Here is a 144,179-nt window from a genome sequence, read left to right as displayed (position 1 = left end):
TTCTACAGCAGTAAGTCTAGAGATGAGATGAATTCGGCAGTGAGCTTAGTGGGATTAAACTAAAGCAGAGATTCTAGACATAACTTTGGAAGTAGCAAGGATCTACGGATATCTCTTGTGCAGGTAGTACATGAATGATAATTAAACTAAACTTGGAGATGAAATAAAGAATTTATAAGCGGAGGTGACAAATGTGTGATGACAGCATTGAGGTCTGTTTATCTCTAGTGCTGGGAGCATAGAGATAAAAGTAAGATTTAACTGGGTGCTAAGACAGAACTGAATTTTAAATAAGTAAAACTAGGTAAATATGTGAGATATGGATAGCCTCGGTGTAAGAATATTTGTTCAGTTGAATCGGCCAGAAGTGGATCGAAAAATTGAGCGGCATTGAGATGCGCCCAATTGAAATGTCTAATAATTACAAACAAAATTAAAAGCTGTAGCATGCAGTGCAATATGTATGTTCAATGTAACGCCAGGATTGGATCCCGAGTATTTTAAAGGGGCACTTAATTGGATTGAAGAGAATGAGCCAATATCATCATTGGACTCGAAGGAGAAAGGAAGGAAAGTGGTGAAGACTGCGGTGAGGGAAATAAGTTTGTATATAATGCGAACGATGCATAAGCAAGAAGCCAAAAATCATCAAAATATATAATTGGTCATATTGTACAATTACTGATCATTCGAATGTTCTGATCTATTGTTAATATAAGGAGTTGACATGACTCGTTCGCGGACTTAAATTATGCGATGTGAAGTTCCGAAAGTAAATAAAAAACTAATGAAAACATAGGCTTCGGCCAGGAATAAGCAAGATAAACTTATTTCTAGGGTTACTTTGTTCTAAGGAAATAGTCAAAGTTTCGTGAAAGAGTAAAATTCAAACCTACAAATATTTAGGAAAATTTACATTGGTATGTAACTTTACAATTTAGAAAAAGATAACACTTTAAGTAATTGAAACGTTTTAAACGTTAGAAATACTCTACGTAGAAGGGCTCATTAAACTTATCGGCTACCTACAGGGTTAATAAAAATTAAAGTGAAAATCGTCAAATTTGTAAGTACGCGCAAAACATTATTCTAGACCTAGAAGAAAGTAACACCGGTATTAAAAATTATAGGTATCGAAATCCGGAGAAAGTTGTCGTTAAGTTAGGAAGTCATCTGCAAATCATATATTGAAACAGCTTGTGACAAATTGTGAGTATTGTAAAGAATTATATTGCCATGTGCAAGTTAATTATTGTAACCATTATATTTAGATCATAGAAAGAGTTTATTAAAACTAGCACTAGGAGTGGCAAATACTAATTAATTCTTGAGCTGTACAACTGCTACAAGACGTAGTATTCGCCACGCATAGATCCGAAATCATACACCCAAATAGAGGCTAATCCAGCTTATAAAGACAACGTTTTACGACTACGACTTCTTAATCGTTGGGCAAACCACTGGAGGTTCTAGATAAAGGACAGCTGTCTTAAAAAAAAAATCGTAACATGCGATGATAAATGGATAGACAAATTGCACGTCTAAGCTATTTTTTCAAGATCTCTTATGTAACCATGTAGTTTTGAGAAAAAAAAAAAAAAGAAAAAAAAATTACCTTAGAGATTGTAGTGGTTGTTGAGATTTACATAAAAGTAAAAAAAAATGGGGGGAGAGAGAACAAGGGGTAGTGGGTTGATTGTTTAAATATAGATAGATTTAATAGTAACATTTGGCCATGTAAAACGCGTAATGTTTTTGAAAAACATTGGAAAAAATTTAAAAAAAAAACTCTGAGTTAATTATGGTTTTAAGATTGAGGAATTGGAGAATATGGTAAGAAAAAGCGAATTCAGTAATTACTCATGTAAAACGCGTAATATTTTGTGCTGATATTTCTCTTGGGAAGCTCGCCGTAAATCTCTTGGAGTGGCCACATGCCTCCTCGGAGAAGTTCAGAAAAATACAACCCATCAAGAATGTAACCATTCAGGGCTTTAGAATTTGATCTGGAACCAGGATTATTCAAATTGAGAACGTGTAGGCTTATAAAGTAGCAAACGAGTAAACTGATTTTGGTATATTTTAGACCGTTCGACGTGTTAATATAATTATTTCGTTTTTTAAATTTTTATTTAATGAAAAGTAGGGATGTAGGGTTCTACCTTTTGTCCAGTATTCATTGTACATAATGATACTACACCTGAGTATTCGACATACCTTGAGACTAATAGAAGAGGGCCGAGGGAATGGACAGTACAGGGAGGTTGGAGGAGAACAGACAGCTAAGTGGAAGTGATAAAGATTTGATCGGAAAGAAATAGAAATAAAGTGTGGAAATCGGACATTATAGACGCCGAGAAGTGGCATCGTTACCAAATTCTTCTAATTCCCTACCACGTTTTGCAGAAATAGGTTGCATCATACGTTTGCTGGATAAATCGTCTCTACGAAAAGATCTCGGTGTAGCTTGAGCCATTGAATCAAAATTTTTTCGTATTTCTCTTAGTAAATCAGAGCGGACTTGATTACAAATTTCGTTTTTGATTTCTTCAAGTACTTGCGCATTTGCGTTTTCGGCAGAGACAAATGCGTTGCGAAATCGAGCTTTATCCATAAGCCCTTTGCATGCGCGACAGGCTGAACATAGAATTCATGTTCCAATAACTGAATTGTAAATGTGGATGTCTCAATTCAGATGTAATTGTACAAATGATAAAAGTAAAAAAAGCAAAAGGAAAAAAAAATAATAACAAGGTTTTGAAATGCTTGATTGTTCTTATTTATTAAATAATCACTAACTAATTTTAGATTTTCTTATTATTTTCTCATTAACAGCACAGAGAACAGACGTACAAGCTCGAACAAATAGTCTTCAGAAAAGTGTGTTAAAATTCACAAGCAATCAGCAGAAAAATACGTTAAAAATTGACTGGAAACAGTGCCATCTGTTGCGCCGTTCAAAAGTTACAAATCAACTTTTAAGTGCTCAGTTTTCGAAACGGCGTAATCGTATATCAACTCATGAATAAATTTACCAATATCTCAGTTAAACGAACGGCTTCAATTTATTGCTTGATAAATGTGATTATTAAGAGCTACTTTTAACTTGGCAAAATTTTACATTCTTATTTTAGTACTACTGCGGCACAAATAACTGACAACTTTTGGATCAAGCTTTCGCATTTCTTGAACGATTATCGTAGTCAGAGGAGGCATCGGCTATGCCCAGTCAAATAAGAGCAATTTTGACGATCATTCTCACCCAGCAGTACTGATTCTAGGCATCTCAAGCGGGTTTCATTCACATATCACATTTGCATCCCATTGTTCAACATTAAATACTTCTTGCAAGTTTGAAGAAAATAGCGAACTTTAGGATACATTTTTTATGCAACATGACGAATGTGTTACGAAGCTCCAACAGAAATTTTCTTGAAACATGCCTAGTAGCTCATTCGACCTGTTTGAAACTGACTCAAATTTTGTTGTTTTTTCTCAGTTTTGTTTTGACAGTTCTCTTTGGTGTGTTTGGAGACATCTGGTGTCCCAGCCAAAAAACAAAAATTGGTTTAAAAAGGAGGTTGGAATTTTTACACAAGTTCCGTGGGCTAGCTTGTACGTCTGTTCTCTGTGTTAACAGTTTGGCCACGACGCAATGCATCAAACAATAATACAGTTTTAGAAACCTCGTTCGAAGCTTCCATTGCTGCATATATCAACCTTGCAACTGAAGCACAGAGAGCCGGTTTCAACTTTAAAACTCCCAACATCGAAGGGTACAAGTTGGCATATGATTGTTTGAAAATAATATGTATTTTTTAAAAAAGAAATAACGAAAATCAAATTACCTTTATGCTAGATAGAATAAATAAAATTAAGTGGCCAAAATAATCATGTATAATTATTTCTTTGAAGAAAATCCTTGTATTTGAAATTTATGACTTGTTGTTTATTGTTATTTATTTCTTAATCCATCGGACCAGAGGTCTAAATGGATGTGATGGGAAAAGCACAAGGCACAAAAACCCATCAGTGGAGATAGCATAGACGATACAATAATTAACAGAATGTAAAAACTAACACTACTGTATGTATGTATGTATGTATGTATGGTTCCCCCATCGGTAGCAAGGTCCTGCCTATGTCTGTGTGGCTTGGCCTTCGAATTTCTCTCGGGCTTCCACGGTCCGATGGTTCGTCAAAGGAAGGCATCCAACCCTCAGAAACCTACAATGGCCGGCTACCCGTGCCGCTTGTAATGATTTCTTAAGGTTATCCCCAGATGCATTCCTTCTAATGATTTATGTATCTTGAAAATAAGGAAATTGAATATTATGATAGGATTGTACGGCGATATAATAATAAATAGCATATAATTATGAAATAGCAGTAATATATAGCAAATAATGATAAATGTATGATAAAATGAAATAAAATATATAATTAATTGCAAAATGAGTTATAAAAGGATACATTTATGAAAGGATACCCTGACATATCCATTCAATTGTACATCTGTTAATAACGGCTGTGGTAAGTGGCAATTTAAGCTCAAAATCGAAAAAATTACTTTGGTTATATTGATCAGATTTGATTTAATCAGATTTTTATCCACTCGCTTATACTCCCCATTCAATAACTGATCTAGTATCGCCCTTAAAAGACAGTTTCCTTATCCTTCCATAGACTGTATTTCAAAACTATAACCTGAAATTCTTTTGCTAAAAACCTTTCTCACCCCCACATCAGCTCTCGCATTTTTTTTTTTCCAATTCAATATCCTTTCAACTATATTCTCAAAGCCCTGCATGTCCTTTCCTTCCTCATCTACATCCACCCCCGAAAATCCATCCCTTTCGTTCAACTGTGAAAGCTAAACCCGTTATAAACATTGACACTTCTACTGGATACCGAACATAATCATCAAACTCCCACACGTACTCATTGGAGGAATAACAGGTCAACTTCGTTTCTATTTGTGCCGACAGCCACTCCAATTTATTCGTAATCGTCCGATCGGTCCAATCTATCTGTCTTGCTATTTCACTTTTTCCTTCTTCGTCATATTTAAACCTCTTGCTCTCTCCAGTGCAATGATATGTTCCTATCTAAACCATATTTTCAACTAGTTAGATTGATGATCCACACAACCCATTTAAGTTCTGATCATCTACCAGTTGACAGAAACCAGTTGAAACCGATGGTTGAACGAAGCTAATATCAATAACACTCGCAAACATTCCATTCCTTTCAAACCACAGCTAGACTGTATTTCCCCTATGCATGTTGTTCTCACTCTCAAAAATTTCGTCTCGAAAGCCTCGACCACTACATTCAAGCACAAAAGATTTGCTAATTCCAGCCATTCATGTCCCGTCTGCTCATCTTGGTCAAACATATACTGCATTAATAAACTCTAGCAACAAAAGTCTCTCTTTCTCTTTAAAGTGGTGCTAGTCCTGAATCTGATCTTCCAATGCCTCTCGCAACTGATTTCCCCATCCTACGAACTCTCCCACCAGTCCCACCAGCAACCTCCCAGCAGTGATGCCACACTTTTATCGGTATTTTGGAACCCAAAAAAATCTTTTATCGGTATGGAAATCCTAAAAATCGGTATGGAAATCGGTATTTGAAGTGGATATTCAAAAATCCTTACATTTTCAACTTCCTAACGTATTTTTAATATAAATGGAAGCTTGCAATAAAAAGCAAGTCTGAGAACTCTTAAGAATGTTAATTTGAGTATTAAACTAGCTGACTAAGTGTGTTCAAGCATATATTATTCGTTTTTTTTTATCTTGGTTCTATACACTGTAAATTTTTGCCTCGATTTCCAGCAAAAAAAATTGCTGGAAACGTTCAGCAATCCAAAATTTTGCTGGAAACCAGCAATCGATTTTCGAATTGCTGGATTTTTCAGCATTCGGTTGTGTTCTTGTCATTTTTGCTGGAAAATCAGCAATTGGTTTCCAAATTGCTGGACTTTCCAGCAATTGATCTAGTTTGCTGGGAAATCAGCAATCGAGTTGTCAAATTGAAGTCTGTTTGTTTTCGTATGCTGATGCAAGGTCTATTTTACGAATTTTGGTTAGATTAATATAATTATTTTTATTTTCCTCTATATTCTAGCAACCAGACATCAAATCAAGAGTGAGTTTTTATTTAACATGTAGATATTTCATAAAAGATACTAATCAGAATTCTTTTTTCAGGTGGCAAATGATCAACACTTTGGCACAAAGCTGCCACTCTAGAGCCGGTGTTGTAAAATTTTTAGAAAAAGTTTTTGGAAATAAATACAAACATTATTGAAAAATGGAAGAAAGTAATTGTTTCTTATTGCCCATTATAAGCACAGTCAGTATTCAATATTTAATTTTTAATGAAATATAAATTTGATACTAAATACAGCCGGTTGTTTTGAAAGAAATAGCTGGTTTCCAGCAATCTGGATTGCTGATTTTCCAGCAATTTAAATTGCTGGAAACCAGCATCAACGTTTGCTGTTCTTTCCAGCAAATTAAATTGCTGAAAATTTTGCTGGAAAGTCAGCGGGACAAAAACCAGCAAAAAAAAATTTGCTGTGTAGGTAACGCAAGTTTACATAAAAATGCGGTTTTGAAATTTTAACAGAACTTTATGTTTGTTACGACTTAAACATTTTTTTTTTTTTAAACTATCTGCTTTTGCTGACGAAAAGTAAAAATGACAAATAAAAATTCAGCAGAGAATCCAAAATTAGTATTCCTTTCCAGTACTATAATTGAATGGAAATCTAATTTAAAAGTTACTGTTTGATAAGAAAAATAAGGGCATGGCGATCACATTCAGGTTACACGTGGTTTAGGCATATTCATGAAAAAAAAAAACTTGATTCTTTAATTGATGTTTAGCTAAAGTGGGATGTTAATTTGATAAATTCGAGAAGGAAATAGAACCAGGTCAACCTAAAGGAAATTTTAATTTAGTAACCACTTACAAATACAATGGCTTTTTGATGTTCGAGGTAAATATGGGCCCAAGTTGATGTTCTTCGGTTGGTTGATGGTTTTTTTGTCAAACTGGCCATTTCAGCTTTCAAAGCCTTTAGTATTAGATATGAATTCTAGCGATGAAAAAAAGAAATGATTGCAGAAAGTTGAGAGAGTTGTTGTTTCAATTTTTTTCAGGCAATGGAAAATTAATTTAATTTTTTGAAAAATCACATATTATTCATATGAAAACCCAAGAATTTTATGCGAAAATAAATGAGAAACGTGTTCTAAAAGAAGGTGTTCCTAAAAAAATGTTTGAAAAACACATAGTTTTTCCAAAACTGAAAATACCCATTTTGCCTGGCGTGGCCTGGCGATCTCTGCAGTTAGGTACATGTGATATCAATTATTTGGCTAACAAGATGGAGAAGGATTGAAGACTACACAGCAAAAAAAGTGTTGCGATATTACATCAAAATCGTGCACATAACTTGAGTTGCAATAGGTATCTAATATTACATTCTTTTGATGTAAAAAATCGCAGTAAACAAATTCAAGCACGACGGTAATATTGAGCTCGTAAAAATGTTTCAAATGGTTTTGGATGTTTCGAAATTTACATTCTCTTATACGTTCGGTTATTGTTAAGTTATTTTTTGTATTTGGAAGTGAATTTTAAGGCCTTAATTTAAGGTATGAATTTGTACCAAAGTAATAGTATCAACATCAGGATATTAAAAATAAAAATAGGTTTTTGATACTGTTGATTTCTCATTTATTTAAAATTGGAACGGAATCTTCATCAGCTTTCTTGTGCTAATAGTACCCAAACATAAGAAGGTTTTTCTTCGTGGACTGCCCAAACCGGTTACGAAATAGATACTGTCTTGAGAAGTCTCACTAACACTTTAAGAAAGAAGACCCTTGTGCCTCAAGAATTCAGCAACACCTGTTGCATTCAAACTATTTGAATTGTATGTAGTCGGTTGATACATGGTATCTTCAAATGCCGGAAGCCGGAATTTCATCTGCAGAATTTTTGATGTAACGATAGTTGTATAAACTTCCTTTCATCAATCCGGAGCGGTATCGTCACAGTTCCGGTTCCTTGACAATTGAGCCAGTTCGAGGTTCCGTATCCTTGAGTCCGTGAATGTTTTCTATACGTTACACAAGGGGCACAAGGTACATGAAAAGTAAAAAGAAATCACTCCTCTTCACATCCGGATGTTTATGCACTTTAATGCTCAACGGTGTCCTCCGGAAAATCGACCTAGAATGAAAAATAAAAAATTAAACATTTTCTAATGGTTTTGCTCAATTTTTCCGTAAAGATTGATCACACTTATCAGCAAAACAAATACTTCTGAGCCTCGCATTTCAACTCAAACTGTTCCACACGTAAAACAAATTAAATGTCAATTTAGAAGAACATTGACTACTTGATGTGATATTATAATGCTGATTGTGATATTACACTGAAAGACGTGTTCACGTTGGGTACATTAAAAAGATGTATTATCAAATCGAAAATCCCAAATATTACATTAGTTGTCCTACATCTTCAAAAATTACATCGGCCATCGTTACATTTTTTTTGCTGTGTATACCGATGATATGACAAATCGTGTATCTGATTGTACTTCAAATCTTGACTTACCACATCTGGCGACAAATTGAACAAGAATTATATTCCAACGGTGTATATTTTCCCTTGACCAGTTAGCATCTCAGGAGACAAGAGCATTGTCAATGATCTTTAGAAACTTCTACCTTCTGCTGGCAGACGCAGAAGGTCAAATATCGTCCTTGAGCTGAGTCCATTAGCTTTGAGATTGAGCACTAAAATAGTGCATCATTTGACAGAACATAGGAACAAAACAGCGCGAACAACTATACGAATTATGAGAGTAAGCCAAGGAGATCTTTCCAGGATACTTTAAAAGTTGTACAGATCAACTTACGCCACGCCAGCTACCGCACTTTGTCTTCTTTCTACGGGACCTTTACGAGGATAGCTTGAATTGAGTGGAAATGTGGAAGTGGAAGTTAAAATCTTTAAAATCGGTATGAAATCGGTATGTTTTGCCAAAAATCGGTAATCGGTATATACCGATTCTTGGTCAAAATTTTGCTCAAAAATCGGTATGAATACCGGAAAATCGGTATGTGTGGCATCGCTGCCTCCCAGTAAGCGCGTCCTCTCAGAAATCGACAGAGCATGCAAAAAATTGAGAGTTGAGTCACCGAACTTAGAATAAAACGGTTAACTTCGGCGACACTCCAAGAACGCTAATATTTTCATTCGGTTTGTCCTGCCGAGATACCTAGAGGCAACAAATACGAATGCGTACATGCGCAATCAGTTTGAATCGTACACTCGCACGGTGTGGTCGCATTTTGTCCCCGTGTCCCGTGTGTGCTTTCAATCGTAGCTGTCGACTTCTCAGGCAGGCGAACACGCGTCTCGGAGCGAAACATACAAACACGATTCGGATTGTGTTCGTATGTTTCTCTGGAGGGCGTGTCTTAGCTTAATTCGTGGCACTCACCCAAGGCACGCGTATGGTGTGTTCCTCTCTAACGATGTGATGATGCAAAATCGCCAGAGAGATCGTTACGATCCCTCTGGCGATTTGAGTTACCTCTCTGCCGATTCAAATTTACCGGGCTTCGGCTCTTATACTCAACTTAACCGTCAACTCTACACTCAATATACCCTCCGCCATCCTCTCGTTTCCTCACTGAAAAATCTGCTATCTGCTACCGACTGCAATTCATTTCTTCCCCCTTACACCTTCCACTTAATCACTGCCTTTTTATATCCTTCCCAAGATGGACGATCCACGGCCTGAAAATTAGCACTTCAAACAATTTTTAAAGCCCCCATATCCTAATATCTGCCGCACTACACTACCCACAACTTCCACAAATGAATCACTTCACTTATATCAATTAATCAACCGCGTATCAATGAAATTGCAGCAAAAACGCAACGCAATAAGAACCGCTTGTTCGTATGCATCCGCACTCTCACGCCAACCGAAAGAGAATGGTGAGAATGTAAAAACTAACACTACTGATTTACAAAATAAAAGCAATACTAATGCCATATTCGTTTTCATCTGGTGGAAAGATGGTTGTGCACCAACTGCTTTCATCTTCATATAAAAAAAACGCTTTGACAGCACTTGGTGCACTACCGGTGCACCACCAGGATGAAAACGAATATGGCATAAGATCTAACTTCAAAACAGAATACAAAACAAAAATTAACTTAGCATTGTAGCTCGTAAGCGGTTCACAGTAAGAGAATCGCAAAGGTTAAATTAAAATCGAATTCACTACATACATTGTTGAATACTGCACACATGGAACGAATAGGCTCATTCTGACCGTAGAGTGTTCGATGAAATCCTAGCCGGAGAAATTCTCGCGTTCTTAGTTGTCTAGGCACCACGTTGAAGTCGACTCTCGCAAGAATGTTTGGCGCATCGATGTCACCGAGCAGCAATTTTCCAACAAACGCCGCCTTCAAGTATTCACGTCGGTTAGCGAGGGTATCCAGATTCAACCAGGAGCATCGCTGTGAATACGTAGGAGATTCTTCCGGGACTGGCCAGGGGCAAATTCGGAGTGCTGAGCGAGTAAATTCGGATTGTAAGGATTCGATTCTACTGACCCAGGTGTCATGGCTAGGGCACCAGACGACTGCTGCAGATTCCAGGTGCGAGCGAACTAATGCACAATATAGAGTTCGTAGACACTGTGTATTTGTGAATTCCCTAGTGGTTCGCAAAATAAATCCTAAAGTCCTATTCGCTTTGGCTACGACGTAATTTAGTTGATTTTCAAATGTAATTTTGGAATCCAACAGTACACCTAGATCCTTCACAACGGAAACTCGTTCAAGAGTGGAATCTTGGAGAGTGTAATTCTAAGTCAGTGGATTCTTTTTCCGAGTAAAACTGATTACATTGCATTTCGCCACACTGACCGTTAAGCAATTCAATTTACACCACTCCAGAAATTTACTCAACATTTACTGCAATTCCAAACAGTCGCTGTAGCTTTCAATTTTCCGATAAATTTTCAAGTCATCAGCATACAACATTCTACACCCGGATGGAAGAGCGTATGTTACATCGTTGTAATAAATGCAGAAAAGAAGAGGTCCGATGTTGCTGCCTTGTGGAACTCCTAAGTTATTCTGGAACACATAAGACTCAGCATTTCCTAGCCGAACAGTGAGAGAACGATTTGAAGATTCATGATATTATGACGAAAAAACATGTAATTTTATGTGAATTTCGATGTATTCATTTTGTGCATTCAATTTGACCTAAAATTACGTCAAAATAGACCTTATTCTATGATTTTTTGTGTCTTTGAGAATTCATGGCTTCAAGCGTTTTTGTCTTTTCTTGTGTAGTTTTATGTCATAAGTGATGCTTCAGTTTTGTGCATCCAATTTGACATAAATTTACACCAAAAAATTAATAGTGTGTAGGCTCTAGGAACCACAAAATAAATAGAATTACAGAAAGCGTCGACTAAAAAATGGCGACGGCGAGGCAGGCTGAAACCCCCTTTTTAGGGAGGATGATTCTTAGAGAAAAGTTCGCGTGGAAATTATTGACCATATTCTAAAAACAATTAAAACGGGAAAGTGAATAAAGTATCGTACTACTGGATGTTAACCCTGGTGAATAACAACCTCCATGTAAATGTATGTGTGTAAGCGCATCGAACAAGGAGTAACGAACGGCACCGAGCTATCGGGGAATCAGTCGTATTCTACACGAACCACCAGCTAGACGCGGCCCTGCCTAGCTACTACAGTAGTTTTCCAACATTTTCATAAGAATACTCTTACTGAATAGTTATTATTTATTCAGTGTAAGAAATATTATACTTAGTTTGAAAAACATATTCTTATTTTACCACATTTTTATAATTGCTGGCGAAACGAAGTTCGTACGGGATCAGCTAGTTTAAATATAAATTTCGTATTGTACAGTTCTTAATTATCTTTTTCATATTCGGAAAATTATTATTTAAATATTGAAAATGTATATTCGTTTCGTAAAACATGACACAAATTTTGAATAAAATGTAGAACTAAATTTGCAATAAATAATTTTTAATGATAATACCAGCTGAAAAAAAAATCCTGAACTGGATACCGAATCAGTTCACGATTACCAGCCGACGGGCACAGACGTATTTTTCTGGTGGAGCTAGATCTCGTGTGTTTGTAGAGCGTTTCGTTTGGTGAAGATACGACCTTAAAATTTCGGATGTGAAGAACAAAACATAGCTACAATCAAAGCAGCCGATCGGAACTTCCGTACGAGTTCGTTGCGGTTCTTTTTGGGACGGGATAAGCCCAAATATGTGCGAGTTTTTAGAATACCTCCTGATATACTTGACTCGAAAATCGAGCAGGTTTTGTCTAAGTATGGAAAAATCTACCGAATGATCAGAGAGCGATACAGTTTAGAGACTGGGTTTCCAATTTGGAACGGAGTAAGGGGCCTTCACACGGAAGTGACAGGGAATTTGCCAGCAGCGGTACAAGTGCCTCATTTTCAAGCACGTTTGTGTAACAGTGTTTTTCGTGTGAGGCCACAGATCACTTAAAAGCTAAATGCCCCAAAGGTCGGACAGTGAACGACAGAATGAGGCAAAGCGGTGAAGAAACCCGGGAAGGCGATCGAGAACGGTGTGCAGTACCAGTGACCTTGGAACCAAAAATTAGTTTAATGAAAACGAACAGCAATGAAATAGCGAAGAAAGATACAAATGCTCCTCAACCTACTCCTCGAAAGCAAGTTGAGTCGAGCACGAGGGAACGTAGCGTTTCAAGAGAATCGTGTGAAACACAAATGGACCAAGTTTTGGAAACAGAACCAACTGATGAGACGACAGATGGAGGCACGACATGGAAGAGGGTTCGAGGAAAGACCGTTAAGCGAGTAGCACTGACTAATGCTATTTCGCCTGACTCTTCGGAAAGTGGCGAACAAACGTTCATAGTTCCCGAGTCACCCGATTTTCTGAAAGCTCAAGCTCAAAGAACGAGATCACGATCGAAGCAGCGAAAATTTAGTGAGAATTGAGAAGTACGAGATGAGTTTATCCAGTGTTTAAGAAACGATTATTCAAAGACACAAAATTAGCATCATAGATTGTAACAGCCGGCTAGCTCAGACGGACTATTTTATACAGGGTCGGCTAAAGCACTTCTCTAGGGCAGACTCACGACCATGGTTATTGCACATCACAGGTGGACTTGGGCAGAACAATAGAAAAAAGGTGTTTCGGATTTGCGTGCATAAAAGGGTTAGGTTTACATTTTACATTGTATAAGGACGGTTTTTAAGAGATGTGGGCAGGACTAACATTATGAGCTCCGAATTGTTAGGCTAGTGGATGTGACGAGAACAACGAGCGTCTCATACCTGGTACCAGCGGTAAACTCCGGAAGTGGTTGTGCACGTGGTTCCTGCGGCGACCTTGGACACGGTAATTGGCGATCCGTGTGGCGGAAGATCCCGATTGCTGTCGAGAGTGATGACGTAGACAACAACCCCTCGACTTGCCTGGCAGGATGGACAGCTTCGGAAGGGCCGGAAATCGCGAGTGTGGACTCCTTCCAGACGGTGCGTGACTTGCCTCGAAGAAACCCGGTCACGATGTGCAAGACCCGGATTAATCGGGAACCTCGAGCTCCGACGAATCCTGTGCAGCCCCGGTGACGATACCTCAAGACCGAATTTATTCGGGACAGCGGCGGATTGCTGGAGACAACACCGGAAGTGATCCTACGTCGCGAGATGTGGTATCACGACTACTCAAAGCTGTGTCTAGTGTTCTCCGAGTTGCGACCGTTCACTCGGACGGTCCGATCCGAGATATTAACCAAACAGTAGCGCCACAAAGTGCTCCATACTAGAGTTTAGAAAAATTGGGAAGCTTTTAGGAACAGGCCTTAAATTAAAAGGAAATTAGCTCCTAATGTTATTTTTTTATAATTATTGGGCAAAATTTTGTCATTAGAAGGTACTTGCAAGACACGCCGACAGAAATACATTTGATTTCTTACAAAAATTTTCGAAAAATGTGCAAACAGCTCCCACATAAGAGCAGACATTTCAGATGTGCATTTTTCATAAATAAAATACAACTCTTAAAAAAAATCTATAAAAAATCTAAATAATTTTAAATCTTCTTCCAGTACAAAAAAACAACTCAAACACTCCGTCGATTCCAGAAAAAAAAACATCAAATTTGTTACTTTAGTTAACAGAAATCAGGATAAAATTCAAGTTTTTTCAACCAGGATTTTTCATTGTTAGAATGCTTTTCAAAACAGAACTTTCGCAAATTTAGCTTACAAATATCTCCATCAATTTTTTTTGAATGAATGTTTTTGTGAAAATATCACTTTTTCATTTAAAAACTTTTAAAATACTTAGGTGTGTTTTCAATAGCTAGAAAAACATCAGTTTTTGAAACTTAATATATCGCTCAGTAGCTATCAATATTTTTTCAAAATAATTTAAAACACTAGAAGAAGAGCTAAAAGTTGATTCTACTTAATTTTTAAAAGATCTCTGAAGTAAAAAACCATAGTAAGATGAGTTTTAAATTAATCGAAAGTTTACACCATTTTGTTTACCTTTTTAAATAACTACAAAACGTCAAACATTTACCTGGCATCGCGGATACTTTCTGTCCGTCCTCTTTCCGGTTTGCTTTTTCGAACATCATCTTCTCGAAAGACCCATGCAGCATAATGGAAGGAATGAGGGATAGGACAATGAAAAGGGAGATTGGATATACACTGAGGAAAAACTTAACAAAACACCCAAACCTATCTGCCGTTTGTTACTTTGTTCGGTAACAAGATAAATAAAATCAGATAGTAAAAATTGTTAGATACGAAAAAAGGAAAAGAAAATTGTTTAGAATAGTTTAGAATAATTTGAAATTGATGTGAACATGTATTTCTTTAGGTTAATGATCAATATATATATTAATAAAAAATAAATAAAATAAAATTTAAAAAAAAAAATCCGAAATATGCAAACAGATACAGATACAGACAATTTTGATTTTGATAATATGGCATCAGAACCTCCGAAATGAGTTTAATCTTATATAAACTTTAATATTCAAAACTGGGATTAGTTTTCAAAGTTTTGTAATTCAGTCAGCAGTCAACATTGTTAGTCCTGAATAACCTTACTCAATCATCAAAATTTAATTTAACATTTTGAGTGTACCTGGTTTGCTTTTCCTAAACCCTCATCAAGAATCATTACCTACGTTTTAATTTTCTACCACATGAAGTATGAATCCGTTACAAAAAAAATGTTCTGGATGGAAATAACTTAATTGACATCTAAAAAAAACTATTTTTTTCTAATAGTCTTAATCAGGGATGGAAAAAAATCTCTTCTAGCGACTTTTGAGCAGGGAGCGACCAACCGTAGGACACATTCAAATCGCCCTAGCAAGCGATACTCTCTGCTCTGTTACTGTTATGTAGGGAGATCTCCGAGAGTGACGAGTTACCACAATCTTAAAAAAGCAAGATAAAAAGAAAGTCCTTGATGAGCGCACTCGCTATGCCTTCCAATATCGTACATACGGATTGTTGTGAGTGGTTGCAACAAAATGCGAATCTCTAAACGTACAGATCCTGACTTAGCCCAGATCGCGATATGTACAACATGCGATCGGATCCCATCATAGCGTTAAGATTGTGATTTTTCGGAAGATTCAAAGAGTAGCTCTTGCTCGCAACAACATTTGTGTATTGCTTGGTCGTTTGTTTGGAAAAGTACGCAACGGCAATTTATTAGATAAGCCTTGGAATGTAATATAGTAAAAGATGGAAAACAATTCAAACGATGAGGGGGGGTTGGCGGAAGGTTGTGGGTGGAAAACTGGGGGAAAACTGTTGCAAGAAGTAAAAAAATCCACAAAAATGAAAGAAATTTTCGAAAAAAATTGAAATAGTTTAAAAAAAAAATTACATTCAGAATCTATTGACTTTATTGACTTTTTTGATATTATGTGTTGAAACGGTGTGCTAAATTTCAGCACTGTTTTTAGACTTCCTTTCTGTTTGATGCCCGATGGTTACCGACGAAATTGCAAGAATAAAATTGCATACAACTCGTTGCAAAAATCGAATTTTTCACCACACGGTAACCCTCGTTAGATAAATCCTCGACTTGTGCTGGAAAATCTACTTTTCGCAACTTGTAGCATAAATAAAAAAAGATATATCTATTTGAAAAAATCATTGAGTTTTCAATTTCTGAACTACACATTTACGTTGGCTTAGGTGCAGAATGTTAGTTACATCATTCTGTTTAAAGATTTCAGAGGCATTTTTTAATTAGTAAAATTTAGCTAAAAACAGTGTTGAAAAGTGCTTCTTTTCAACACTGCTTTTTCCATATCTAATCATTAGTATTGACTGGTTATATGTTATACGCTCCAGGATATTTTTAGTAATTGTAAAAAACTGTTGTTTGTAAATCTTTAAAACTGCAGTTTTTAATTTAACACTTCGATGCTTGATTTTTTTGTAAATGTTTTAAATTCTGTTCCATTTAAATAATACATGGGAACAACATTATCAGTGTCTATGTGAAAACCCTGATAACCTGATTCTATTTAGATAGAATTTTGCATCCTGAATCCAAATCATGTGTGGGATATTGATGAAATCAATCAATCATAACTTATGAAACAACAATCTTTAAAAAAACATGAAGTAAATTCAAACTAAGTAGTTGTACTTAATTTAAAAAAGAATTTAAATTCTGCATAACTTTTTAATTTTCAGAACAAGTAAAGAACTACGAATATTTTGATTTATGCCTTAAAATAAGCCTGGTTGAACATTTTTTCAACATTAACATATAAACCAAACTAAGGAAAATCATGCAAGAGAGACCCTTTCCAACTTTTTCTAAGAAGTCAAAACTACCCGCGTTCTTAGAGAAATTTTATAATTCAATTAAAACCTTTTATTTGAGCTTCTTCGAATTATTCTATAGTTTTACCAAAAAGTCCAAATGAAATTTAAATAATTTTACTTGTTTTTTTTTTCAAGTGTTGAACTTTGAATTCCAGTTTCCAGATCTAGTAGAAAATAACTAATTGTCCATTCAGCGCTTTTTAATTATTCTTGACACTTCGAAGGAAGGAGAATTTGGTAGCGTTGGGTATCTCATTTAATCTATATAATAACATATCAGGTTTGAGCTGATTTTTGGGTTTTATCAGTTAAAGGTAATTTCGATTGAATATCGTAAAATAAACGGAGATATTTCCACAAAAAAGAGTTAGGAACCAATCAAGCAATTAAAATTGTGCCCTTATTTGTGTGAGGATTAAAAATCAATATGAAATATCTCAATTTAATTTTATAATTCATAATCTGACAAGATTTTGAATCTTTTATGCTAGAATAATGAATTAAAAATGCATATTAAAAAGAAATGAATAATAACTTAAAGGATTCTTCGAAATTGATGTGTTTGTATTCAAACAAAAAAAGTCTAATAAAATTTTTTATTTGATAATTTTGGTTTTTGCAGATCTAGATTATTCATTTTTTCGAACAATTTTGTAAGACGAGTTCTCATACTCGAATATCCACTTTCATTATGAACTTCTGGATGTCATTGGAATGAAATTGTTTAAATTGAATCAAAATTTAACCTTTTATTGAACAGAATAAACGACTTTTTTTGGCAGTTTCAGATTATTTATAAAAAAAATCTTATTTTTTATGTGGACATAGGTCCGTATTGGACCTTTCTTTAAAATCATATATCGGAGAATCTTGAAAATCACGAAGTCTTGGCGAATGCACTAAGAAAGAAAATCAGATACAGGCATGTAGACATGATTGTAGCCCAAAAATCACTTTAATGTTAACTTTCAATATTGAAAATTTAAACATTTATTTGAATTTTAACTAATTTAAAATTTTGATGGACCAAAAACTTAAATTCTACATTAAAAGTAATTTGTTTCAGAAGAAAAATTGTCGTGGTCGTAGGAAATTCGAAATGAAAATTAAAAAGAACATGCCATACTGAAAATATCAAAGTCAAACAGTTTTTTGCAAAATATTCACACATTCATATATTTGTAAAAAAATCCATGTTCAGAATACAATGAACAATATACAATTTAAGATTTTAATTCATATTCGCATTAACATTACAAAAGTAAGCAGCAGCTTTCATTTTCAAAAGTGTGCTTCTGATTGATCATGTTATAAGAAGATGCAAATTTATTAAATCAAAAATATTTAAAAAAAAATTTAATTATTCCAAGAAAGTGTAGCAAAGCGCATCGGGTGTGCTAGTATACAATAAACAAAAAACACAAAACATTCAACAAAAAAAAACATTTTCATAAGTATGTATTTTAATTGATAAGGGTTTCACGCCTCGAAAAAAAAATCTGTGAAGTTTGGCGGTAGATTTTAATAAATATGGGAGTTTCATGAAAATGGTTTATGAAATCTAAACAGACTTGACATTTAAAATAATAGTATAGTAAAAAGGTATATTTGAGGTATCAAATCAAGGTTTTGATAAAGAAAAACTAAAAATATCAAACACAAACTGCGTTTAGAAAAAAACGAATATGTTCTTCAAGTTTAGACGTTTAATATCACTTCCTATCACGGAATCTTTAAATCATCCTTATTTAACTCAGAAAAATTTAATTGAGTTTTCAAACTGTTAACAGTTTACAACAAAATGAGCAAAACTTTATCTTTATGTTCATATGTAGCGAACTGGTGGTGATACCTGTTCAAAGATTTAATGAAATATCATTAAATATCAATTAAATGAACATTAAAAAAAAAAGAACACTTTCCCGGTGATTTGTGGAATCTTCCAGCTTCCTGGCAAAGCTTTGAAATTCCAGAAATTTTCCGGATTTTTCCTTATTCCCAACACGCAGAAAAATTTATTGTAATATCAATCAAATTTGGGCCGAAAATAATAAAAATTTTGGTTGGGAAAAAGCAGAAATATATTTTTGTCTAAATCGATAAAAAACGCTACTTGGAATTGAACTTATCGTTTATGTTAAGGTAATATAGGCCCTTTTTGAAAATAAACCATATTCATTTTCATAATAATAAAAAAAATTTGGGTAAAATTGAAAAAATGAGATTGGAAAGAAAATTTATTTTCGTTGTTCAAAATTACATTTTTTTGTGGTTTTAAAAATTAAAGTGATTAGTAACAATTCAATGTATTTCATATAAATTAACTAGAACATATTTTCAGGTTCTGCTGTATTGATATAGAAATGTTTTTTTTTCAATTTTTCTTTATTTATTCACTCCATTTAACGGGGTATAGCCACCAAACCAACCATTGTCTCCTCAAGCTCCAATAATGAAAGCGGCGATGCTGCTTGTGGTAAAGGCCAACTCTGGAAGGACCTATTGATGGCCGTCCATGCGGGATTGACGGAATGTCGGCCCTATGGAGTTGGAGTTTCAGGTCTGATGAATCTATTCCGCCCATCGATCTGTGGAAAATGATTTTTCGTTAATATTTAACTAAACTTGATTACGATTTTGAATTATTAAATTAGCTTACCTTTCATGGAACAAATATGCGGATGAGAATATCCGTTCAGGATCGGATCTAGATTCCTGCGGCTCTGAAAGGCAGGCTGTATTCCGGCATGCGCCCTCCAGGAGCACGTACCCGTTCGTGCCTGCATGCCTGCCCAATGTTCCAGGTTCCGAGGTTTCCTGCAAATAAAAATAGCTAAAAAGATTGAATAAATAAAACTTAAGTTTCGAAATCTACCGGTGTCTGGTCCAGCAGAAACGGTGAATGAGCTCCAGCTAAAACGGTTTGGTTCGATCGGATGCTGGAAAATTTTGTATATTTTTTTTTCTTTTTTTCACTTATCGTTTTTAAGTTGCACGTCGAACGAAATAAACCAAATTTTGGTTGCAAATTAAATCAAATTTAATTTGTAAGTAATTAAAAATGTGCATGTATAAATAACAAAATTTGGTTATTATTTTCGATCTATTTTTTCGTGAAAGGTATCAAAAAAACTGCATCGAATGTATAAAATAAAATAACAATTCGTTTTGTTGAAACCATCCCCCATTCTTTTTCTGCGTGAATCACCTCATTTTAGCCAACTTGATTTAATTCCAGTTTTATCAGCTTCTGCTTGGAGCTTCCAATACAAAAGTTAAAAAAAATCATATTAATACCAATTCAAACTAATTATAAGCGCTATGGTGATCTAAAACAAAGTAATAAATTTTGAATCAATCAGTTAAAAACTCCCATGCCCGTGCGCTAAGCCAAAAAAAATTCTTCAACATGTGCCGGCCGACAGTTGAACTTCCATCCACGTCGTCTGTCATATGTTGTTGCTTCGTTTGCGCCATCCGATTCGGATCCGCATGGATCTGTGTATGTAAGACACTCACTCTCAGCGAGCCAAGCGTACGTTGCGATTGGTTAAAGTTCGCTAGCAAAAAGGGTAGCTCTTCTCCCCGAGCTACACACAGTCTCAAAATGTGTTTGTCGGTATTCAACCATCATCGTTTCAATAAAGATCTTCTATCGAGGGGATATGATTTTGCTCTCGGTTTGTACAGATCGCGACTTGTACACTTGACGACTAAACGTTTGTCGGATCAAAATCCTTTCGTTTCCATCCCTGGTCTTAATTGTTTAAACACTGAAAAACGAAATCGAAAAATTTATATGTATTTTTTTTAATTTCCAAATTACAAATTTAATTCAGGAAATCGCAAATGTGCGAAACCTGGTGCAAATTTGCAGTGGCGACGCGAAAATTGCAGGTATTAGTGAATCGCTGCCTACGGAATATCATCCGCGCAAATATAATTGAAACAATATTCACCACACTTATTTTCTTCATATAATGAGAAGGCGACACCATCAGCATCCTCTAGCGGACAAAATGGAAGCATTAATTCGAGAAATTCGTCTAACTTGTGAAAAGCGTGTATTCCGACTCGACTTGATCAGGGATGCCAGTTATAATAAATGAAATTGTTTGTTTCTATTCTTGCACCATAAAAATTTTAGTGAACCAACAAATTTGATTGTTTCAAAAAATACATACATTTGGATGTATTTTTTCAATCGGTCAACTGCTTAACTGTTTATAAAAATTTTTTAGTTAAGGAAAAAAATATTACGAAATTTACGTAGAAATATCGTTATTTTATCTTTACTAGATGACGGGTTCCGCTTTTCAATTTGGCAAAAAATGGGTTTTTAAACGATTCGTATTAAAATATTATATTATATTGTTATTGTCTCATGCTAGATGTTTCTTGTTAATATTTAAACATTTTCAAACAAATCGGTTTATCATTATCAAACTATAAAGTTTGTTAGATCATTTATCAAATACAGTTCTTAGGTCAAAGGATATTATATCGAGCTTTTATCCAGCAATAACATGACAATAATCTCTCTTAAATGTTTATAATTAATGAATTGATTAAAAAAATCAATGCTAACAAATCGTTTCCGAAATGCCAGTGCTCCAAAAAAACAAAAGGCTAACAAATAATATCCATGTTTTCTGATAATGGACTTGGAATCATGCCTGAGAGACTTGTGACATATCTTCTGAAAAACATTTAAGAAGTAGAAGCTGGTGGTGCGAATTTTGAATTCATTTCTTAAATGAGCGGAATTTATTATTTTTATGTCTTCCTAAACTAAACAAAAAAAGTGATGAAAATATGTTCGGACGGCATCCCTGATCAGCATTTTGACAACTCCAGATTAACATTTTGAAAGGGTACAGATTGATTTTTTTTATTAATTGAGACAAATGTATGCAACAGAATTGTTTTTTATTTCAAATTTAAACCAATTGTACTGAAATAAATAAAAAAAACTCTTTCGATTCGCAATAGATAATCGGAATGCGATATATTTCTTAATGTTTTCCCATCATTTATTTGTGCACGTGAACGCAAAACAAAAATATAAACAAATAAAAAATCACAGCTGAAATAGTTTCACAGCAACGATTAACAAGGAGAAAACAAAATTTAAGCACATTTTTTTTTAATTAATACGATAACTGTGTGCACATTGAGCATCATGTCATTTGTTATTACCAAGAAGGAAAAATTCTGCTCCCGCCATGGAATGTGACGAAATTATATTGGTATTGGCATGTATATTATTTTTGAAATGAAACATTTTTATTATTCTTTACTATTGCAGAACAAATGATAATCCAAAACACAAAAAACTATTTAAATATAACTAGGAAAAATTAATAATAATCATTTTTGAGTATCCATTTTTTTATTACTTTATCTATATTTAATTTCGTCTCTTAGCTAAGCTTTTAAAATTTGTATTAAGCTTCCGCTTATTTTGATTTGCCGTTTTGTATGACATATTCCAGGTAACGGATCGTTGTTAAAAACTCGAAATAAAGACAAAGATGAAATAAATTTTATGGAATTTGATTTAAAGAAACTAAAAGGCGCAAATGTTTGATTAAGAATATGTAGTTTGTTTGCTTTCTCGTTAAGTGTTGGCGGAAATTTGCAATGCAAAAGTCTAAAATCAGTGCTGGCAGATTTTATCGCGAATGTCGTAAATCAAGGTATTTTTAGTTATTTATGAAGTCATAATAAATTAGTCATTTATTACGAATTCTTGACCTTAATGTTTCTGATTCTAATAACATTCCCTTTAGAATTCTTTCTTTTTTTTAAAATTTTGCACTAAATCGATAGGAATATTACAATCACGATGTTTAAGAGTATCAGCAGCGGCCAGCTGTCAAAGCTATAATAACACTCAATTTTGACACTTGTTCCTCGGTATTGAAAAAGCAAGCCAGGAGCCATATTTGAACACCGACCAGCTCCTGATTGGACAGATGCTAACAAAAGGAAATAGCATAAAAAAACAACAACACCTATCGGAGCATCACCAGTGGCTAAAATGGAAACCAGTTTAGCACTTACCGGTGCGCAAATGTACTGCTAAAGCTAAAAAAGGACCTAGAATGTGTCCGGGGTTAACACCTAGGATAGCACTTACCGCTGCCGATGCTTTAAGGGTTTGGATAATGTTTTAAGTATTGTAAGGAGTCATGAACGTTTGCGAGAAAAAGAATATGCGCTGTTAACAATTCATATTTATTCAAATAGTACTCATTTTACTTCCGCCTTTTCTATATGCTACGTCACACTTTTTGCGATTGTCAATTGAAAAATCAGGACACCTGGCATCTCTGATCAAAGCTCCGAAAAAATTCACAGTGTAATAGTTCCATTTCTGTCGCCAGATAGCGCTATTCGTGTCTCCCGATTTCTCGTTAAGTGGTGTATATCGGTTCTAGTATATCTGATCCGCGCTTCGTGGCCTGACAACTGGATCTCAAATGTGGAACTACATCGCCGGTGTCATCAAAAGGCGTTAGAAATCAGGATTCGGAAAGGTAAGTAAATATGGATTGGACACACGCTGCGATAAGAACAAGATTCGCAGAGAGGCGCTTGACTCGAATTCAGATGCTCATCGAAGAAGAGGCATACCCAGAAGCTCGTGGCGACGTAGTCTATCCGCTTAAATATCACGGTTGACGAAAACCTTGGCTGGCAGCAAATTCAGATGCTGGCTACGGATCGCCAGCAATGGAGATCTTTTGTTCGGCCCTATGAGTCGGATAATCTTCGCCGGACCCTAGGTAGGTAGGCAGGTAGGTATGATGTCATCACTTGATTTGATAAGAAAATGACTACATTATTCGGACAGTAAACTATACTCCACAAATTATAGCATAAAAACAGTTAATGGTTACCTTCCGCCGAGCACTATTTGACTTAAAAAATCATGCAGCGCAGTACGTCTCTTTTCGAAACGTAAGATTGAAAACAGTCTTCCGAAACATCCTTTTTTCACCAACTTGCAACATGACGGCCCTAATTGTCATCTCGTCGTTCAACGTTTTGTGCGCCATTGTTCGCTTGTTCTCTGCCCCAATTGAATCCTCCAGGGCGATCCTCCGGCAGGGCAGTGTAGTCGGCATCTTCGATCGGTTCGTCGAAAATATTTTTGCTGATGGTAGAAAATAATGTACTGAATATTCTATTCTACACAATAAAGCGTTACTTAACAAACATCACTTAGGATTAGGCAAAAATAAACAATTAGTCTATGCATTCATTTTAAGTTAAAAAAAAAAGAACGTCAAAACATATTTAATTTGATTCTTGTTTTTTGCCAGTTTTTTTTTTAAATAGTATCACGGGGATAACATTAGGTTCCGGAGAGTCTTTTCGCGACAATTATTGCTTCTCCCATTCAGAACATTTTTTTTCTGCGTCAGAACTGTTGGACAAAACAATTGAATGAAAATATAATTTTAAATTCTGAATATCTGATTAATGAAAGTTAATTTCAATAAATACAACTCTTAAAAAAAATATTGTTGTCTGATCGAATACAAAAAATATCACATAAAAATCGCTTTTACAGAAAATTTTAAGACTTGAGCAGCACCCTTCGTTATACTTTTTCAAACAATCAGGTTCCGGATATGCTTTCCGATGATGGGTTGATGGGCTCCACCACGCGTGAGCGCCATCTTATTCCAGCCTTCTGCACAATTTGATCATTGTTCTCCTCCAATAATCAGATTGAGAAAAAAAAGACATACACCGTCTTAGCCGATTTAGGCTTTACAGACTGAATAAATGACGTGGACAACTTAAGATTAACATTTAAATACCCAGTACCGAGATGGGAATTTAACCCATGCCATCAGTGGGCTAGCGATTACCGTCTTACCACGCTAACCACTCGACCACCGAGACGTACTGAGAAACACGTAATAAAATATTGTTAAACGAATCCTATATTCGTTTCCGTCCGTAACACTTTCTACATACATAAGTATCATGAAAACCGGTAAATGTATGTATGTATGAAAAACCCACCAGTGGCTGATAGGTCTTTCGACCCGAGGCGGTACGGGAAGTCTCAATCGCACATTCAAATATTGTTCATGCTTAACTCATCAACAATAATTGCAGCACTACCAAGGGGTCCGTTACCACTGGTTTGGGACAGGTTTGACTCATCTCACTCCCTTCCAACTGTTCGAAACAAATAAAGAATTCTGAAAAGGTTCTTAAGAAACCTACTCATGATTCTAAATTTGCCGAGATACTCCGGCTGGCTTGAACCCACAATCCATTGTACATCAGTCTTCTGATCGTTTGATGCCCTGTCCAACCCCCCGCTGAACCCCATAATAGAGTTAAGCTATTTTAAAATATGAATTTAAAAAAAAAAGTCACACTTTCAACATCTTACCTCTTTACCATTTGAAAAGGATACTTAGCTAATAAATCAAGTATCATGAAAACCGGTAAATGCTCGTAAAATTAAATACTTTATTTCAGATAAAAGCACCTGACAGTCTTGAAACAGTGAGGAAATGATGGATTTTTTCAAGCCGAAATATTTATTTGAACACAACAAATGAAAAGGATATCGGTATCGATTTTTAAAAAGGGCGTATGCGCCAATTGTAAACAACTCCAGTAACTAGCATAAACGTATTGAATTTTTTAGGCTTTCTTACAGAAAGGCATAGCGAACGGTCCGTTGGGGCTATCAATTATTAAGGGTCCAAGACCCCACTTTATATATACCAATCGACTCAGCTCGACGAGTTACGAAGATGTCCTTGGATTTGTATGTTCCATTGCAACGTTCTTACCACTCTTTCTCCTATTCTGCCCAAGCAATCAAAAGTTCAGATAACATTCCTCTATCAGGTTTGATCAGCTTAATCGAGTATGCTAATACAACTTCTTTTCAGCTTAGTTTTTAAGTAGTTAAACGAACTTGAAAGTTGACAAAAAGTTCGCATAAATCGCCAAACAATTTCTAACCAGCTCCAAAATCCACTTTATAAGCAGCATAAAAAATCGAAAAAAATACTCTTTCGCTCCTTCAATTGCCTTCTCAAGTCCGCTAATTTGATTCATATTAATCAACCATATTTTTTACTTACTCACATTATATTTAAAAACATGTTCGTACCAAGCCTCGAACCCGAGCTCACTGCTTGAAAGTCGAGATCCATACTTGTTTCCCTATATGAACATCATGAATAGGCAACGATTTTACTCGATGTGATGATTTTCTTTAAAATGACTTTCAGGTTCTTAATTTCTACTTAATTCCCACTTTCAAGTTGTTAAAAAGTTCTTCCGGAACTAAATGTGTACTTCACATTGTGTTTATTTATGCAAACACGTGTTTACCCAAGCAACCAAAAGTTCGGATAACATTCCTCTATCAGGTTTGATCAGCTTAATCGAGTATGCTAATATAACTTCTTTTCAGCTCAATTTTTAAGTAGTTAAACGAACTTTAAAGTTGAAAAAAAGTTCGCATAAATCGCCAAACAACTTCTAACCAGCTTCAAAATCCTCTTTATAAGCAGCATAAAAAATCGAAAAAATTACTCTTCCGCTCCTTCAATTGCTTTCTCAAGTCTGCTATTTTGATTCATATTAATCAACTATATTTGTTACTAACTCACATTACATTTAAAAACATGTTCTTACCAAGCCTCGAACCCGAGCTCACCGCTTGAAAGTTGAGATCCATACTTGTTGCCCTATATGAACATCATGAGTAGGCAACGATTTTACTCGATGTGATGATTTTCTTTAAAACGACTTTCAGGTTCTTTATTTCTACTTAATTCCCACTTTCAAGCTGTTAAAAAGTTCTTCCGGAACTTAATGTGTACTTCACATAGTTGTTTCCTAAGTAACGATGTGTTTATTTATGCAAACACGTGTTGAAGTTCGAAAAAAGTAGATTTTAGCCTTTAAATCTACTTCAAAGTTTCTATAATACGAAGTTGCTTTTGAACGCACGTTGGGACTAATTAAAAACTTTCAAGTTTACAAAATAGTACAACAGAGACTTTTGAGCTGTACAAAAAGACTTGCAACCCTTTGATAGCTACTTGATTTTGGAAAAAATGAGAAGTACGTAACAACCCAAGCAACCAAAAGTTCGGATAACATTCCTCTATCAGGTTTGATCAGCTTAATCGAGTATGCTAATATAACTTCTTTTCAGCTCAATTTTTAAGTAGTTAAACGAACTTTGAAGTTGACAAAAAGTTCGCATAAATCGTCAAACAACTTCTAACCAGCTTCAAAATCCACTTTATTAGCAGCATAAAAAATCGAAGAAATTACTCTTCCGCTCCTTCAATTGCCTTCTCAAGTCTGCTATTTCGATTCATATTAATCAACTATATTTGTTACTAATTCACATTACATTTAAAAAACATGTTCTTACCAAGCCTCGAACCCGAGCTCACCGCTTGAAAGTTGAGATCCATACTTATTGCCCTATATGAACATCATGAGTAGGCAACGATTTTACTCGATGTGATGATTTTCTTTAAAACGACTTTCAGGTTCTTTATTTCTACTTAATTCCCACTTTCAAGCTGTTAAAAAGTTTTTCCGGAACTTAATCAGGGTGTCGACTCATATCTGGTAATAAAATTCCCCGATTTTCCCTGATTTTCCAGTCGTTTTTCCAGAAAATTCCAGGTTTGAAAAACAACCTGAGGAAGCAACTTAAAGTTATAAAAAATATATTTCCCCCGAAAATAAACGCACAGGAAGCTTTGAGTAGAGAACACTAATTTATAACGACAATTTTAATGGAAGTATCGAATCGAATTTTTTTTTCTCAAGGGATTTTAAGCTTCACTGGCTTATTCATCCCGACCGAATTAATGGAAGTATTATTGGTGATATTAAACATTTTAAAATAAGTCAGCCAGTTCGGATCCACTTGTAGAAATTTCTATGATTTCAACATAACAATTTTCTCTTGCAAGCTATCAGCCTTCTTCTGTGCGTCTTCCAAAATTTTCCTCCGTTTCACTTCAAGCGATTTTGCTTCCGCTTCTCGATGACGCTTCATCAGCTTTGTTTGATCTGATTCAAGAGCTTCTTTTTTGCGGCGATCTTTGTTTTCCAAGTACAGAGCATGTGAATTTCGAACTCTCAGAATAAGTTTGTTGGAAATTTGGACTGATTTTACCCTCCAGCATGAAAAACAGCATCATAGATTTGTCGTTTAGCCACCACTGATTCTTCACGCATATTTTCGAACCATTTGACTCAACGAATTGCACAGAAAAGGTACCATCGGGCTGTCCGACTGAAATTCTCGTAAGGAAGGTTCCACTTAGCCTCCAACGGATACGAAGAAAGCCAATTTGACCAGAAGAAGCGGATCCTTGAGGCATGCAACAACGTCTCGATATGAATCGGATGTTGGCTCTATCTTGTCGTTTTGAACACCTTTAACAACTTTTTCATGTGTGTGATTACTATTGCTCGCTGAAAAACGCTCACGTTCTCTAACCAACGGTGAGCGCAAAACCTTAACGGAAACACGGTTCTTTTAGAATACTGTGTATATAGTGCGCGGCGTGTAGGTACATCCTGTGAGTAACGGACAATTTAAAGTGTATGAATTGACACTGACGTTTACATTCAAGCGCCCTTCGTCATATTCCCCGCTCCTATATGTACTAGCTCTCGCACTTATACATCTTGCCCGCTCGTCAGTTCGAGGAAGGACACGATTTCGAGAGGTTGCGTTCACGACCAGCAGCAAGCGGTTCCAGTCGGTTCCGGTCGAGGACAACTCGGCAACCGGAGATTTCCTGCATACGGCAGAGGACGGACTTTACATTGGCGATCCTGCCAGGAGCTAGCATTTGGCTAGCCTCGTTTAATTTGTTGTTATCCATGGATAGAGGGAAATCTCCGGTTGCTTAGGAAGAAAGTGATAAAAATGGCGTTTTTTTTAAAGGTCGTCCGAAGTGATTAATTGGTGCAAGCGACAGTAAGAATCCGATTGAAAATCAGGTTAGTAAATAGTTCAATCAGCAATTGGCAGAATCTCGTGACATATTGAATCCGGAAGGATCTTCGTCAAAACCGTTCGCTAGTCACAGACAAAAAAAATGGCAGCTGTGGTTTACTGAAGGGTGCGTTTCTTTTTGTTCATGCGGAAAAACGGCAGCTACTGTTTAGAAGAACACGCCAGCATTAAGAGTAAGTAAATATTAGGCGATAAATCCAGCTTTAAGTTTTTAAAGTTCAAAGGGCTTGTTTATCGAGGTTTTTCACTATGCTTCTGTTTATTCGGCAAGAATGCCAACCAAAGTGTGGGTGGAAACGCCAGCTTCAATTTAGGTGCGAGCGCCAGCTTCATCCCAGGCGGAAACGCCAGCTTAAACCGTGCAGAAATGCCATCTGTGTCTAAGGCGGAAACGCCAGCTTTAACCCAGGCGGGAGGGCCAGTTGGAACTCAGGCGGAAACGCCAGCTTTGAATCAGGCGGAAATGCCTCCTGTATCTAAGGCGGAAACGCCAGCTTGAACTCAGGCGGGAGCGCCAGCTTTTACTCAGGCGGGAGCGCCAGCTTCAACTCAGGCGAAAGCGCCAGCTTGAACTTAGGCGGGAGCGCCAGCTTGAACTCAGGCGGAAACGCCAGCTTTGAATCAGGCGGAAATGCTTTCTGTGTCTAAGGCGGAAACGCCAGCTTGAACACAGGCGGGAGCGCCAGCTTTAACTCAGGCGAGAGCGCCAGCTTTTACTCAGGCGGGAGCTCCAGCTTTTACTCAGGCGGAAACGCCAGCTTCAACTCAGGCGAAAGCGTCAGCTTTGAATCAGGCGGGAACGCCAGCTCGAATCAGGCGGAATCGCGAGCTCTGTCTAAGACGGAAACGCCAGCTTGAACTCAGGCGGGAGGGCCAGTTTGAACTCAGGTGGAAACGCCAGATTCAATGTAGGCTTTGAATCAGGTTGGTAAGCCAGCTTGAATCAGGCAGAATCGCCAAGCTCTATCTAAGACGGAAACGCCAGCTCTGTCTGAGGCGGAAACGCCAGCTTCAACTCCGGCGGGAGCGCCAGTATTCACTCAGGCGAGAGCGCCAGCCTAAACTTAGGCGGAAACGCCAGCTGCGTCCGAGGCAGACACGTCAGCTTTAACTCAGGCGAGTGCCAGCTTTTGAACAAACAAAATCGCCAGGCGGAAACGATAGGTTTAAGTAAAACAAAGGCGTCAGCATTGAAACGAACAGTACAGCAGCTTCAGAAGGAAATGGGAGAGAACGCTAGAGTAGTTTAAGGCGGATATGCCAGATCTAAACAAGCAAAAAACGTCAAATTTAACTCCAGTGGATACTCCAGCTAGAAAGGAGAAGCAACCTGGTGAAGGCGTCGGTAAGACCAAATCCGACAGAATGAGGGATGCTAGTGAGTCTATTTTTTAAAGTTGCCAGCTGGGTTGAATCGATATTAAAAAAGTTTCGCTGGACTAGTTGGATTTGGTTTCTAGAGAAATGGCAGTTAGGAATGTGCAACCTTCAAAAGCGATGGACACGTCAGTGCTCACAACGAAGAAGAAATGAAATGAATATGTAATTGATTCAGGAAAATACGAATATGTTCTATTGATTCTGTAGACGCTAGGAAATTGTTATGTAAAGCAGTAGTTAACTCAGTTATAGTTGTGTCACAAATATATCATTGCACAAATGGTAGGCCTCGAGCAGGTTGTCACGAAGACCAGGCACGAATGCACCGAGATATCGAGTTCACGATGCTTATTGAATGTTGTATGATGCTGAGTGTACCACTTTCAAAAGAACAAATCAATGATGGGCTTGCGGTTTCAGTTAGATGACTAAAGATGCTGATTCGAATGCCAGCACCAGGGAATTGTCATATTTCTAGTCGAATTCTATTGGCTGGTCCAGAACTGTTCATACCAATACAAAGTTTTAGTTCGATAGACGGATTTGTTCATGGAAAATCCGTCAACATTGTGGACTCAACACATTTTTGTGAAGCAGTAACACATTTTTTGATAAAAACGGCACTATTGAGCAGGAAGAAGGTTGTCAAGAATCATTGAATCTATGTATTCACGTAAAAAACGTGTAGGTCTGTAGGAGGTTCCATCCAAAGGAAACATCAAGAACTCGATCACATTGTAGTGACATCTTAATCGTAATCAGCAACTCTGCTGCTGTCCAGCGGTGCTAATTGAAAATACGTAACGTGAAAAGATAAAATGGGCACAACATTCAAAGTGTCAAAAGTGTGAACGGCTTTCAAGGTGTGTTCCAGGCATGTTGGGCTTTTAACAGGCAATCCATTGGATATGTCTTTGCAGATGATTGTGAGTAGCCAACGCGAGCGTACAAGGGGGTGGTTCAAGATGTGTGAAAATTTAAACGTTCAGCGTTCAGGAGAACGAGTTCACTCGAACTAAAGTTGAACTCTCCTAGAAAGCGATAATCGCTCATATGAACGCAAAATCCGTTAAGAAAGTACATATCTATGTTTCTACGGTTCGTTGATTACCAGCAGCATTTCAGGCTACCGATACTGCCGATCAATTCGGTGGCAAGCTTGCGTCGATATGATAATGCCACTGTTATTCGAAACATGATTGAGGTCCTTCTGATTCGAACGAATCCAGTGAGTATGGGCTGAAACACAGAGCAGTTGTTAATACCGCAATCCTGCTGAAACATCAAACTGCGGAGGCGAGTTGTGCAATGTGAAGCCACTAAAACTGAGACTCTTGTTCAACTTGACTATTAAAAAAAACAGCGACGTTAATGACATGTTTTGAAAGGGTTTCTTTACTGACCCGGAGCTGAAGAAAAGTACCGTTCCAGGAGCAAAACCCTTTTTGGTAGGAACGGAGGCTTCGATGAAATGGACCATCACCATGATAGAGTTGCTGGCGGCTACGTGAAATAGTGTTGGCGATTGCTCCGCTTTCTGAAACGAGGTATAGGTCTTTGTCGTAGGAAGTTCACCAGTAGCGGCTCTGCAGGAAGGGCGTTTAAGCCGGAACACCAGCCTGGTATATATTCTCAACGGGATACTAACGATACTAACTGATCTGCGTGTACGTTTTTCGAGAAAATTTTGCTGATGCATTTATGATCAAAGATTAATTTTGTTTACATTCTCTCACGCAAAACAAATGAACTTCAAATTTTTGTTTTGGATTATCCACGTAAACATGGTGATAAGTTTTAACTGAGGTTTGGCAACAAAATAAAAAATCTTGCAATATGAACTCAAAATTGTGTTTCGTTACAAGAAGAAAATGCAAAGCCTGAAAAAAAAGACTAGCTTAGGTCTGGCAAAGGAAACAAAAAAGCTATAAATATGATTTCAAAATTGTGTTGACTTAGCAGATGCAAAATTGAAGTCTGGAAAAATTACTTTTTGATGTAAATGATGCATAATATAAATAATTTTAATAAATTGCAACTTAAAAAAACTGGTTTTTGGTCAAACCGAGATTTTGAATCTTACTTCCTCGTTCTCATACGCAATAACACCATCGCGTGGTCAAAATTGAATGTCAAATGACTCGGTTTTAAGTCTGGTTGGTGATTGGTTTCGTCTGGGCAAATATCAAAAAAATGAACAAACAATTATGACCTAGCAGTGTTATTCAATATAAGTTGACGATGTTTAGCAAAGAGCAGTTCAATTTCAACATTAGAATAAAAGATAGGCTGTCTTATAAAACATTTGCAGAAGAAAATGTATTTCAAGGCCGTAAAGGATGAAACAGTTGCAAAAATAACGTAAACTAGTTTTTTTTTTTTTTTTTTATGGAGAAGAAGGGGAATGTGAGTAACGGACAATTTAAAGTGTATGAATTGACACTGACGTTTACATTCAAGCGCCCTTCGTCATATTCCCCGCTCCTATATGTACTAGCTCTCGCACTTATACATCTTGCCCGCTCGTCAGTTCGAGGAAGGACACGATTTCGAGAGGTTGCGTTCACGACCAGCAGCAAGCGGTTCCAGTCGGTTCCGGTCGAGGACAACTCGGCAACCGGAGATTTCCTGCATACGGCAGAGGACGGACTTTACACATCCTTCATCAGGTTGTAGCTTCCTCTCAGATATTTGAGAATATCCCAGCCAGTAGCGCGAATACCATCTTTGAATGCGCCATGTAAAATATGTAATCCGCAACTTCCCAAGTCTAGAAGCTTCTCGTCATTATTTTGGGTATCCTGCTTTAACTCACGTAAAAAGGCTCAATTTACATTGGGCCCATCCATCGATACTTGCATCGATACTATGACGTTTCAATTTCTTCAAATAAAATCAGGATCATTATTTTTCCCTGATTGGTGGAAAAATTCCCTGAAATTCCCTGATTTTCCCTGATGCAAATTGAATTCCCTGATTTTCCCTGATTTTCCAGGTTTTTTCAGGTAGTCGACACCCTGTTAATGTGTACTTCATATAGTTGTTTCCCAAGTAACGATGTGTTTATTTATGCAAACACGTGTTGAAGTTCGAAAAAAGTAGATTTTAGCCTTTAGATCTACTTCAAAGTTTCTATAATACGAAGTTGCTTTTGAACGCTTGTTGGAACTAATTAAAAACTTTCAAGTTTGCAAAATAGTACAACAGAGACTTTTTACGAACTATTGAGCTGTACAAAAAGACTTGCAACCCTTTGATAGCTACTTGATTTTGGAAAAAATTAGAAGTACGTAACAAGTAGATTGTTTTTCTTCATACAAACTTTAAAGTTCCCAAAAAGTAGAAACAGAAACCAAAACAGTACTTTAAAGCTTTTTTTGAGTACTGGCTGAACTTGATAAAGAATGAAGTTCCATGGACCTCGAAAAAGCATTTTGAACAGCAAAAAATTTCCACAGAACTTTTGTACAGCTATATATGAACTTATTAGTTCGTTCCTTAAATGATATTCGAACTTTTGGTTGCTTGGGAAGTAGATTGTTTTTCTTCATACAAACTTTAAAGTTCCCAAAAAGTAGAAACAGAAACCAAAACAGTACTTTAAAGCTTTTTTTGAGTATTGGCTGAACTTGATAAAGAATGAAGTTCCATGGACCTCGAAAAAGCATTTTGAACAGCAAAAAATTTCCACAGAACTTTTGTACAGCTATAAATGAACTTATTAGTTCGTTCCTTAAGTGATATTCGAACTTTTGGTTGCTTGGGTAAGTTCGAAAAAAGTAGATTTAAGCCTTTAAATCTACTTCAAAGTTTCTATAATGCGAAGTTGCTTTTGAACACCCGTTGGAACTAATTAAAAACTTTCAAGTTTACAAAATAGTACAACAGAGTTTCTTTACGAACTATTGAGCTGTACAAAAAGACTTGCAACCCTTTGATAGCTACTTTATTTGGAAAAAAAATGAGAAGTACGTAACAAGTAGATTGTTTTTCTTCATACAAACTTTAAAGTTCCCAAAAAGTAGAAACAAAAACCAAAACAGTACTTTAAAGCTTTTTTTGAGTATTGGCTGAACTTGATAAAGAATGAAGTTCCATGAACCTCGAAAAAAAACATTTTGAACAGCAAAAAAGTTCCACAGAACTTTTGTACAGCTATATATGAACTTATTAGTTCGTTCCTTAAGTGATGTTCAAACTTTTGGTTGCTTGGGTGGGTTTTACGATTTTGATTAATTAAGTTTCAAAAAATCGGATTTTTTTTTCCTGTAGGTCATATTTTAAAAACAAAAAACAAATTAAAATTGTTCTATTGCATAGTAAATATCATGCTTATGTTGGCTCCAAAAAAGGTAGCCATTTGCTCAGCACCAGTAGCCAGCAATCGCTAAATTAATTACGGAGGCGATCGAAAATTTGACAAAACGTTCATCAAACAGCCGAGAATCGATTCATGCCATCTATCATGAGAGTTTAGGAGGCTAACCTCTTGACCACTAGTGAGCGTCGAGAAAAGTGGCTCTCAAACTTGAACAGTTTGGAATATTTTGATAGAAAATGAACTCGTTGAATATCAGTTCGCTTTTCCTCCAAAAAACGCACTGGCCATCTTTTTTTTATATCGAGTTTAGAAATTTTTGCTATCGATTTTCTTTAATCATAATCTTTTTTACAGATCTATATATATATAAATGAATTTCTGTCTGTCTGTCTGTCTGTCTGTCTGTCTGTCTGTCTGTTCCCTATAGACTCGAAAACCACTGAACCGATTTTCATGAAACTTGGCAGATGGGGGTATTGGAGGCCGCGGAAGGTTCCTATATTAGTTTGGGACCCCTCCCTCTTTCTGGAAGGGGGGAGGGGGCCATATAAAAAAAAGTGATAAGTCTTCATAACTCGAGAACTGATCATGCAAATTGAACGAAATTTGGCATATGAGTGTATTTCGGTACGAAGAAAGTTTCTATGATGGTTTGGTACCCCTCCCTCCATTCAGTAGGGAGAAAGGAAGGGGAGAGTGGGCATACCTTACATTTTTTTACATATCTGGAGAACTAATCAAGCAAACGGAACCGAATTTGGCATGGGTAGCGGAATACGAGAAATGGTTCTATGATTATTTCAGACCCCTCCCTCCTTTCAGTGAAGATTCAGGAAGGAGGGGAGGGGCCTTTAACCCCTTTTTTATTACATAACTTGAAAACTATTTGAGCAAATGAAACCAAATTTGGATTGGAAGGGTATTTGGGTACGATAAATAGTTCTTTGAATATTTGGTACCCCTCCCTCCGTTCAGTGAGGAGATAGAAAGTGGGGAGGGGCTCTTTTACAATTTTCAGCATTACTGGAGAATAAATCAAACAAATGGAACCAAATTTGGCGAAGGATGGTAATTGATTACGAGAAATATTTTTATGATATCTGGAGAACCCTCCGTTCAACCAATCGAAAAAAACTTAAGGAAGGTTGGTGCTGTCTTACAATTTTTACATCACTCGGATTCTTACCCAGCAAATAGAACGAAATTTGGCTTGGGAGGGTATTTGAGCACAAGGAATATTTCTGTGAATATTTGTCTGTCTGCCTCCTTGCAGTGGGGCGATAGGAAGGAGAGAGGGGTGTTTCTTAACAATTTACAATGGAACCAAATATGACATGGGAATAATCGTACAGTCAAGCAAATGGAACAGAATTAGGCATGGGAGTGTATTTGAATACACGGAATGTTTGATTTTGATCCCCTCCTTCCAGGTAGGGAATAGGTAGGAAAGGGGCCCCGATACCAATTTTATAGCAAAACTCGCAAACCAATAAAGAAGACGACACCAAATTTGCATTAGAGGGAATCCGAGCACAAGAAATGTTTTTCCCTCCCTCTATTCAGTGGAACGATAAAAAGTGGGAAGAGATTCACTCATACAATTTTTTTTAATATCTCGATAATTTATCGAGAAAATGGAACCAAATTTTCATGGGAGCATATTTTTGTACGGGCATTATTTTAACGCGCCGTTGTACTGAAGCGGAGATTGCAGGTTCAAGTCCTGCCGGTGAGCCGTTGTATCTTTTACGAAAAATTCATGATATTTACGGCTTATGTTCTTTCGTTCTTTGATAGCTTATGTTTCTTTAATTCTTCCCGCATAAATGAGGATTGTAACCGAACGATTGCTGAAAAAGTCAAACGACGATTTTATTAAGCGTAAAATAACGTTTGGCAAACGATTATACGAACTGTCAAATACATAGCTTGAATCGTGAATTCTGAATTGATTGTATTTTAAATATGTTGTTAGGTTATGTAACTGTTAAAAACTGTTAAAGCCGTTGTATGGGAGAACTGTTCTATAAACAGTTTGCTAAAGGTTCAAAAATTGTTTAAGAAAACGTTTTCTGAGGATGAAACTGTTATTGTTACAGTTTTGTTATAGGAACCTCGTAGCTTAACTTTTTAGGTAAAGGTTTTGTAACGATTCTACATTACGTTCTTCCAACGTTAAGCAAATGATTTATGGAAACGTTTGTGAATGCAACACGCACACATACATAATATTTTGACAGTTCAATGGAAATTTCGGATTGTTATTTTATTGAAATTCAAATTAACACCAAAATTAATTTTTTTTTTGCAAATCGACTTACATTATGTGCATTTTATTGCCTTTCTTACTGAAAATCGATCCTGTTCAGCACTAACTGACCACAGCGTTCCTGCCTGAAGAAATTTGTGCCGGGAATGTATGATGTGCTCAATAACGAAATGCCGTTCAGAGTTTCCGGAACAACCTCCGGCACCCGCATAATGCTCGAAGGGATCGGCAGGGGACGGTAGTTCAGCTGGAAGCACTCCATTACTCTACAAAGGTCCTAGGGTTGCGTTAAATGTTTCACCGTCCGACATTTTTCGTAGCTGTGAAAAAAAGAACTGGTTAATGCTCAGTATTAAATAATAATTTTAATTGTCTTCTCTTACCTTGAATTTATGATCCGTTATGCTCCACTTTCTCATAGATTCGGAGAAAATCCAAAGCTTTTGTAGAAAACGCGTCTGGTTCAGAGGAAAAATTTTCACTATTCTTTTTCTTGATGTTTTCTTTCTCCTTGACACGCGTTTCGGTCAAAGGTGCCAGGTATCATGATTTTTCAGGATTTGTCCTGATGTTCGAGAGGCCGTTTTGATTTATCAAAAACGCATAAATCTAGAGTTTGTTTTGATTAGGTCGTATGAACCATTATAAACAAGAATGAGTTATTGACTGCAAGCGATTGTTAAACATTCATTCTATGTTAGAAAAAAGTTTGGTTTTAATTAATTTATTAATAACTCCTACAAGATGATTTGAATTTAAGACGTAAAATAACTTTTTCATTTTTGAGTGCAATTTGGTTTTAACGACCTTTTGTGTTGCTCTGAATTATCGTGCATGCAAAAGGACACAAAACAACAGTTCGGCAATTTGGTTTTTTGGTCGTTTTGCATTTTTGTAGAAAATGCTTTAAAATTGTTGAAATTTTGTGAAATACACTATAAAATCTAACGAAAACCGGTTGTGAGAGTGTTCTTGTTATCTTAAGAAGAACGGCTCACTTAAATTTGGTACAGGGTAAGTAAAAATAGTGTAAATTTTTGATATGCGAGACATTTAGTTTTTTTCAAACTCCAACAGATACATCCCGAACATTCGTCAGCGTTGAACTAAGTATACACTTTACTTGGTAGGCAACGGAGTCAAAGGTGGTAGAGCAGTGTCCATAGTCCAATAGAAACATTTCTGCGATGGACAGTACCTCGCAAGCCGATGCAAGGAGCCTTCAAGCGGGCACCTTCGTGTAATATTGACGGTTCCGACTGTTTGAACCTTCACTTCATACAACTTCCAACGGAATATCAAAGTATTTCACAAACGCAACAAATTATCAAGATTGGATTTATCATTTTGCAAAAAGACGTTAGCGCCAAACAATCCAGGCTAAAGGTTGTGAGTGTAGGGAATAAACTATTGACTATTAAGAGTAAAATTGAAGCCCGTATCGAATACGGAGGCATATTCTTAATCTATTGTAATATTGGATGACAATTTTTCCGACAATTCCGACCTTTGGTTTCAATACTAGAAATTAAAATGTGTTTCGAAACTTTCAAAGCAATTTTCTCGAAACTCGTACAGTGGCTCATACGACCTAATCAAAACAAACTCTAGAAATTGTCCTAATTTTTGAAAAATGGTCTGTAATATGTCCTGATTTTCATAAAAATATCTAAATTATAGCTGAATTTATAGTTAAATGATGAGGACATCAAACAAATTAATTATAAAATAATGTAACCGCGGTGATAATCTTTGACTTATATGATTATAAGTGGTGTTTTTAGATGTAAACTGCAGGCCACCTAAGGCTCTCATCGCGTCAATTGCATAGTTTTAGGCGTCTTCAGTACCTGTATTTCGCCTTTATATATGAAATTTAAGCAGAGCTGCATGTTATTTCCATCAAATCAGTGGTGTCCTTAAAAAATCTCGAATGCGATGTCCTGATTTTTGTCAAAACCACCTGGCACCCCAGGTGGCGGTCACCTTTGGTTTATACGTCAAAATTTGACTAACGCTGTAGGTAATCGTCCGGATTCAATTTCACCATTTATGTATGTTTTACGTTAATCGTTAACACCAAACAATCACTTTACCTGATGTAGTCACTTTCTACGAAAAGGTAAATGTTTGATTTTAATAATTGTTTTTGTAAGGTTTGACGTAATATGTACATTAACAGAGATAATTATCAATCTGAGAAACCGTTGATGTATCGTAGAAACCGTTAGATGTAGAGTTTTTTGGTATGCGGGTTTCCATCACCTACGAAAATGTGATTATTTTCAGGTACAAAGATGTACCAAATCGATTTCATAACATCAGTATTGATTTCAACAGAGCAACACCTCCCTGTGTAACTGGTCTGCTCGGAACCTTGAGCAGCACTGATTGTTTCATCATATGATCGTTAGTTGCGGCAAACCCGAAGCAATCGACCATGTGCTCGCTCGGCTAAATCCCGAGTCGATGGGTGGGGTTAGAAAAACAAGAGAGATCAATAGCGGGAAAGAGGGTCACCTTTTTTTTGAATAACTCGAGAACTTATCAAGAATGGAGCCAAGTAACATGGGATCGTATTTGTATACAAGAAATGTTTTCTGATGTTATGTGACCCCCCTTCCTTCCATTAGGGATATAAAAATAGGGAAAGGGGACACTCCAACAATTTGAATAATAATTCAAGATCGAATAGGTAAAATAAGTGTCCCATGACGTAATTTTGTTTCGTAAAATATGTTTCTTTGAGAGTTTGAGAGTTCACATTGAAAGGGATAGCGATGTATAAAAAAAAATGGCATAAGTTATAAACTTTTAAGCAAAGAATTTTAAAATTGAATTCAAAATTTTGTGCAAACAACTGAAAAGTTAAATAACAAGGACCACAAATTTCAATAATTTTTGGAAGGTGTAGCAAAGCACACCGGGTCAGCTAGTTAATCATATATAATTCGGAAATAAGAAATCTATTATTGTGTCATATATTTCCAAAGATAATTTACACTCTGTAAGAAAGTCTTTAATCCACTAAATCGGGTTTGCTAATTTGTTTTCACCTGGCTAGGTTTTTTCCCCTCCAAATTTCATTGCGGACAAAAAGGCCAATAGTAATTTCGGAACTGGCTGTAATTTTTATTGTGAGACAAAATTTGTCGACAGTTGTTGTTGTTGGAAACCTGAGACAGTCTTAAGCCTAGTCCATACTAGGCAACATGAACTGCGATTTTTGTATGAGACGAACTTTGTTGTCCGTTGTTGTTGTTGGAAACCTGAGACGGTCTCAGTGTCTCCCGAAGAAAATGGGAGACGCTGAGACCGTCTCGAGACGAACCATCTCCTAGCGTGGACTACACACAAAAAAAGCATAGTAAAACTACTAAATCCGTGGTTTAAATGAACAACAGGCAACCATATTTTTAAATATGTTTTGTTGTTTATAATACCTTACGCATAGCTATTTTACCATGTGCTCAATTTGGCTGCGCATAGTAAATTCGACTGCGTTTTAGTAAAATTGTCAATGAAATGATGCATGGTTTTACTTCGTGCCCAGTAAAATTGATATGTTTCATGATAAAACTAGTATGTGTTATGATAAAGATTAGTATGCATGAGGAGCTTGATTTGAATAGTAAAATTACTATGCATGTTTGTTTGTTTATTTGCATGCATGCATTACGACTTCATGTAAAACATTGAAATTCACACTTTCGACACACGTCGGTCAATGGTAGTGTGTTCTCCCGATGCTCTGGAAAGATTTTTTTAAAGTTATGAAACTTGAAAGCAGCTCAAAACTTATTTGTTTACTCGCGGATTTGATGATTAATGATCCTGAATAGGGTAAGTGAGCCCTATTTTGGCATGCCAACATGTCTTTTCATGTTTTTCAAGTCCAAATTGAGCTAAAAAAAATTGAATATATTTTCATTGCGAAGAGAATAATTTGTTTCAAATCAGTGCATACCGAATGTTTTGATTGTTTGTACTTTTTTAAAGTAGTTAATTTTTTTCGATCAGCATCCGAGGTAATTATGTTGGCAATCACCGAATGAAAATCAGATGAACTCACCTTTCTAGTGCAACTGTTAAATTCACATGCGATTTCAAACGCGAACATTTATTAGAAAAATTTGCAATAAATACTCATACCTACAGTTAAACTCGGCAAAAAATCAAAAAAATACTAGAAAGTGATGAAAGACAAAAGAATGAATATTTATTTAGGTTTTGAATAAAATTTAAAACTAATTTTGTTCCTTTTCATGGCATGCAACTTCAATCGAAATACACCACCAGTGTTGGAAGCTGGAAAAATACATGTTCATTAAAGAGGTATTTTTGGACTGATGTTTTCTCTAAAAATTAATTTAAAACTACGCACAAATGTTTTCATACTAATTGGGTTGTATGATAAGACCGTTTCTATCAACTTGAGGTTCGAAATAAGTTGGAGAACATAAGTGATTCGACTAACTAAAAGTCATATCCAAGCATTGGAAATGCAAAAATCGCTATTTGGGAACCATGAATCGAAGGTACATTGGTATGCGTGCGAACAGCATTTGCATTGCTGTCTGCCACGTGGTCTCCTACAAAACACAGTGGCTCGAAATAAAAACAAACTAAGTGAAATTAAGCAACTCACAAGACTAAAGATGTTTTTCTTATCTAAAAACTGTTAAATCGATGGCAATTTATGACTTTAGTATATAAAATACATAATTAATTGAATTTTGGAATCGTTTTCTATTGTTTGGGAACCACATACTCAGGTTTAATTTTTTAGATTGTTGTTCTAATTTTTTTCTTGGAAACAGAAGTTGGAAGTTCAGGAAAATATCGTTTTCTTTCCAATTATTCCTTAAAATATAAGATGTGAGTCGAATTGAAAAAAATGTTTGAACAAGGTTTACATTCTAACATCTATTTGGCGTGTCAAACCACTGCGTAACGTCCCGGCCAATCGAGATGGCTCTTGCCAGAAGCTCATAATCACAGCTAACACATTCAAAAGGGCGAAATTTTAAAGTACCATTCCAGGAATTTTTCATTTTCTTACTTTATGCAGCCAATCTGCACAATATGAAGATAGTTGTTTAGTAGTGAAAACAACCCTATGTGTCGCAATCGCAAGTCTCCTAGAGTATTTTACTATCACTTATGGTCTTTAAAAACTCAAAAGGATTAATTTAAACAATGATTCATGAATGACAACACATCATGATGCACAGAACCATAGAAATGTCGTAAATGAGTCTGTCGTTAGGCTTAGCATTCCTGAATTTGTCGAGTTAGCATTCAAGTCAGGAAATTTAGGAAAAAACTGGGAAAATCTAAGCAATTTTTCCAATATTTAGAAAAATCTCATCGATGAGAAAGATTCAAAATAAGATATTTCAATTCAACGTTACAATTCCACTTTCACAATAACAACGTTCAAGTCGTTTTTTTTAATAATTCGTTTATTTGACACGGCTCAAACATTTAAAGTTGGCCTTGCTCGTGTGCGGTCGCATATTTTTCCGTGGTCGCGTCTTGCTTCGTGATTCCTTGAAAATTATTATTCGTTACCTCCATCGAGTTATTCAATGTTATTCAATTCGACATTTTCTTACGATTCGTCGGTCAATACTGGATTCTTACTTGCATTTTAGTAGATCTGAGAAGACAGGGACGTTCTGCAAGTGTGAAAAATAAAGGAATCTTAGTCGATTTGAATTGTAGATTCAGATTGTAGATTTACTAATGTTTCAAAAGTTCCCTGATTGTGCGCTTTGTGACAGGAAGTATCATGTTTAGGTAAAGAAAAAAAAATGCAAGTTCCAGCGTCAGAGTCGTTTTTTTTAAATAATTCGAGAAATTGTGGCTTTTGGAAGAAGTTTAAAGGAGCGGAGTTAGCTAAGTGTTGTTAGTTAAATTCTTATTAAGACCTACAGGATAGTTGGATTTTTTTGTTCAAGTGATTTATATAATTGGGGCTGCGAATTGATAACAAAGTTGTCGACTAGACGACACCATTTGAAAAATTGACTATGTTTACTGTATTTGTACCGCTCGTTGGGCGGTAGTCAACATTTGGTAGATTACGATGGTTACTGTGATTAAAAAAAATATGGAAAATTCGGCGTTCATCAAGATCCAGAGAATTCAGCTAAGTACCTTTTCCAAATTTTATTTTTTCAAACAATTTTATTGAGTTGGAATTGTTACAAGGTAAGATTTGAATCATGAGTATAAACTATTTATTGATCAAATATTTTAAAATAGCTTAACTCTATTATTGGGGATTTGTGGGAGGGTTGGATAGGGCATCAAACGAGCTGAAAACTAATATACAATGGATTGTGGGTTCAAGCCAGCCGGAGTATCTCGGCAAATTTCGAATCATGAGTAAGTTACTAAGATACCTTCTCAGGATTCTTAATTTGTTTCGAACAGTTGGAAGGGAGTGAGATGAGTCAAACCTGTCCCAAACCAGTGTTAACGGACCCCTGGGTTGTGCTGCAATTATTGTTGGTGAGTTAAGAATGAACAATATTTGAATGTGCGATCGAGACTTTCCGTACCGACTCGGGTCGAAAGACCTACCAGCCGCTGGTGGGTCAAACATACATACATACATACATACAATTCGTTAATTTGACACGGCTCAAACCTTTCAGTATTACTCCCGTTCAAGTCGTATTTGATTTTTATTTTGATGAAATTGTCTCAAAACACTTCGCAAAAATGATGAGCTGTGGAAAAAATTCGAGGAATGTGAATCAATCGGGGTAAGATGTTTTATCTCAACCTACCTAACAAAAAAATTATTTTTTTTGAGGCATTTTACTTATAAAGTTTTTATGTGCCGGGAGTATTTTTCCTAACTTTGGGTTAGTAAGAGGGGAAACCTTACAAAATATGTTAGTTTAGATTTCATCAAAGGGATTTAATGTTCATAGAAAAGAGAAAGTTCAAACCACTCGCGAACATAATTCGTTTCTGAATCGGTCCCCCTGATGAAGGTTTGGTTGGCATTCATAAAACAAAGATTCTTGTTCATACACAAATATTCCGTAACAACCTGAGGAGTTTATAATCATCACTTTGTTTAACTGAGTAAAAAGTTTAAAATTTTAAAAATTGAAAAAAAAATTGCGAAAATTCTGGACTTCCGACTTTTTGAAATGTAAGCTTATTTTGTGCTTCCCTTCCAACCAAATTTTATCAATGTTTTCAAAAGCCTTTTTGTTGTATGAGTGAAGCCCGGTGTTCCATCGTCGCATAGAACTTTACGCTCTGCTAAAGTCATTCTATCAGTGGCCATATATTCAGAATAGCCACCGATTCTGTTAACTGTCAATTGAGCGTTGTTGGTAAAGATCTATTGCACATTGCTGGTGCCCAAGAAACGGATCATCGAAACGGCAAACAATTGGTACGGCGGCCAAGTAATTGGAGCACCGCAGTGAGTGCTTTCTTTGCATGCATTTAGCTCACATTAATGAAAGTTCCATAGAGAAAACATATTTTTGTTGAACTCTAAGGTCGAATTCACAGTGAGCGCGAAGCGAAGTGCGAAGCGAATTTCCAATTCGCGCGAAAAACCGCTTCTCATTGAAACACGTTGAAAAAGTATCGACAGGCCACAGTGCAAGCGAATTTTCGTGCGAAGACCTGGCTCGATCGCGTGAATTCATTCTGTTCATCCGGACATACACTGAAAATATTCTTTCGAATATTTTTCATCGCAAACGATTATTTATCAAAAAATCTTTTTCAATAGTTTATTTATTTAATTTTCATTGCCGTTTCTGTGTTGGTTATGAAAAATGCACGGTTTTTTAAAGCGGATTTTTGAACAAACGCGGTTTCAGTCTTTTTTAATTGAAACTAATTCTAACTGGCAATAAACGTTCGGCATAGGTGTATAGGGTGGAGAGATTGAACGGATAGAAGTTGGAATTCGTTGTCCGACGCCATCTTGAAATCCAATATGGCCACCTTCCTCTCAACTTTAAAATGCTGGCAGTGACTGAAAAGCACATGAAACTTCCACAATAAGGGTATTGGATGAAAGTGCTCAATAAGTAGAAGTCGAATTTGGCTGTCCGACGCCATCTTGAAATAAAAGATGGCGGTTTCCGCTAAATTCAAAATGCAGTAAATACCTGAAAATCGCATGAACCATCCACAATGTAAGAAATAAGTTAAAGGGATCTAAAAGAAGATGAAAAATAATTGACAAAAATTTAACGAAAATTTTAAGGAAACTGCAAAAAAGCACTAAAAGGAATAAACAAAAATATGACAAGTGTTATAAAAATAAAGTAATATTGACAAAAATATAACAAAACTGTGGCAAAAATATGAATAACTATTACTAAAATTTGACAAATGTCAAAAATTTGAAAGAACCATGACAAAAGTATGACAAACAAAATAATAACAAATGACAAAAATTTGAATAAAACACGAAAAATGTGCTGAAAAAATTATGCCGAAAAATATGACAAATATTACAAAATTAGACAAAAATATGAGAAAAAAATCACATAAATGGCAAAACTATGACAAATGTGAAAAAAATATGACAAAATTATAATCAAAATTTGACAATAAAATAACCTGGCAGAACTTATATAAGGATAACTATTTGACTACTCATTTACAAAAATGACAAAGTAATAAAAACAATTTACAATAAAATCACAAAACTGACGCATATATAAAACTATAAAATTTATTATTTCAAAGGTGGTAAAAATATGGCAAAAATTTGACATTAAAATGAAAAAATAAGACAAACGGGCTAGAATATGACAAAGTCCTGGAAAAAACATGACCAAAATTTGACAAAATAATGACAAAAAACTGACAAAATTATGAAGAATGAGATAAAAATATAACAAAATACTTTTAAATATATGTAAAAAAAATACAAAATGATGACAAATACGACAGTAGAATTACAAAAGTTTAACAAAAAATGACAAAAATCCTAAAATATAATGAAGAATGTGTTACAAATATATGGCAAATATGACGAAAAAATGACAAAATATGACAAAGACAAATCTATGGGCTTGTGATATGTGTAGCTCAATTGGCGAGTTCAAATACAAGAGTATACTTATAATCATTATATAATCATCGAACACAGTTGTACCGGGTAAGACTTTCAGTATGAAGAGAAGATGGTAAAACGACTATAATCGAACGAAAAAAGACAACTATAAAAAAACTTACAATCAAATGAACAAAAATCTGACAGAACCATGAAAAAAACGACAAAATGCAGATTTATGTTATTTTATAGCAAAATTTCGTCATTTTTGTAATTTTTGATTAGTTATTATTTTTGTCATATTTAAATTTCATTTGTCATATTTTCCATAATGTTGTCAAATATTTGTCAAAGTTTTTATTTCGTGTTTTGTTATTATTGTTATTTTTTGTTATTTAGTTTAGTCAATTTTAATTAATTTTTGTCAGATTTTTTTAATATTTTGGTCATGGCTTCACCATTTTAATGTCATATTTATCAAAGTTTTGGTATATTTTTCTAATATTTTTATCACCTTTGCCTTATTTTTTAACCCATTCGAGACTGAGGCCTTTTCACGACATTCGAACTCATTGTACTTTACTGTTAGATAACTTTTATGTCGTTTGATTTTCATCAAAACCATTTCCCAATACATTTTGCCTAACATCTGAGGATTCCATTGGTATAAGAATATTATTTTTTCGAGCAATAGTAAACTCACAATGAAAGATTGTTCTGACAAAGGCACAAAAATTCCATTGCACACACGGTGTGCAATCGGTCTCGAATGGGTTAAAGCTTTGTCAGCGTTTCGTAATTTATGTTGTCATAATATTGAAAAATTTCTTTTCATAATTTTGTTATATTTTTGTCATAGTTTTGGTAGATTTTTATTTCATGCACTTTTCTGTCATTTGAAATATTTTAAAGTTGAGCGGAAGCCGCCGAATTGGATTTTAAGATGGCGTTTCATAGCGTCAGACTGCAAAATTCGACTTCTACTGATTGATTTCTTTTACCTAATACCCTCATTATAGGTGTTTTATACGATTTTCAGTCATTTGAAGCATTTTGATGTTAGGCTGAAGCCGCCATCTTGGTTTTTCGGAATAACGCGGAATGTTTTTTTTGCGCGCGCGTAATCCCCGCTCACAGTTTTGATTCTGCAAATAAATTTGCAAAGATTTTGTCACGTGTGAATAGTTTTTGCAAGACACAGGTTTTTTTCAGTGTTGAACCGCTTCGCAATTCGCGTGCACTGTGGCCGGCCTTCAAAAACGAACTTGCGAAATTCATCCGGTGAATGAATATTTCGCTTCGCAGTTCGCTTCGCGCTCACTGTGTTCGTACCCTAAGCAAGTTAGCAAGTAAATTCTTCAAAAGATGTTCTATGGTGCACTCAACAGGAAGGTTAGAATGTCGAAAAAAAAGGGTAAACCATGCCTTAGGTGCCAAGGTCGGGTACATTTCCCGTAAGTATAAACAACAAGAATGTTTTCCATAGTAAAATTATCATACGCACTGATGTTTTTGAGTCAAATATGTTTTGTTCTCAGAAGTACCATGTGCGTAGTATTTTGTTGATATGTATTGGTGCCACAATGCCTAAATTACTATGCGCTAGTTGTTATAGAAATTATGATGAAATCATCATGACCATAGTATTTTCGACAACAAACATTGACAGTTATCGAAAATTACCAGGTACACAGTAATTTCAATAATGTTTCATATGTACTTTTACAAAATTGATGTTATAATTTGCGTGGTTGAAAATACTATAACGCAGAAATGGTAAAATTATCATGACAACGTCTTTGGAATAGCAACGCAATTTTTTCCCGTGTAGGCTTTAGCGTCGGCCTGAGACCGTCTCGAAGCAAACTGATTTTTTGATAGATCTGTGTTAAAATGTGCAAATGTGTGCAGTTAAATTACTTGTAGTTGCTTTTCAAGCGAAATTGGGCCTAATATTGCTTCTGTTGTGAGTGATCCAAAAAGCGAACAGTCATTCTGGTTTTCGAAAGGTTGCTCGCATTTTGGCAAATTAACAAAATGAGAAAACAAAAGCCAAAAAATTTCAATTTATTCATTTTTCACGTAACAATCACGGAAAAATGGATTTACCATCAAGTAGCCATTCACCTCTCAAACACAATTTACCGCCAAAAACCACCTTTCAATGTGAATTTTGAATAAAACTGAAGCGATTTCTCCAAAATATGATGTCTATGCTTTGATGGAATCATTGCTCCACCATTCCATTGAAAAACATCACTTGATTATGCTGCTAACGATACTTACTTACTTACTTAATTATCCCGCGTCGATCCTCCGGTGCATAGGGCCGTGGTAAAAGACCTCCACTGTTGACGATCCGGAGCCAGCGTCTTCACCTGGTCCCAGTAAAGATTCTCGTCGAAAGTTCAGATTTCAGCGGCTAGGCTTCGCTGCCACGAGTTTCTGATTCTGCCTCTTCTTCGATGTGCTTCTGGATTGCAATCTAGCGCCTCTATGCAAACCTCGTTTTCATCTTTCCGCAGCGTTTGCCCAATCCATCTCCACTTACGTTCCCGAATCTCGATTTTTAGCGCCCTTTGATGACACCGGCGATGTAGTTCCTCATTCGAGATCCAGTTGCCAGGCCACCAAGCGCGGATGATATTCCGCAGCAGCGGTTTACAAGTACTTGCAGTTTTCGCGTCGTTACCTCATATGTGCACCAAGTTTCGCATCCGTACAGCAATACGGATTTGACGTTTGGGTTGAAGATTCGGATTTTCGTTCGTAGAGAGATCTGGCGTGACCGCTAGATGTTTCGGAGACTCGCAAACGCAAATCGGGCCTTTCTGATCCGGGTTTCGATGTCTTTTCTGGCACCACCATCAGGCGCTATCTGGCTACCAAGATACTGGAAGCAACTTGTTGCTCAGCTACCATGAAACTGGAGGGATTTCCTGTGTTGATCTCCATCGACTTGGTCTTTCCGACATTGACTTTGAGACCTGCTGCCTTGGAACTTTCGATGAGGTCGTCGAGTTTGCTCTGCATATCCGGATGTGTTTGGGCGAGCAAAACAATATCGTCCGCCAGGTCAAGGTCGTTCAGTTGCTCCATTGTTGAAGGATTCCTACACAGCAAAAATTATTTCCTGTAAAGTTACGCAAATGTCCTGTAACAAAAAGGAGCAGGACATTTACCGTAATTTTACAGGTAGAAAAACAAATTACGTGACATTTAATTTTCAGTGTACAACTTTTTTACTTTTTTGCTGTAATAATAAATTAATCTTCGTTAACTTTCAAGGAAAACAATTTAAAATTACAGGTTTTGTTAATTACAGGTTGTTTTATTTTAAAGGTTGAAGTTTCAGTGACACGTAATAGTCAAAAATTTTGTCTGTGTAGGCAATCCTCGGTTCGGTGCACAGTCGATCGATCCAGTCAGAATCTCATCCATTACGATGAGAAAAAGTATCGGTGAAACGGTGCTAACGATAGCTATAAATAAGATATTCTGTGTTTCTTTACCGGTCTAGCTGTATTGTCTGTTAGTTTAGGATTAGCGATAGGGGTCTATGTTCGGTTATCATAACGGAAGATTTCCGGTCTGGAGTGTCCCAAGAGCGCGATGCCTTAGGACACAACTACACGGAAAAAATTGCATGGGTTTTTAAAAACAGGATCATGATAATTTTACCATGTTCACGATCTAGTATTTTCCACCACGATTCAGTATTTTCAACCAGAAATCTGGGCCGAAGAACTATGACATAGTATTTTTACTATGTGAACTTTGACAGCTTTATGTTTTCGGGTAAGTTAGATTGTGTTCTTTTTCCATTCCTAAAGCATGACGCATTAAAAAGGATCTATCTAGGAGCTATGTAAACGAAATAAAAATGTTTTTTACTCAAAATGTAGGGTTTTTAATGCACTTTGAAGGAAAAATACGGAATTGTTTTGTTTATCGCCGCGATAAATTGTGAGTTTTTTAATCGACTTTTTTCGGCGAGTTTTTGAATGATTTAAAACCTTTTATACCAGTTGTTCATACGTTTCGAGCTACTATGGCATTCGCTCTTCTTCAGTGGACACTAAAAATATATATTAAACGATCAATTTTAACTTAACTAACAATTTTAAAAATCTTACAATTTACTGGCCTCCGTCTATTCTTATTTGTTTTCGGTCAGTTTGTTTTGTGTTGCGTTTACATTTGTTTGTCAGTGTCTGAAACTAGTTAATTCCTAGAAAAGCGAATAAAACAACATAAAACAAATGTATCAACAAAACAAATGAGTACACGACTAGCACAACACAGTTTAGAAACTGGTCACCTATTTAATTTTGAAAAAACAAATATACTAGAAAGAGTAGCAGGCTATAATGCTACAGGGTGGCCACAACATTTTAATTTTGAAATTCCCGGGTTTTTCCCGGTTTTCCCGGTCAAAAATTCAAGGTTTTCCAGACTTTCATTATCTATTTTCGTCGGAATATAGCAAAATTTTCAACATATTTTATTAATTCGGTTGTTTCATAACACTCAAATCATTGAACACTTCGACGAACTCGATTCTTTTTCAAGGTTTTCATCACATTTTTTTAAATGATGAAAAACATCCTACACAAAACCGTTATGGGTTAAGTCACAGTAAATTCAGTTAAAATGTTGTTTCCAGAGGTTTTACATTCAGTAATAAATGCATCTTCAAGTACCAATAAAATACCAAATTTAAGTACCAATAAAGTACCAATAACATTTTTACTAAAAATTTATCTCATTGATTTACAGAGGATTGTTTATAATTTCTCCATGTTTTTTAAAATACGGGGTTATTATGAACACTTGGTTTTAGGCATTGTTTGATTATCTAAACTTATCTTTAGTGTTTAAATGTGTACCAATAATCATCAAGATCTTGAGAATAAACCGTTATACATAACTTCATCAGTTTCTGAAAATCTGTAAATATGAGATTGTAGGACATGGTATCTTGTTCCTTTGTGAATCTAAAAATTGCCCATGACTAATTAAGGGTAAATTTTGAAAAACCATTAATCCTATCTATGCGCAGTGTTTAGATTTATCTAGAAATATTGCCAACATTAAAAATTGTTACGTAACAAGAATTTTAACAGCGTTCATCATTACCCCAAATTCATCTGGATAATTATGAACAGATAAGACCAAAAACAAAAATCTTTGTTCATAATCACCTCAGTTAACCCTCCCGTTTACCGAAAAACTTGTCTTCTGTTTTCAGCCAAGTTTGAAAAAGATTTTATTTTATATTCAGTAAAGATTTTTTTATTTTGAAAAGGCCTATAATTAAAACATGCAGAACATGGAAATCATGATCTCTATTTTGAATTCTGACATTGAAAGTTTAAAAAATATGGACAACGAGTTGCATCGTCTTGATTTAATATTTTTAGGGATTATTTAACAGCATATCAAAGTTTGAGATGAAGGAAAATTAAAACATTTATTCATTTGAGATTCACCCATTGTATTTTTTTTTGTTTCAAATTAAGGAATTTCAATTTTGAAACTTGGTCTGCGTATATCATTTGGAAAAATATATATGAATCTACTGTTAATAAATTCAAAACACGGATTTGAAAATCTCTTTGAAATGATATAAGCCAAAGGGGTAAACGTGTATAAAAACTAAATTCGAGAAATAACGCTTTAAATTTGTTAGGTTTGGCCATTTTCTATACGTTTTCAAACATTTTAAAACATTTTTCTTTCGCACGTAAAAGTATGCGAATTATTTTAAAAAATTCAAAAAATCAACTTGGAGGATCGTTTGGTATTATTTATCGATCATTTTTGCACTTATACCCCTTCGGCTCTGCGGGTCTCATATAATTTTACAAAAAAGGCTACCGTCACTGTTTAAATAAAATTACGATTACAATTTTTAAATTATCAAAATTGTACGGTATTTGACACATTTTCTGTTAATTTCATCATAAATTTTTCAATGTTTCCCGATTGGTTTTTGGTGACCACATATCATTTGTATGAAGAGCACTCAAGCGGACTCTAGTTTCATTAATGAGAAGTTTGGATAGCCTCTGAAAGGTAGTAAGATCGTATCAAAATCGTTTAAAAATCGTAAAAAAAAAAACACAAACGCATTAATATCATAATTCAAATTATACTTATACAACAACTTCAATCATTCGTAACATGAATTCCATTTCAACAACTTCGTACATCCATCCAAACTTAACAACTTTTACAAAATTATGTAACATATCGAAAATTTGCTTTGTAATTTTTTTCCAATTTGTTATTGTTTGCTAAGCTTTAACAGAAAATTTATTAATAGGCATCTTGCTCTGTATTTATGAACATCAATAATGAAAAACTAGACAGAATCAATAGTTGGGAAGTTATCCGGTCTTGTTCTGACAAATCATTCAGAAGAAAGATTTTTTTTAGCAAAATTTTGACTTGAAAAAGGTGCAATAATTAAAAAAGATTTGAATTCGTTTTTATCCTGTTTATAGAAGGCCTTCCAAATACTCTTGTCATATCGAGATATTGAAAAATTTGGAAAGAGTTGGATTGAGTTGAGGTTAAGGTCCATACTTTGAAAAATCAATATTGTGATATAACTAGAGTTCGTTGAAAAAATTATTCTTTAAATGTCAAAAGCTTGTGAACGCTATATTTTGCATTCTGCTTTTTTTTAATTTGTCTTTCAAATTTTTCTAAGGAAAACGGTGAACTTGAAAATTTTGGAAAATGGGTGGTCTTTTTTTATATTTGGAACCATAAAATTGACTTCAAGTCCGTTGTAAACCGATGAGATTTTAAATGCCTTGAAAAGATTGACGTACATCAGTTGGGAGGCAAAACTAATTTCATATTGCGTAAAATTTATACTGTTTTTCAAATGGAGTAAAATTTGAAAAAATATGCAAGTAACAAAAATGATTTATAAAGATGAATCTATACTTAGGTTCCCGTATTTTTTTCAGCACGTATCCGGGCCGAACAAATCCGAATAATTTTTAACTAAAAACCTGGCAAAATTTGGGATTTGATTTCATGATTGTCGACCTTTAAACTTCAGGCAATATCAATGCAAATTAATAGCAAAAAAAACTTAATGTTATCAGCAGATTTTAAATCGTATGTTAGGCTTCCACAAAACCTTTCGTGATTATATTTTTAGAAATTACTAAAAGAATATTCTATTTTTGGATGCATACATAATTTTTTTTAACAAATCAAATTGTTTTTCGTTCGGTTTGGCAAAAAGGGGAATAAATCTGAGAATTTTTCAATGAAATCCGGGCAACCAAGCCGGATCGGACTTTTCTCAAAATTTGTATTAAATATCCGGGCAAACCCGGATAAAACCGGGCAACCTGCAAACTTAATCCTAATTCGATGTGACCTAGGCAAATGTTTTTTTTTGGCCCGCCAGCCAATCTCATTCCTGAAATTTGGCCCGCCTGTTCAAAATGTTAGCCACCCATGTCTTAAACCTTCTTCAAACGGAAAAACGGAAATTTTGTTGCATTGTACCATCGAAAAGAAAAAAGTAAAAATAATCAATGTTATCAATGTTGAATCATTTTAAAATTTTTAAAGAATTTGCTATTGTCTTCTACCAACATAAACACACCCTCATAAAAAAGCTCGTGAAAATTCTGAACAGTGTTACTTTAATTTCATATGAGTATTTTATATAAATTTTTGTCACGATTTTTGCAAATTTTCAAAGGAATCCTAACATGTCCAAGCTTTAAAAAGTGTAATTCGAAATTTTCTTGATAAATTATGACCAGTTATCGAAAAATGTTTATTTTGAACGAACAACTTAAAAAATGGTTTGGACCCCGTGATGGTATTTTTTTTAACTCTCGAATTAAATCACTGAAAAATTAGAATATTATCGTCTTTTCAAAATTTCCCAATTATAAAAAAAAAGATCTTTGATTCGTTTGTTTCTACATGATTGATAGTTTTTTTTAATGAATCATGATTTGCGATATCTGAAAAAAATTTAAGAGAATTTTTAGATTTTTCATCTCTTTCTTCGAGGCAGGTTTAAACTCAGGGTTTCGGTGAATTTTTTTTGTTTTTTTTTATTTTGAAGGGTAATTGAAGAGAAATCACAGTAGTTAATAAGTTTAAAAACTTATGATATTCTTATGATACTTATAATATGATTTTTTGAACTGTTCAATTCTGTCTTTGAAATTCAAATTATTATTCTGAATTTAGAATTGTAGATTGATTCCTTGATCTTGGAACCAAAACTGAATTTCGGTTCCCTTTGCTAAATTTTCCCGGTTTTGAGTCTAAATTCCCGGTTTTTTCCCGGTTTTCCCGGTTCGATTTTCAATTCCCGGTTTTTTCCCGGTTTTCCCGGTTTTCCCGGTTCTGTGGCCACCCTGTGCTAGAATAACTGCTGAGACTTTTCACATTAAAATTAAAGGTGATGATAATGTAGCAAATAGACAGAGGGACTCGTGTAACTTTAAAACAGCTTACGACCCTATAATCTCAAAATTGAAACAGACACTGACAAACAAATGTAAACGCAACACAAAACAAACTGACCGAAAACAAATAAGAATAGACGGAGGCCAGTAAATTGTAAGATTTTTAAAATTGTTAGTTAAGTTAAAATTTATCGTTTAAAATATATTTTTAGTGTCCACTGAAGAAGAGCGAATGCCATAGTAGCTCGAAACGTATGGACAACTGGTAAAAAAGGTTTTAAATCATTCAAAAATTTTGGGCTTCAAATGGTGGGTTGACAACCTGGAAGGAATGACAAACATAATTCCTGTCCTCACTCGTTCCTACCTCACGCCTCCACGAGTCATATGATCACAAATGACAGCCAGCTAAAAGTGAATACGCAGCTGGCGGCGAAGCCCGGGCAATGTTGTCACCTCGACAATAGCAAAGTGAGGAGGTGCCCCAATCCTAAGGCACCGTGACGATAGGATGTATGGCTGGAGGGAATCTCAGTCGCTAACGGAACCTGTGGGGCACCAGGGCGCACCCCACAGTATACAGCCCTTACTGTGTTACAGCAGGGCACTGACACAGCTGACCGTTACTTCCCTAGCAACTCGTGGGATCAAAATATGAACACAAACCAACAAAAACAAAATTATACGAGTGCCGACTGCTCGTCTCAGCCGGAAAATATGGAAGTCACAGAAGGTGAACTCGAAAGACAGCTCTCTAACGAGTCATTCACGGGAGTGTCATCCATCTCATCTTCCGCTTTAGACTCACCTGCGGAAGTGGACGACGAGAGCGACGATGATGGGGTTAATGTCACCATCAAAACAACAGAAGTGCCGAATAAAGAGAAAAATCTCGACACACGGCAGCTAAGTGGTGCGGCCAAGAGACGGCTAAGAAAGCTTATGGCCAAAAACGTACCATACGAAGAGGCAATGCGCCTAATCTCCACTGCAAAGAATACGCCCCCTGCAAAAAACGCAAAACGGGCGCGCAGTGGAGATAACGCTGGTTCGAGCAGTGTGGAAAAATCGAAAGCCAAGAAGGCTAGAGGGCCACTAGCCCCAACGAGACAGCCGCACTCAAATGAAACAAGACAAGCTCGACCACACGCCAATGATGCTCGTGAAGGTCTACATAGGGCCAGTCGCCCAATAAGACCAAAAGAGAAAACAAAAGGCAAGTCAAAGCAAAGGTCTTCCTACAGTGAGGTTGCTGGTTCTGTGAGGGTAGGCATACTAGCCAAAAATTACCCCAGCACACAGCTGAAAACAGAACAACTTAAAATGGTACAGCAGGCGATAAAACGGGCTGTTCTCGGTCAAAGGCAGGAGAAACTTAAACCGAAGTTCGCTCAATGCTCGTACAAGTCTGGCTTCATGGTTGTAACGTGTCTTGACCAGGCTACATCGGACTGGCTAAAGCAAGTTACACCAACAATCAAGCCATGGGTAGGAGCTGGACTAGTCGCCGTTGGAGATAATCAAATCCCAAGATCGGAGATCCTTAAGGCTCACTTACCTGGAGCTGCCGAGGACGATATCGGTACGATTCAGGCTACAATCGAAAGCCAAAACGATGAGCTTAGTACTGAAAGCTGGAGATTCTACGATATCCACAAAAAGAACGAAGCTCTCGAAGTGGTTTTCACCGTAGACGAAACCTCGATGAAAGAGTTGGAGAAGAGGAACTTCGTCATATACTATGGATTTGGTTCCAGTAAAATCTGGAAAACAACCAAGAAAAATCCAGAAAGCAGAACTGTTGAAGGGAACACCACCGATAAAGCTGCTCAAGGACCCGGGCAGCTAAAACAGGACCTTGTAAAGGACCAGTCGGCGACAGACCAGGTCCAATCCACAGAAGGAGAGTCGATTAGCAAAGAAAGTACCTTGGCGACACTCAATCTCAATGAACCAGAGTCGAAGGACCAGGGCCAACCTATGGACCAGGGACAAGACTCAGGGACAAACGGGAAAAATTAGAAAAGCCTCAGTAAATTCAATGCAGATCGCTCACCGGGAGGGACTGGGTTGTTGAACATGGGCCCATGTTTGGAACAAGATCAACTTAAACCAGGCCCGAGTGGAATGAGCAGTTCTAAAGGTAAAGTAACCATCAACAAACCTGCTAACACAAAATTCAGAACTACTAAGACTGGTTCAAGAAGCCTCAGCACATGGAGCAAACCAAAACGAGACAAGCAAACATGTGCAAATGGCAAAAAGCCGGTGCCTTGCCCCACCACCACGGGCAAAAAACAACAAAAATGAACACCCTAAAATGTGTTCAGACGAATCTTCATCATGCAGTAGGAGCCTCGAATACACTACTGAGAAGATTCGTCTCCGAAAACCTGGACCTTGCCTTTATCCAGGAACCTTGGGTTAACAAGAGTAAAGTACAAGGGCTTTACACGCCGAATGGTAAGATTCTTTACGACGATAGAAGCGCTCACCCAAGGGCTGCTTTACTAGTTAATAAAAGAATTAAATTTACTCCCTTTACAGAATTTATCGACGGAGACATCACGGCTATACGAATGGAAATACCGACACCAAGAGGTAAGCACACGGTAAGTGTAGCCTCGGCGTATTTCCCAGGAGATAGCACCGATATACCCCCACCGATGGTAGTAGAATTTGTAAGAAAATGCCGGGCACAAAACCAGCAGTTTCTCATCTGCTGCGATGCTAACGCACATCACACGCTGTGGGGAAGTACAGACATCAACAACAGAGGTGAGTCTTTATTAGAGTTTCTTTCACAAAACCATTTTGAAATATGTAACGAGGGAAACAAACCTACGTTCACAACGGCGAACAGACAAGAAGTCCTCGATTTAACTCTATGCACACCACTGCTTCTAGGGAAAATAAATAACTGGGAGGTGTCGGATGAAGAATCACTGTCTGATCACAGACATATTACATTCGACATAGTGGGAGGAGAAATAGTCAGGGACGTTTATAGAGACCCTAGGAACACCAACTGGGATCTCTACAAACACACACTTGAAGCTTGTAAACCTTTGTTGGATGGGAAAATACGCACAACAAAGCAATTAGAGGAAGCTTCAAACAGTTTTACAAATAAAATCATATACGCTTTCGAAGCAAGCTGTCCACTAATGGAACGTGTCTCAACCAGAAGAGTTCCTTGGTGGAACAGACAACTAGAAAAGTTAAGGAAAAAAACAAGAAGACTTTTCAACAAAGCAAAAGCTGACTCAAACTGGGATGACTATCGTAAGTCCCTAACTGAGTACAATAAAAATATTCGAAGAGCTAAAAGAAGTAGTTGGAGGCACATGTGTGAATCCATTCAAACTACGCCAGAAGCTGCCAGGCTCCAGAAAGTTCTATCTAAAGAACACTCAAATGGACTGGGTCAATTGAAGAAAAACAATGGGGAGCTTACTACAGACCCAGAAGAAACACTTCAATTACTACTAAGTACGCATTTTCCAGGATCCATCGAAGGGTTAGAGATCATGGACACTCCGGCTGGAAGACCCAGTCGAAGTGTTAGACGCGAGGAAGCTCTCCGCAAATCGCGCACAATCTTTACACCGTCAATGGTTAACTGAGCAATAAGTACATTCGAGCCATTTAAAGCTGCTGGTGAAGATGGAATTATGCCAATCCAGATACAGCAAGCAAAACAAATGGTAACACCTGCCTTGGTAGAGATGTTTGTCGCCAGTATGACCCTCTGTCATATTCCCACCCAGTGGAAGAAGGTGCGCGTTATCTTCATCCCGAAACCAGGGAAGAAAGATAAAACTCAACCAAAGGCATTCAGACCTATCAGTCTGACATCCATTATTTTGAAAATAATGGAGAAGATACTTGACGAGCACATTAAATCTCAGTATCTTAGCTTATGTAAGCTGAACAATTTTCAGTTCGCTTACAAAAAAGGTATGTCAACGGTTACGGCCTTACATACCTTAACACAAAAACTAGAAAAGACTATGGAGGCAAAAGAAATAGCACTTGCTTCTTTTCTAGACATTGAAGGGGCATTCGACAACGCATCTCATTACTCAATCGAATCAGCTATGAAAAGACGAGGGTGCCACATGGCAATTGTTGACTGGACTAGGACCATGCTGATAGATAGAACCATTTATGCAAGCTTGGGAGGACTTACGATCAGAACCACTCCAACTAAGGGATGTCCTCAAGGTGGGGTTCTATCACCGTTGTTGTGGTCACTGATCGTGGACGACCTCCTAAACAAACTTGTATCTATGGGATTCGAAGTTATTGGCTTTGCTGATGACGTAGTTATTATAGTTCGGGGAAAACATGAGAATGTGTTGTCTAATAGAATGCAATCTGCACTTAACTACGCTCTATTCTGGTGCAGGGAAGAGGGACTGAACATTAACCCTTCCAAAACTACTGTGATAGCATTCACTATGAGACGAAAAACTGCTCTAAAACCTCTAACACTAGATGGGGAAGTGCTAAACTTCGAATCACAGGTGAAATATCTAGGAATCATACTAGACTCAAAACTATCATGGAACCCACAGTTAGAGCATGTAATAGCCAAGGCTACAACAGCTCTATGGGTTTGCCTCAAAGGAGTAGGGAAAAAATGGGGACTAAGGCCGAAAATCGTCCAATGGATATTTACAGCTATAATAAGACCCAAAATCTCCTATGCTTCCTTAGCCCTTCGTTTCATAAAGTTACAAATATGCAACAATTGATTAAAACTGTTCTAAACTTCACATTTAGCTAAAAAGTAAATTTTTTTTTCGATGGGAATAATATTTATAATTTCAAGATCACGTTCAATTAAAAAAAAATATTTTTAGTGTTCATAGGAACCAAAAAAACCCACTTGAATCTGAAAAATATGGAATGTTGGAAAAGCCTAATTTTTCAAATTTTTGGCCTAGTGTAATTCATATTGAGAATTTTTTTTTCGACTCAAAAAAAATATTTTCGTATTCCCACTAAAGTAATTTACATAATAAACAAAATTTGAGATTTTTTTTTTGTTTTTTCTCTGATATAATGGGTTTTCAATAACTGTTGCAAATATGCAACACCATGCAACGGTAGTACCCTAGGTAGTTATATGGGTTCCATAGTGTGTTTTCGAAACTTGCATCGTTAAACAGTGTATTTGTTTCCCGATGACAATGTTTTCGTTATAAATGATTTATTATCATGTTCAGGCCGTATTAAGAGGGGGGGATGAGAAAAATTGCCCCCCCCCCCCTGAATAAAGAGGGCCCCCGAGGTGAAAAAAATTAAAGTTTTGCTCTAAACCGTTATCAAAACTAGAAAAATATTATAAAAAGTTCAAAATTTATCAAACTTTAAACTAGGATGGGTCCAAATAATTAACTTATTTGGGATTTGTAATTCAGCGTATGTTAAACACATTATTTTGATTTTTTTCCCCGACCCATTGGTATAACAAATACATATTTTGAATAAAAAAAATGTCGGATGCCTTCACAACTTGCAAAATAAGCATACACCAATTTTCAAAAGTTCTATATTATTCAACGTGATTCAAACTCAAGTACGGGGCTTTATCCAGAGAGTTTAAAAATCTAAAAACAAACAACGAATACGCTTTTTTATTTTTCCACTTGAAAATTCAGTACTATCTGCCAACATTCGATAACCGAGGTTTGAAGTATTGTTTTGCTTTTTTTTTCTTTGAGATGAAGGAATGATTTGATTGAAAATTACAATGCTCATTATTTTTTACTAAAGTATGAGCCGTTTCTTATTATCAATCGACGAAAAATGCTCTTTATTTATACTATTTAACCTTTTCCTGGAAGCTCTGGAAGTTGATTTTAAATTGAAACTTTTTGTTCTCGAATTTAGTTTTATTTTTATTTCTTTTTTATTCTTAAACTGATTTCAAGTTTGAATTCTAATTTTAGAATCATGTTCCAAATTCTAATGCTCATTCCGAAGAAATCTTTATTGTTCTTTTAATTTTGCCAACAAATGATATTTAATAGTTTAATGTAATTTGTAATGGATCATTCCTTCAAAACTAAATTGAGACTTTGCTCTTCAATATCAAGTTTGTTTATTAAAACTGGCATATAGTTATGGTATGATTTAAGATTAAGAATCTTTATCAGAACCAATTTAAATACGTTTTCGGAATTGATATGTGTTGATTTGTTCAAGGTTATGTTCAGAAAAGTTGTATAGGTAAGAAGCTTTCCATTTTGCCGCCGGTCGTGGCCTAGAGGATAGCGTTCCAGCCATCTAAACCAGAGTCCATGAGATCGAATCCCGATCACGACACATATAGTGCTCTTTCCGTGGTCTGGTGGTAAGATTCTAGCCATAAAATCCTTGAAAGATGTACGCCTTAGAGTTAAGTAAATTAGATCTCTTCAAAGAAACATGAAGTTTCACTGAGATCCTATATGTGTGTGTTCGTTTTTTTAGCACCTTCAAGCAAACGTAAGAAATAGTTTCCTCAGTAGGTGGTATATTATCGCATAACTACTCCTAGCTAATTTCTCGAGAGTCTTTGTAGTCTAGTGGATAAGCTGGTGCGAGTCTGGTCCCGATGTGCCAGGCTGGGTTCGATTCCCGGTATCGGCGAGACAACTTTTGGGTTCGAATCCCATAAGAAGCCGACAGGTAAGATGTGTTTCCTCTTATATGTAACTGATTATTTGAATGTTTAACCAGCTGCCAGCTGGCCAGGTATATGCACGGATGCCGGAATACCTCTAAGTAACCTAATTGACTCGTTCTTCCAAAATATACCTACATACGAAGCCATGGGGTCGGTCCAAGAATGTATGTGAGCACATACTTAGGCAGAAACTGCGGTGAATCCGTGCACCCATGGTGGAAAACCAACATACATAACTACTCCCAGATAAATTCTTAACTTTCCGGTGTCCAGAAATCTAGATTTGCGAAGTTCCTGTGCGAAAACTATGATTAGTGCAAAAGAAATTAGGAATAAGCATTTATTTCCAGTTGTCAAGTGTGAAGAAAAAAAGGTGTAACCGTTTCATGTTGTTGCAAATATGCAACAATTAATATTTTTTGCTAAATAACCGAATTATGTGAAAATAATATTTTTTCCTTATTTTACCCTTCATGTATTCATCATTGCGCACTATTGAGAATTTTTTCGAGAAAAAATAAAAAATCATGAAATGAAGGGTTAGTATGGTGGACCAAAACTGTGCAAGCTACGGCCCGGAAGAAACTAGCGAAGCTTCAAAGAATAGCAACGCTATCTATAACTGGCGCTATGCGAAGCACATCAAGCGAGGCTCTGAATGCACTACTAAATATTCTGCCACTACACCAATTTATTGAGTTAGAGGCAGAACGTAGTGCCTTGAGACTCTCAAAAATCAAAACTCTCTATGAGGGGGATCTTACAGGACATCTAAGAATCCTAAATAAATTTAAAATAAACTCACTTATTGTAAAGAATGATGACTGGATGGAGCCCGTTTTCAACCTAGACATACCATACAATGTAACTATCAACGATAGGGACGTGTGGGAGTCAGGTGGTCCTGAGGTTCCTCCCGGATCGATTAAATTCTTTACTGATGGGTCAAAAATGGATAATAGAACTGGGGCAGGGGTGTTCGGACCTAGACTCAGGATCTCAATTCCTATGGGAAACTGGCCAACAGTATTCCAAGCAGAAGTTCAAGCAATTCTAGAATGCACCTTAGCCTGTTTGAAAAGAGGATACAGGTACACAAGTATCTATATATTTTCTGACAGCCAGGCCGCTCTCCGGGCACTTAGTACGTTCACATGTTACTCCAAGCTAGTATGGGAGTGTATTGTTGCACTAAGAAACCTGGCCATACGGAACAGAGTATTTTTATTCTGGGTTCCAGGCCACTGCGGTATCCTAGGGAACGAAGAAGCAGACCAGCTAGCTAGGGAAGGATCTCAGGGCCTGTTAATTGGACCAGAACCCTTCTGCGGAGTATCGAGGAGTGCCTTAAATATGGAACTCAAGAACTGGGAAAGCACCACTATTGGCTCCAACTGGAGAACAGCAGAGGGAGCAGCTCAGGCGAAAAGATTCATAGAACCAAGCGCACGACTCTCCAAAAACATGTTGAACTTAAATAAGCACGAGTTAAGGGGGGGGTAGGGTCTAACGGGTATAAAAAAACACCATTTTCACGATTTTTTTCTAGAGCTATCGTTCAAACAAATGTATTCAAATTTTTTGCATTATACAAAGCATTGTTAAAAGAACATTTAGTATTTTTTTCGTAGAAAAATATTAATAAATGAGCCGGTGACGGAGTACTTTCGAGGATGCCTTCTAGAAAACAGGATTTGCGGTGGACACTGTATCTCAGCACAGAATCATCTGAAGTCAAAAAATCAGAGCAAAATATTTTTAATAGATGTTTTTCTGGACCCCAACGTTTTTATTTAACTTAAAAAAAATTTTATGAAATTTTTGTGGCTGTTTGAAGTAAAAACTACGATTTTTCACTTAAAAATCCGCCATTTTTCACCTCTAAAATCTCCCCAAAGTAAAAAAAATCAAAAAAAAAAAACGTTGGGGTCTGGTATTTTATATGTAGAAAATATGTTCCAAAATTGAAAAGAATCGGATAAGTAGTTTTCGAATGACGATGTCCACGGACTTTAAAAATGTGCTTCCGAGAAAAACGCGTTTTAAGTTTCTGCTCTTGCTTTCTTGCAGTATTAGATAGGAGGAGATAAAGGCCTATAACTTCTACAGTTTTGCTTCAATTGACTTGAAAATTTGACACAACATTCTTGAAATGTTTTACAATAAGAAAATAAAAAAATAAAAAAATCGATTTTTTTAAAGTGTTAGACCCTACCCCCCCCTTAAGTACTTACACAGGTCTCTTGACCGGACATTGTCCAACAAAACAACATCTCAAACGGATGAACATTATTCAAAACGACGACTGTCGGTTCTGCGGGGTCGAAAAAGAAACTGCAGAGCATCTTCTATGCAACTGCTGCGCCCTCCTAAATAGAAGAGAGCGTGCTCTTGGGGCAAAGTTAATAAGCGCACAAGACATATGGTTGCATATCAGCCCTAAGAAGGTTATATCATACATCTTTGATATCATACCCGATTGGGATAAAATGCTTAGTCAGCAATCAACTGTCACTTCAACCCATAGTGCAGGTGAGCCTGATAGCATACAGTAACGCGGGGTAATTACCACAATAGATCAACTACTGGTCGCAGTGGGCTCTCCCCTACAAGAAAAAAAAATCATTCAAAAACTCGCCGAAAAAAGTCGATTAAAAAACTCACAATGAAGGAAAAATAATAGAAAAAATAGCTCCGATGTGGTTTTGATGAAATTTCGAACTATTCGTCGAGCACCACTCATCATAGTTTGGACACCCTATTCGCTGTCCTCAGCGGCCATTTTGTTCCACAATCTCTTCATCTCTGTTGCATCCCGAGTCGTCCTACCATTCTTTTTTATCTACTGCTTGACAATTGCCCAAAATGATGTCCTTTTCAACAAAATCCACCCGTTGGTCCGATACGGGTCACCATTCTTTGCTGTAGTGGCAGCTTGCCAAATCTGGCGAAAACTTTACTGGTCCTTTGTGAGATCTAATGTACAGAAAAAAACGTTTTTCAGGCACTCCTCCTTGATTTTTTTGGAGTCCATGGTCTTGTTTTTCACAAAAACCGGGGTTTTCGTCCGTGGCTGCATATACCTTGCTGTTGTACCTTGTTGTATAACTTCTGGACCCTGTGTAGACTATAATCGCAGACACCAGATACCCAGACTGATCAGTGGCGGTTGAACCTATATAACTACAAATCGCCCAGAATCATACGCCATCTGACGGGGCATCGTGAAACCATTGTGCTTCATCAAGAAAAAAAATACACTTGATAATTATTAAGCCAAATGAAAACTATCTTGATTTAATCACCTATCAGTATTTGAAACTCTATCTAAAAAATTTTCAATGTCTTCAATGTTAAATTGTTTACTCTAATTTACTGTATCATAAAAAGAGGTGAATGTTATACAAACAATGACTGTTGATCGATTCAGATGAAAAAATAATACAAACGTTACGTTATACCGGTAATTTTGGGATTCAGTTTTGATTTCGAATTCTATCTGGCTGAGTGACAGTATGAAAATTATAATGTCTGAAAATTATAAATAATTCATTGAGTTCGGAATTGTTCGTCTTAATCTCAATGGTTAATTTATTGTTTACTGCGACCAAAAAAACAAACTACATAGAACTCCTTGAAAAACGTGAGCTCCAATTTATCTTAACTGTTTCTGAGCTCGTACCTATAGATGGGTTCGAGGACATTCTGGTTGGATTGATTAGAACAATAGTTTAGACAATTAAAAAAAAACAGAATAATGAACGTAGAGAATATATCGATTAATTAACTTTAATCCTATTTGGCGCTGGAAGTGTTCGTGATATAATGCTGTTTCACTTAAACTTATAATTTTTTGGAAAAATAACTCCAGAAACGACCGTGTTTGTCGCCTGGTTATTTTCCTTGGTCATTTGTACACGCCCAACAAGTGTGCGTGAGAAATGTCAAAAACAACTGAACTTGAGGAAAATTTACCTTAAAAGCGATAATTTTTTGGACTATTTTTCCTATCCTCATCCGTTCACGAGAGCAAGTGTGCGCGATGAATGTCAACAAAAAATCTTTTATTCAAAAATTTATTGTTGAAAAACAAGGGCAAATATGCACTGAATTTAGAACATTTCAAAATATCTGTTTCAAATCCATTTCTCTTTGCTTCCAAAAAATTTTCACCATTGACGTTTAACCACATTCTTTGAATCGAAGTTTTATTCAAACCATATTCTGAAAGTAATTAGTTTACAAAATGAATCTACTATTCAATAAATTATAACTTTAAATAAGGTTCATTTTAATTTTTGTCCCGTAAATGAGCAATAATTTCGCTGTAGCTAAACTTATTTACCGAATTCATAGCTTTTCCACACCACCAAAACGAATTTTGAATGGTAAAAGAACTTGACTGTCTTGATGCAAACGAAGTTCATTTTAATTTTCTTGTCGTTGCATGAAATGTCAAATAACGTATGTCGGTGTGAGTGAATTCATTTAATATTTTGATATTGGTGTGACGAATTCACGTACGTTTTTTTGTACCCATTGATAAAATCATTTACACGTGCGATATCCAGAAAATGGTTCGAAAAAAAAAACAATGAAAAATATCAACAGAACAGGAAAAGCTAAGCTATATTTGGAAAGCAGACATTTCTCGAATAAGACTAAATTTCTCATGGAAACGAAAGTTTTAGGATTTATTGGAGAAAAAAGTAAATAAAAATCTGACACTGTTTTTTTTTTTGCTGTAGATGGTGACTCAATTGAATATTTCGTTGTTTCGAATTAAAATCAGTTTCTTCCGTTAACAAAACATTACTTAACAAATTTTGTAAATATCACCTCTACTTTTGTTTTATTCAGTTTTTGTAAACCTATGCGGCGGTTCGGCTAGGTGAAGGGTTTTGAGAAACTCTAACTGAAACAGATTGTTCAACAAAACTTTGTAAGAATCTCGTCCATTCAATTGATTTAACAGTATGTACAATTTTTTTACATTTTTAGATGGCGTGAAAAACTTTACCTAGTGTGACGGATTGGCTTAATGATATCACCTACAAACTTTATATTGCTTTCATTATCCTATACCAACACTGTTGGTGTATAAATATTTTTCGGACAATCACCAATTTTTTTTAAATAAATATTTTTATAATTCAGTCAGCTGTCTGGGGCAAAATGCAACAAAATGCAAATCAGAACTAAATCTCATAAATCGCGTTTCTTAATGCTGGCCGCTGGGATTGTTTTTCATTATGCGTTTGTTAACATTAAAATTTCATCCATCCATTTATTTATTTTCATGATTTAAACTAATACAATATTTTGTAATATTTTTACCCCTAAATGTATGCAGCAGATTAACACTTTTTTGACAGAAAAAATGTAAAATTTAATTCGAACAAAACAAAAAAATACTGCAATTGGTTCTTTATGTATTATGACATCACAATTGTTTCAAATACTATAAATTTTCAAACGTTTTCATTTGATTTTTCATTATTTACAGATTTTGTTGCAACTTACCCCTTTTTCTTAGTAGGGTGAAAATCGTATGTTTTTATAAATTTAAAAATAACTGGTAAAACCAATAATTTTTCGGACTACGTCATTTTGGTGTCCCATCAACCTTAAAACTTTTGATGTACAAGAGGTATGATTATCTGTAAGCATTAAGATTTTAGAAGCCATTGAAGTTGAAAATTGTTGCATGTTGCCCCAGTTGACGGTACGCATTTCTTTTCTTTCTAGTACTCATCTCCCTGGTCAGTTTGCTATGGTTTTTACAAATGCACGTGCTAGGCAGGGGTGTTATTTGCTCACACAATGAGCTCAATGTGCATTTTTTCCATAGCACATTGAGAGAGCAAAACTGAGCACTGCCTGAGCTAGCTGTCCATCAATGTGCCACATCGAAGCAAATCACTGAGCTGCGCAGCGGTAGTCCTCAGCACATTGAGCTGCACAATGTGTACCAGTATACCACCACAACGCTGAATTCAACAAACGAAAGCGAATTCTTTCCCAATAAACAAGCAACAGCAACAACACAGCTGAAATTTGGGCGGGCTCGGCCTACCGGCTGCCGAACACCGTTGCCACAAAAAAATCTGTATCATAAATGAGTCTGATCTTCGTCCATACCTGTCCCAGAATTAAATACACTGATGGTACAGATTTCCGTGGCATCGCTGCTTGGCAGCCGATAGGCCGAGCCCGACCGAATTTCGTTTGTGTTGTTGATGTTGCTTGTTTATGAGTTGTTTTCTTCCTTGCAAGCAGCCGGTGTGCCTTCGTGCCGGACTGGATGAACGATGATCGTTTTTATTTTCTTTTGATGAGAAGGAAAAATAAAACGAAGAAGAGTGCTTGGCGAATTTCTAAAGCCAGAGTTCACATTGAGCAGCACATTGAGCAGAGTGGATCAGCTCATTGTGTTTTTCATCATTGTAAGGAACCTCTCAGAAAATTCGACTATCGGCGCGCAGTAAGAGAGCGAGCAGTAGATATTCTATCGCCGTGCGCGCAGTTCTAGAAAGCTTGAGCTCACAATGTGCTTTTAGAGCACATTGCGCTGTTTTGAGGAGTATAACACCCCTGCCAACAAGTTTGTATGACTGTTCAAGGCAACGAACAGTACAGTTTTGTTAGAAACAGTAATGCTTCTGGTGGTTGACAGTACGGGGAAGGAAATACCGGCGCGGGCGCTGCTTGATTCTGCTAGTATGTGCAGCTTCATGACGAAGAAGTTTGCCAACACTCTCGATCTTCGCCGTTCTACTGTCGACATTGCTGTATCCGGGATTGGTGAGTCATCCAAGCAGATCAAGCGCCAGTTAAAAGCGAAGATTCGTTCAACCGTAACCAAGTACGCAACGGAGCTAGATTTCTTGATCCTGGAAAGGCCAACAGTCTGCCTACCGACTGTGAAAATTGATGTTGCTGCTTGGAAAATTCCCGACGTTGAGCTGGCTGATCCACATTTCTTCATTCCTGCGGACATTGATCTCATCGTTGGCGAAGAAGTGTACCACGAACTTCACGGCGGCAGCAAGATTTCCCTCGGCAATGAGATGCCGACTCTAGTTGAGACTGTGTTTGGATGGGCTGTATCCGGATCGGTTCCAATAAATTCCTCCGAAACTCTCCGGTTATGCCATCTTACGACCATCGATCGAGACCAAGAACAATCCATCGAAAGGTTCTGGGAACTCGACTCTCTGTTGCCGTCTCAAGCTCTGTCAGCTGAAGAAACAAAGTGTGAAGAAGTGTTCAGTGCTACCACCACTCGCGATTCGTCCGGTCGTTTCGTTGTTAGATTGCCACTCACTAGTGATCCCCTGGTACGTGTTGGTGATCCAGATCCATCGCCGAGCGCCGCTTCCAAGGTCTAGAGAGGAGACTTAAGCGAGATCCTGCCACTCGAGAAGCCTACGTTTATGTCATGGCCGACTACGAACGTTTGGGCCACATGATCAAGTTGACTGATCCAGTAGACGACTCTGTCCCCCACTGCTATCTACCACATCATCCAGTCTTCAAGGAGTCAAGCACAAGCACCAAGGTCCGTGTTGTTTTTGACGCTTCGTGCACGACATCAACCGGTTACTCCATCAACGATATGCAGTTGGTGGGACCTACTATCCAGGACGATCAACTGCCGATCATTATGCGCTTCCGAACCCACCCAATCGCACTCGTAGCCGACATTGAAAAGATGTACCGCCAAATACAACTGCACCTAGACGACTGTACGTACCAACGAATTCTCTGGCGCCAAAGTCCCGAAGAGCCTCTCGCAACGTTTGAGATGCAGACTTTGACGTACGGTTTCGCTTCAGCACCATTCTTGGCCACTCGCACGTTACAACGCCTCGCTGAGGATGAAATCAGTCGTTTTCCTGTTGCCGCCCCAGTTTTCGAGAACGACTTCTACGTTGACGACTGTTTGACTGGTGCCGAAGATGTCGAATCCGCCGCTCAACTCCGCCGAGTAGCATCCGCTCTGGCTCCTTCTGCCGGTTCATCACTTAAGAAATGGGCATCCAATGTTCCTGAAGCGTTTCGTGATATTCCTCCAGAAGATTTGGCCGTATTCGTAAACCACAGCCTGCAGGACGATCAGGTTGTCTCCATGCTCGGACTTGTTTGGGAAACAAGGCCTGACGTGCAACGTTTCCGTATCCAATTCCCACTACCAGCGTCGTACCAAGTTGATTAGAAGGAATTTCACAGCAAGCTAGATAGTGACCAGAAACTAAGGCGCTTCATCGCTCACTGCATGCGGTACTTCCGCTTGTTGAAAGCTGCTGCACGGAAGTCGGAAAAGGACCCATTCATCCCAAGTAACCATAAGCATTAAGCCAAAACCCTTAATCAGCATTAAATCAACATTTCTAATGCAAGTTAACATGAAATCAACATTTCTAATGCAAGTTGGCATTATATAAACATTCATAATGCTTTTTAGTTTTATATAAGCATTATTAATGCATAGAAGCAAAAAAAATTAGCACTAATGATAGCACTATATGCACATATAGAGCTCCTATATAAAGTTAACAAGCATTAAAAGTGATGTGACCCGAACAGTACTTTAAGTAAGAGTTTTTTTCACCCACCTTATCAGCATCAATAGTGATCGAAATGGTAAAGGCGCAAGGAAAGATAAAAACTGCTGCGGGATCCCCGGTTCGAGACTCATCAAATGTAATCAATAATTCAATTATAATCACTTCTTATTTCACAGAAGAATTCATTAAGTGGGCATTATCCTTCATTCAGCAGGTTGATTGCTGTTGTAGATAATAATTATTTTTAGAATTTTTGTTCATTTTAATTATTCAAAAAATAATAATTAAACAAACAAAAGGTGTTCTAAGTATGCATTATTAATGCTTTTATACGACTAATTCAGCATTTGTAATGCTTATTAAAGGCTATGTTGTGGTAGCACTTAATCAGCCCGCTATTTTTTTTTTCTTTTTTTTTAAATAGTAGCGGCCCACCACACTCCCCCATACCAAAAAGCTCTATTGAGCCCACTGGTAATGGACGCTACTGTTCTCAGCACGTCTGGCAGCAAAAAATAACAAACAAAATAACTAATACGCGACGCGGGCAAAACATTACTCATGCTGAGAACTCAAAGTTTATAATCTAATGCGGGAAATACGGCGATACATTAAACTAATTTACACTATGAATCTCAATGGAAAAAGATTTCCTTTTAAGAGATTCATGTTTAAGATTAAAAAAATTTAAGTTTATGTAAAAAGTAATACTAAAATTAATAGAATAAGTTATGACTAAAAACTAACAAAAATTAACGCTACAATGCTACAAAAATACTCAAGGCTTACTTTGTTCGATTTGTTTTACGGACTTAATTTATCTTTGAACATTTGAAGCAATTTGACTTTGAAAATGGATCGAGAATTGGTTTCTTTTAATTCATTGGGCAAGGCATTATATTTTGTTGGTCCAATAAACGAAATCCTTTTCTGTCATAAGGAAGTTAAGGATCGACAGCGTTGAAGAAGATTTAAGTATCTAGTGTTATGTGTTCTTATTCTTGTTGTGAAACGAAGGTTTTGAATGGTAGTTGAAGAATGCAGGTTATCAAATACATACAATACAGTTTGGAAATCACAAAGATCGGATAAAGGTAAGATATTATGAAATCTGGATGAATATATAAGTCTAGTTGGATGCAGCAAAGGAAGATTGTAAATATTTTTTAAGCATCTATTTTGCAGAGTTTGAAGTTTATGTAAATATGATTGAGATGCTCGTCCCCAGACTGTTATGAGATAGTGAAATAGAGAGTGGATAAATGCATAATAGAATTTTAATAGAACATGTTGTGGTACAAAGTTCTTCAATCTCCAGAGTACACCACAGAGGGGAGAAACTCTTTTTTCTAAATGTTGTATATGACAACTCCAAGAAAGGGTACTATCTAAATGAATACCTAAGTATTTGAAAGTTTTCACTTCTTCTATAGCAAACTGATTCATATATGGATCCCTGTGTTGAGAAATTTTTTTCCTGGACGAGTGAAATAACATATATTCAGTTTTTCCGTAGTTTAAAGAGAGCAAATTGCTATTGAAAAATTTAGATAGCAATTTCAAATCATGTTCCAGGTTTTCGATTATAACATTTGGGGATTTTCCTGTGTAAAATAAAGCAGTATCATCTGCAAAAAGCCGTGCTGTACCAAGAAGGGGAAGATTACAAATATCGTTAATGTACACAAGAAAGAGTAAAGGACCAATGTTACTGCCCTGTGGAACCCCTATACTAATATTTCTCAATCCGCTGGCTATTCCTTCAACCACAACAAATTGTTTTCTGTTGTTCAAGTAACTTCGAATTATGTCATTTGCTTTGCCCTTTATTCCGTATTTGATAAATTTGTCTAGTAAGATTTCATGATTCAAAGTGTCGAAAGCTTTTTTCAGGTCAAGAAATAAGGCTCCGACAATATTTTTAGAATCAATTTCTGTTATTATTGAGTCAACTAGTTCAGAAATAGCTATAAGAGTGCTTGATCCTTCTCTAAACCCGTATTGCATTTTGCATAAAATATTATTACTACTGAGGAAACTCATGATTCTGTTTACTAATAATTTCTCGAACACTTTGCTGAAGACGCTCAGCGAAGAAATTGGACGATAATTGTTGACGTCTTCTGGATCACCTGATTTAAAAATTGGAGTTACTTTTGCCACTTTGAGACAATCTGGAAAACATCCTGTTTCAATTATTGAGTTGAAAAACTTTGCAAGAATATGAGAAAATAAGAGGTTGTTCTTTTTTATAACACTTGTTGGGAAGCAATCCGGTCCACAACTTTTTTTGTTTTTGAGGTTCAGTATAATCAGATTAACTTCATTTTCATCTGTTGGTTGGAGAAAGATTGAATTCCCTATCTCGTTTATATTGGACAAAACGCCAAACTCAGGTTCATTAGGTATTTCCTTTGCAAGATTGGATCCAATTGAAGAGAAAAAACTGTTGAACTTATCGCCAAGACTTTTTTTTGTCAGTTATAAGGTTTGAACCTTCGGCTAGTTTATTATTATTATTATTTTATTAAAGACATTTTACCTTTTTCATGGCATTCGTGTCTTACATTCGGCTAGTTTAATTGTAGGCGATTTGTTGGATCTACCCAATAGTTGATTTATATTTTTCTAAAGTTTCGAGTGCGTTGTATTATTGAGTAATTTTTCATAGTATAGTCGTTTACATGTTCTCTTTTTGAGATAAAGTTTTTTGTTGATATTTTGAAGCATTTCTTTGAGGTGAGTATCGTTGGGATGTTTTTTTACACGTTTCAGATAGTTGTTTTTCATGTTTATCAAAATCCATAAGTCATATGACATCCATGGACAATAACTACCTTTCATGTTAATTTTTTTAGATATCGTTTTGGTACACCGTTCGAGTAAGTGTTTGTGTGTTGTTGAAATTTCTTGAATGCCGCGGTTAACATTGCCAGGGACAAATGTTCGGAGATAATTCGAAAATAATTCGTTAAGTTTGGCGTGATCCGTAAAGTCTGCTTCATTTAATATTGGAACAAATTCTTTTGCTCATTGTGGCGCTCCTAGTGGATGGATTTGGAAACTTTTTTCACCCACGTGTCGGGAAATTCATTACCTTTCACCATGTATTTATGTCATAACACCAAACGATAGCATTTTGTAAACAACCGCCATGGAAGCCGAACGGAGAGATCAAATTGTGCACAGTGTTCTTGAAAATCCATTGTTGTCGGCATCGAAGCTAGCTAAACAGCTTAAAATGCCCAGAAATACCGTATGGCGTGTTATCAAGCAGTACAAGGAAACATTGACGACGGCTCGGAAGCCGCATTGGAAGCGTCGGAGTGGAACTGTCGACCGGAAACTGCGTGGGAAAGTCATCAAGGCCGTCAAGAGGAATCCCAATCTTTCGGACCGCGATTTGGCCAATAAGTTCCAGGCTGCTCACAGTACGGTGCGACGAATTCGTCTCCGGGAAGGAATAAGGTCATTCCGAGCCAGCAAACAGCCAAATCGGACGCTGAAGCAGAACAATGTGGCCAGAATCCGTGCTCGAAAGCTGTACGACCAAGTGCTGACCAAGTTCGACGGATGTATTCTGATGGACGATGAGACCTACGTGAAGGCGGACTTTGGGCAAATCCCAGGTCAAAAATTTTATTTGGCGACGGCTCGGGGGGATGTACCTGCAAAATTTAAGTTGGTGTTTGCGGATAAATTCGCCCGCAAGTACATGATTTGGCAGGGGATATGCAGTTGTGGACAGAAAACCAAAGTCTTTCTCACTGACAAGACAATGACATCAGAAGTCTACAAAAAAGAGTGCCTACAGAAACGGATTCTGCCGTTTATTCGTGCCCACGACCGTCCAGTAATGTTTTGGCCGGACCTCGCAAACTGCCATTACAGCAAAACGGTTATGGAATGGTACGCAACGAACGGGGTCAGCGTAATACCGAAGGACCTCAACCCCCCAAACTGCCCCCAGTTCCGGCCGATAGAGAAATACTGGGCAATCACGAAGCGGAGGCTTAAGGCAAAGGGAAAACTTGTTAGGAACATGACTCAAATGAAGAACTGGTGGAATCAAATCGCCAAAACGGTGGACGAAAAGGGTGTGCGCCGCCTAATGTGCCGTATTACGGGAAAAGTACGAGAATTTCTTCGAAACAGCAATGAATAATTTTTTTAATTTTTTTTATGAAAGAGTAAAGAAAATGCTACATTTGTATGAAAAACAAATTATGAATTCGTTAATAAATGACTGAACTACACGCAATTGTTTGTGTTCCAATATTAAATGAAGCAGACTTTAATCTCTCTTGTCAAAACAGTTTTTTGTCTTCCTAGTAGCATTTCAAAAGACGTGAGAATCTGCAAGTGGTCACTTATGTCTGAAAAAATTGTATCATTTCGTATTCGCTTTAAATCTTTAACTTTGGAGATTACATGGTCTAAAATATTTTGACTTTTGGGCCTAGTTGGGAAACAATTTGTACATGCAAAGTTAAAAGACTCCAACAAAGTTTTATATTTACATACAGTATTTGTACGGACGAGATTTACAGGGACATTCAAATCGCTTACAATAAGACACGAGTGAGTGAAACAGGGTTTTCCTGAGAAGTTAGTCACCCTTGCATCGACCAGTCGCCTTCCATCTTCATCGCAGTTGAAGCACACCCGCATCAAACTGAATTCAAATGGAATTATTCGAATTGTTCTGCTCGTGAAACTCCCGCTATTAAATCTGTTGGCGAAGTATTATCATGGGAATTTACTTCACCTCGGCCCACAACTAATGCTCCCCACGATCCTTCAAAAACATTGGATCATTGGAGGACGCAATCTAGTGCGCCGCACATTCCATGAACGCCACAAGTGTTTCCGAAGCAGACCGAAGATGATCCTGCTGATGAACGTGATCACCCTATTGGAGAACCGGTCACCGCAGTTCCTGGATATAAGCAATGAGTAGAGCTGCACTCTAAGAAAGCTCCTGCACAGAATTTTATGGATCAGGTGATTGCGGTTCCAATAGTTTTACATTTCGTTTGTTGGTCTACTGGGTTCCTTTTTGCTTCCCAGCGCCAAGCTCCATATGGTTTTACGTTTTCGTCGTGTTTGCCTGTACATTGCGGACCTCCTAGAACCAGAAGTCGCCGATTGCAGCCCAAATGAGTAGAGCTACACTCTAAGTTAGCTCCTGTATGACAACCATAAGCACCAGGTGATTGCGGTTCCAATCCTTTATTTGTATGTTTGTTGGTCTACTGGGATCCTCTTTGTTCCACAGAAAACAAAGCTCCAGATGGTGTCTGTACCGCCCAGTTCCAATCGCTCCTCCTGCTTCCCCTGGTGCCATCATGCGTCCTGTTGGTCCACGTAGTCGAAAACGAAGGAAACCGATGAAGGCTCCCCAATCATACCGAAGCGAGTGTTGAAATGTCCGTGCCATTTCAAGGTGGCCGGAATGTTTGTGACCAAACCTATAGTTTATATGTGTGTGAAATTACCATTTATGATTTTCAATAATTGTAAAAGATAAAAAACTTGAACAACCCTAGTGAAGAAACAACATAACAGTGAGTTACCGAATGAATTGTTTTGACACGGTAACTCACCAACCAGCTGATGAAAGCAACAACAACACAACATAGTTCAGTTCAAATAAAATCTCGAAGCGGCAACATCGGCTCCGTAGTTCGTACTATTGTTGTTTTGTTCCGTCGGTCGAGTTTGTAAAGTCCAATAAAGTGGTGTTTTAATTGTAAATCGGTCATCTATTTGTGTATTTAAAGCACATCCGAAACCCGGAATGGCGAGAAAGCTGCTGTGAATTGTGTGCGGACTGATTCAGTGCAGCGAAATTGACCACCTCCCGACCTAGCAGCAGCGAACAAATCGACCCATCAGCGGTGAAGGAATTAACGCTCTTTGGTGCTACTTTTCCGTCCCGTTGGCGAAGCAACGGAAAGTAAAGCCTCCGATCTTTGAACCTGGTAAGCTACCCCCTGAGTCCTCAACAATTGTGAAAAAATTCGGACAAAATCCGGGTTTTTTCCCTCGATATGCAGGCAACCGGACCAGACCGGGAATTTCCCATTTATTCTTTGAAGATCCGGTAGCCTGGTAAAAATTGAACAATCTGGAATGCTTACCCAAGATTGTTCAAGAAATAGGTTCCGGTAGACCGGGACAAGCTCTCTTCTAGCCTTGTTTTTCATCAGCGTTTACAGTTGGCTATGGAATGGGACTGACTTGCTATCATTCTTGCTAGATGCCTACCGTAAAAATAATCGCATATGCGTCCCAGAGTATAATTTTCAACACAATCAAACCAAATTTTGACATTTTTGAATGAGAAATGATGCAAAAGTATTTGTTTGTCACGTAAGTGACAAATGCTTTTGATTGCTGCCCTCAAAACAGCGGGAAAATACGAAATTTCTCAAAATAAGTAACGAAATTAAATCGCTGTTTTCTCAACTCAACAAAAACGCAAATGGGACGGACTTGCTATGAGCGGCAGTACAGCTAGGAAGTACTACATAAAGCCCTAATATAAGAGTGCGGCAGACTGTCACCGCGGAGTTCCAATCGAACTGTCAAAAGTCGTTCCAATCCAGCATAACCATTTTTACCATTTCAAATTCGTGACAAGTATTGCAATCTGTATGACTGTGACTTTCAATGTTTGAATTGAAATTAATCAAGAATGCAGAGAAAATTCATTGGAGCAAAACGGGAAGAAGCACTTAATTTTTATTTTAACAACTAGCTGACCCGGTGTGCTTTGCTACACCTTTCAAAATCAAATGATATTTTTAGGAATTATTTAAATTTTTATTGTTTTGTTGGGATTATTTTATCTAAATCAAATTGTAACGTAATTCATAGGCAACCGCTATAAAATGAGAGCTGCAGCTGGAGTTTCGATTTGCAACACAAAGATAACTTAAACTTATATTCTGAATCTTGATCTATAAATTTGTGTTAAAGATCTGATAATTTTTATCTGTTTCCTTAAGCTTCGCTTTAAAAAAGCAGGGTCCCAAATTAATCGTTCGCAAACAATCTAATTTATAAAATATGGTTGTTTTTGCTTGATATGTTCTGGATTTATGCTAAAAAACTGATAAGAGAGCCCCCCCCTATCCTTCCCTTCACCCATTACTGAATGGAGATCGTGATCTTTAATAATCATACCCATTTTTTCGTTCCCAAAAATCCTCTTGTATCAGATCTAGTTCCATTGGTTGATAATTTTTTAATCTTTACATAAATGGAGCCCCTTCCTTTCTTCCCCTCTCTACACTGTAAAGCGTAAGGGTCTGTAACAATTGTAGAAACACATCTCGCAACCAAGTACCTTTCTATGCCATATTTGTTTCCATTTGTTGGCTTCGTTAGCATAAATTGGGAACTTATGCTAACAAAATTGTATTGGCCTTACCCCCCTTCTCCCATGTACCTACTCACTGAAAGGAGAATGGTGTGTCAAATAATCATAGAATCATACCCAATTGATTTTCCATGTTAAGTTTTGTCCATTTATAGGATTTTGTAAAAAAAAGTTAAATGTAAGCTGTTCTCTTCCCTTCCCATTTTCCCAATTCTATTATCCTACTGCAAGAAAGGAATTGTTTCACATAGAAAAATTTCTCGTGTTGAAATACCATCTCATGCCGAATCTGGTTTTATTTGCGTAGTAAATTCTTGAGTTGTGCATAAACTTGAAAGGGAGTACCATCCCCCCTTCTGTTCTCCCCATTGAATGGAGGGGTGAGAACTTAATATTCATAAAAGTATTTTTCGTACTCAAACACATTTTGATGCCAAATTTGGTTTCACTTGCTCGATTAATTCTCGAGTTATGCAAAAAAATTGTATGGAAGCCCCCGTTTCCCCCTTTATATCTTTCCGCTGAAAAGGTGGGGATTCAATTTATAATAGGAACATTTCTTGTATCCAAATACCCTCACATGCCGAATATGGTTCAATTTCGATCAGCTCTCCAGTTATACTAAAAATTGTAATGGAGACCTCTCCTCCTTCTTTTCATCCTCCTCTTTGAAGAAGAGAGCGATACCAAATATTCATAGAAGCATTTCTCGTACTCAAATATTGTTCCGTGAAAAATTTGGTTCTATTAGGTTGTAGTTCTTAAGTTATACAGTAAAAACTGTATGAAACTTCCTCCCTCTTTCCTTTCTCCCCGCTAGAAGTAGAAAAGGGTCTAAAACAATCATTAGTACATGTCACGTTCCCAAACACCCGCCCATGCCAAGTTTGGTTTCATTTGCTTAATTTGTTTTTGAGTTATGTAAAAAACTTTAAAAGAGGTCCCCTCCCCCCTTTATATCTCCCTACTGGAAAGAGGTTGGGTCTCAAATGATCATAGAAATATTTTTCGTATCCAAATACCCTCCTATGCTAAATTTGGTTCAATTTGCTTTATTAGTTTTTGAATTATGTAAAAAAATATAAAAGAGCCCCCCCCCCCCCGCTTTCTACTGAGAAGTGGGAGGGGTCTCAAATAAACATTGAAATATTTTTCGTATCCAAATACCTTCCCATGCCAAATTTGGATCCAATCTCTTGATTATTTCTCCCGTTATTTGAAAAATTGTAAAGTAGGCCCCCTCCCCCCTTTATATCACCCCACTGAGAGGAGGGAGGGGTACCTTACCTTCATGGAAATATTCCTCGTTCCCAAATACCACCCCATGCCAAGTTTGATACCATTTGCTTGATTGGTTTTCGAGTTATGCAAAAAGTTGTCTTTTATTCGGGAGGCCCCTCCCCCCCTTCATGAGAGAGGGAGGGGTCTCAGACCATAATAGGAACCTTCCCCTGCCTCCAATACCCCACCCTGGCAAGTTTCACTCAAATCGGTTCAGTAGTTTCCGAGTCTATAGGGAACAGACAGACAGACAGACAGACAGACAGACAGACAGACAGAAATTCATTTTTATATATATAGATTGACACAACGGAGAACAAATTAAATAATGTTCACAAAACGAAAATCAACTTCACAATCTGCGATACAGTTGCACATCAACAAGAAGTCATGCGAATGTTTTCGTTATTGGCAGTGTTGAAGGAGTACAGAAGCTTTATCAGTGCTGCCGAATCGGTGAGAAATTCAGTCTGCCGCACTTTTACTGTAGGGCTTTAGTACTACAGTGGTATTCGGCCAACGGGTGGATTTTGTTGAAAAGGACATCAACCCACTCAACTGCCGTCAATTCCGCCCTATCGAAAAATTTTGGGCAATTGTCAAGCAGAAGATGAAGAAGAATGTTAGGACGACTCGGGAAGCAACAGAGATGAAGAGATTGTGGAACAAAATGGCCGCTGAGGTCAGTAAATAGGGTGTCCAAACTTTGATGAGTGGTTCTAGGCGAAAAGTTCGAAATTTTATCAAAAAATCATCGAAATATTTTTTTCTTATTTTTCCTTTGAAGTGCAATAAAAACCCTACATTTTGATTATAAAACTTTTTATTTCGTTTACATAGCTCCGAGATAGACCCGTTTTAACGCGTCCAGATTTGTAGTGATCCATGCTTTAGTAGTGAGATAACAAAATTATTTTTTGTAATTTTCATTTTAGAGCCACTACGTATTTGGCAAGTTTTTAGATTGTAACAAATGTAGCAATTTTGTTCAAGACTTCAACATCGTAGAAGCTAACCCAAAAAAGTAAGAAGTGTTCAAAATAAAAAAATATTTTTTATTCAAAATTTTCAGTTTTTTAACTATATCTTTTCAGGCCGAGCTTATTCAAGCAAAGTATATTCGAACGAGTTTTGAGTCACCCAAAATCGAACAGTTTTGTCGAACATACTTTAAAAAAATATTCAAACTGAAACGAGTTAGATTGGAAAAACTAAGAAAAAATAGCTGTTTTCAAACATCTGTATCTTTCTAGTTCGGATCAGTTCGGTTCATTTTCTGGTTGCATCAGAATCAAGCAGATTTCATCGTTATAAAAACATAAATTAGTCAAACGATAAACAAATTTGTCTAATATATTGTATTTTAAGCGAAAAGATACACCCAAAATAATTTTGAAATTTATTCTACGGGATTTTTCACGTAAACTAAGATTTTGTTGCATCCCATCGATTCTACGTGTACTTGTAGTAACTCCTTAACTTCTACGTAACTAGCGCATGAATTTCACGTAAAGTCTAAGTGAATTAATTTCTTTTCATTTTTCTAGAGCGTGCTGTTGTAAATTCTTATTAGAAAAAGGAATAGACATTCAGTTGATTTTCTTAGCTGTTGTGAAGGGACGCAGATTTTTCAATCGTTCTCAATTTTCCCTAGAAGAGAAAATGCATGCCAAGGAGAATATCATTGGATTTAACTTGATCTCCTGGTAAGTGATAATGATGCCAAATTATATTTTTTTAAATGTTTTGTTTTTTCATATTCCGTTTCAACACTCGTTCTTTGTTAGGAGTCCTATACCGTATACAGACTAATATGGCTGTCCGGATTCAACGATCACGCAACAACGAGCAAGGTGGAGTATTTTGAATTTAAATTATTAATTTTTCATTAATGTATACTTTCCTATCTCTACAGGATTCAACAAACCAAAATAACGTTGCAGCAATTAAAGTGTTTAATTTATCATAAAGTGTAGTGTTAGTGTAAATATTGTAAAAATAAAGTTTATTCCATTGTTAACTTGTTTTGTTTTGAACGTTTTTTATTAAAATGAAAATACGAAAGAAAAATCAACAATTTCATTCGGGTATTAAATAAAAACATTCCCAATAGCATTCATGGTCACATCGCGTTGAACTTACTTAAAATTCACGTAAATTGTAGGTGCGCTCCATGAGCACGAATTCTTATAGGGACGCGTTTACGAATTGATTTCGTAGCATTTACGTAAAAATCAATTGGATAAAAATTATGTAGTTTTTCACGTAGCCGCTACGTGCAGATTATTTTGGGTGTAGGTTGTAAGGTTCGTCAACGGAGGCTTAAAAACGTCATACGCGAGCGAGTGAATAATGTGGCTAAATGTCAGTTTTGTTGCGTATCTGGGATCTCGGAATTAGATGAGACAATCGCGTTTCTTTTAGAATGTTCATTTCTAATTTAACTAGATGAAATTATGTTTCGTAAAGAATCTTTTGTAAGCCGACAAGTAAGTTTCGCAACCGAAAGTAGATTTCAGATTCGACTGATTGGCAGTGTCGCCAGAAACATTTTTAATTAAGTTACATACATAACAAGTTTAAATAAACTTGAAATTTGCCCTCCCTTAAATCCCTGAAAATTTCTAACTTCCACCATTTATAAAGCTACAAAATAAACAGTTTAACGTTGTAAACTCTATGTTTTTATAACGATGAAATCTGCTTAATTCTCATGCAACCAAAAAATTAAACGAACTGTTGTAGAGAGCTAATCAGTAGAACGACTAGTTCGGTTGAATGTTAAGAACGGAATGACAATTTATTAAAACATGATAATAACACCTTAATAACTATGGCTTGCTACGACTTCTTCATTTCATTTCCTGAAGACGTAGTAATGCCCATACTGCTTCGGTTGATTTCAAATTTCGTTGATTGTAGAGGTTTGGTTAACCCGCCGGCCATCTGCTTCCGTTCCCACGTAGATTAGATCAACGACGCATCTTTCGACAACATCGCGAACATAATGATGTCGAATGTCGATATGTTTCGTTCTCGGATTGTAGCTTCCATTTTTAGCAATCGCGAGACAACTTTGATTGTCGCACCGGATCTCGATCGGTGTCTGCTGACCAAACATCGCCGTAATTCCATGCCACCAACTTGCTTCCTGGACCGCAGCCGATAACGCCATATATTCGGCCATGCACGTTGATAAGGCCACTGTCGTCTGCTTCCTGTATGACCAAGATATCGCTCCTCCTTGCGCCACGAATACGTACCCGCTGGTAGACTTGCGCTCATCCGGATCGGAACCCCAGTCAGCGTCACAGTAGCCAACGATGTTGATGTCAGCTTTGCGCATGTACTTCAATCCATGCTTCGATGTATCTCGGAGATAACGCATGACGTGCTTCACCGCCATCCAATGTTTGGGTTCGGGATTCTTGTTAAACCGGCTCAGACAGTTAACGGCAAACAAAATATCTGGTCGAGCGCTCTGGACCAGATACATGAGGCACCCAACTGCTTCTTGGTACGGAACATCCTTCATGGCTGCCAATTCCTGTTCGGTTTTGGGGCTTATCTCGTTCGACAACTTCTCGCTTGTGTTCATGGGGATTTTCACGGGCTTGCTGTTTACCATGCCGAACCTCTTGAGCACCGACTCCACGTACGCTTCCTGGTCCAGTGTAATTCCATCCGCCGTCCTTTGAATGCGGATGCCTAGACAGTGATTCGCAGTACCCAGGTCCTTCATGCGAAAACTGCTGCTCAGTTGATCCTTCAGCTTGTCCATTTTGGCCCGGTCGTTTGACAACAGGATAATGTCGTCAACGTAGATTGCAACGATGAGAAGTGTATTGCCATCTACATCCACGTAAACGCAAGGATCGTACATCGGCGCCTCAACACCTTTGACCTAGGTGGTTGAAAATTTTGTTGCGAAGGGAGCACAAGGTCGGTCAAAGTGGCTGTGGATGTATCACTCTCGGGGCTTGAACTTCCGGAACTATCATCGTCTGTGCCGGAAACATCGCCACAAACAACCAACTCGGATTCGTCATTCACCAACGACGCATCGGACCTCCGCTTCATTTCCTCGAACTCTTCAATGTTCAATTTCACTACGGAGACAGGCTTCCCAGCCAACATGAAATCGTAAAAGAAATCATCGTCGAACTCGAATATAGATGCAACTCACATCGGAATCGTAAATATGTACACTTACCATTCGACCATATTGTTTATTCATCGTAGAAGATGCAACTTCCCAATGGAATACGACTTAGTTACGATATGTTGGATGAAGTCGTATTTAGTTCCGCTGATGTAAAATCAAATCTTATAACGATCGCATAAGATTTCTTAAGAAGCATTTTATTGGTACACAAATTACTTTCGAATCGAAATCGTAAATGATTTCGAATAAATTCGTAAAGAATACTACGTAAGCATCGTCTTTCGTATCACGTTGTATGTTTACTAGAATGTCACATTAGTAGGCAAATTAACACCGTGTCTTTCCGATATAGCTACAAATATTATAACAAGTATAATTATAATCGTATAATCGGTCACTTTACCCACGATATAAATATATTTAATGCGATCAAATCAGATTCGTATTAACAGATACTTAGCGTTCGCCCACATCTCATCATGATATTAAAACTTCATCGTGATAAATCGTGTTCAGTGGATGTGCAATTTTGCGATCGTGCTTGCAATTTTGTATTAGCATTTGAATTTTGTGAAAGTTGACGACTAAAGCAAACAAGCAAACGGATTAAAAAAAATATTAAAGGTAGGTTTTGGAAAAACAACATTGGACAGAAACCTCACAAACATTTTCCTTTCAAAAATAACAGGATCCCTCTCCCCTACTAGGCTCAGCAGAAAAAAAACCGCCGGATAATTACACGGCGATTTGCATGTGCATACTACGAGTATCAAGGAATGTTCACGGACAGAATTGTGGCCCGGCAATTTCCGCTGTAAACCCGGAAGAAAGAGGCGTCAAAGATCCTGAGGGAGGCATGGAGGCGGTGGCAGTTAGGAAAGTAGCGAGCGGGACAATACCCGGTTGCGGTACCTACGAAAATATATGTAGTGCATTTCAATGTTAGTTATAATAAAAATCAGTTAAAATCATCAATTAATTTTATTTCTTCCTAGCGTCGTATTTCAATCACAATATTACACATAACATGCTACATAAAATGATCCGCAAAATCGTTTTATGATACAAATCGTACATGAGTACATCCCAACTCACATAAAATATCGTTTAAAGAGTCCATCAAATGTCAAATTGCATCATATCGTACAAGCTTACAACACACATCTTATAAAATGTGACTTAAGTTGTCAATCGATGTTAAAATCTCTCAACATCGTATAAGACTGCAACACATCTCGCATAAAGGGTGACATAAATCGACATTCCATCGTCAGATTGCTTCGAGTCATACAAGAGTACAAAACATCTCACATAAAGGGTGACGCCAATCCATCGACAGATTGCTTCAAGTCGTACAAGAGTTCGGAACACCTCGCAAAAAGGGTGACTTAGATCGCCAATTCATCGTCAGATTGCTTCAAGTCGTACAAGAGTTCAACACACCTCGCATTGAGGGTGACTTAAATCGCCAATTTATCATCATATCGCTTCAAGTCGTAAAAGGGTAAAACACACATCGCATAAAGTGTGGATAGAACAGTCAATCCTCCCATCATCGTAAATGTGCATGAATCGAATCCTTTAATGTAACGGACAAAACGACGCCAATGCGACATAAAGTACCAAAGTATTTCTAACATCGTAAATGACATCACATATGATGTTGTCGATGTCGTAAACCAGAAAATAACGAAAACATATACGTATATTGCCTCCACTTTTGGTAGGTATATGCTTTTTTCTAACGTCATGTACGATGATTTGTGTCGACATAGACGTACGTATATCTTTTGATATACCTACCAAATTGTTGGCTGGGTTGTCTCGTAGCACCGTGACACCACCAATGCCGCTTGGTTTGCCCTCGTTCAAGAAAACCACTTCCCGGCGGATGAAATTGGATTTCTTGATCGGATCGTAACACCTGTATCCTTTGGTTTCTTCATCGTAGCCAGTCATGATGCATTCATGTGATTTCGAATCCCACTTGGAACGCTTCTGCTTGGGGATCTGCACCATGATTCTCGAACCAAAAATGCGGGAGTCATCTCATGACCACTTGTTGGAGAACGGTTGATTAAGTACAACGCACACGCCACTGCGCATCATGGGGCGCCATGGCCTAGGACAGATGAGCGAAAACGGAGAGCTGTTTGTAGAATTTTGTGGCAATAACAACATGGTGATCGGTGGATCGCTCTTCCCCCATCGACCAGCACATAAGGTCACTTGGGTATCCCGAGATGGCCGAACAGAAAATCAAATTGACCACATCTGCATCAGCCGAAAATGGAGAAGGAGCCTTCTTGATGTCCGCAACAAGCGAAGCGCAGACATTGCATCTGACCATCACCTCGTCCTCGGCGAGATACGACTGAGAGTTGCGCGTGTCCAACGGCGCGAGGAGAAAGTCGGGTGTCGATACGACGTCCGCCGGTTGGAGAATCCAGAGGTGAAAAGGGCATACGTTGAACAGCTAGAATCCCGAGCCTCGGAGCTGCCGACAGACGGAACAGTCGAAGAACAGTGGTGTGGAATCAAGAATGCCTTTATCACGACGAGCCATGGTACTCTCGGTAAAGTTTGTGGAAGAAGAAGTGAATGGATGTCGGATGAAACTTGGAGGATGGTCGATGATCGGAGAAAGGCGAAAGTCGGAATTGAGCAGGCATGTACCGGGTCAGCCAAAGCAGCCGCCCGCTTACGATATGCGGAGCTGGAAAAGGCAGTTAAACGAGCTTGTAGACGAGACAAGAGAGCCTGGACAAACTCCCTAGCCGAAGAGGGGGAAAGAGCCGCCGCCAATGGAGATATCCGATTACTTTATGACATTTCTCGCCGCCTTAGTGGTGCAAGGACTAATGCAAGAATGCCGCTGAAAGACCGAGCAGGTCAGTTATTGACCGATCGAACAGATCAGCTCAAACGAGCTCACTTCGAACAACTCTTCCGAGTCACGAATAGCGATGGCCAACAGAACCCGCAGCTTGAAGCGCCAACAGTAAGTCGCATAAATGGCGTCAACTCGGAAGCGCCCTCGCTGGCTGAAATAGAAGCGGCAATCAAAAACATGAAATCCAACAAAGCACCTGGGATCGATTGCATCCCTGCTGAAATGCTGAAAGCCGACCCTGCCCTGTCAGCACAAATGTTGCACCGTCTTTTCGCTGACATCTGGGATACTGCATCATTCCCGGCCGACTGGATGCAGGGTATCCTCGTAAAGGTCCCGAAGAAAGGAGACCTGACAGAGTGCGGTAACTGGCGAGGCATAACGTTGATCTGTACAACCCTCAAAGTACTCTGCAAAGTGATCCTGAACAGGATCCAGGAGAAAATCGACGCTACACTCCGACGGCAACAAGCTGGATTCCGATCCGGACGATCATGTGTGGACCACATCACAACGCTACGAATCATACTGGAACAAATCAACGAATTTCAGGACTCTCTTCTGCTGGTGTTCGTTGATTTCGAAAAAGCATTCGACCGACTTAATCATGAAAACATCTGGGCGGCTCTAAGGCGACGAGGGGTCCCAGAGAAACTAGTCCATCTCATCGAAGCACAATACGAGGCATTTTCGTGCAAGGTCTTGCACGATGGTGTCTTGTCCGAACCAATCCCGGTAACTGCTGGAGTGAGACAAGGATGTATCTTATCACCGCTACTTTTCCTCATCGTAATGGATGAGATTTTGACTGGATCGATCGACTGTGCACCGAACCGAGGATTGCCGTGGAATCCTTTAACAATGGAGCAACTGAACGACCTTGACCTGGCTGACGATATTGTTTTGCTCGCCCAAACACAACAAGACATGCAGAGCAAACTCGACGACCTCACCGAAAGTTCCAAGGCAGCAGGTCTCAAAGTCAATGTCGGAAAGACCAAGTCGATGGAGATCAACACAGGAAATCCCTCCAGTTTCATGGTAGCTGGGCAACAAGTTAAGAAAGTGGAGTGCTTCCAGTATCTTGGTAGCCAGATAACGCCTGATGGTGGTACCAGGAAAGACATCGAAACCCGGATCAGAAAGGCCCGATTTGCGTTTGCGAGTCTCCGAAACATCTGGCGGTCACGCCAGATCTCTCTACGAACAAAAATCCGAATCTTCAACTCAAACGTCAAATCCGTATTGCTGTACGGGTGCGAAACTTGGTGCACATATGAGGTGACGACGCGAAAACTGCAAGTATTTGTAAACCGCTGCCTGCGGAACATCATCCGCGCTTGGTGGCCTGGCAACTGGATCTCGAATGAGGAACTGCATCGCCGGTGTCATCAAAGGGCGCTAGAAATCGAGAGTCGGGAACGTAAGTGGAGATGGATTGGGCACACGCTGCGAAAAGATGAAAACGAGATTTGCAGAGAGGCGCTTGACTGGAATCCAGAAGGTCATCGAAGAAGAGGCAGGCCCAGAAACTCGTGGCGGCGAAGCCTAGCCGCTGAAATCCGAACTGTCGACGAGAATCTTGACTGGGACCAGGTGAAGTCGCTGGCTCCGGATCGTCAACAGTGGAGGTCTTTTACCACGGCCCTATGCACCGGAGGATCGGCGCGGGATCATTAAGTAAGTAAGTACACGCCACTGCCAGTCAACCTTTCGATGGCAGGAAGACTTGATCCCACGTACGAGGTTCCAGCTACTTCGCCTCCGGCAGCTACGGTTCTTGACGATCTTGATGTAGACATTTCAACCTTCTAGAAAACTTGCTGACAGGCCCATAACCTGTTGTAGAGAGCTAATCAGTAGAACGACTAGTTCGGTTGAATGTTAAGAACGGAATGACAATTTATTAAAACATGATAATAACACCTTAATAACTATGGCTTGCTACGACTTCTTCATTTCAACACGAACTCATCCGAACTAGAAAGATACAGGTGTTTGAAAATAGCTATTTTTTCTTAGTTTTTCCAATCTAACTCGTTTCAGTCTGAATATTTTAATAAAGTATGTTCGACAAAACTGTTCGATTTTGGGTGACTCAAAACTCTTTCAAACATACTTTGCTTGAATAAGCTCGACCTGAAAAGATATACAGTAGTTTTTCGATTTTATCACGGTCAAAAAAAATTTCACCGTGAATATGGCGAAACCGTGAATTTTGCGAAACTAAAAATAGAAGTAGAAAAAAGTATTTTTACTGTCTTTAATCAATAATTTATAATGTTTTCGGTTGTGGAGACGTTTTGTATCAATAAATTTTGATCATTAGGCGTAATTATCAAAGATTACTAAACAAAAAGGATCGTTTTCAGTTCAAATTATTATTCTCTAAAGCAAATTTTTAGGTTTTTTCTTGAAATAAAACTATGTTGTATATCCATTAGATAGACTACATCTAATTAAAGTGAATTATTTTGTTTTGATGGAAATTTGACAGTCGTTTTCTCTTATTTCGATTTTGAAAAAAAGTTCAAAGAAATTAGCATCAAAAAAAATTTTCCTGCTAATTTCAAATTTCAATATTTTAATCTTAACACCATTTATGAACTTAAAAGTATATTTATTCGAAAAATATTTTGAAATTGGCTCAACTTAGACTTTTACAGTGTGTTTCTCGAAATTTGCTTTATGGACAGATAATCTTTTGTCTTTATATGTAGAAAAACAGAAATTTTAGTTATATTTTCAGACAAAGCTAGCAGAATTTCATTTTGGTTTTCCAAAATTATTTATTCAGACAATACTAAAGGCTATCCAATAAGGATTACGCACGCCACCCTTTAAAATAAACAAGTTCAACATAGAAATCAGAGACACTTATCTCTTTTCAAAAACGCCTAAATTCACCCACATTTTTATATGATTCGCAAAACCGAAAAAGTTAAATTTTTTAAAGCGACTAACCAACACAAATAACAACACTAGCATCAGCGTAACGTTAAAATACTTGTGTCGATTATTACAAGCGTTTTTAAAATCCAAATGACGATTTTAAACACTATAGATAAAATAAGCAGTTCGATGGCATTTTCATACTATTGGATACCTATATACTATAACATAAACCATAAAAAATATCATAAACAAAGACGCTATACGCTTTTGAAAGAAAATTAAGGTCCTGGAAATGGTTTCTGAATGATTTCTTAAAAAGCGTGATAAAATCGAAACAATAACCGTGATAAAATCGAGCGTGAATTTGGCGAGTATTGATAAAATCGAATAGTGATAAAATCGAGAAACTACTGTAGTTAAAAAACTGAAAATTTTGTATAAAAAAATTTTTTTTTAAATTGAACCCTTCTTACTTTTTTGGGTTAGCTTCTACATTACACCCAAAAAAATAAAGAAATTTTTTCTACAGGATTTTTCACGTAAACTATGATTTTGTTGCATAATGTCGATTCTACGTGTGTTTTTAATAAACACAGTACACCCAGAAAAATAAAGAAATTTTTTCTACGGGATTATTCACGTAAGCTATGATTTTGCTGTATAATATCGATTCTACGTGTGTTTTAGTAAACACAGTATGTAACGGAAGCCCTGTTAGTAACGACTTTACTTCCACATAATTGTTCCATGAATTTCACGTAAAGTCTAAGTGAATGATTTAAATCCGTTTTGTGCGCTTGTCTTAAGCGTGTGGTTGTAAATTCTTATTAGAAAAGGGAATTGTCAGCCAACTGATTTCGTTAGCTGTTGTAAATTTTTTGTGTCTAATGAAACTGTGGATTCAGCTTTGTCTTTTTGGTAAGTGATAGTGATGCTTATGATAATCATGAATTTATTTTCGTTTTTCATTCCCTTTTAGCAATGGACACAACTCATCTTTCGTTGAACCTGGTGACGATTGCTCGTTTTTAGTTGGGCTGTATGGAAAAGATGTTTAACAGAACATATGAACGCAACAAAGGTGATTTATTTTTTATTTTAATAATTTTGTTTTTAATTAAATCATACTTTTAAATTTTTGCAGGATTCCAAAAATCAAGCGAGCTGCAGGAATTGAAGGAAAAGTGATAAAATTGGTGTGAAAATAAAGTTTATTCTCAATTAAATTTGGTTTTATTTTTTATCATAATAAACAAAATGAAAATACTAAGTAAAAACAACATTTATTTCATTCCTATACTAAAAATATTCCGGGTAGCTTTAACAAATACACGGCGTAGAACGTACTAAAAATTCACGTAAATTGTGGGTGAGTTCTATGAAGCACGAATTCTTATAGGGACGCGTTTACGTATTGATTTCGTAGCATTTACGTGAAAATCATTTGGATAAAAATTATGTAGCTTTTCACGTAGCCGCTACGTGCAGATTATTTTGGGGGTAGAATTACGTCTCACGGCAACACTATAGGGGAGGCAACACATCTTTTCCGAACAACATTTTGGGTCGGCTATGTGTTGGTACACCAATACTAATAACGCTTTTTTTTTCTTTTTCTCGGGATTTTCATCCCGAAGGATGATTCATCCCTTCTATACTAATAACGCGCTAATACAAATTGGTGCGCAAAACACCCGAGCGAAAAAACCCCGATCGTCGACCCAAACTGCACTAGATGCGAAGTTATAAAAGAGCAAGGATTGCCCCAACTCGGTTTCATTTGGTTTTTGGTCTTTCTCCCGGTCGGCCGGTTGTTGCGACCAAAAATGTGTGCAATGCTGTTGAGAGAAGGCCGCTTGCTAGGATTGTGCTGTTTGAAGTTCTTCATCAGGACGACGAGGACAACTATGCTCGGCTGAGTAAACCATTTTCACTGAAACCCGGAGCATTCATTATGCTTCACCACCATCATGTTGAGCTGGTGCAGCAGTGGCCTGGCATAAGGTTGCCAGAATATAAACATAACCTTGAAACATTCGGTTCATTTGAGAAAATCAAACTCAAAGGAACAGAAACGGCCAAAAGCCCACCAAACCACATCAGCAGCATCGTCCAGATTCAGCAATTTTCCAAATCTGCGGGGTCAGCCAACTTTTGAAAAAGAAATAGTTTTCATTTTAATTTTTTTTTGTATGGCCACCTGTAATTTTCTGAATATACAAAATTTTTACAACATTTGATTAAAATTATAAACCATTCGTTACTTTTCAATAACGTTCTTTTTTTTAAATTTTTTATTGGCTTTACCTCTATAACATAACCAGCCAAGTGTTGATTACTGTTCTACTTACATGTCTATTTCACATTCAATTACAAAATTAGCCATCGTTTTATATAATTCAACGTTCTTCTGCAGAGATGAAATTTGAGTCAAAATTTTTATTGTGCATGGCAAAGATAATTCCTCGGTTCAAATCTTAAATCAGACCTTTGATAAAAAATTGAAAAGTAATCCGCGGTCCCGATTTCTGAACAGAAAAAATTCACGAAATTAAAATGTGTAGAAGTTTGAGTATGACACCATTCATAGACATATAATATTTATTCAAGTAAAAGCAAAAAAATCCATTGGAAAAACCTGAAAAAAAAAATTCACTCTCTAAATAATTTTGTATTAAGTGCGGTTTTCATTAAAGTTAAATTTGTTGTTGAATTTTCATCTCCATCCAATGTACACCCCTTAGTGCGCATTTCCCCTACTGCAGGGGTTTTCAGATCATTTGCGTGGAGGAGCACTTTTCAAAACCAAAAATTTTGGCGGAGCACCTGCATTTTTGAATGAATGAAAAACCCGAGATTGAAAATTTTATAGTATTTATCGTTTAAATAAGATGAGTCTTGTCATCGTAGTCAATAAAACGAGTAATGAATGGCTACTTTTTGAATAGTCTTTTTTTTATTAACATAAAAAATTAATGATTTCAATAGATCAAACACGCTTTCTTCGGTTTTGCAAGCTGCAACATGTTTAGTTCAATTTTTGTCCGTTATAGCCTGACGTCTGGTTCCGCGTTTAGTCGGGATCGGTATTTTGTCTTCGTTGCGAGACATGTAAAAAATCCACACTCACATAGAATAAGTTTTGCTTTATCGGACAAAATTTGAAATTCATTATTCAGTTGACACCAAAACTCCTTAAAAGATGACTTTTGTGATTTTCGTTGCATATTGCTCCTACAGAGAAAAGTTGGATTTTTGCAACTCTTCCAAAAGAAGAAGAAAAACTACCGCAAGACGTCAAAGCTGTTGCACTGAAACAAACAATTCAGATTATATTTATGAGTTTTTGCGGGCAAAAAAAACCATTGTTTAAAAGTCAATTATGAATGATGCAGTGACATTTAAATCCGTTTTCAATGCACTTTACCAATTCTTAAATAATTTATCGCATTTATTTAGAAAAGAAATGTATCGCATCATTGATTTGAAAAACAAAACTGGAACCAATCTATTTCTTTATTTATAAAAATTTATAGTATAAAGGCATTTATTTTATAACTTTAAAGCGGATGGTATAATAAGAGCGACACGTCAAGAAACGCGACGGAACAAGCATCACTTTGTTCAGAATCATTTATAGTCCATGTCATAATTACAAAAAATATAGTGAAGGGATTATTGTTTTCGACGTCTCAAGAAAAAATCTAATTCCATTAATTTGCAGTAGAAAAGTTGACTTCAGTCTTACATATTTACCATTCCTTAACAAATTGAGTTATAAAAATATTATCTCTTATAGTTGTAGAACAAAATATATTTCAAAAACTATTCTTTATCAATTAGCATGAAATGTATTATTTTATTACCTATTTTCGTGATAAAACAACTGAAACAACCACTGATTTAAAAAAAAATGGTTGCCTAAACCAACCCTAAACATTTTTCAGATTTTTTTTCAATATCTTTTATTTAAAGAAAACCATTGATATTTTAGAAACATTTATTCAATTAAACAAACAATTTGAAAACATTTGGCTACTTAATTTCTACCGATCAACATACAACGTAAGTAAAAAATATAAAAAATAATAAAATGGAATCAAATGTGATCGACATCTGTGCAATCGGGAATTTCATTTCATCTGTGCAATCGAGAATTTCATTGACTACTAATGAAAATGAATTTTCCGATGGAGCAATCGTTGATGTTGTAGGAATTGTTGAACGATCCATTTCCGCTCTGTTTCGGAAAATTTTAAAAAGATTTTTTTCCTGTTGCATCTGTTAACCGTTCCGTTGAGTTATCAAACTTGCTAACCCAGGGGTGAGCAACCTTTTGAACCAAGGGGCCAAGTTAAATTTGAAATTTTGCCGGCGGGCCGCACTTGGAATAATTTTTTTGTGATAATTATCAGAGCTTCACATAATTTTTCATAACTACAAATTCTGGCGTGAATTTCCATTTAAGAATCTTCTGGAGCTTACCACAGTGATAACCAAGAGTGTGATTTTTTTCCAGAATTTAAAGTTGTTCTCAAAGTCTAGATTTTTTCCCCTACAAACGTTAAAAAACCCTTAATTGACGTTCTGTATTGGATGTTGATCAAGGTTGTCGAAATCACAGAAAAAATGTTCAATTTCACATAGTTTTAAGCAACTTTTTTCAAAACTACATTCTATTCAAGAATTTTTATTCACATTTTTATCATTTTTAATCGTATTTAGATATCATTGAGATAGGATTTCTAGGGCTATATTTGGTGATGTGGATTGCGAATAATAAGTGAAAAAACTCAATTCATCGATGTTTGTGATAAATCTTCTATCAAATTTCTTAAAAAAAGCATCACAGATAATCGTCAAAGATATTTTGGATGGAATCACAGAATTTCAGATATCTATTGTTTTATCCAAGGTATGTATATATAAGAGGTGTAACGATATGAGAAACTTCCGATTCAGCCATTTTGATTTGGCTACTATGGAGTACGTGGAGTTTGTTTACCAACAAAGCCCTCAGCTTGAACAATTTTTCCGATATTTACAAACAAACTTACTGAAACTCACCGCGTTTTCCTCGCCTACTTACTGACAAAGTCAGAGAACCTTGTGATCTAATAACCTTGGTTTTATCAAGAACTAATAATTTTTGTGCGTAACTTTGATGCCGGCTGATTCATGTTGATAAACAATCTAAAATCGTTCACCCAGACTCTATTATTTAATTTTCGTAATTTTCGTCAATATTCAGAAATAAAAAATATATCTCAAGTTTTTAGTTTAATTTTTTTTGCCAGTTGCCTATTTGAATTCTAACAAAACAAGCCTTTTTGTCGCATTGGATAGAATAATTTAAAACAAAAATTATCTGCTGAGCATATTTTTTATCATTCAACTTTATTTTTGCTTGAAATGAAAATAGTGACTTTACTAAAAGGGCTTCGAAACACTTTTGATCATGTAAAGGTTCCGATTTTTGGCTGTTCTTCCGACTCACTTTAACGGATTTTGCTCTCAAAGTGGAAGGAGTTAATTAATAAGGAAAAAGTATGCTGAGTAAAAAAAATAAAAAATAAAACGTTATGCCAATATTGCATTTATGCTTTGAACAGAACATGATAAACGCTTAAAATGCCAGAAAAAGTTAACAATTTGAAATTTTCCTAACTATCCATTGTAGAAAATAGTTACGGCATAAAAATTTGAAAAAAGCTTCGCGGGCTGCACAAAAGGGGCTCGCGGGCCACATGCGGCCCGCAGGCCGCGGGTTGCTCACCCCTGTGCTAACCCAATTTCCGATTGTTGTTGTTGTTGTTGTAAATTTTGGCAAGCTCTACTTTTTCCAGTCCCAAAAAATAGTACCCAAACAAACAATGGGGAATTGTATTGGGAGACGCATGCTTCTCCATTTCTGCTCTCAAAAGCGCCATACCTGAAAGCGATTTTGATTTTGAATTTGCAAAATCATATTTCACTTCTACCTACCTTTTTATTCGCATTTGTTACTCTTTATCGAAGGACAACAAAAAACACCACCAGAAAAGAAACCTCAGATATAAGATTATTTTCTTCAGTGTTACTCGGTTACACTGACAAAAATGCAACCCATCAATCGAGCTGTCAAATTACGGTTGTCAAATTTCGGGTCTAACTACCGTTGCGTGAATCCAATTTTTCTCTGAATACGCAATACGTCGCGGAGCACGAGCAAAAAACCCCTGCCCTACTGATTCGAATTAAACGCATAATACTGAATAGCTTTTCTCCGAAGCGTTTGATAAAACGATTGAGGTTTGTAGTTGCATAATTGCAGGCGCATTGGCTCAGTTGCATTGGATTTTGAAGCAGCTACAAATATTTTCCCGCCTTTTGCTATGCAATTGTCTAGAGCTACAAGCTACAATCTGTCTCAATTGGCCGTGATAGCTGATGAAAGAATATATAATTTATGTCAAAACGATCAACATTTTCCGAGCATGAAAATTTATTATGAAACATATCCTATTGACACAGGACCGGCTGTCGTAATTCTACGTTAACCTTGTGGTCGTGGCTTATGTACAACCTCTTTAACTTTTTTAAACTCAAAATTAAGTAGTTTTGGTTCAAAACAGCACTTCAGTGGCAGCCCTCAACTTTGAGTTTGTCTGGGCAATAGCAAAACTAAGTTCTGATACGCATACTCAATACTAAGTTCGGCAGCCGAACTCGAATTTATCCTTTTTTTCGAGGGTAGCTTATTTTCAGGGAGTTAAAGGATGATTAAAATTTGTTGTACCCGGTTGTTGCTGTTCCGGTACATTGCATTGCAATTGCAGAGCGGTGGAAAGTTTTGACACTCCCGGTCAAAGAAAACTTCCGGAGGTTACTTCCTATGGGCAGTAAACAACATCCGGAAGTTTTCGGACATTCCAAGCCGCTCATCGTATGATGACAATGACGGACAGAATTTTACGCTGACACGGTGAACAAGCATTCCATTATGAAGTTCCTTCATAGTCTTCCGGTAATTGTTCCGGAACGATCAAATTTTGCGACGTGTTCGTTGGTTGCTGTTCCGGTTCGAACTGAACTCGCTAAGTGTTTTCAGTCCAACAAAGAGAGTTCAATTTTTAGTTCATAAGGTCGAACTCAGCTTTGCTCCCTCGCCGAAGGAAAAAAAAGGATCAATTTTGAGTTTGCAGTTCAAACTCCATTTTGAACCATCGCAAGGAGGAAAAAGGGTACTTAACTTTAAGTTCATAAAATCGAACTATGTTTTGAACCTCGGTCGTACTTAATTTTGAGTTAAAATAAAAGAGCGTGTACGATGTTGGCGTCTTGCTACATTTGTTACAATCTAAAAACTTGCCAAATACATAGTTGCTCTAAAATGAAAATTACAAAAAATAATTTTTCTATCTCACTGCTAGGTGATTGAATCATTTTTTTCAAAAGCTCATTTTAAAGTGCTTTAAATGTAGGTAAAATGTCCTGAAGACACTATGGGCACAGATAACAGATAGCGAGCCCCGAACAAAAATGTGTTGAAAACGTGTGTGAGAATACCAACCTAACCCAAGTAACAATTTAATTTCTATAAGAATCTGGAAAGGCACTTCAAAACCTCGTAATAAAACAATTTTAAGTTATATAAACCACATTAAAACATTAATATAACCCTTATAAGTGCAAAAAGGCCCACCTACAGGAGGTTCTGAAGAGCAATTTTTCAAGTACCTTATACAGACATAAGGACTTAAAAGAGCTTTGCCGAGAGCTGGTTTAAGATAATCAATTCTCGTTGCAGAAAACTAATTCTTTTTTCAACCAATTGATTCTGAAAAAAGATTTGAAACTGAATCAAGTAAAACAAACTAATTTGACGCAAGACAAATGTTATGATTTTTTTTCTGCCAACTTTAACTTTAGTTTACAGATTATGAACATAATCGATTTTTTATCATATTCATGGCTAAAATATGTTGCGCTATCGATATCATCGATTAATTTTCCGAAAAACAGCCGAATAAATTGCGCCCCTCAAAAATTTTGAAATTTAAGTGAATTTACAAAATAAATTTCCAGATAATAAATATATTTGTTTCGTTTAAAAGTCCGTATAGTCAGTGTCCCATGTCGGTATTTAATGTTATTTTTCATGTTAATATTTTTATTAGCAAACGACGGTATAAAACAGCATAAATTAGAAAATTCGATGAAATTGAAATTTATTTTTCTCATTACTTCATCAGAAAAATGGCGATCCAATCAAAATATCGATTCACGTCATTGGATTTATTTAAGTCTAACTACTCTAGCATTTTTCATGTATAAAACCATTCGATCTTGTCACGGATCGTTATTAGAGTTAATTGTCTGCAAAAATTGACTCATTTCAACTGACAGTGTGCCCCAACTGTCACAAAATAAAACAAGAGCAGCAAAACTGTCAACAGAAGGAACAAGAAGAAAAACCAAAACAAAAACTATTTTTTCCCCATTCCATCGATCGTGTGGAACTACAAATTCCGTTCTTCGACCTCGTAACTTCCCGATTCCTTTCATTCACTCGGCGATAGTCATCGGGTTCGGACGGTTTTTAATTTTGCTCCTCTGCGCACACGTGTTTTTCTTGCCTGGTGTCACTATCACGGACATCCAAACAACATCTTGTTTCTGGTGATAGTTCCCACAACGTGAAAATTGAAAGTGACTTCAAATAGAGGCAACTCTCGGATATTCTTCCAAAAGGATGGTGGATCCTAATCCACCTTGGGCCAACCGGACCCAGAATTCCAAGCAAAATTTCAGACGGACGCTTCCGTCTTGGATGGATCCAAAAGGACTTCATGGCGAAATTCAATTTCTTGTACTGCGAGCTGGAGAGAACAACAAACTTCCAAACAATCCATTTGTGGTTGCTAAGTCCATCGACCGTGCCATCGGTAGAATTGATGGGGCAAACCCTATCAACACAGGGCTGGTAGCGGTTTGACAATGAAAAAGTAGTGACTTTATTGACCAAAATTTGAAAAAAAGTGACCAAATAGTGACTTTGAGGACCGAAAAAAGTGACCAAATTGTGACTATGTAGAACGAAAAAAGTAACTTTGAAGTACAAAAAATGTGACCAAATCAGGCCGATGTGAAGGACCCGTCCATGGGGTGGGGGAGGGGGTTCGAAATTTAAATTTAGATAAAAATAATAACAATACCAAAAATAAAAAATTGAAAAGGAAAGGGTTTTCTTACACCATTTGTCACTCATGTTCAACACACAAACTAAAAAAATTACTGATAAACAAAATTTGGGAAACATATTACAATGAATGATTCAAAGTTTCGATAAGTCAAGAAAGTAAGAATTAAATTAGTTTCAAAATAATTTCATAGCAAATTTAAAATTAAAAAATCTGAATTCTAAAATAAATGTCCAATCTTGTACAAAACTTACCATGAATAGATGTTAGAAAATGATAATATTTGTTAATTTTTATTCATCTAAATTTGGAATTCTTTTCCTCATTTTCAACTGGAAATTTAGTGAGCAATTCCGCTGTAATTTTTTAATTTGAACAAAAAATATTTAATCACGATTTAAAATGTGAATTACCGATTACTGAACAAATAATGAATTTTGAACAGAATTTATTCAATGTTCGATGGTTTAATTTAATTTGATAAAAAGAAAAATATATTTATAATTATTTTAAAGTGCCAGTTATATAAGCCAGACATAAAACCTTTAATAAAGTAAAATCCTCCAGTTATCACAATTTCATTTTTGAAGCTCAAATAATAACTTCATTTTCAACTACACTGACAAAGAAATGTTAGAAAATGAGTAATTACGTGAATGATAAAAACTGATGAAAAATTGAAAATAATGAGTTCAAAACTTTTGTTATTAATATTGAAAGCACAAATCAAATACAAAGTTAGTTAACACTGCGTATTAAAATTTATTTTTAAAGTTGCTACTTAGAACAATTTTTCAAACTTTTTAGATTAATTTAAAAATCATGATGGATCCAAAAACATGATTTCATATAAAAAATATTAATAAAAAGTTTTTAAATTTTCAATCGCAGGTTTATAAGCTTTAAATAATTGAGTATTTTGTCTCTTTTGATTGAAATATTGGGTCCAGAAAGAACAGCAGGTTGAAATTATGTTGTATTATTAAAAATTTGGAGTTAAAGGGTTATGGTTGAAGAACACGAAAATTCAGAATTTAAAAACAAGGAAACAATTGTTAAAAATATGTCTTAAAAATTTAAACAGTTTGATTAAACAAAATCCGGCAAGTTGATTAGAAAATTGAAAAAAAAAAACTGTACAATAAAATTCGGTAAATTTATTTGAAAATTGAAAAAACAATATGGAAATAAAAAAGATTAGTTTTTAAAAACAATAAACATGTTTACCTATAACCATTTTGGTGCTCATTTTTTTAAATTATTGATTTGGTAAATAGTGTCCTAAACTAGAAATTTTGTCAAATTCGGCCGAACACATTTAGTTTTGGTGATAAAGAGTTTATTACTAGTAAAATCAAACATTGATAGACTGATTATGAAAAAATGTCATTACAAGTATTTTTGACATCACAGCAGAAAGGGTAAATAAACTTGATTCTATTTAAAGCTCATCAATTCATATAAAACTATTATTTTTAAATAATATGTTTTTGATCTGAGTTTTTGTAAAACAAAAAGTGTAGAAACTTTTCTAAAGATTTTTAATTATTTTCAAAAGTCATTTCAATAACAAAAGCTGATAGAAATATTGCATACATATTTAGATTCGGGGAACCCAAATTAGTTGAAATTACCGTTTAAATTCATTGCACCTAAGAAAAATGTAAATTTTGTGGCCTTGTGTAAATTTTTAAAAACATTTTTTAGTATTTAGAAGAACAAAAACACGAAATAAAATTGAATATGAAATTGTTTTTTTTTAAAGAATATTTCATATCAACATAACATTTGTTTTGACATAAAAGATTTTTTTTAATAAAAAATGGTTCGTTTCAATCTCAATCTTAGTTACACTTCTTAATAAAAACCCATTCTAAAGACGAGATAGGGTTTTTGTATATCAAGTTTTGAGTTCCAATACAAAAGGTTGATTGAACTAAAAATTAAAATCTACAATCAAAGTTAGTTTCAATTCATCAACGTCAAATAATGTCGTAGATCGAAATGTCTCAAGCCAAGGGCGATTCATGCCGAAATTCCGCCGGAGGCGAAAAAAATTTCTGACTGACTGATCAAGTAATTTACCGTTACTACCGTCAATATTAACAGGCGCAATTCAAATTACTCTTTCATTGGTTTATTTTCGGTGAAAAAAGGTGACTTTTGGTGATAAAAGTGACCATTTTTCGGAAAATAGTGACTTTAGTGACCAAATGATGAAAAAAGTGACTTTTTAGTGACTGACCCAAAAAAAGTGACCAAGTCACTAAAAAGTGACTCGCTACCAGCCCTGTCAACAACGGAGAGGCCTATCTACTGAAAATTCGAAGCATCGACCAATTCAACCAACTGCAACAACTTTCGGAACTGATTGATGGAACAAAAATCAACATCGCGCCACACCCATCACTTAACACCTGCCAGCGAGTGGTATCCTGTAGAGAAGTTCATGGACTGTCTGACGAGGAGATCCAGGAAAATCTTGCGGATCAAGGCGTTACCAAGGTGTACCGTTTCATCAAAAAAGTGGATGGAAAATCAGTGCCAACGAATTCTATGGTCCTGACGATAAGTGGAACTGTCGCTCCGGATTATATTTACTTCGGTTTCATCCGCATACCTACCCGACCATACTACCCGAGGCCTCTCTTTTGCAGGAATTGCGGCAAATTCGGGCACTCGAAGACACGATGTCAACAAGATGAAAAATGTCTTATTTGTGGAGAATCTCCCGCACATACTGAATGCACCAAGGATCCACATTGCCTTAACTGTGATGGGTGTCATTCTGCCATGAGCCGCTCTTGTCCCGTCCAGCTGGAGGAACAAGAAATCGTCAAAATCCGAATTGATTCCGGGATTTCCCAGGGTGCAGCAGTAAGAGAGTTTCGAAACCGCCAAAAAGCAGCTCAAAACATCAGCCAAATTCAGCAACGCCTTACCACATCATCAAATCAGGAAAACGCCAAAGACCTTCGGATACAGGAATTGGAACAGCGAGTAGCCCAACTCACCACACAACTTCAACTACTTCTAGCGAGCCCGGAATTGGAATCTTCATCTGAAACGGAAAACTCGGATCAATCGGGAACCACCACTATTACAGTCAGCAGCCAAGCCAACTCAAAAGCATCAAAGCACAATAGACCAACCAGAAAAAAACAAACAATGCTTAGCTATCCAATGGAATCTTCTCGGCCTACGAGCACGTACCTCCGAACTGCAAATCCTTTCTACCCATTACTCTCCGATTGTTTTTGCCCTCCAAGAAACTATGGCTCAACCACATCTTATCCCAAAAGATTTTATTAAAGGCTACCATCTACATCTTCATCATCATCCGGGCCTGCAAGGCACCGGGCTAGCCGTAAAAATTGGATTCCCTTATACTCCCCTAGGGATCAGTTCTACTCTTAATATAGTGGCAGTCCGTCTAAAATCTCCCGTCGAAATCACCATAGCCTCAGTCTACATTTCCCCAAAACAGCCATTCGCAGAGTTTTGCGTGGAATTAGAAAATATCATAACCCAACTCCCAGAGCCAGTTTTAATTATGGGTGACTTCAATGCGCATTCCACATCATGGGGTGCAACACAAACCGACAGAAAAGGATCTTTCATTGAAAGTTTCGTAGATAACCAAAACCTCATTATCCTCAATGACTCACTGCCCACCCGAGTCTGTCCCTCAACCGGAAACACTTCAGCCTTAGACCTCTCTATTGTTTCATGGAATTTGAGCTCAAAAATTAGGTGGAAAGTTCTGGATGACACCTACGGAAGCGACCACTTTCTCATCTCAATCTTCCTAGAGACATCCACCCCCCAAGCCACAACGAGACCTAGGTGGAAATACGATGAAGGCGATTGGATTGGGTATCAAATTGACATTGAGAGAAATTTACACAATCAACCGAACCACAACATTGAATCCTTCTCCAAACTACTGTTTGACACAGCCAAAAAGCATATCCCTAGAACAAGCGGTACTGCGGGAAAACCATCGGTCCCCTGGTGGAACCCAGAAGTTCGAGACGCAGTTAAGCATCGCCGAAAAAAGCTTCGTTCCTTGAAACGGCTCCCCAACAACGATCCTCGTAAAGAAATTGCTCTAGCCGAATTCAAATCAGCACGCTCCTCAGCCCGATCTACTATAAAACAAGCTAAAAAAGACTGCTGGAAACAGTTTGTAGAAGAAATCAACCCCTCAACCCCATCCACCAAATTATGGGACAAAATTAAACGCCTGAACGGCTCAAACAGATCCAGTCAATTCCACCTACTGCTCAATCAACATTATTCCAATGACCCTTCCCTATTAGCCAATTCCTTCTGCAATTTCTTCTCCTCTATTTCCTCCCTTGAACCAAACCCCCAACTCCTACCCATAGACTTTTCCACCCTACAACACCTAGAATACAACATTGATTTTAATATGTTTGAAATTGAGAAGGCTCTCCAAAAAGTGAAAGGTCGTTCAGCCGGGATGGATGAAATAGGTTATCCACTGTTAAAAAATCTCCCACCCCTTGGAAAGACTCTTCTTTTGAACATCCTCAATCAGATCTGGCAGAATGGAACTATACCTACACAGTGGAAGGAAGGGCTTATTATCCCTATACCTAAACCGAAACAAGATTAACACCAACTTAACAACTATCGACCAATTACGCTGTTGGATTGCACGGGAAAAATCCTAGAAAGGATGGTCAAGCGTCGGCTTGTATCTATCATTGAATCAGACAATCGCCTTGATTCACGACAATTCGGTTTCCGACCAGGCTTTTCTACCGATGACCACTTAGCACACCTAGAAAACTTCCTGGAAGATGCTCTCTCCAAAAGATACCACGTGGGATGTCTATCCTTAGACATTTCAAAAGCCTTTGATCGGGTCAGTCGAACCAAAATCCTTCACACGATTAAAAACTGGGGAATCCTAGGAAGAATGGGAAGCTACATTCAAAGCTTCCTCACAGACAGAACAGCTAGGGTATTCATTGATGGAGTATACTCGTCCCCTTGTGTGATACACAACGGGGTACCCCAAGGTTCGGTCATAGCTCCCACCCTTTTCCTAATTGGCCTGCAATCAGTTTTTGAAGTCATACCTGATCAAATCGAAACACTGGCGTATGCTGACGACCTCATTCTCCTAGCTACATCTCCTTATTCTCGACTCGCCCGTAAGAATTTACAGCAAGCTGTGAACAAACTGGAAGATTGGGCGCCATCAGTTGGATTCACCTTCGCCCCTGACAAATCCAAATTGCTGCACTTTGGACCCAACAGAAAAAGACTGCGCAAAATTGCCCCACTTACCCTGCAAAACAAAACTATACCTCTAGTCCGGACCGCCCGAATACTTGGAGTGTGGATTGATGACCAACTCAAGTTTTCCAATCACATCAACCGGGTCCGAAAGATAGCAAACAATAAACTCAACATATTGAAGAAACTATGTACCCCCAACGGGGCAGGATCCCGTTCATCACTACTACTATTCCTCCATGGCTGGCTGCTACCCACGATGCTTCATGGCATCGGTCTGTTTGGCCGTGGTTATGATTAAACCCTAAAGAAACTAGAACCTGCTTACAACCAAGCAATCCGCACCATTAGTGGAGCATTCAGAAGCAGTCCAATAACATCTCTTATGGCTGAAAGCGGCCAACTGCCATTTAAGTTTATATTAGCCAAGAATATCTCAACTAAGGCAATCAGATGGCTCTCATTTGACCGCTGTACGGAAGCCCCACTGGTTTTACGAGCTGTAAAACTGTTAAGCGACATACAAACTACAATTCCACCTATCAGCTCTCGCACAGAACCCAGATTGCACAAATGGAATCTGCCAATTCCTAAAACCGACCTTTCTCTACTCTCAAAACTGAAAGCGGGGGTGAACCCATCGATAGCGCTGCCACAATTCTACCACCTTATTAGCACACAATACAGAGGCATCCCCAAATTCTACACCGACGGATCGAAAACTTCTGACGGCCGTGTTGGCTGTGGCATTCACAGTGAGAACATCAACATTTCACTCTCCCTTCCCGGTATTTGCTCGGTCTTCAGCTCCGAAGCTTATGCCACCCAGCCAACATGAAATCGTAAAAGAAATCATCGTCGAACTCGTATATAGATGCAACTCAACTCGGAATCGTAAATATGTACACTTACCATTCGACCATATCATTTATTCATCGTAGAAGATGCAACATCCCATTGAAATACGACTTAGTTACGATATGTTGGATGAAGTCGTATTTAGTTCCACCGATGTCAAATGAAATCTTATAACGATCGCATAAGATTTCTTAAGAAGCATTTTATTGGTACACATATTACTTTCGAATCGAAATCGTAAATGACTTCGAATAAATTCGTAAAGAATACTACGTAAGCATCGTCTTTCGTATCACGTTGTATGTTTACTAGAATGTCACATTAGTAGACAAATTAACACCATGTCTTTCCGATATAGCTACAAATTTTATAACAAGTATAATTATAATCGTATAATCGGTCACTTTACCCACGATATAAATATATTAAATGCGATCAAATCAGATTCGTATTAACAGATACTTAGCGTTCGCCCACATCTCATCATGATATTAAAACTTCATCGTGATAAATCGTGTTTAGTGGATGTGCAATTTTGCGATCGTGCTTGCAATTTTGTATCAGCATTTGAATTTTGTGAAAGTTGACGACTAAAGCAAACAAGCATACGGATGAAAAAAAAATAAAGGTAGGTTTTGGAAAAACAACGTTGAACAGAAAGCTCACTAACATTTTCCTTTCAAAAATTACAGCATTACTCTCCCCTACTAGGCTCAGATTAAAAAAACCCGCCGGATAATTACATTACGAGTATCAAGGAATGTTCACGGACAGAATTGTGGCCCGACAATTTCCGCTGTAAACCCGGAAGAAAGAGGCGTCAAAGAACCTGAGGGAGGCATGGAGGCGGTGGCAGTTAGGAAAGTAGCGAGCGGGACAATGCCCGGTTGCGGTACCTACGAAAATATATGTAGTGCATTTCAATGTTAGTTATAATAAAAATCAGTTAAAATCATCAATTAATTTTATTTCTTCCTAGCGTCGTATTTCAATCACAATATTACACATAACATGCTACATAAAATGGTCCGCAAAATCGTTTTATGATACAAATCGTACATGAGTACATCCCATCTCACATAAAATATCGTTTAAAGAGTCCATCAAATGTCAAATTGCATCATATCGTAAAAGCTTACAACACACATCTTATAAAATGTGACTTAAGTTGTCAATCGATGTTAAAATCTCTGAACATCGTATAAGACTGCAACACATCTCGCATAAAGGGTGACATTAATCGAATTTCCATCGTCAGATCGCTTCTAGTCATACAAGAGTACAAAACATCTCGCATAAAGGGTGACTTAAATCGCCAATCCATCGACAGATTGCTTCAAGTCGTATAAGAGTTCGGCACACCTCGCATAAAGGGTGACTTAGATCGCCAATTCATCGTCAGATTGCTTCAAGTCGTACAAGAGTTCAACACACCTCGCATAAAGGGTGACTTAAATCGCCAATTTATCATCATATCGCTTCAAGTCGTAAAAGGGTAAAACACACATCGCATAAAGTGTGGATGGAACTGTCAATCCTCCCATCATCGTAAATGCGCATGAATCGAATCCTTTAATGTAATGTACAAAACGACGCCAATGCGACATAAAGTACCAAAGTATTTCTAACATCGTAAATGACATCACATATGATGTTGTCGATGTCGTAAACCAGAAAATAACGAAAACATGTACGTATATTGCCTCCACTTTTGGTAGGTATATGCTTTTTTCTAACGTCATGTACGATGATTTGTGTCGACATAGACGTACGTATATCTTTTGATATACCTACCAAATTGTTGGCTGGGCATACTATCAGCGGCTCAAAGTGTATGTCCCCCAGGCTCTGTGATATTCTCAGATTCGGCCAGTGTGTTGAAGGCAATCGCAGCTGGAAATACCAAACATCCCTGGATAGCCGAACTTTCCAAAATTGCCGTTCAGAAAGGTATTACTTTGTGTTGGATTCCCGGACACTCACAGATCCCAGGCAACGAGAAAGCAGACCAACTTGCTGTAGCTGGGGGGCGACTGGATCCTCCAGAACAGGCCGTTCCTTCTACAGATGCTGTGAAATGGTTAAAACGATACATCAGCCAATATTGGTCTCAGGAATGGAACAATATCACCAACAACAAGTTAAGAGAAATTAAGAATTCCACCGAAACTTGGACTGACCGTTTATCGTTTCACGAAAGGCGGTTATTTAGGCGCCTTCGCATTGGACACACCAGACTTACCCATGAGTATTTGATGGACAAAAAAGATCCTACCTTATGTGCAGCTTGTCAAGTTCCCCAAAGTATAAAACACATAATATTATCTTGCCAAATATACCATCAAGCCCGTATAGAAACCAAAATTGGAATTAACCTGAGACAGGTTCTATCAAATTGCCCGGACGAAGAAAAGAAAGTTTTGGATTTCCTGAAAAAGAGCAGTCTGATATCACAAATATAACTGGCAACCAGTGCTTCACTTGACACGGAGGATAGGGGATGAATATTGCGTATTCAGAGAAAAATTGGATTCACGCAACGGTAGTTAGACCCGAAATTTGACAACCGTAATTTGACAGCTCGATTGATGGGTTGCATTTTTGTCAGTGTAACCGAGTAACACTGAAGAAAATAATCTTATATCTGAGGTTTCTTTTCTGGTGGTGTTTTTTGTTGTCCTTCGATAAAGAGTAACAAATGCGAATAAAAAGGTAGGTAGAAGTGAAATATGATTTTGCAAATTCAAAATCAAAATCGCTTTCAGGTATGGCGCTTTTGAGAGCAGAAATGGAGAAGCATGCGTCTCCCAATACAATTCCCCATTGTTTGTTTGGGTACTATTTTTTGGGACTGGAAAAAGTAGAGCTTGCCAAAATTTACAACAACAACAACAACAATCGGAAATTGGGTTAGCACAGGGGTGAGCAACCCGCGGCCTGCGGGCCGCATGTGGCCCGCGAGCCCCTTTTGTGCAGCCCGCGAAGCTTTTTTCAAATTTTTATGCCGTAACTATTTTCTACAATGGATAGTTAGGAAAATTTCAAATTGTTAACTTTTTCTGGCATTTTAAGCGTTTATCATGTTCTGTTCAAAGTATAAATGCAATATTGGCATAACGTTTTATTTTTTATTTTTTTTACTCAGCATACTTTTTCCTTATTAATTAACTCCTTCCACTTTGAGAGCAAAATCCGTTAAAGTGAGTCGGAAGAACAGCCAAAAATCGGAACCTTTACATGATCAAAAGTGTTTCGAAGCCCTTTTAGTAAAGTCACTATTTTCATTTCAAGCAAAAATAAAGTTGAATGATAAAAAATATGCTCAGCAGATAATTTTTGTTTTAAATTATTCTATCCAATGCGACAAAAAGGCTTGTTTTGTTAGAATTCAAATAGGCAACTGGCAAAAAAAATTAAACTAAAAACTTGAGATATATTTTTTATTTCTGAATATTGACGAAAATTACGAAAATTAAATAATAGAGTCTGGGTGAACGATTTTAGATTGTTTATCAACATGAATCAGCCGGCATCAAAGTTACGCACAAAAATTATTAGTTCTTGATAAAACCAAGGTTATTAGATCACAAGGTTCTCTGACTTTGTCAGTAAGTAGGCGAGGAAAACGCGGTGAGTTTCAGTAAGTTTGTTTGTAAATATCGGAAAAATTGTTCAAGCTGAGGGCTTTGTTGGTAAACAAACTCCACGTACTCCATAGTAGCCAAATCAAAATGGCTGAATCGGAAGTTTCTCATATCGTTACACCTCTTATATATACATACCTTGGATAAAACAATAGATATCTGAAATTCTGTGATTCCATCCAAAATATCTTTGACGATTATCTGTGATGCTTTTTTTAAGAAATTTGATAGAAGATTTATCACAAACATCGATGAATTGAGTTTTTTCACTTATTATTCGCAATCCACATTACCAAATATAGCCCTAGAAATCCTATCTCAATGATATCTAAATACGATTAAAAATGATAAAAATGTGAATAAAAATTCTTGAATAGAATGTAGTTTTGAAAAAAGTTGCTTAAAACTATGTGAAATTGAACATTTTTTCTGTGATTTCGACAACCTTGATCAACATCCAATACAGAACGTCAATTAAGGGTTTTTTAACGTTTGTAGGGGAAAAAATCTAGACTTTGAGAACAACTTTAAATTCTGGAAAAAAATCACACTCTTGGTTATCACTGTGGTAAGCTCCAGAAGATTCTTAAATGGAAATTCACGCCAGAATTTGTAGTTATGAAAAATTATGTGAAGCTCTGATAATTATCACAAAAAAATTATTCCAAGTGCGGCCCGCCGGCAAAATTTCAAATTTAACTTGGCCCCTTGGTTCAAAAGGTTGCTCACCCCTGGGTTAGCAAGTTTGATAACTCAACGGAACGGTTAACAGATGCAACAGGAAAAAAATCTTTTTAAAATTTTCCGAAACAGAGCGGAAATGGATCGTTCAACAATTCCTACAACATCAACGATTGCTCCATCGGAAAATTCATTTTCATTAGTAGTCAATGAAATTCTCGATTGCACAGATGAAATGAAATTCCCGATTGCACAGATGTCGATCACATTTGATTCCATTTTATTATTTTTTATATTTTTTACTTACGTTGTATGTTGATCGGTAGAAATTAAGTAGCCAAATGTTTTCAAATTGTTTGTTTAATTGAATAAATGTTTCTAAAATATCAATGGTTTTCTTTAAATAAAAGATATTGAAAAAAAATCTGAAAAATGTTTAGGGTTGGTTTAGGCAACCATTTTTTTTTAAATCAGTGGTTGTTTCAGTTGTTTTATCACGAAAATAGGTAATAAAATAATACATTTCATGCTAATTGATAAAGAATAGTTTTTGAAAGATATTTTGTTCTACAACTATAAGAGATAATATTTTTATAACTCAATTTGTTAAGGAATGGTAAATATGTAAGACTGAAGTCAACTTTTCTACTGCAAATTAATGGAATTAGATTTTTTCTTGAGACGTCGAAAACAATAATCCCTTCACTATATTTTTTGTAATTATGACATGGACTATAAATGATTCTGAACAAAGTGATGCTTGTTCCGTCGCGTTTCTTGACGTGTCGCTCTTATTATACCATCCGCTTTAAAGTTATAAAATAAATGCCTTTATACTATAAATTTTTATAAATAAAGAAATAGATTGGTTCCAGTTTTGTTTTTCAAATCAATGATGCGATACATTTCTTTTCTAAATAAATGCGATAAATTATTTAAGAATTGGTAAAGTGCATTGAAAACGGATTTAAATGTCACTGCATCATTCATAATTGACTTTTAAACAATGGTTTTTTTTGCCCGCAAAAACTCATAAATATAATCTGAATTGTTTGTTTCAGTGCAACAGCTTTGACGTCTTGCGGTAGTTTTTCTTCTTCTTTTGGAAGAGTTGCAAAAATCCAACTTTTCTCTGTAGGAGCAATAACACGAGAGTGTTAAAATCCCAGAAAAACAAAAACAAACAAACAAATTCCCGATTCCTTGGTGCAGAGATATATCACAGGTAAATAGTCTCATAAATCAAACAGTTCTACAAATTAAAATATTGATTACTATTTTGTTTCCAGTCGAAGGCTCTTTGACCTGTAGCTGATCGAAACCGGAATGTTTGAGTTACTGCTGAAAAATAAACCAAATCAGGAATTAGGATTATTTACTAAAATGAAACCCAACGGATCGATTCAACCCAGCTGGGAGAATTGTGTAAAATTTGCCCCACTCATCAGAAGGCCTCTCACCAGGAAATCGGTGAAGACAGGGGCTTTGCACTAAAACAGCCGGATGGCGAACTGGATTTTGTAAATTATGTTAGTGTAGAAAAACAGTGCAACTGTTTATATTCAATAATTGTATATTTAGTGACGGCTGCGTTTTGTTTTATGAAGAATCGCAATAAAAATGTATAAAGAAAGCATCATGGGGAGCTCCAGATAATTATGAAACTTAACAAGAACATTTCAATCAAAAGTATTTACCATATCTTAACTGATTTATTTTATTATTTCTGTAAGAGTAAATTTTCGCTTATTTTGGGAAGTGTTCAATCGCTATACGGGGTAGCAGGCTTCACAACAGCTGTAAACGGAGTCTTCGTTCAAGAATGATGTGTTTGTTTTGAGAATCTTGCCTATTTTGGTTTGCAGTAATGAAATATCAAACCCAGACGGTCGAAATTTATAGTCCTCGGTGGTACTGTTAGAGACGGGATAGATAAATAAACTCGATGGGTGATGGTGATGGGTTTAGCGACTCTCAGGACTGGTTCCTTCACAAATATTGATCATTCGGGTACCGTAGACCGGAACAGAATGAACGAATTGCTAACGGCTAGATCAACCGAGATACTCTTCCTGTAGGCTCGTGGATATCCGATTGCATTCAAGTTGAGCAAATTGTAGTATAACGAGGTTTTCGAAGATACTACAGTGGTGCTCGGTGACCAAAACTCGATCTGAGTTGTCTCCCGAAACAGCTTCTTCCTCATCGGGGCGCAAATAATTGTTCCAAGACTCCATTTGGTGATAAAGATTTGATACGATGCTACACACACACACATTTTTGTTTACATTTTGATCGAACTGTCATTCTTGGTTGTTGGTTTTCTAGAGAGATTTTATAATTGCTTTGTAGTGCTCTACTAAACCAAAAAAATTAAAGGTTATAAAACATTCTTTGTTGTGGTTTTCTTCAAGGTTGGTTTTCTAGAGAGGTTTAATAATTGCTTTTAAGCGCTCTTCTAAACCAAAAAAATTAATGATTATAAAACCAACACAAAAGTTTGACAGGAGTTGTATAAAAAGATCATATAGTTGCTTTTAAGCTGTCTTAAAGGGCATTCATATAGAGACCTTAATAAATTATGTTACGAAGCCAATAATACTTTATAAATCCCTAATACAACAACTATTTTTTTTATAAAACCATTCAGAGTTTAAAATGTTGCTTGGGTAAGTTTCAAACCAATTCGTAAGTGGACTAACATCCATAAGATGTCGCTACCAGTACAACAATTTTTTTCATTTTTCCGACACGCTTAGAAATGAATACTCATCGCTTATCTTAAAGGGGGCCAGTGCAATATATGACAGTAACCCATTTTTTGTGTAGTAAATTTAAAAACATCATGATTTAAAAAAATTCAAATCATATTCCAATCACACTTCAATCGCTGTCATATGCCTTGTTGTATCAATATTGGCGCTGAATTGAAAGTTGAATTCAAAGTTTTGGAGTATGGGCTGGGATTTTACTATCGGTAAATAGTTTTCTAGAACAGAAAATGTGAACATAAATGTTATAATTGTAAATTATGGGTCGACATCCCGGTTGGTGTTACCTTAGATCGATAGAAGAGGACTTGTAAATCATGATTAATAATAACTTTATTCATTTCTACTGATAACTTATCCTGAGTTACAAGTCCTCATGTATCAATCTCAGGTAACATCAACCGGAATATCGACCCATAATTTACAATTATAACATTCTGTTTAAGGAAATTGTTTACTGATAGTAAAATCCCAGCCCAAATTCCAAAACTTGGTATTCAACTTTCAATTCAGCGCCAATATTGATAGAACAATATGGGGCATATGCTGAGACATATGACAGCGATTAAAGTGTGATTGGAATATGAGTTGCATTTTTTTTAAATCATGATGTTTTTAAATTTTTTTACATAAAAACATGTGTTACTGTAATAGATTGCACTGGCCTCCTTTAAGATAAGCTATGAGTATTATTTTTTAAGCGTGTCGAAAAAAGGAAAAAAATAAGTGTACTGGTAGCGACATCCTATGGATGTTAGTCAACTTACGAATTGGTTTGAATCTTAGGGCACCTGCAACGGTTCAGGCGTAAATATTGGTTTTAAGTATACCAGTTTTAGCACAATTTGAAATTTTAGAATCGGCTGAAACACCCACTCCCCACCGGTGTAGGAGCAAATTTAAAACGGAAACACTTTCATTGCAGACACTCAATAATTGAGAAGAAAAAATCCATTTTATTAGAAAAATTGCATAAGTTTTGAGCTTCACGGTTAGTTGTCTTAAAATTAATTCTACGAATATTCTTTTTGACAGAACAATGATTTCAACTATTCTACCAGGATTTCATTAATTTAAAAGCAAAAATGACTACACAACGAGGAAAAAAGGTCAATTAAAACAATTCTTCAATTAATTCAATCAAATTGCTTTGAATCAATGGAATAAGGTTTTGTTAAATGAAATGAAAAAGCAATCTTTTTTTCAAGTTATTGCTAACATTGATAAAGGAAACGAGAAATGTTTATCCCAAAGTCAAAGGAAATTTTCCTATGATTTGTCGACATTTTTGTTTGACGCAAACTTGTGTCACTATTTGTAAATTTAGGTATGGATACAGAAAATATGCTGATATTGAAGAAAACTTCGACCAATCCATACGAAACTAAAAACCTCTCAATATCTCAAATAAAACAAAAATTATAGAACAAACAATAAACATTTATTTTACCTCATCGAAAAAGTATTGAAATTTTCTTTTAGTTTATTTTTTTTTTTTTTAGAACGCTGACAGGATTCACTAATTCGTAGAGCTCAAATGAAAAGCTTTTTATTCAATTATATTAAATCGAGAATAATGTGACATCTATTATTTATACTTGATATGGTTTTTATTAACATCTATTCTCAATTTATGTTACGTATAGGGTGGTTGAAGCGAAAAAAAAACATTCAAATAATATCTCAAAAAGAAACTATTATCACACCCAATGTTACCCAAACATGTGTGAAAGAAATCATTGTTGGCTAAAATTTTCTCACCGTGAACTAAATCGGTCTGTCGTATATTTTGAAATCCTGTTCCAAATTTGCATGAATTTGGAACAAAGGCGTATAACTGTTGGGAATTTCGAAATCGATAACTGTGCTAAAACAGCAATATACGACACCGGTGCCAGCCAAAATGTTTTAGCGTGGTCGAAAACCGTGTTTTGCATCTACCGTTGGGACAGCCCTTAGGTTGGTAATCTCACACACGTCTTGAGCTCCAGCCCGAACTCTGTTCTCTGTGCTATGGGTCTAAAACGCTCCGTTTTGTCGTAAACAATTTTGATCACCTTTTTACATCGTTTTCCCCTGTGTGCGCCGTTTCGAAAACTGAGCGCTTTCAAACATTTGTAACTTTCGAACGGCGCAACAGACTGTTTCTAGTAAATTTGAAACGTATTTTTTCTGATGATAGCTTTTAAATTTTTACACACTTTTCTAAAGATTTTTTGTTCGAGCTTGTACGTCTGTTCTCTGTGGAGTTACCAGAGTATTTGTAAAGAAACGGTCTACATGTTTGAATTTGAAAAACCGCTTAACTGGGCGGTAGATGGTGACTTGATGGTACTTTGTTAGGAAAATGATTAAATACAGCAAAATAGGGAATTGATTATATTTTCTAAAACTTCAAATACGTTTTTTCTCAAAATATAGGTCTAGGCGTATATAGGCCCTTTTCAAAAATCGATACCGTTTTTTTTTTCATTTGTATTCTAAAAAAAATGTTTTGAATAAACAAAGTTCATTAATGATTGATATACCGGAATTTCAGATAAAAGCACTATTACTGAAAGATATATGATAATGACCTGAGCATAGCAATTTTCATCTGACGGTGAGTTAAAATTCACATGAATTTACGTATGGGCATGTTGTAATCGTACGGATTGTCCGAATCACGAGTGAAATGAATACACGTTGTTTCTCTGACTGACTCAAACAAGGAATGACGTTTATTACTTTTCTCTATATCGATCAAGTTGGAAGTTTGATAGACTGGCAATTAAGTTATTACAATGTAGGTATAGCAATATTATAACATCTCTTCCCTCCTAGATGGTATTCTTTCTTACTATCTGATTATCAAAGATTCAGCCTACATGGAGGTTTGCTTTCTCTAGTGGATCTACGCAAAGTATTACTATCAGTGTCAATCAAAAGTCTAGCTTTAGTATGTCCTGCGTTACTAGGACCTGAACCTACATTTGTATCAAAATCTACAATCTTATCTGGTGTCTTGACTTCTGAGGTCGACTTCGAATTGCGAGCTGGTCCTACATCGTCTAACGCCGGGGCACTGTCGTCTATTTCACCTCCCGGATGAACCTCGAGTTGATCCTCTAGGGGGCTCTCTACCATTGATCGCCTTCTGGGTGTGTTCACTGTCAATTGGAAGTCTGGTTTGTTCTGGTAGATCCTTGGTCCATGCTTCAGTTGATCGATATGTCGCTTCCAAATCCTTCCGTCATCCAACTCGATCATGTAGTGCAGTTTGCCCACCTTCTCTACCACTACTCCGAATTTCCACTTCTCTGCTGTCGACAGAAAGTCGCGAGCAGCTACTCTATCATTTATCATGAATGAACGTACAGGTATCTCTTCCCCTCGGGGCATTTTCGGCCCTTCTGTTCTAGGAATCAGTAGATCAATTCTAGATTTCATTTGGCGCCCAAATACGAGCATAGATGGACTTTTACCTGTGGTGGGGTGCACAGTTCTGCGGTATGCCATAAGTATCTTCTGCAGCTCTCTATGGATATCGGTACGTGAGCACTTTAAAGCTTTAATTTTGTCCTTGAACGTTTGAACATACCGTTCTGCCTGGCCATTTGTGGCGGGATGGTACGGGGCCCCCATCTTGTGCACTATTCCGTTTTTCTTGAGGAATGATTGGAACTGTTCCGACGTAAATTGAGTGCCTCGATCTGTTACTAGCACCGACGGCAATCCGAAAGTGGCGAAAAATTCCCTCATTCGTTTGATTGTGGTCTCTGTAGTCATGTCGGAAATGATCTTCACTTCAGGCCACTTGCTATGAGCGTCAACAATGATCAAAAAGTTCAAACCCAAGAAAGGCCCAGCAAAATCCGCATGAACTCTTTGGAATGGTTCTGTTGGGCGTTCCCAGCAATGCACTGGTACTTTGGCGGGGTCAGTTCTATGGCGAGCACAATCTGCACAATCTCGAGCAAGATCTTCGATATCTCGGTCGATAGTTTCCCACCAACAATAAGATCTCGCGAGTGATTTCATCCGGGAAACCCCAAAATAACCGGAATGTAACTCGTTCAGCGCCCGACTTCTCAATGGTGATGGAACGTATACACGTATACCTCGCATCAGGCATGCACCTTGCATACCGAACTCGTTCTGGTCAATTCCAAATCTGAACCGACCCTCCACTACACGTCCCGTCTTGAGTCCTTGAATCAGTTCCTTAACATTTTTGTCCTTGGAAGTGGTATCTCCGAGCTCTTTTACGTCAACTGGAAGCGTTTCAATTTGATTAATTTGTACTACTTCGACCTCCTCTATCTGGTTCCGGATACTCCGATCGATTACAGGCAATCGTGACATACCGTCAGCATTCCCATGGTCCTTCGATGCACGGTAGTGAATTTCGAAGTCGAACGATTCAAGAAATACAGCATAATGTTGCATACGCAGTGCAGAAAGAGTTGGTAGACCTTTGTTTGGCGAAAAGATTTGAACAACAGGTTTGTTGTCCGTTACCAGGATAAACTTCCGCCCAAACAAATACTGGTAGAATTTTTTTACACCAAAGATAATTGCATATGCCTCTTTATCTACCTGGGTGTAATTCTGTTGAGTAGCGTTCAATGTTTGCGAAGCATACTGGATGGGTCGCTCACTGCCGTCCGGGTAAACGTGGCTCAAAACAGCTCCAACTCCGTACGGTGATGCATCGGTGGCTAACACAAGTGGCAGGTTAACGTCATAATGCACCAGTACACGATCAGATTGCATCTCCGCTTTCACCCATACGAACGCTTGCTCGCATGCATCGGTCCAGACGAAGGGGGTCTTGTCTTTCAATAGATTGTTTATAGGGTAAAGCTTTGTACTGAGATTCTCCATGAATCTACCGTAGTAGTTCACGAGACCCAGAAAGGCACGGACCTGCTCACGGTTCTCTGGACGTGGCATACTTTGTATAGCATCCACTTTTTGTTGCATCTTATGTATTCCGTGACGATCAATAATGTAGCCGCAATACTGTATGCTGTCAGCGAATAACTCACATTTCGCCACGTTCACGCGCATGTTGTGCTCGTGAAATCTTTTCAAAACCTCACGCAACCGCCACAGATGTACTTCGTCGTTTGGCCCAGTAATCTTCACGTCATCGAGAAAGACCGACACACCCGGTATGCCGTGCAAGATTTGTGAAATTTCTCTCTGGAATATAGCAGGGGCTGAGGCTACCCCGTACATTAACCTTGTTGGTTGATACAGCCCCAGGTGGGTATTCAACGTTAGCATAGCTTGATCCTCCGGTCGCACCGTCATTTGCAAATAGGCTTGAGCCAGGTCCAACTTGGTGAATTTTTCTCCTCCCGCCATGTTGGAGAACATTTCGTTGATTGTAGGCAATGGATGTTCGTCGATTAGCAGATTCTTGTTTACTGTCAGCTTATAGTCTCCACATAAACGGACTTTATTGGCAGACTTCATCACTGGCACAATCGGTGTAGCCCACTCGCTTCGATTCACCTTCACCAAGACGCCGCTCTTCACCATATTCTGGATCTCACGTTCCACTGTGTCCCGAATCGAGAAAGGAAGAGAACGAGCTTTTAGGAAAACTGGCTTGAAATCTGACTTGAGATGCAAAGACGCTTGAATACCTTCGATTTTACCGATTGATTCGTCGAACACCGTAGCAAACTCTTCAACTAAACATTTGACCGCAGCAGGAAGAGGGGTGCGCAATGTGATTTTGTCCACAGAATTTGTGGAACCTCCCATGATGTCATTCCAATCCAACTGCAAAGCTCTCATCCATTCCCTTCCAAGTAAGGGGTGTCGCTTAGCATCGACCACGAACAGCCGCAACTTATCATTTTGGTTCTTATGCGACACATCTACTTCGATAACGCCGAAAACTCCTATCTTGTTACCACAGTAACTCCGAAGCTCAATATCAGTCGGTTGTATTTTAAAATCCGACAGATATTTTGTCTTGTCTGTACTGCTGATCAGAGACACCGGGGAGCCACTGTCTACTTCAAACTTGATCAGTGATCCACCCACTTTCATTTTGAGAAAAATCTTTGACATATCCTTCAGGTTATTTTCAACTTTGCAAACATCAACAACATAAACCTGATCATCATCCGAACTTTCTGATTCGGAAACATTGCAATCGTCAACCAGATTTGCAGAATGTTTCTTTGGATAGTTCTTATTCTTATTCTTTGCAGCGCTGGAGCTAAGGCACACCCGCTTGAGATGACCTTTTTTCTTACATAGAAGGCAAAATTTGTTTTTGTACTCACATTTGTCTGACAAGTGATCCTCACTTCCGCAACGAAAGCAAGTATACCTTTTACTGGTTTTCGTTTCTTTCTGAGCAGCAGCGCTGGAACCAGCGTCTCGGTTGTGCTTTCTTCGCTCCATTAAGTTGACTTCCTGCAGCCGTCGATTCAAAACTTCGGCACCTTCGCCAGATGCCTCCATGGACAACGCGATTTGTTTTGCCTGTTCGAAAGTCAAATCACGCTCCTCAATCAGCCGAGTTCGTATACGTTGATGCCTCAGACCAAATACCAGCTGATTTCGCAGTCCTTTCGAGAGGTAATCACCGAAACCACAATACCTCGCTTCTCGCTGTAACGCAGTGATGTATTCTGCAATCGATTCTCCTTCTCGTTGCATCCGCTGGCGGAACTTCCAAAGTTCCACCATCTCCAGCGGTTCCGGATCGAAGTACTCTCCCAGAAGCTCCACTATTTGCTTGTAGGTTTTATCTTCGGGTTCGGCAGGAGACAAATGATCGCACAGCACATTATACGTTTCGGCACCCATGTAATGCAGCAGCATATTCTTCCGGTTGGCCTCCGAAACTCCGAAAAGTTGCAGCGCCCCTTGGAATCGCTTCACCCATCGAGACCACTTCGATTTGGATTTGTCGAATGGCTCAAAAGCGAACGCGAGTGGAACAGTAGAAGCGCTTTCTCCTCTTTGGTTTTGCATTTCGCACCTCGAATTCGTCGATGACAGCACACACACAGTAGCAGCAGCAACAACAACACGTACGTTCCAACGTCAATATTCTCCCTCTCCGGAAAACAGACGTCAATCAACAACAGCAGTACTTCGTCGGTGTGTGTGTGTGTGTGTGTACGTATTCACCTTTCCTTTTCGATGAGCCACAACGTGGAACGCCGATCGTCCGATTCTTCGGAAACAACAGAAATTTGAACTTCGACGCGGAACCGGAATTTTCCCTCTGGGAAAGTATACAGCAGAAACTTTTGCTTTAACGCGGGATTACTACTCCGCTCGTCGCCAACTGTTGTAATCGTACGGATTGTCCGAATCACGAGTGAAATGAATACACGTTGTTTCTCTGACTGACTCAAACAAGGAATGACGTTTATTACTTTTCTCTATATCGATCAAGTTGGAAGTTTGATAGACTGGCAATTAAGTTATTACAATGTAGGTATAGCAATATTATAACAGGGCAAAATTCACTCCAGGTGTCACATTATAAATGAAAATTCTCAGAACAAAATATTCTCAGAAGCGGATTTTCAAAATTTTTTTTTATAAAATGTTGTCCAGTGTGACATTCTTGAGTAGAACCATAAAAAAATTGCATTTGTAGCAAAAAGTGAAAAAGAACATGAAATTTACATGGACCACTCATGCGTAGAACGGCTGTACATCAAACCAAAATGAATAAATCACCTATTTGTATCCTAGTTCACTTAAAAGTTGACATTCCTTAATTTTCCTTAACCTGACTATAAAGTTAATTGTAACTAACAGGCTACGTTGAAGTTGATAATCAATAAAATTACAAATTACATTCAAAAATCAGAAATAAACCCATGAAAAAATATTTTTGTTCCATTTTTTAACACTGTGATTTAAAACTGTGAAACTGTGATTTAAAGTCTTTCATGTGTTTAATTTCGACCAAACATCAGGTGGTATGAAAAAAACCTAGCAATAGCTTTTGCTCAACTAAATCGAGCAGTCGAGCAGTCGCTTAAAGCAATTGCTCCGGTTGATATGAATAAAGTTTTTTTTGACAGCTGTTTTCTCTGTCAGGAGCTTTTACTTTTAGAACAAGATAATTTGGTATGAATAAAGCCCAAATCTGAAGTAATCGCTCGACAAATCTCCGAGCAATTGCTTTATTTTCTAAGCATGCTCGGTAGCAGACTTTTCCAATAAAAAATTCTTTAGCAACGTCATGAATTTATTAAATTAGCAATATTACACTTCAATACAATTCAAAAAGGCATTTTCAACATGAATAAAGAAAAGTCGGAGTGATAATCCAGTTTTTTTCATATTCCTGTCGTTGTATGAAATGATTCGTCTAAGATGAAACTAAACAAATCAATCAGTAAATATTCTAAATTAAAAATTCCGGCTATAGTGGAAGAAGTCCCAATCGGCTTGAAGTTGGAAGAAAATTGTAATAATTCAAAACATAATTTATATGATTTTTTTTTTATAATTCTAAGATTTAAAAAAAAATTAAATTAAGGTGCGCGCCTATTGCCTATTTTTTATACATCGGATTATCCCGATCCGAATACGTGTGGGAGAGCTATGATAAATGTGAAAGTTGGGCCATTTGTTGTTTGACTATATTCGAATATGTATTCATTTTTCTTTAAACATCAACATACGAACACGCAATAACCAAAAACTTTCCGGTCGTTCTTACACCCACCTTCCGCACCGTCGACTTCATGGCTATTTTAGCCGGACTTTTAAATTTTCTAATCGTCTTCTTTCATTTAACTTTAGAAAACTTCAGATTCTGCTGGTTGGATAGCTCTATTTTTCGAAGCAAAAGCTTTGTTCTAAGACTTTAGTACACATCCGCTAAGCAAATGTTTATTCATACCAAACTAAGTAAATGCTTCGGGCTTTTGCTTTGCTTGATTTTGAGCTAAGTAAAAGCTGCCGAAGCAATTGCTAAACCTTATTCATACCACTAATCGTTGGCTTTGTTGAACATTGAAACTTTTTCAGTCACGAAAAAGACAAACAATTTTTAAATATACTTATCATTACCTCAACAAGTTAAATGAAATAATGATAGCATTTTTTTTTGTTAAATAGAACCCCGACTTAATGATTTGAATTGCAAGATGACATGCTCGGATAATGAAATTCTAGTGAAAATCGACTTATATAGTTGGTGTTTTACGTTCTTAAACAAACAAATAAACACCAAAAATTCAATTGACAATATGCCATCGTTTCCTCAATTTGTTATTAAATAAAAAAAAAGTTCGTTACTTACAGGAATTGTGGAGTCTTCAGTAAGTGGCGTCCGTTTATCTGGCCAGGGAATACATCCTCTAGGAAGTAATAAATATGCCCCACAACAATTCCCATCAAATCTACCCATATGGTGTTGCCGATCAGCACGGAGAAGCTAAGCAGAACCCATGGCAAGTAGGGAGCCTGTTAAAAGAAAAAATGTTATAATAAAAGAAACAAACCCGATTTTTTCATTTCCTACCTGAAAATTCAATATGCCGAAAAAGTTCATCCTGATGAATGGATTCCTTCGCGACCAAACATACACTAGCATAATTGTAAAAGCTTGGCCAAGGAACAGTAGATTCACAAAAAAGGCAGACATCTACGACAAAACTGTTAAGGAAATTTAATGATAATCGATGTTTGAAATTATGTAATGATGAGACACTTTTGAATAACGAAAAACTTTGTTTTGCATTTAATTAATGCATAATTAAATGAATGCATAATTAATGCAAGCTGTCCATATTCTTACGTATCATTTGGATTCTACTTCCAGTGAACCTAAGAAAAATATCTTTGTACCACCTATTCTGCCGTTCCAAGCGAGATTGTTCCATGCAAAAAAAAAACGTGCATCCTTGAAAAGCGCGGTTAAAGTTTAAACAATATTTTAAAATTTTCGCTTAAATTCATCAGTTGCAACCGACAGTTTTTACATTTCCTACAACAACCTGGATGTAATAGCCAAAAATGCTTCGTGTGACATTTTTGCGTGAATCAGAATGAATACAAATACTTGTTTTTACACAAAACTGTCACATGGCTATGCTTTTTCTTGCTTTAGAAGCTCGTACTATGTCTGTTTTGCAAATTCTAATTAAGTTCTCTAACTACCCTTTGGGTAATACAACCAGAGCTTCATCATTTCGTTTAAATCATCTCGTTCATTATAAGGACACAGAATTAAATAAAAACAAAAAGCATTAAAGGGTCTTCCCTTCTCTCCCTTCAACTTTTCCCGCACCATCAACATTGATCAACTTTTTTATATCGAACAGTTTAAATCAAAATCAATTTATCTCAAGAGCGGTTTGTCAAAAAATGCACAAGGGACACTCTTGCGTAGAAAGGCAGTATTGTAGGCAGAATCATCAAACGAATATATATATTGTAAAGGATACGATCATCAGTACACCACCGAATAGAAACATCATGATGAAATCCGCGCTTCTACCGCGAAAAGATCCTTCTTCTAGCATTCGACAGTACCTAGAAAGAGGAGTTTATGATTGCTTTCTTTGATAGTTTCATCTTGGGGCTTTCTGAGTCCTCTGGTACATACCTATAAGTAAATAGCATATTGAAAAGAAAATTGAACCCGAATGTCCCGAAGAACAAAAAAGTAGTTCCTAATCGCCATAGTTGATAATGCTTCAGGATGAGTGTTGGATTGAAGTATAGTTGGAATGGAGTCACAACTTCTAGGTGCTGAAAATATTGTTAGTAAACATTGTGTGAAATAAATCAACCATTTTTAGCTGAAATCAACTACTCAAACCAAAAAGATAATATGTACTTAGATAACATTGTTATCACAATACTATTTGGGATATCATCGAACTGATGCATTAGGCCACGTCATACAATGATCATAAGAAAATATTCTTGAGATTTAAGCATCAATTACATCAGCTAACTTAACCGGCTTAAGCACCTGATTATCAATACTTACAATAAAAGTGTATAAAGGGTTACTTATAATAATTATAATTACCACACATAACGTTGTTATAACACATGCTGTCGTATATGCTCTGGTCACTACCGGAATTTGGAAATATTCTTGTCGTAAGGTTTGATATGCCATTGTGCCGATGAGTAAACTAAATTAATGTACCAAATCTTTATTTCAACTAGTTGAGCCGTTCCACTGGTTTAAAGGAAAAAATATAAACTTGATTCGCTGTGCTAACTTCAGCTATTTTGATAAGACTTAAATAGTTTACCGTTTTTGTGGATAGAAATGTCAACAAACAATAATGACGAAAACCCGTCATCGCGGTTCGAGTAATGCCATAATTTTTCAAAGAGACTGAAACTTGATATGATATTTGAATATTTTTTAATACCGTATTTTTTTTCACCTGGAGGCAAACTAGAGGCAACCTAGGTTCGCTCTAACTGCTGTCATCGTGCTCATTTATTGCTCGAGAGGCAACCTAGGTTCGCTCGAAAAACGGACGGAGTCGCCCTGAGAAGAAAGTCAGTTTTGCGAGAAGTTCACCAATATTCTCAACGTTGTTGTCAAAACATTAGACACCTGTTTTTGGCTGAAAGCAAAACAGTTGAAATAATGAACGGGAAAATGATTATTGCCGCGATTTTGAACCTCTCAGCCAAGCAAAATCGTACTATCTGCTGTCCAGTGCAATCCGGACACGAAAAAGGCAATCCGGATGTGAAGAACGTGAAGAACCGAATGAAGAAATCCAGAAGGGAGAACAAAATGACAGCTGCATGTAAACATTGCGCTCGTTCTCACGCACACCTACACGCAGAGAAAACTTGGATTTTGAAACAAAACAAAACTGACTTTGATTCAAAAAATTAATTTTTTCGATTCAATCTCCTGTTTTCTTTGAATCAATGAATTATGGTTTTGTTTTAAATAAATAATTTTTGAAAGAAAGAATTAATTTTTTGAATCGAATAATTTTGGACTTTGATTTTAAACAAATTCTTTGATTCAAAAGACATATTTGTTCAATTGCATATTTATTTGGAAACAAAGTAAATTTTCTTTCAACCAAAGAAAAATGTATTCAATGCAAAGGAATAATTTCTTAAAATAAAAACTTCAAACTTAGAAGGTTTTTTGCATTGAGTAAGAAGAATTCAAAACGAAAAATCGGTTTGGCTGGTCGTGTGAAAATGTGAATCAGAGTTAGCTTAGTTAGGAGGATTCAGGATAAAGTATGGTAAGTTTATGTATTAAAGAATGAATATTGAAGATTTTCAATAAGTGCTTGAAATTTTACAGGACCACGGCCGATACATGGTTTTCCAAGTCCCTGAATTCCTCAACCGAGGTGACACCGCTCCAATCCAGCGATCAGGTCCACTAAAATTTAAACCGGATGATTCGATTAAAGTGAACCATTGTGTGACCCAGTGTTTCATTTATTTGTGAATAAAAATAAATTTTAAATTTGAAATCCTTTCTTCTTATTATTTGAAATTCCTGATAGGAATTTCAAAACAACAGAATATGACGCTTCCAATTGGAATAAATAGAAAATGGTTCAATGAATAAATGCTTTTAAATCTAAATTAAATTACCTTGTGGCAAAAGAAAGCAACTTTGAATCAAGAGAAACGGTTTTTTGTTTCAAAGTATCAATATTTTGAATCAAAGATTTTTCAAAAGAAAAATACTTTGAAACAAACGAAAATGCATTTGAAACGAAGAAATTTTTATTTATCCCAAAATCAAAGGAAATTTTCCTTTGTTTTCGCTGCACTATCCTTTGAAATAAAAAATCTTTTCGCTGCGTGTACGTATGGAATAACTCGAAACCCGAAAGTTGCTTTTTTATTCTGACGGTTCCAGAGCCAAATCCGGAATCAAAAAAAAATACGCCATAAGAAAGAAAAATCAAAATCTGTTTTCTACGCTATAAATGACTTTTGACCTTATGAATATGTATCCAGTTATTTCGTCAGACGTCTCTCCTTCACGATAAATTTACTGCACCCGTTTTTAGTCGACTTTCAGACGATTCGTGGTTTCTTTTGGTGTTCGATAACGGAGAATGTAGATTACTCAGTTCTGTGGGAAGGTGTGTTTTCGAGAAGCATATCCAGTGAGATCCACATTCGATAATGTGATATGAAGCAACAGTTCACACAAAACTTTCGAGGCCGGAAATTAGCAAAATTTTGCTCAAATTTGACCAGCTAAAATCTTAGCAATCAATTTAGCAATTTTTTCGAACTAAAACTTTAGCAAACGAGAGACAAATTTAGCCGCCGCAATTTTTGCTCACTTTTCTAGCAAAAACCGGAGGAAAAGATCGCCCCGGACCTGAAATTTCAATATTTATTGTTTTTCTTTGCAATTTCTTAGGGAATGTTAGATTATTGAAAAGAATACAAAAATAAGTTTACTTTCAATTGATTTTTCTCTTTATTTCGACACTTCATGGAACTTATTTAGTTCCGATCCTGGGAACGCGAAATGCCAAGCGATCGACACCGGGGTTGTTCCGGACGCACCGCATTGAAATTCCAGCTTTGTCCCTTTCGATTTTCGGACTGTTGCAATTAAAACCCGGAACCCCACCGGCAGCAGCAACCTAATAGTAAAAAACATAAATTAAAATTACGGAAAACATTTTACACTTCTTGATCGACTCTTACCTGTTTGCATCCACTATCGATTTGGCTACCAATTTGTCGTGAACTTAGCCACCAAAAGAACCGCCAGCATCGAATTTCCGGAACGGCACTGAATCCCGTCAGTTTTTTTTTGTCTCTACCGGCAGCGGCTGCTATCTAGAAATAAGGCGGCTAGAAAACTTTCGTTTTACTAAAATCGAGCAAGATAAACTTTCTGATTACTAAAATCAAGTAAATTGTGCTTTTTGCTAACTCAAAAGTAAAAAAACATTTTTGCTAACGGAAAGTAACAGCGAATTTTTGCTAAGTGGAGCCTCGAAAGTTTTGTGTGTTAGCTGCTTTTTGGCTGATGAAATCAAGGTTGCAAAATCTCATGAGCTTGATATTTTTTTGAGTGAAATTTTCCCTTTTTGAATCTCAGTGTAATGTTAGGTATTGCGGTTACTGGGAAAATTTCTAATCGCGCGACGGTAGCCTTCCGTGCGGTAGGCTAGCCGGAGCAGTAAACACAGTTAAAAAATTCACTCTTACTCACTAATTTCATTGAAAAGTTAAGAAGTAAATTCTTGAATCAATCTTCAAATCATTATTTTGCAAGAGAGGACAAAACATGAAGTCATCGGAATGAAATATTATTCTTAGTATTCATTGAGATTGAATTAATTACGAGCGTTAAAATCCCAGACAAAACAAAAAACAATCTACATTATTGAAAACACATTTTTCTATAGCCTGAGAATTAACTAATTTGGCATGACGAAGATTTTTGATGCGATAAATGCGTCTTTGATACTTTATATGCTGGTCGAATTCAATTATGTTCACGCAGAAAAAAGATTTTTTATTTCAAAGGAAAGTGCCGCAAAAACAAAGGATTTTTTCCTTTGATTTTGGGATAAATAAAAATTCCATTGGTTCAAGGACATTTTCCTTTGTTTCAAAGAATTTTTCTTTTGAAAAATCTTTGAGTCAAAATCTTAAATGCTTTGAAACAAAAAACAGTTTCATTTGATGCAAAGTTGTTTTCGTTTGCTACAATGTAATTTAGATTTAGATTTAAAAGGATTGGTTCATTGAAATATTTTCCTTTTATTCCAATTGGAAAAAATATTTTCTGTTGTTCAGAAGTTCCAATTAGGAATTTTGAACAATAAAAAGAAACAATTTACATCTTAAATTCATTTTTATTACAAACTTAACACAAACACTGGTTCACTATAATGGAATTAACCGGTCCTAAATTTTGGCCTGAGGGCATTCTTCTTGGACCGCTCAATAAACTTCCGGAAGCAACTCCGGTCATCCAACTGGTGACTGCCGCTGAAGATCGGCCCGAAGATAATCAGACCGCTGGATTTTGGGCGGAATCAGCCGTGGTCCTGTAACAATGCAAAAGTTTATATAAAATCTTAAATATTCACTTTTTGACTAATGGATTAACACGCACTTACCATGGTATGCATTCCTCATCCTGAATCCTCCTAAATAGCTATCTACACGCAGAAAAATAGAATTTAGTTTCAAAGGAAAGTGCCGCAAAAACAAAGGATTTTTTCCTTTGATTTTGGGACAAATAAAAATTCCTTTGATTCAAATGCATTTTCTTTTGTTTCGAAGAAATGCTTTCCTTTGAATCGAAACTTTTTCTTTGTTCCAAATAATTAAATGCTTTTAATTCAAAAACCTTTTCGTTTAGTTTTATGAAATTTATCTTTATTCTAAAGGTATTTGGGTTTCAATTTAAAAGTATTTGTTTTTCAAATCTATGTTTGGTTTCTAAGAATTCTAGTACTGCATTATATTTTTTATCCTATTAGAAATAGAGCATTTCCTGAGACAGATGGTGGTAGGGTAGCTTTTTGTTTTTGTTTTGAAAAAGGTAAACACCTACTGGTCGCCATTTTGAACTTGGGAGATTAGCACTGTTCAATTATTTCTTCAAAAGAAATTATTATTTCAAATTAACATTACATAACATCAACATTACCTTCAAAGTATTTCATGTCTACAATTATTTAGTTTGAGGTAGTTAAAAAAATTAAGAATTTTGCATAACCATTACTTTTGCATCGCCAATTTGGTTTCGTTACTATCCGACCATTGAACATGCGTAGTGTTGTTGTTATTTTTACCCTACCACCAGCTGCCGAAAATTGTAAACATGAGAAATCAGCTGTTCTGTTGACAAGTCGGGAAATACCTTATAAAAAGAAATCAATTATAATAAAAACATTTTATTTCTCTTAAAGTACTTCATTTAGATTATCGATTTTCCACAGGATAAGAGTTCTTGAATCGGTTCATCTGAAAACAAAGAAGAGAACACATAATACGGTTTGTTATGAAGCTTTAAAAAAACGACATTAAGCTAAATAATGCAATTAAAAAAATTAAAATTATTTGCATACATTGCATGAAAAGTACTTACTGGACGATGTTTGTTTGCACCCGAACAACTGATGAAGGGTTTCGGCGCCAGATGTTGAGTCTTCTTGGATCGGCCCGAAGCGATTGCAACCGCATAGTTGGAGGACCGGAACAGTCGGTATACAGTTACCTCTTCCAATTAGTTTGATGAATGATTGCCCTGAAAAATTTTGTTACTTAGACGGTTTATTTGAAATTAAATTAATTTTTAAGGCCTACCTAAGAGTCCACTGTCGTTTGTCCTCTCAAAGCTGTCGAAACTTTCCTACGCCGGGTACGTCTTGTGATTTCGGTGCTGTCTGGTGGTTGCGCGGCAGGAAGATTCCGGAGAAAATGAATAGGTCTGGCTGGTTGTCGGGAAAGCTTCTCGCCGACCCGTTCACCTAACAGAAGCTAATAATGAAGATGTGTCGACTGTTTGACGAAAAATTACTTTGGTTCAAAAGAAAATTCATCTAAAACAATGAACTTTTACTTTGATTCTGAGTTAAAAAAAAAATTCTTTGAATTCAAATTAAATATTTTGATTTAAAAATTCGGAACATTGGTTTTATGGGAAAAAAGTTCGGTTCAATATAAAATTTACTTGAATCAAGGAAATTGGATTTTGTTTTAATGTACACAAGGTTTTTGAATCAAAGATGTATATTTTTTAGTTCAATGGTACTACTTTTCGCTGCGTGTATGATTCACTAGTTTTGATTTTTAACACGACCGACGAAACTTAATTCGAAATTCGGTACTTGCTCAATCCAAATTATCTTCTAAGTTTGAAGTTTTAACTTAAAGAAATTATTCCTTTCTGTTGAAAACATTTTTCTTTGGTTGAAAGAAAATTTACTTTGTTTTAAAAGACATATGCAATTGAAAAAATGTCTTTTGAATCAAAGAATTTGTTTAAAATCAAATTCCAAAATTATTCGGTTCAAAAAATTAATTCTTTCTTTCAAAAATTATTCATTTGAATCAGAACGAGAATTCATTGATTCAAAGAAAACAGGAGTTTGATTAAAAAAACTGAGTGTTTTGAATCAAAGTCAGTTTTGTTTTGTTTCAAAATCCAAGTTTTCTCTGCGTGTTGTCGTTAAAATGTAACAAATCGTATATGAGAAGTTAAAAAAAGGAGTTGTGTACGGTGAATAGTCTATTATAGGAAATAATACCATTCGCATCGCAAAAAATTGGACTGTGCACTCATAACTGCGAAATTTGTGCGATCTGTCAAATCAGTATAAAATCTGACGGTTTTCTACACGCTAACCGCTTTTCAGTTAAACTTTATACGGATAACTCCGACTGCAAAACATAGCACGAAATCCAACATTCAATGAATGATCGCTACCGTGTCGTCGAACTCTAAACTTATTTAAACAACTACAGGTTTTCATTTTTTTTCGTGAATTTGTCCGCTGGTTGACCCCATCGCAAACAGGTTTTTTTTATTATTCATTTTTCCGTGATTTTGACCGCTGATTGACCAAGTTCAAGTCAAACACAATTTTTTGTTTTGTAAACAATAGATAATCCGATAATAATATTTGGTAAACATGTTTGTTTGACAACTTTTTATTAAATCATCTTTCAATGTTTTCCGCTTGTTCATCCGATTTAATTTCAGTCGATAAATAATCCTTACACGGTAACCAAAGTTACTCTATTCTGTATAAAATTTCATACAGTTTCGGGAAAAGTGTCTCCACTTAGTTTTATGTTTGGGCGCTTTACGCAGAGCGTGAGCAAAAAGCTTTTATACATTTGAAAGCTTTCGGTCAGTTGCTCAATTCTGTATATTTTGACATGGGGATGCCCATGCATTTTTCAGATTTCTTTAGAAAAGTAAAAGTTGACAAGTTTTTTCGAAAATAAAAACACAGTTTGCTCACATAACAGATAAAGAATAATTTTTTATTGCTTATTTCAACATTAAATATAGATACATAAACATAAAATGTTCTTTTACATTATAAGTGATGGAACAAAACACTATTGTATACAAAGCTTGCGAACACTTTACACTCCTATGAGTTTTTTTTCCTACCTTTTCATGGCAAATATAGGAATAGGCAGTAGCAGCCTAGATATTAGGCAAAAAATTCAGGGCTTTACGGCTGTTCGTCTTGGTTTCCGCAATTTTCATCTCGATCGGCCTCAACATCCAGTACGGATTTGCTTCCGCACGCTCTAGCATGGATTGAAGTAGGGATCATGGAATCTGGAAAAAGGTTGAATTGAATCTTTTAGAATAATAATTAATTTGGTTTGTGATAAGGGCATCCGCAGCAATCGCGAGCAAAGTGAAAATGCTCACGAGTTTAATCACTTCCATACCGCACCGGGGGTTAGTATGAAGGTGAGCAAAATAGGGCCGATGCCGTCGGGACCGACGAAATCACCAAATTTGCTCACTAGAAAGGGGCGAGAGCAAACATGCACTGAAAAAAATTCTACCGTTTTGAGCAGAATTAAACAAACGATGTCGCAGCGTGTAGATGTTTGTTGATATTTATTTTAAGAAAAAACTGTATCAGATTAAAATTGTGGATGGTTTTTTTTGGAATTACCACCCGCATACTCAAAAACTGTATCTCTAATAGTCTAAACCAAACATCTACTGCTCCAGAAAAAGTGATCGTCTCTATTAATGTAGCTGTTATATTGAACTTTACTTCGATATTGATAAGAACGAAACAAGAACGTTCATGTGAAAAGTGATGAAATCTGAAAAGGTGAACCAATGATATGGACGATAATTCAATTTTATCACTAATCGTAAAAATGATCAGCAACCGTTACCCGCAGCGTTCATCTTTATGTCAAACTCCACGTCAAAAATGACCGAAAAGCAGGTCAGAGCTGCCAAATTTTAATGTTAACAAGTATTTGACCATTTTGTTCTACTAAATGTTTATTTAGTTAAATTTTATCGTTTTACTGAAGAGGCTTTAAACAAGAAGCGCCGTGTTGTGATTGGAATTTTGAATTTTGTGTCAGTGTAATTCCAATCGAGTAATAACCTGTCGAACTGAGTATTTGTCAGAAATAATAACTTACTACAGCAATTTTAGTACTTTGAAATTTCGAAAACTTGAACTTCTTGAAGTCTTGTCGCAGTGTTACTAAGTATTAACTGTGGTTTTTACGAATTACTGTGGGAGAAATCAGATAGTCTATTTGTTTATGTAATCTAAAAACATTTTACTATATAGTTCTATGATTCATGAAAAATCATAATAAATAATTCATTACAAATTTAAATATTGATTCAAATTTATTTGTAATTTTCTTATTGATTCAGTTGGCATTGTTGGTGAATAAGTTATGGTTGTTATTATCAGAAATTATTTTTTCTCAAATCATATTAAAATTTGTATTAACATAGAAATATAAAAAAATCTAAATTTTGAAAAATCCTCATACTTGGCACCACTGACTGTTTGATGTCGTTCGCGCGCGTGTTGTTTATCAATCGTTGCTTTGTTTTTTTGCATCTCGTCGGGGATCCTGCGACTGCGACAAAAATGGATCGGAGTACGAAGGTCATTATTCCGAAGATTAAAAAGGAACACCAGTTTCCTTCCTCCAGCCATTCAGCAGCTCAACACTTCAACTACGGAGCCAGGAGGCTCATGAAAGTATCGAAACTTCCGGCAAGAGCAGCGGCGATGTCCGGGGAAATTTCACCACCCAGCCGCCGTGGGAACATCGGATTGCTGTTAGTAACAGGTAGGTGGATTGAGTTCTTAAAAAAATCAACAGTACCAGGCCAGTTAGCAGAACAGAAAAGAAAAAATATACAGGATATTGGAACTTATTTCACTTTTCGCATATTCCAGGTTATGGATGTCAGCTGTCACCACATCATTCGGAGTAGCCGGAAAGCCGTAAGAGTTCTTCGAATTGGATGGAGGATTAAATTTTATAAACATTAAAACATTAAAGGTATGGATACAGATGACTAATTAATAAATAAATCATAAATATCCAAAATTATTGGTTCTTTCACTTTCAATCCGAAAATTCCCGGTATTCACGAACGATTCCAAATAACGTACGCATAGCGTTGGAGAACGTTACGACAAATCTTTTCACGACTTCAACCTTAAATGTCTCTTTAACAGCGAACTTCAAGAATTACTTTAACAATTACAGTTTGAAGTGCGAAATATGTTTACATGAGCGATTTTTGGATGTTATCTCAACTGTTTGATGAACAGTTCCTCCATATAAGTGCTTTAACAGTTTTTAACAATTACATAACCTAACAACATATTAAAAATACAATCAATTAGAAATTCACGATTCGAGCAATGTATTCCACGGTTCATATAATCGTTTGCAAAGCGTTTTTTTACGCCTCATCAAATCGTCGTTTGACTATTTAAGAAATCGTTTGGTTACGATCCTTATTTATGCGGGGTGGAGCCACTTCCAGATCCGCATCAAAGATCTCCAGCAACCAGCAAGATCGATAAACTCACGGGAGAACTGCTTCAATAAAATATTATAAAATATTATATATGGTGCACGACTTGACTTAACACTTTAATGACATTTGTGTGTGCCTGTTTTTGACAGTCTGTATTTTTACATGACATTAACGCGTTCAGTGTTTTAAAATATTCATTGAATATTAATTCAATGTCCTATAACATTCCATGTCGTGTAATTTTAAGAAATTTCTATCTCAGTGCTGTTAAGAATTCTGTGTGACCAGAAAAAAGTTGTAAAATTACATCACATATGATGTAAATAAAAAAAAACATCACATATGACGGAATTTTCAGTGCGAGTTGAATATTACACGCCTGTAAACATCTACAGGCGTGTGGAATTTGAAAGACATGTAAATATCAATGACGTGTAATATTCAATTCGCACTGAAAATTCCATCATATGTGATGCTTCTTTTTATTTACATCATATGTGATGTAAATTTCCATCAAATAATCGCGTTCCGTGTCAAGTAATATTTATGCCATTAGAATTCAGTGCTGTTAAGGATTCAATCTTGTTTTAGTCTGTAAATTTACATTAATAAATCGCGTTCTATGTCATGTAACATTAAAGATTTCCAATTTCAGTGTTGTTAAGGATTCAGATTTTTTTTCTGTGTATCGCAGAAATAGAAAAAAAGAGTGGATCAGCAATAATCTCATCGTAAGCATCACAAACGGTTCTTGTCTTGAATGTCGATGTCTTCTCAGCCTCAGGCCGATGACATAGTGAGTGCGATGCGATGCGAAACGACGAATGCGATTCAATACGGCGAACCACATTTGATGAAAATGTATGTGAATCGCTTAAACCTGACATACTCAACACGGCGAAGTAGATGTCAATTTGTTCCGCCGCTCGAGTTCGCATTGGCCGCGTTTGTCAATTCGCATCGCATCGCTCTTACTATGGCCCTTATTCTGCGCCTCGAGTGACGTGACGATAGTACACGGAAAAATTGAGTTATTCATAAATTGTGTTGCGATTATACCTCCATCATAACTAATCGGTTGTTGTTCAAAATTTGTATATCCTCAATTCAATTTTCGGTAATTTTGGGCTGCCGATATGCAAAAGTAAACTAAAATTTGATTATGCAGCTCTGTATAAAAAGTTGCTGTTGTTGGAATTATGTTGGAAAGGGATGCCCAAGCAAACTGGAAAAGCTTTTTGATGGTTGCGTCGGGAAGATTATTTAAAGTGAAGGATTTATTTGTAAACATTCTTTGTTCTTTGCCAAAAAAATAGTGAATTAATTGTTAATCAATTCTTTGTATGCAAGATGAAAAGTTCGTACGTGTTAAATATATTGTGCTCCGGAAATTGGTAAGTTAATATAAACTCCTTTTCTTCCGTCTTCCGATAGGAAAAAAACATTCCCGACCTTCCAGAATTTAATTTGTTTTTGTTTTTTAATCCATCAAGGCGTAGAAGGAGATCACCGGAAAGTAAAACATTGAGAATGGAAAGTGATTTGGTCGTTCCTAGACAGAAATCGAAAACCATCGAATCGGATTAAGGATGAAACAAAAATAGGAGCAGTCGGAAAGGGTTTCTGGTAAGGTATTCTATGTATAGTCAGGGATCATTAATTTAGGTCTTTTTTGTATCATTCATAGGCTATTTTTTTGATCCGAACCCATGGATATGTGACATAGGAGGATTATGTCTTTCAACAGAATGCTGGAAGGGCACCGCCGGAAGACAATATCGACCTGGTTCTGGTTTCTGTGAGTTTTTATTATTCAGTTGTATTGTTGTCTGTTTACTGTTGGCTGAATCGCAGCTATTTAAATCCAAATACCGTTTAGTTTACCTATAAACAAATCTCATTTTAGAAATTGGCCGAGATATCTTTTCGGAATCGGAAGAAGCTGCCAACAGTTCTGGAAAAATGCGAAGAACGGATCCGCGCTAGCTCAAACCACCAAACAAATCGAATCCTGTAACGTGTCATAAATAACACTCCAATCCATTGGTTAGATCCTATTTATGGCGATGCAGCTCAAAGGATCGATGGCAGCCTTACCAATGGCTCTTGGGAAACAAGTGAGAAATAAGCAGGTATTGATCTTTCTTGGTAACCATTAGTTTTGCTTTAATCATCGTCACTAATCATATTTTGTGTTTATATGTGGTTTTATTTCTCTGACCACACTTTAATTTAATCAACAGGTGAAATTTATCTGCACTACGGATAATATAAATGTCTCCGAAAGAAAACCTCGATGAGATCGGAAAGACCCTTAGTACTCCTACCAGGTCTGGATCCCGTTCTATATGGACTATGGCGAGAAGCAGGCGGCTTACTTTTAAATGGTATGTTTTTGGAATTAAAATCTGATGAACAATCCATGAGTAATTTTTTTTTGTTTTTTTTAGTGGCTCTGCAATGTAATGCTCTAGCAATAGAGTGGCACTGCAGAATATTTTCCCTCTGGACACGTTCCTAGCTGCTTCCTAGCGGTGTCGTCGGTAAGGAACCGGTGCAGAGCCCTCGTCTATCAGCCTTCCAGTAATGCTCGCACATTAGCTTTCATGCGCTGAGTGACCACATACGGAGCACCTTCCGTGTGGAACGCGAGGATGGTCATATGTTTGATAGTTTCATTTCGCATTCAAATCATGTATATTGCTGCCTATCATGATGTATTTATATAAAATAAAGATTTATTTTTCGAAAAGAGCCTTATTCTAGAAATTTCTTTAATTTTACTTTTCTACACAAATTTTAAAAATGCATGGGCATCCCCATGTCAAAATATACAGAATTGACTAACTGGCTGAAAGCTTTCGAATGTATAAAAGCTTTTTGCTCACGCTCTGCGTAAAGCGCCCAAACTTAAAACTAAGTGGAGACACTTTTCTCGAATCTGTATGGATTTTTATACAGAACAGAGTAACTTTGTTTACCGTGTAGAGTCACCCACACAGTAAACGAAAATTACCGAGTTCGGTAATTTATTTTACAGAACCTGGTCTGTAATTCGAAAAATTTCGGTAATTGATCAATTTGACGTATTGTTTTTACCGAGTTCGGTAAATCAGTTCTTGATTTAGCGGAGTTCGTTTATTTTTATGTAAACAAATCGCTTTGCAGAAAATTTTCGGTAAAAGAACACCGATATCTGTAATTCAGTGTCGCTGTCAAAACAGACGTCAAATTTCAAGCGTCTTTTTCTGGCAGCTTTGAGCGCAACTGTCTCTCTCTCTCACAATGTATTAGTGGCATCCCGCTTGCGCTGTAAAATAGGCAAAGACAAATAGGAAACGTTTCACTGCCATTTTAATTTCGTTTCGTCGTAATGTAAAATAAAAATAATAGACAAATTAGTGTTCCTTCAACAGTTTTGTTATGGTATTATCGTTTGCTGAGGAAGGACAGTTCATCAGGTATAGTCAACAAGATTCTTCAAGGAATTCAATAACCCGTAGGCCTGGATAGAACATCCGATATGGGTAAGTCGATGCCACCATTTTTGTAAATTATATAGATTCAAAATCGCTTTTATTTACGTAAGTGTGATTGGTCATCGCTCGGAACGGAGCGCTATCTGCTAAAAATACCGGTGTTTTATGATAAGCCAGGTGGAAATTTCTCGTGTGTTCAGTGTCATATTCTATGGTTAATAATGATTAATACTTTTCAGAGTGGCCATTCTCAGTTCCGTTGCAGTATCGACTAGTCCCAAGTTATTAATCAGTGCCAGCAAAGCTGGACTGGATTATCATCCGAGTGCGCAGCAAGTTAAGTCGACCGAAAGCAGCAAAATGTGGTAAAACAAAAATAATAATTATATTTGGCATTTTCCCACCAAAACGCCATGACTTAAATCTATCACGCATCAGCAGCGCCGAAGCATCAAGGCAGGTTGGACCATATTGGTCTTAGCCGTCTTATTGCGAAATCAAAATAAAAACACTTGGCATATGCATACCATGGTAAAAATTGCGGTTCACCGGACAATCCATCCCATCCTGGTACGGCGGCTACATTCCGGTTTCTCCGATAATAGGGTAAGTTTTAATGTTTCTAACTTGTGTGTTTCCTGAATCCTGACACTTATTGATGCTTATCTGTAGCCAGTTCCAGTGCCCATTCGAGAACTCTAGAAGTTGGCGGAAGACACCGTCGGACGCAGGGTTTCAGTAGGGAGTCAATCCGGCTGGTAGTCGATCCTAAAGCGCAGTTGCTGATGCCGGATTCCAATCAACCAACCAAGGTCCTCTTGCCTTTATGGAGAAAACGGCGAGCAAGAGCCAGATCCAGTCGGAATGTGGGATGGTCGGAAGTCACGCGAACGGAAACTTCGCAGTTCGATTTCACCTTCCCCACAATTGTTTACTATAGTGTACGGTGGTAATTGAATGTGGTCCCATACTGCGAAGTCATCTTAACTGCAAACAAACACTTAAAACGACGCTGTTTGAAGACCAAGAGGAAAAGATTTCTGGTGAGTCTTTTTTTTTTTAATAAACTTAATCTTAGGTACAATAGGTGGTATGAATAAGAATAAAGCAATTGCTTCGATAGCTTTTACTCAGCTCGAACTTTAGAATGGCAAAATTAGGAATCATTTGCTCAACTAGATATGAAAAAGCAGAGTAAAACATTTACTTTCAACCAGCTCCGGATTAAAAATATGCATGCCATTCGAAGTATTCGACTCACAAAACTGCTCGAAAACAGCAAAAGCAATTACTAGAGCTTTATTCATATCAGCCAATGTGTAAGTATCCGACGATTGCTTAGGATCAACTACCTATCCGATGATTGGTATCAGGTCGATGATACGGTGATGGACACCAGATCGATCACACGTCTTATTGTAGATGTGACTGGAACCTTAAATCAACAAAAAAAGATCCTTTTTTTCTCCGCACTTTTTATGAAACCAAATTATTTTTCGCTGTGTGTACTTATCAATTTTCATGAACATTTCAGAACAGTGAATTGTACCGGCGTTTATATTTCGAGAAGATGATTGTTGACAGCTCCACAAACCAGCCGGTTACTAACCCGAATCAGCTCGACGTGATTGTTCCCCGAATTACTCGAAAATTTCATCGACAATATCGCTTCAGGTTGTAACTTGACAGCTACACTCAGTGGGTGGGGAACATGGGAAAGGGAAATTATGCTAGGAACTCAGGATCGTATGCGACTGCTTTCTTTTAAACCCGAGACACTTTCCTCCGGAGAACTCAAATAAGGGAAATCACCAAGAATCAGATCAGACAGGGACGTAGAACCGGGTGGGTACTTCGCATGATGCCATTCGGGTCAAACTATTACATTTAGTTACACGCGAAATAGAGCTGGTAATTTCTAGTCTGGACTGCTTTAGAAATGAAGTTTTGGGGGAGGCTCATTCAGCCTTAAACGTTACCACGAAACAATAAATAATGTAAAGGGATTAAAGTTACTCTACCAAACAGAAATCCTATAGGGTTCAACTTAACATGATTTGGGTTTATTCATAATAATGTTCCCTACATACGTCACACATTAATACTTGCGGTTCGTTTGCAACTCGGCAGGTAGATTAGTTGTTTTCGGCATTCCGTTGAACCCGATGTACGGCAGATGTTATTTTCGGTTCGGCTCGTTGAATCGATGCGGAAATATTGCAGCACCGTTCAAGGTACCATTGGCTCTTTTCCGGCGTCCCGGAAGAGCCAACGACCAGCAGTACGATCGTTCTCGTGTAGTCTCGGATTTTGCCACGAGGGACGTACTTGTTGTCAGTCGTTCGATGTATCGGATTATTGGCGTTCCGATTTATTTCTGCCCTGTTTTGTTATCGGCTGCGTCGCGTGCTGGTACAAATAGACGAAAACACAAAAAAGGTCCTCTTGGACCTGCCAAAATCGGTTATGATATCTGTGACGTATTGTTTTAATGTGCACGTGTTTTACATTTTATGTTATGGTTTTCTTATAATAATTTACCTTTTTAACGTATTGTTTCTGTAGAATTTTGTTGTACACTCAATGTGGTCGGTGTGTTTTTAACCACTTTTTTATCTATTTATGTGTATATACATTAAGTTTTAACATGTTACATTTAATTTCACAATATTTTACTAACCGTACTTTTAGTTTAACGTTAGCCCTTTTAAATAGGATTTTAACTTCTAATTTTTGTAAGGCTTGACTTTTCCTTGCTTCTATCTGAAATAGTAGAATAACTTTTAAAACATTTACATCACTTTTTTTTAACAACTACGAAATTACAATTACACGACGCGCACTTCCGTTATCTAGAACGTTCACAGGCAGAAAGAACAAGCTCTGTATGGACGAAACGTGACAAGACTCAAATACTTTCGACCGACACACATACGCGTTCATTAAATTTTACTCGAGTGTGTCGCTCTCCGAGTGATATCACTTCCCCGGTACGAACCCTGCCTAAACCCGACGCCCATGGATAACCCCTAGAGGAAAGTGCCTGCGTTTAGGCGTTTTTGGAAAAGGGAATTGAAATGACTGTTGTAGTTTTCACCACGGAGGATAGGAGTTAGGCGATTTTGTGACGGAGTTGCATAGAAATAAGTAACAAACTGTTACATTACCCCATCGTCCCTTTTTAAAATGATTGTGTACACAATCATTTTGTTCTGAGAGAGATGAATGTAACGGTGTAGCTCTTCTTTGGTTTGAATGAACAAAATAAAGATTCATCCCTTTGAACTATCTAAAATCGCAACTTGCATGTTTTCAAGTCAGCACGTGACAGAAACAGCTAAGATTTTAGTTCAGTGTATTCCGCTGTTGTAAGGTTCTTTCTTGACGGTCACTCACGAGATACGTCAAAAGGAAAGTGAAATGTTTTCTTAAGAAGAAAACAAGAAGAACATGACCAAAATAAAAGTGGGTGGAACTGTTGAATATTTAAGTTTTAGATGTCAACAAACTAATTGTTGCCGTCGATACTCAAGGTAAGTCTAAATTTTCGCATAATATGTCCTCATTCAGCGCTATTGGTGCAGATTTTAGCATAATTATATCGTTTTTCTATCTCTTTTCTGTTTCAGCTAAAACTGCAGTGGAGGAATATCCGGAAAGTGATTACTACTTGAAACATCATCAGGTAAAGATTAGTTTTTTTTTCTTTTTGTTGTGATCTCTTTCTTGTTTTGATATTTCCATTCTGCAACACATCCGAAATGGTTGCTTTGTATTTCCAAGCTGGGAAAATCAATCGCATTTCTTTGTCGTTTCAGATTTTCGCATCGACGACCTGTACAGGAAGAGACTGAAGTGAATCAACGCAGAATACGACAGGTGAGTTTAAGTATCGTTATTTTTAAATCGAGAATGGTTACTGTGTGTGCTTGTGTTTTTTTTCGTTTTCTTAGGTGCCAGGTTTCAAGTCAGCAGCGGAGAAGACACCGATCGACTTCCCAGTAGTATCAGCCAACTCATAAGAGCTCGTCCCGAGTCTGGCTATAACCGTACAAGGGAGATAACATGGCCCTAGTTTGGCATTATATTTGTCGATTGCTGAAGATTGGCGAAAATTCCTACGGAAGACTGACTGTCCAACTTTGTATACGGGAGCAGCTGTTTTATATCTCAAATTGTAAGTTTTAGTCATTTTATCATAATTTTTCTTTAAATTTTTAGAAACAATATCGCGAATAAATTGGTTTGTTTTGACGTGCTGTGTCTGCCTATCAGTGTCCGAAATTTCCCCAACATCCCTGTCGATGCGATGTTCATCCCCAAAGTTTACGATTTCGTGGCCAAATAACGTTTTATAAGGAGAAAATCCTGTGGCACTATGAGGTGTACTATTCAGGGCGTGTTCTATTTCTGAGATGCGCGTATCCCATAGCGTCTGATCAGACCTCACATAGGTCCTGATGCAGGCGTTTATTGTTCGATTTAGCCTTTCTACTGGATTAGATTGGCTGTGATAACGAGAGTTGGTCCAGTGACGAACCTTGAATCTGTCGAGAAAAGCCTTAAAGTCCTTCGAGAGAAATGTGGACGCATTATCTGAAATGAGGCATTCTGGTGTAGAATACCGACGGAACAAGTTTTCTTCGAGTAGTTTACAAACTATTGGAGTGGATATTTTTCTGACGGGAAACAAGAGGCTAAACTTAGAAAAAATATCCATTACGACCAGAAGGTGCACATTTCCTTGTTTACTTCGCGGAAGTGACTGGATAAAATCTAGTCCAATGATTTGGAATGGTTTCGTGGCAATTCTAAGGTTGCCCATCGGGGGGTGTTGGGATTGATTAGATGGCTTACATTCTTTGCAAAGATTGCATTTTTTAATGTATGAACGTACATGTTGTGCCATTTTGGGCCAAAAATACAATTTTTTAATTTTTGCCAGGGTCTTCTCGTACCCCAAGTGTAAGGAATCGTCGTGATTTTCAGTTAGGATTTGCTCTTGTAGGTCAGGGGGGACGCAAATTTTCCACGAAAATTGGTAGTCGGTACTGGGTTCATTGGAGGACATAAATTTCTTAAGGATGCCATTTTCTATCCTGTAATCTTTATTGCTTTCAGGGTCTTTGTTGACGTTCGCGACCATGGACAGGTACCAGTTAGACTGACCAGGTACCGAATGCAGTTCTTCAACCGCGCGAGATAATGCATCTGGTACGATGTTATCGGAACCACGTCGGTGTTTGATCTCGAAATCATACCGCTGTAATTCGATGCTCCATCGACACAGTCTGGAAGAGGTTCGCCAACTACTTCTCAGGATATATTGTAATATAAATGTGAATTTAATTCAGTGTTCCTACTAATACATACATGTGCATTGTCGTAGGGATATTTTATGTTCAGCTAGATAGAAACTGCGCCAGTCCTCACTTGCTACTCAGCCTACACGGTGCACTTTTATATTCGTGCTTTAATAAAACTATCGTCTTTAAATGGTTGTAGACGCGTTTTATTACATGGTGTCAGAAGTGGGATATTGTTGAATATCCCACCAGTGAGTTAAAGTGCTTTTAAAACAAACAGTTTTGAGGACATTTCGGTAGCGGAGAAAACGAGGTTTGATCAAAGATGGCGTCTGGATTCGATTCGCGTTTGCCACAGCCACTTGATGCAGCCAACCTCTCAAACGAGTGGCCCCGTTGGAAACAAGCATTTGCGATTTATTTACGGGCGAACAACAAAATGACCGAAAGTGAAGCGAATAAAGTCGCAACGTTCTTGTGGTTAATCGGTCCTCGTGGAGTAGAAATCTTCAATACACTCTATCCGAACGATGGCAGTGCGGACGCCATGTTTGGTCCTGCCGCTGAAGGCGAAAATGGAGACGGTGACCAGAATGAGACACACACACTAGCACAAATAATCTCAGCGTTCGACGACTATTGTATGCCACGGAAGAATGTGGCGATGGAGGCCTTCAAGTTCAACCTCATCGAACAAAAGGAGAAGCAGACTTTCAGTGAATTCGAAACAGCTTTACGCACACAGGTACAATATTGCGATTATTCGTGTACAAATTGTCAAACCCCCTACTCTGATCGCATGATTCGTGATAGAATCATTATTGGAGTACAAGATAAAAAACTGCAATTGAAGCTGCTTGATGGTAAGGACGATCCGCTGGGAAAGGTGACCGAAACATGCAAGATTTTCGAAGCAGCATCGGAAAATAGGTTACTGTTAGATCGAAAAAGCGGATCCTTGGAAGTTAAGGCGGTGGAACTCAAGCATACCGAAGATGATGCTCTACAGGTGGCATCCTTGAACCGCAACTTGTGCTACAATTGCGGCAAACCCTATCAACGAGGTCATCGGAAGCATTGTGCAGCAATTCGGGCCGCTTGCTTCAGCTGCAACACAGTGGGGCATTTCGCCAAATTTTGCCGCCGTCGAGAAGGTGCGAATCAGGTGGTCGAAGCTGAGCAATCCACAAGTCGAGGCCACCAAGCATCCTGGCAACCGAACAGGACCAACAAGGCAACTTTAATCGGAGGAACAGGCAACCGGGTCAACAGGGCGACCCCATCCAGTGATGTCAAAAATGCAATAAACTCGTTGAACTGGGCTGACGCAGGTAAGCTTATTAGTAAGGTCGACAATGCACAAATATTTAAAAACTATTTCCCTATTGATTCCTACAGAATAATTTCTAATTTGGATACTAATAGTCGCTTTGAGAGATGGAAAAAAATTTACTATATCAAAGATTTGCCAGTACATTTCAAGTTGGACACAGGTTCCGATGTTAACTGTGTACCGCTCAGTTTGTTAAAGAAAGTTGAAGTCCCCTTACAAAATTCAAATGACGGTCCAGTGTTTGATTACAGCAACAATAAAATAAACATTTTCGGAAAAGTTGAGCTGCCTTGTTTCGACCCTTTGACGAATGTTACTCAAACCGCCAAATTCTTAGTGGTGGATAATGCCTTAGAACCACTTCTTGGACTACAAACGTGTAGTGAGTTTGGGTTGATAAAACGTTTATGCAAACTCTCTAGTCTAGATATCCCATCTAATAAAAACGATTTTGTTAGTAGGTTTCGAGATATTTTCGAAGGTTTAGGGAAATTTCCTGGTAAAAACTCTATTGTTTTAAAACCTAATTCCGTTCCACAATTGCACTATAAAAAAAGAATACCTCTTGCTCTACATGATCGAGTTAAAGAAGAATTAAAACTCATGGTTGAAAAGGGTGTAATTTCTCCAGTAGATTATCCAACAGATTGGGTTAGCAATATGCAAGTGGTGGAGAAGCCTAATGGCAGCTTGCGAATCTGTTTGGATCCGAAACCTCTAAATAAATGTATCAAAAGAGAGCATTACTTAATTCCAACACAAGAGGATTTACTAAATCGTTTGTCTGGTAAACGGGTATTCACGGTCATGGACCTGAGCAGTGGATTTTGGCAAATGGAGCTTGATACCGAGAGTTCTAATTTGACTACCTTCATGACTCCTTTTGGGCGTTTTCGTTGGAATAGGGTTCCGTTTGGCTTAAATAATGCTCCGGAGATGTTTCAGCGACGAATGGTCAAGATTTTTGGGGATATTCCCGGTGTCGAAATTTATTTCGATGATGTCGTAATTGCCGGTGAAAATGAGACTGAACATGATCATATTTTATCTGAAATAGTTGTACGAGCTCGAGAAAATAATGTCAAATTTAATTCTGACAAATTGCAGTTTCGTCAAGAACGAGTTAAGTTCATGGGTCATTTGATTGGTCAAAATAAAATTTGTCCGCTTGATAAAGATGTTCGTGCAATAACGCATATGCCAAAACCAAAAAACGTTACCGATGTTTCTCGCTTGTTGGGGTTACTCAAGTATTTGGCTAAATTTATCCCCAATTTGTCGAAGCGCACTACTCATCTTCGTAGCTTGACTCACAAAGGTGCTAAATGGGAATGGAACGATAACCATAACAATGAGTTTGAAGATTTGAGAGAGTCATTGGGGAAACCACCTATTCTTTCTATGTTCAATCCCACAAAGCCATGCAAAGTACAAACCGATAGTTCGAAAGATGGTTTGGGATGCGTACTCCTACAAGAAGATGGTCCTATAGCTTTTGCTTCTCGCACGTTAACTCAAAGTGAGCAAAGGTGGGCTCAAATTGAGAAGGAACTGTTGGCAGTTCAATTCGCTTGCACACGTTTCCACAATTTTCTGTATGGTAGAGACTTTGACGTGGAATCAGATCATAAACCGCTAGAAAGTTTAATTAAACGAGATATTGATGATGTAACACCACGACTGCAAAGATTGTTTCTGGCACTTCTTAAATATCCAGGTTTGAACCTTGTGTATGTGCCAGGTAAACAAGTCTTAGTCGCCGACTGCCTTTCACGTGCGTCTTTGCCAAATACTGAAGATGTAGACGAAAAACTTGAATGTGTCGTTCATTCATTAACAAAACGCGCATGTATGTCCAAAGACAATTACGATCGTTACATTAAAACTCTTGAAAACGATGAGAGGTATTTGCGTATTGTTAGGTGTAGAGAATATTGTAGATAGATAGGTAAATGTTACTTTCATTGAAATCAGTTTAATTGAACTAATGAGTTAGCAATATTCAAAAGTCGTATGAACGACCCTGTATGATTGTTTGATCGATTTTGTGAACATCGATTCTGTTGTCAAGAATGATGGATAGAATAGAAGAGAGAATACTAGTACTCGAGAGTATAATATATGTATGAGAGAGTGAGAGAAAGCGAGAAGCTGGAACAGAATAGGTGTCGGGCGTAGATATAGGAATGAGGAGTCAGTTAATAGAGCGAGCTTTAAAGGTACAGATGATTCGAAGTGCTTGTGTGGAAAAACGTGTATTTAAGGAAGTGAAATTGATTAAAAAAAAGAGAAAAAAAAATTTGAAGCAAACGTGTCCGAATGAGGCGACGATCAGTCACGACAATGGCGTGGTTGGTAGACGAGCGAGAGTCTTTCGAACAGGTATGTTTAATTCAGAAGAAAACTTAAAAAAAAACACAGTATGGTTCACTTTGTGACGATGATTCTAAATGGCGGCCACGTATAAAAAATGAGTGGTAATCCAAATTTCATAGAAGGACGAATGAGAACTATGTGAAGCAAAACTTTTTTCGATCTGTCAAAAAAAAAGTTTGATTGTTGCAATTAATAAATTAAATAAATAAACAAATTAAGCGTTGTTTTTGTGTTGTTTCTTGTGGAAGCTGGAATTCTTTTTTCAATGGTATGAAAATAATCACAAAAAGTGAGAATTATAAACTTGGTGTATGTTTTCTGATAATTCATTTTACCCTAAGTGCAATGAGCATTAAAAAAGTGGGGCTTTGAAACCAAATTTTCAGGGTAGATGATAA

General features: G+C 36.9%; 1 protein-coding gene and 2 long non-coding RNA genes across 4 annotated transcripts; 1 reads left to right on the top strand and 2 right to left on the bottom strand.

The window, feature by feature from the left end:
- Positions 1-23,823: 23,823 nt before the first annotated feature.
- Positions 23,824-122,352, bottom strand: LOC129738618 (derlin-2). 2 transcript variants are annotated; one of them, XM_055729855.1, is made up of 7 exons: positions 122,043-122,352; positions 121,811-121,966; positions 121,379-121,524; positions 121,218-121,305; positions 120,293-120,415; positions 120,071-120,234; positions 23,824-24,142 (listed from the first exon to the last, which is right to left on the bottom strand). In XM_055729855.1, exons 2-7 carry the CDS (start codon positions 121,901-121,903, stop codon positions 24,007-24,009), a joined length of 750 nt encoding a protein of 249 aa, XP_055585830.1. In that variant the 5' UTR covers positions 121,904-121,966; positions 122,043-122,352; the 3' UTR covers positions 23,824-24,006. The 2 variants fall into 2 exon arrangements, with proteins under 2 accessions (XP_055585830.1, XP_055585829.1); XM_055729854.1 differs by having other exon boundaries at positions 121,811-122,095.
- A 14,479-nt stretch (positions 122,353-136,831) lies between these two features.
- LOC129739503 (uncharacterized) lies at positions 136,832-137,677 on the bottom strand. The gene is made up of 4 exons (XR_008735878.1): positions 137,593-137,677; positions 137,447-137,529; positions 137,308-137,382; positions 136,832-137,217 (listed from the first exon to the last, which is right to left on the bottom strand). It is a non-coding gene; the product is annotated as an uncharacterized LOC129739503 (long non-coding RNA).
- Positions 137,678-138,032: 355 nt separating this feature from the next.
- LOC129739502 (uncharacterized) lies at positions 138,033-139,188 on the top strand. Its single transcript, XR_008735877.1, has 3 exons — positions 138,033-138,299; positions 138,396-138,451; positions 138,585-139,188. It is a non-coding gene; the product is annotated as an uncharacterized LOC129739502 (long non-coding RNA).
- Positions 139,189-144,179: the final 4,991 nt, after the last annotated feature.

Source organism: Uranotaenia lowii, chromosome 1 (assembly GCF_029784155.1).
Source record: "Uranotaenia lowii strain MFRU-FL chromosome 1, ASM2978415v1, whole genome shotgun sequence".
Taxonomy (NCBI): Eukaryota; Metazoa; Arthropoda; class Insecta; order Diptera; family Culicidae; genus Uranotaenia; species Uranotaenia lowii.
This window is presented reverse-complemented; position numbering and strand designations above follow the sequence as displayed.

Bases quoted from the DNA above. Each gene is read 5' to 3' on its own strand.
- LOC129738618 (XM_055729855.1), bottom strand. From the start codon at position 121,903: ATGGCATATCAAACCTTACGACAAGAATATTTCCAAATTCCGGTAGTG. The intron at 121,525-121,810 runs GTAATTATAATT...CAATATTTTCAG, and splicing joins TTATAACAACGTTATGTGTG to CACCTAGAAGTTGTGACTCC. The intron at 120,235-120,292 runs GTAGGAAATGAA...TTCTTTTAACAG, and splicing joins TCGGCATATTGAATTTTCAG to GCTCCCTACTTGCCATGGGT.